This window comes from Corythoichthys intestinalis, unplaced genomic scaffold (genome assembly GCF_030265065.1).
Source record: "Corythoichthys intestinalis isolate RoL2023-P3 unplaced genomic scaffold, ASM3026506v1 HiC_scaffold_24, whole genome shotgun sequence".
NCBI classification, from domain to species: domain Eukaryota; kingdom Metazoa; phylum Chordata; class Actinopteri; order Syngnathiformes; family Syngnathidae; genus Corythoichthys; species Corythoichthys intestinalis.
In genome coordinates this window covers 5,899,610-6,043,788 of record NW_026651593.1, presented here as the reverse complement: position 1 = coordinate 6,043,788, position 144,179 = coordinate 5,899,610, and positions in this window count along the sequence as shown.

The window sequence follows — 144,179 nt, the reverse complement described above, 5'->3', positions numbered from 1 at the left end:
CACCCATTAGTGTATTGTATCACAATCTAGTAGTTACATGTGGAAATTTGGTTATAGGACATTTGATTTGAGCGCAATCCTCAAACTTAGGTCAAAAAAGCCATTTAAGCCTTTTCACAGTGAGATCTATGCGATATGGCCGAGAAATGTAATTTTGATGTTAACTCCCAAACCGCTGCGCAGAAGTCAACCAAACTTCACCCAATAGTGTATTGTATCACAATCTAGTAGTTACATTTGAAAATTTTGTTCTAGGAAATTTTGTTTGAGCGCAATCATCAAACTTAATTAAAAAAGTCATTTAAGCCTTTTCACAGTGAGATCTATGCGATATGGCCGAGAAATGTAATTTTGATGTTAACTCCCAAACCGCTGCGCAGAAGTCAACCAAACTTCACCCATTAGTGTATTTTATCACAATCTAGTAGTTACATGTGGAAATTTGGTTCTAGGACATTTGATTTGAGCGCAATCCTCAAACTTAGGTCAAAAAAGCCATTTAAGCCTTTTCACAGTGAGATCTATGCGATATGGCCGAGAAATGTAATTTTGATGTTCACTCCCAAACCGCTGCGCAGAAGTCAACCAAACTTCACCCATTAGTGTATTGTATCACAATCTAGTAGTTACATGTGGAAATTTGGTTATAGGACATTTGATTTGAGCGCAATCCTCAAACTTAGGTCAAAAAAGCCATTTAAGCCTTTTCACAGTGAGATCTATGCGATATGGCCGAGAAATGTAATTTTGATGTTAACTCCCAAACCGCTGCGCAGAAGTCAACCAAACTTCACCCAATAGTGTATTGTATCACATTCTAGTAGTTACATTTGAAAATTTTGTTCTAGGACATTTTGTATGAACGCAATCATCAAACTTAATTAAAAAAGTCATTTAAGCCTTTTCACAGTGAGATCTATGCGATATGGCCGAGAAATGTAATTTTGATGTTAACTCCCAAACCGCTGCGCAGAAGTCAACCAAACTTCACCCAATAGTGTATTGTATCACAATCTAGTAGTTACATTTGAAAATTTTGTTCTAGGAAATTTTGTTTGAGCGCAATCATCAAACTTAATTAAAAAAGTCATTTAAGCCTTTTCACAGTGAGATCTATGCGATATGGCCGAGAAATGTAATTTTGATGTTAACTCCCAAACCGCTGCGCAGAAGTCAACCAAACTTCACCCATTAGTGTATTTTATCACAATCTAGTAGTTACATGTGGAAATTTGGTTCTAGGACATTTGATTTGAGCGCAATCCTCAAACTTAGGTCAAAAAAGCCATTTAAGCCTTTTCACAGTGAGATCTATGCGATATGGCCGAGAAATGTAATTTTGATGTTAACTCCCAAACCGCTGCGCAGAAGTCAACCAAACTTCACCCAATAGTGTATTGTATCACAATCTAGTAGTTACATTTAAAAATTTTGTTCTAGGACATTTTGTTTGAACGCAATCATCAAACTTAATTAAAAAAGTCATTTAAGCCTTTTCACAGTGAGATCTATGCGATATGGCCGAGAAATGTAATTTTGATGTTAACTCCCAAACCGCTGCGCAGAAGTCAACCAAACTTCACCCATTAGTGTATTGTATCACAATCTAGTAGTTACGTGTGGAAATTTGGTTATAGGACATTTGATTTGAGCGCAATCCTCAAACTTAGGTCAAAAAAGCCATTTAAGCCTTTTCACAGTGAGATCTATGCGATATGGCCGAGAAATGTAATTTTGATGTTAACTCCCAAACCGCTGCGCAGAAGTCAACCAAACTTCACCCAATAGTGTATTGTATCACAATCTAGTAGTTACATTTGAAAATTTTGTTCTAGGAAATTTTGTTTGAGCGCAATCATCAAACTTAATTAAAAAAGTCATTTAAGCCTTTTCACAGTGAGATCTATGCGATATGGCCGAGAAATGTAATTTTGATGTTAACTCCCAAACCGCTGCGCAGAAGTCAACCAAACTTCACCCATTAGTGTATTTTATCAGAATCTAGTAGTTACATGTGGAAATTTGGTTCTAGGACATTTGATTTGAGCGCAATCCTCAAACTTAGGTCAAAAAAGCCATTTAAGCCTTTTCACAGTGAGATCTATGCGATATGGCCGAGAAATGTAATTTTGATGTTAACTCCCAAACCGCTGCGCAGAAGTCAACCAAACTTCACCCAATAGTGTATTGTATCACAATCTAGTAGTTACATTTAAAAATTTTGTTCTAGGACATTTTGTTTGAACGCAATCATCAAACTTAATTAAAAAAGTCATTTAAGCCTTTTCACAGTGAGATCTATGCGATATGGCCGAGAAATGTAATTTTGATGTTAACTCCCAAACCGCTGCGCAGAAGTCAACCAAACTTCACCCAATAGTGTATTGTATCACAATCTAGTAGTTACATTTGAAAATTTTGTTCTAGGAAATTTTGTTTGAGCGCAATCATCAAACTTAATTAAAAAAGTCATTTAAGCCTTTTCACAGTGAGATCTATGCGATATGGCCGAGAAATGTAATTTTGATGTTAACTCCCAAACCGCTGCGCAGAAGTCAACCAAACTTCACCCATTAGTGTATTTTATCACAATCTAGTAGTTACATGTGGAAATTTGGTTCTAGGACATTTGATTTGAGCGCAATCCTCAAACTTAGGTCAAAAAAGCCATTTAAGCCTTTTCACAGTGAGATCTATGCGATATGGCCGAGAAATGTAATTTTGATGTTAACTCCCAAACCGCTGCGCAGACGTCAACCAAACTTCACCCAATAGTGTATTGTATCACAATCTAGTAGTTACATTTAAAAATTTTGTTCTAGGACATTTTGTTTGAACGCAATCATCAAACTTAATTAAAAAAGTCATTTAAGCCTTTTCACAGTGAGATCTATGCGATATGGCCGAGAAATGTAATTTTGATGTTAACTCCCAAACCGCTGCGCAGAAGTCAACCAAACTTCACCCATTAGTGTATTGTATCACAATCTAGTAGTTACATGTGGAAATTTGGTTATAGGACATTTGATTTGAGCGCAATCCTCAAACTTAGGTCAAAAAAGCCATTTAAGCCTTTTCACAGTGAGATCTATGCGATATGGCCGAGAAATGTAATTTTGATGTTAACTCCCAAACCGCTGCGCAGAAGTCAACCAAACTTCACCCAATAGTGTATTGTATCACAATCTAGTAGTTACATTTGAAAATTTTGTTCTAGGAAATTTTGTTTGAGCGCAATCATCAAACTTAATTAAAAAAGTCATTTAAGCCTTTTCACAGTGAGATCTATGCGATATGGCCGAGAAATGTAATTTTGATGTTAACTCCCAAACCGCTGCGCAGAAGTCAACCAAACTTCACCCATTAGTGTATTTTATCACAATGTAGTAGTTACATGTGGAAATTTGGTTCTAGGACATTTGATTTGAGCGCAATCCTCAAACTTAGGTCAAAAAAGCCATTTAAGCCTTTTCACAGTGAGATCTATGCGATATGGCCGAGAAATGTAATTTTGATGTTAACTCCCAAACCGCTGCGCAGAAGTCAACCAAACTTCACCCAATAGTGTATTGTATCACATTCTAGTAGTTACATTTGAAAATTTTGTTCTAGGACATTTTGTTTGAACGCAATCATCAAACTTAATTAAAAAAGTCATTTAAGCCTTTTCACAGTGAGATCTATGCGATATGGCCGAGAAATGTAATTTTGATGTTAACTCCCAAACCGCTGCGCAGAAGTCAACCAAACTTCACCCAATAGTGTATTGTATCACAATCTAGTAGTTACATTTGAAAATTTTGTTCTAGGACATTTTGTTTGAACGCAATCATCAAACTTAATTAAAAAAGTCATTTAAGCCTTTTCACAGTGAGATCTATGCGATATGGCCGAGAAATGTAATTTTGATGTTAACTCCCAAACCGCTGCGCAGAAGTCAACCAAACTTCACCCATTAGTGTATTGTATCACAATCTAGTAGTTACGTGTGGAAATTTGGTTATAGGACATTTGATTTGAGCGCAATCCTCAAACTTAGGTCAAAAAAGCCATTTAAGCCTTTTCACAGTGAGATCTATGCGATATGGCCGAGAAATGTAATTTTGATGTTAACTCCCAAACCGCTGCGCAGAAGTCAACCAAACTTCACCCAATAGTGTATTGTATCACAATCTAGTAGTTACATTTGAAAATTTTGTTCTAGGAAATTTTGTTTGAGCGCAATCATCAAACTTAATTAAAAAAGTCATTTAAGCCTTTTCACAGTGAGATCTATGCGATATGGCCGAGAAATGTAATTTTTATGTTAACTCCCAAACCGCTGCGCAGAAGTCAACCAAACTTCACCCATTAGTGTATTTTATCACAATCTAGTAGTTACATGTGGAAATTTGGTTCTAGGACATTTGATTTGAGCGCAATCCTCAAACTTAGGTCAAAAAAGCCATTTAAGCCTTTTCACAGTGAGATCTATGCGATATGGCCGAGAAATGTAATTTTAATGTTAACTCCCAAACCGCTGCGCAGAAGTCAACCAAACTTCACCCAATAGTGTATTGTATCACAATCTAGTAGTTACATTTGAAAATTTTGTTCTAGGACATTTTGTTTGAACGCAATCATCAAACTTAATTAAAAAAGTCATTTAAGCCTTTTCACAGTGAGATCTATGCGATATGGCCGAGAAATGTAATTTTGATGTTAACTCCCAAACCGCTGCGCAGAAGTCAACCAAACTTCACCCAATAGTGTATTGTATCACAATCTAGTAGTTACATTTGAAAATTTTGTTCTAGGAAATTTTGTTTGAGCGCAATCATCAAACTTAATTAAAAAAGTCATTTAAGCCTTTTCACAGTGAGATCTATGCGATATGGCCGAGAAATGTAATTTTGATGTTAACTCCCAAACCGCTGCGCAGAAGTCAACCAAACTTCACCCATTAGTGTATTTTATCAGAATCTAGTAGTTACATGTGGAAATTGGGTTCTAGGACATTTGATTTGAGCGCAATCCTCAAACTTAGGTCAAAAAAGCCATTTAAGCCTTTTCACAGTGAGATCTATGCGATATGGCCGAGAAATGTAATTTTGATGTTAACTCCCAAACCGCTGCGCAGAAGTCAACCAAACTTCACCCAATAGTGTATTGTATCACAATCTAGTAGTTACATTTAAAAATTTTGTTCTAGGACATTTTGTTTGAACGCAATCATCAAACTTAATTAAAAAAGTCATTTAAGCCTTTTCACAGTGAGATCTATGCGATATGGCCGAGAAATGTAATTTTGATGTTAACTCCCAAACCGCTGCGCAGAAGTCAACCAAACTTCACCCAATAGTGTATTTTATCACAATCTAGTAGTTACATTTGAAAATTTTGTTCTAGGAAATTTTGTTTGAGCGCAATCATCAAACTTAATTAAAAAAGTCATTTAAGCCTTTTCACAGTGAGATCTATGCGATATGGCCGAGAAATGTAATTTTGATGTTAACTCCCAAACCGCTGCGCAGAAGTCAACCAAACTTCACCCATTAGTGTATTTTATCACAATCTAGTAGTTACATGTGGAAATTTGGTTCTAGGACATTTGATTTGAGCGCAATCCTCAAACTTAGGTCAAAAAAGCCATTTAAGCCTTTTCACAGTGAGATCTATGCGATATGGCCGAGAAATGTAATTTTGATGTTAACTCCCAAACCGCTGCGCAGACGTCAACCAAACTTCACCCAATAGTGTATTGTATCACAATCTAGTAGTTACATTTAAAAATTTTGTTCTAGGACATTTTGTTTGAACGCAATCATCAAACTTAATTAAAAAAGTCATTTAAGCCTTTTCACAGTGAGATCTATGCGATATGGCCGAGAAATGTAATTTTGATGTTAACTCCCAAACCGCTGCGCAGAAGTCAACCAAACTTCACCCATTAGTGTATTTTATCACAATCTAGTAGTTACATGTGGAAATTTGGTTCTAGGACATTTGATTTGAGCGCAATCCTCAAACTTAGGTCAAAAAAGCCATTTAAGCCTTTTCACAGTGAGATCTATGCGATATGGCCGAGAAATGTAATTTTGATGTTAACTCCCAAACCGCTGCGCAGAAGTCAACCAAACTTCACCCAATAGTGTATTGTATCACATTCTAGTAGTTACATTTGAAAATTTTGTTCTAGGACATTTTGTTTGAACGCAATCATCAAACTTAATTAAAAAAGTCATTTAAGCCTTTTCACAGTGAGATCTATGCGATATGGCCGAGAAATGTAATTTTGATGTTAACTCCCAAACCGCTGCGCAGAAGTCAACCAAACTTCACCCATTAGTGTATTGTATCACAATCTAGTAGTTACGTGTGGAAATTTGGTTATAGGACATTTGATTTGAGCGCAATCCTCAAACTTAGGTCAAAAAAGCCATTTAAGCCTTTTCACAGTGAGATCTATGCGATATGGCCGAGAAATGTAATTTTGATGTTAACTCCCAAACCGCTGCGCAGAAGTAAACCAAACTTCACCCATTAGTGTATTGTATCACAATCTAGTAGTTACATGTGGAAATTTGGTTCTAGGACATTTGATTTGAGCGCAATCCTCAAACTTAGGTCAAAAAAGCCATTTAAGCCTTTTCACAGTGAGATCTATGCGATATGGCCGAGAAATGTAATTTTGATGTTAACTCCCAAACCGCTGCGCAGAAGTCAACCAAACTTCACCCAATAGTGTATTGTATCACATTCTAGTAGTTACATTTTAAAATTTCGTTCTAGGACATTTGGTTTGAGCGCAATTATTAAACTTAGGTCAAAAAAGCCATTTAAGCCTTTTCACAGTGAGATCTATGCGATATGGCCGAGAAATGTAATTTTGATGTTAACTCCCAAACCGCTGCGCAGAAGTAAACCAAACTTCACCCATTAGTGTATTGTATCACAATCTAGTAGTTACATGTGGAAATTTGGTTCTAGGACATTTGATTTGAGCGCAATCCTCAAACTTAGGTCAAAAAAGCCATTTAAGCCTTTTCACAGTGAGATCTATGCGATATGGCCGAGAAATGTAATTTTGATGTTAACTCCCAAACCGCTGCGCAGAAGTCAACCAAACTTCACCCAATAGTGTATTGTATCACAATCTAGTAGTTACATTTGAAAATTTTGTTCTAGGAAATTTTGTTTGAATGCAATCATCAAACTTAATTAAAAAAGTCATTTAAGCCTTTTCACAGTGAGATCTATGCGATATGGCCGAGAAATGTAATTTTGATGTTAACTCCCAAACCGCTGCGCAGAAGTCAACCAAACTTCACCCATTAGTGTATTTTATCACAATGTAGTAGTTACATGTGGAAATTTGGTTCTAGGACATTTGATTTGAGCGCAATCCTCAAACTTAGGTCAAAAAAGCCATTTAAGCCTTTTCACAGTGAGATCTATGCGATATGGCCGAGAAATGTAATTTTGATGTTAACTCCCAAACCGCTGCGCAGAAGTCAACCAAACTTCACCCAATAGTGTATTGTATCACATTCTAGTAGTTACATTTGAAAATTTTGTTCTAGGACATTTTGTTTGAACGCAATCATCAAACTTAATTAAAAAAGTCATTTAAGCCTTTTCACAGTGAGATCTATGCGATATGGCCGAGAAATGTAATTTTGATGTTAACTCCCAAACCGCTGCGCAGAAGTCAACCAAACTTCACCCAATAGTGTATTGTATCACAATCTAGTAGTTACATTTGAAAATTTTGTTCTAGGAAATTTTGTTTGAGCGCAATCATCAAACTTAATTAAAAAAGTCATTTAAGCCTTTTCACAGTGAGATCTATGCGATATGGCCGAGAAATGTAATTTTGATGTTAACTCCCAAACCGCTGCGCAGAAGTCAACCAAACTTCACCCATTAGTGTATTTTATCACAATCTAGTAGTTACATGTGGAAATTTGGTTCTAGGACATTTGATTTGAGCGCAATCCTCAAACTTAGGTCAAAAAAGCCATTTAAGCCTTTTCACAGTGAGATCTATGCGATATGGCCGAGAAATGTAATTTTGATGTTAACTCCCAAACCGCTGCGCAGAAGTCAACCAAACTTCACCCAATAGTGTATTGTATCACATTCTAGTAGTTACATTTGAAAATTTTGTTCTAGGACATTTTGTTTGAACGCAATCATCAAACTTAATTAAAAAAGTCATTTAAGCCTTTTCACAGTGAGATCTATGCGATATGGCCGAGAAATGTAATTTTGATGTTAACTCCCAAACCGCTGCGCAGAAGTCAACCAAACTTCACCCATTAGTGTATTGTATCACAATCTAGTAGTTACGTGTGGAAATTTGGTTATAGGACATTTGATTTGAGCGCAATCCTCAAACTTAGGTCAAAAAAGCCATTTAAGCCTTTTCACAGTGAGATCTATGCGATATGGCCGAGAAATGTAATTTTGATGTTAACTCCCAAACCGCTGCGCAGAAGTAAACCAAACTTCACCCATTAGTGTATTGTATCACAATCTAGTAGTTACATGTGGAAATTTGGTTCTAGGACATTTGATTTGAGCGCAATCCTCAAACTTAGGTCAAAAAAGCCATTTAAGCCTTTTCACAGTGAGATCTATGCGATATGGCCGAGAAATGTAATTTTGATGTTAACTCCCAAACCGCTGCGCAGAAGTCAACCAAACTTCACCCAATAGTGTATTGTATCACATTCTAGTAGTTACATTTTAAAATTTCGTTCTAGGACATTTGGTTTGAGCGCAATTATTAAACTTAGGTCAAAAAAGCCATTTAAGCCTTTTCACAGTGAGATCTATGCGATATGGCCGAGAAATGTAATTTTGATGTTAACTCCCAAACCGCTGCGCAGAAGTAAACCAAACTTCACCCATTAGTGTATTGTATCACAATCTAGTAGTTACATGTGGAAATTTGGTTCTAGGACATTTGATTTGAGCGCAATCCTCAAACTTAGGTCAGAAAAGCCATTTAAGCCTTTTCACAGTGAGATCTATGCGATATGGCCGAGAAATGTAATTTTGATGTTAACTCCCAAACCGCTGCGCAGAAGTCAACCAAACTTCACCCAATAGTGTATTGTATCACAATCTAGTAGTTACATTTGAAAATTTTGTTCTAGGACATTTTGTTTGAATGCAATCATCAAACTTAATTAAAAAAGTCATTTAAGCCTTTTCACAGTGAGATCTATGCGATATGGCCGAGAAATGTAATTTTGATGTTAACTCCCAAACCGCTGCGCAGAAGTCAACCAAACTTCACCCATTAGTGTATTGTATCACAATCTAGTAGTTACATTTGAAAATTTTGTTCTAGGACATTTTGTTTGAACGCAATCATCAAACTTAATTAAAAAAGTCATTTAAGCCTTTTCACAGTGAGATCTATGCGATATGGCCGAGAAATGTAATTTTGATGTTAACACCCAAACCGCTGCGCAGAAGTCAACCAAACTTCACCCATTAGTGTATTGTATCACAATCTAGTAGTTACATGTGGAAATTTGGTTATAGGACATTTGATTTGAGCGCAATCCTCAAACTTAGGTCAAAAAAGCCATTTAAGCCTTTTCACAGTGAGATCTATGCGATATGGCCGAGAAATGTAATTTTGATGTTAACTCCCAAACCGCTGCGCAGAAGTCAACCAAACTTCACCCAATAGTGTATTGTATCACAATCTAGTAGTTACATTTGAAAATTTTGTTCTAGGAAATTTTGTTTGAGCGCAATCATCAAACTTAATTAAAAAAGTCATTTAAGCCTTTTCACAGTGAGATCTATGCGATATGGCCGAGAAATGTAATTTTGATGTTAACTCCCAAACCGCTGCGCAGAAGTCAACCAAACTTCACCCATTAGTGTATTTTATCACAATCTAGTAGTTACATGTGGAAATTTGGTTCTAGGACATTTGATTTGAGCGCAATCCTCAAACTTAGGTCAAAAAAGCCATTTAAGCCTTTTCACAGTGAGATCTATGCGATATGGCCGAGAAATGTAATTTTGATGTTCACTCCCAAACCGCTGCGCAGAAGTCAACCAAACTTCACCCATTAGTGTATTGTATCACAATCTAGTAGTTACATGTGGAAATTTGGTTATAGGACATTTGATTTGAGCGCAATCCTCAAACTTAGGTCAAAAAAGCCATTTAAGCCTTTTCACAGTGAGATCTATGCGATATGGCCGAGAAATGTAATTTTGATGTTAACTCCCAAACCGCTGCGCAGAAGTCAACCAAACTTCACCCATTAGTGTATTGTATCACAATCTAGTAGTTACATTTGAAAATTTCGTTCTAGGACATTTGGTTTGAGCGCAATCTTTAAACTTAGGTCAAAAAAGCCATTTAAGCCTTTTCACAGTGAGATCTATGCGATATGGCCGAGAAATGTAATTTTGATGTTAACTCCCAAACCGCTGCGCAGAAGTCAACCAAACTTCACCCAATAGTGTATTGTATCACAATCTAGTAGTTACATGTGGAAATTTGGTTCTAGGACATTTGATTTGAGCGCAATCCTCAAACTTAGGTCAAAAAAGCCATTTAAGCCTTTTCACAGTGAGATCTATGCGATATGGCCGAGAAATGTAATTTTGATGTTAACTCCCAAACCGCTGCGCAGAAGTCAACCAAACTTCACCCAATAGTGTATTGTATCACATTCTAGTAGTTACATTTTAAAATTTCGTTCTAGGACATTTGGTTTGAGCGCAATTATTAAACTTAGGTCAAAAAAGCCATTTAAGCCTTTTCACAGTGAGATCTATGCGATATGGCCGAGAAATGTAATTTTGATGTTAACTCCCAAACCGCTGCGCAGAAGTAAACCAAACTTCACCCATTAGTGTATTGTATCACAATCTAGTAGTTACATGTGGAAATTTGGTTCTAGGACATTTGATTTGAGCGCAATCCTCAAACTTAGGTCAAAAAAGCCATTTAAGCCTTTTCACAGTGAGATCTATGCGATATGGCCGAGAAATGTAATTTTGATGTTAACTCCCAAACCGCTGCGCAGAAGTCAACCAAACTTCACCCAATAGTGTATTGTATCACATTCTAGTAGTTACATTTGAAAATTTTGTTCTAGGACATTTTGTATGAACGCAATCATCAAACTTAATTAAAAAAGTCATTTAAGCCTTTTCACAGTGAGATCTATGCGATATGGCCGAGAAATGTAATTTTGATGTTAACTCCCAAACCGCTGCGCAGAAGTCAACCAAACTTCACCCAATAGTGTATTGTATCACAATCTAGTAGTTACATTTGAAAATTTTGTTCTAGGAAATTTTGTTTGAGCGCAATCATCAAACTTAATTAAAAAAGTCATTTAAGCCTTTTCACAGTGAGATCTATGCGATATGGCCGAGAAATGTAATTTTTATGTTAACTCCCAAACCGCTGCGCAGAAGTCAACCAAACTTCACCCATTAGTGTATTTTATCACAATCTAGTAGTTACATGTGGAAATTTGGTTCTAGGACATTTGATTTGAGCGCAATCCTCAAACTTAGGTCAAAAAAGCCATTTAAGCCTTTTCACAGTGAGATCTATGCGATATGGCCGAGAAATGTAATTTTGATGTTAACTCCCAAACCGCTGCGCAGAAGTCAACCAAACTTCACCCAATAGTGTATTGTATCACAATCTAGTAGTTACATTTAAAAATTTTGTTCTAGGACATTTTGTTTGAACGCAATCATCAAACTTAATTAAAAAAGTCATTTAAGCCTTTTCACAGTGAGATCTATGCGATATGGCCGAGAAATGTAATTTTGATGTTAACTCCCAAACCGCTGCGCAGAAGTCAACCAAACTTCACCCATTAGTGTATTGTATCACAATCTAGTAGTTACATGTGGAAATTTGGTTATAGGACATTTGATTTGAGCGCAATCCTCAAACTTAGGTCAAAAAAGCCATTTAAGCCTTTTCACAGTGAGATCTATGCGATATGGCCGAGAAATGTAATTTTGATGTTAACTCCCAAACCGCTGCGCAGAAGTCAACCAAACTTCACCCAATATTGTATTGTATCACAATCTAGTAGTTACATTTGAAAATTTTGTTCTAGGAAATTTTGTTTGAGCGCAATCATCAAACTTAATTAAAAAAGTCATTTAAGCCTTTTCACAGTGAGATCTATGCGATATGGCCGAGAAATGTAATTTTGATGTTAACTCCCAAACCGCTGCGCAGAAGTCAACCAAACTTCACCCATTAGTGTATTTTATCACAATCTAGTAGTTACATGTGGAAATTTGGTTCTAGGACATTTGATTTGAGCGCAATCCTCAAACTTAGGTCAAAAAAGCCATTTAAGCCTTTTCACAGTGAGATCTATGCGATATGGCCGAGAAATGTAATTTTGATGTTAACTCCCAAACCGCTGCGCAGAAGTCAACCAAACTTCACCCAATAGTGTATTGTATCACATTCTAGTAGTTACATTTGAAAATTTTGTTCTAGGACATTTTGTATGAACGCAATCATCAAACTTAATTAAAAAAGTCATTTAAGCCTTTTCACAGTGAGATCTATGCGATATGGCCGAGAAATGTAATTTTGATGTTAACTCCCAAACCGCTGCGCAGAAGTCAACCAAACTTCACCCAATAGTGTATTGTATCACAATCTAGTAGTTACATTTGAAAATTTTGTTCTAGGACATTTGGTTTGAGCGCAATTATTAAACTTAGGTCAAAAAAGCCATTTAAGCCTTTTCACAGTGAGATCTATGCGATATGGCCGAGAAATGTAATTTTGATGTTAACTCCCAAACCGCTGCGCAGAAGTAAACCAAACTTCACCCATTAGTGTATTCTATCACAATCTAGTAGTTACATGTGGAAATTTGGTTCTAGGACATTTGATTTGAGCGCAATCCTCAAACTTAGGTCAAAAAAGCCATTTAAGCCTTTTCACAGTGAGATCTATGCGATATGGCCGAGAAATGTAATTTTGATGTTAACTCCCAAACCGCTGCGCAGAAGTCAACCAAACTTCACCCAATAGTGTATTGTATCACAATCTAGTAGTTACATTTGAAAATTTTGTTCTAGGACATTTTGTTTGAATGCAATCATCAAACTTAATTAAAAAAGTCATTTAAGCCTTTTCACAGTGAGATCTATGCGATATGGCCGAGAAATGTAATTTTGATGTTAACTCCCAAACCGCTGCGCAGAAGTCAACCAAACTTCACCCATTAGTGTATTGTATCACAATCTAGTAGTTACATTTGAAAATTTTGTTCTAGGACATTTTGTTTGAACGCAATCATCAAACTTAATTAAAAAAGTCATTTAAGCCTTTTCACAGTGAGATCTATGCGATATGGCCGAGAAATGTAATTTTGATGTTAACACCCAAACCGCTGCGCAGAAGTCAACCAAACTTCACCCATTAGTGTATTGTATCACAATCTAGTAGTTACGTGTGGAAATTTGGTTATAGGACATTTGATTTGAGCGCAATCCTCAAACTTAGGTCAAAAAAGCCATTTAAGCCTTTTCACAGTGAGATCTATGCGATATGGCCGAGAAATGTAATTTTGATGTTAACTCCCAAACCGCTGCGCAGAAGTCAACCAAACTTCACCCAATAGTGTATTGTATCACAATCTAGTAGTTACATTTGAAAATTTTGTTCTAGGAAATTTTGTTTGAGCGCAATCATCAAACTTAATTAAAAAAGTCATTTAAGCCTTTTCACAGTGAGATCTATGCGATATGGCCGAGAAATGTAATTTTGATGTTAACTCCCAAACCGCTGCGCAGAAGTCAACCAAACTTCACCCATTAGTGTATTTTATCACAATCTAGTAGTTACATGTGGAAATTTGGTTCTAGGACATTTGATTTGAGCGCAATCCTCAAACTTAGGTCAAAAAAGCCATTTAAGCCTTTTCACAGTGAGATCTATGCGATATGGCCGAGAAATGTAATTTTGATGTTCACTCCCAAACCGCTGCGCAGAAGTCAACCAAACTTCACCCATTAGTGTATTGTATCACAATCTAGTAGTTACATGTGGAAATTTGGTTATAGGACATTTGATTTGAGCGCAATCCTCAAACTTAGGTCAAAAAAGCCATTTAAGCCTTTTCACAGTGAGATCTATGCGATATGGCCGAGAAATGTAATTTTGATGTTAACTCCCAAACCGCTGCGCAGAAGTCAACCAAACTTCACCCATTAGTGTATTGTATCACAATCTAGTAGTTACATTTGAAAATTTTGTTCTAGGAAATTTTGTTTGAGCGCAATCATCAAACTTAATTAAAAAAGTCATTTAAGCCTTTTCACAGTGAGATCTATGCGATATGGCCGAGAAATGTAATTTTGATGTTAACTCCCAAACCGCTGCGCAGAAGTCAACCAAACTTCACCCATTAGTGTATTTTATCACAATCTAGTAGTTACATGTGGAAATTTGGTTCTAGGACATTTGATTTGAGCGCAATCCTCAAACTTAGGTCAAAAAAGCCATTTAAGCCTTTTCACAGTGAGATCTATGCGATATGGCCGAGAAATGTAATTTTGATGTTAACTCCCAAACCGCTGCGCAGAAGTCAACCAAACTTCACCCAATAGTGTATTGTATCACAATCTAGTAGTTACATTTGAAAATTTTGTTCTAGGAAATTTTGTTTGAGCGTAATCATCAAACTTAATTAAAAAAGTCATTTAAGCCTTTTCACAGTGAGATCTATGCGATATGGCCGAGAAATGTAATTTTGATGTTAACTCCCAAACCGCTGCGCAGAAGTCAACCAAACTTCACCCATTAGTGTATTTTATCACAATCTAGTAGTTACATGTGGAAATTTGGTTCTAGGACATTTGATTTGAGCGCAATCCTCAAACTTAGGTCAAAAAAGCCATTTAAGCCTTTTCACAGTGAGATCTATGCGATATGGCCGAGAAATGTAATTTTGATGTTAACTCCCAAACCGCTGCGCAGAAGTCAACCAAACTTCACACAATAGTGTATTGTATCACATTCTAGTAGTTACATTTGAAAATTTTGTTCTAGGACATTTTGTATGAACGCAATCATCAAACTTAATTAAAAAAGTCATTTAAGCCTTTTCACAGTGAGATCTATGCGATATGGCCGAGAAATGTAATTTTGATGTTAACTCCCAAACCGCTGCGCAGAAGTCAACCAAACTTCACCCAATAGTGTATTGTATCACAATCTAGTAGTTACATTTGAAAATTTTGTTCTAGGAAATTTTGTTTGAGCGCAATCATCAAACTTAATTAAAAAAGTCATTTAAGCCTTTTCACAGTGAGATCTATGCGATATGGCCGAGAAATGTAATTTTGATGTTAACTCCCAAACCGCTGCGCAGAAGTCAACCAAACTTCACCCATTAGTGTATTGTATCACAATCTAGTAGTTACATGTGGAAATTTGGTTCTAGGACATTTGATTTGAGCGCAATCCTCAAACTTAGGTCAAAAAAGCCATTTAAGCCTTTTCACAGTGAGATCTATGCGATATGGCCGAGAAATGTAATTTTGATGTTAACTCCCAAACCGCTGCGCAGAAGTCACATAAACTTCACCCAATAGTGTATTTTATCACAATCTAGTAGTTACATTTGGAAATTTAGTTCTAGGACATTTGATTTGAGCGCAATCTTCAAACTTAATTAAAAAAAGTCATTTAAGCCTTTTCACAGTGAGATCTATGCGATATGGCCGAGAAATGTAATTTTGATGTTCACTCCCAAACCGCTGCGCAGAAGTCAACCAAACTTCACCCATTAGTGTATTGTATCACAATCTAGTAGTTACATGTGGAAATTTGGTTATAGGACATTTGATTTGAGCGCAATCTTTAAACTTAGGTCAAAAAAGCCATTTAAGCCTTTTCACAGTGAGATCTATGCGATATGGCCGAGAAATGTAATTTTGATGTTAACTCCCAAACCGCTGCGCAGAAGTCAACCAAACTTCACCCATTAGTGTATTGTATCACAATCTAGTAGTTACATTTGAAAATTTTGTTCTAGGACATTTGGTTTGAGCGCAATCTTTAAACTTAGGTCAAAAAAGCCATTTAAGCCTTTTCACAGTGAGATCTATGCGATATGGCCGAGAAATGTAATTTTGATGTTAACTCCCAAACCGCTGCGCAGAAGTCAACCAAACTTCACCCAATAGTGTATTGTATCACAATCTAGTAGTTACGTTTGAAAATTTTGTTCTAGGACATTTTGTTTGAACGCAATCATCAAACTTAATTAAAAAAGTCATTTAAGCCTTTTCACAGTGAGATCTATGCGATATGGCCGAGAAATGTAATTTTGATAACTCCCAAACCGCTGCGCAGAAGTCAACCAAACTTCACCCATTAGTGTATTGTATCACAATCTAGTAGTTACATGTGGAAATTTGGTTATAGGACATTTGATTTGAGCGCAATCCTCAAACTTAGGTCAAAAAAGCCATTTAAGCCTTTTCACAGTGAGATCTATGCGATATGGCCGAGAAATGTAATTTTGATGTTAACTCCCAAACCGCTGCGCAGAAGTCAACCAAACTTCACCCAATAGTGTATTGTATCACAATCTAGTAGTTACATTTGAAAATTTTGTTCTAGGAAATTTTGTTTGAGCGCAATCATCAAACTTAATTAAAAAAGTCATTTAAGCCTTTTCACAGTGAGATCTATGCGATATGGCCGAGAAATGTAATTTTTATGTTAACTCCCAAACCGCTGCGCAGAAGTCAACCAAACTTCACCCATTAGTGTATTTTATCACAATCTAGTAGTTACATGTGGAAATTTGGTTCTAGGACATTTGATTTGAGCGCAATCCTCAAACTTAGGTCAAAAAAGCCATTTAAGCCTTTTCACAGTGAGATCTATGCGATATGGCCGAGAAATGTAATTTTGATGTTAACTCCATAACCGCTGCGCAGAAGTCAACCAAACTTCACCCAATAGTGTATTGTATCACATTCTAGTAGTTACATTTGAAAATTTCGTTCTAGGACATTTGGTTTGAGCGCAATCCTCAAACTTAGGTCAAAAAAGCCATTTAAGCCTTTTCACAGTGAGATCTTGCGATATGGCCGAGAAATGTAATTTTGATGTTAACTCCCAAACCGCTGCGCAGAAGTCAACCAAACTTCACCCATTAGTGTATTGTATCACAATCTAGTAGTTACATTTGAAAATTTTGTTCTAGGAAATTTTGTTTGAGCGCAATCATCAAACTTAATTAAAAAAGTCATTTAAGCCTTTTCACAGTGAGATCTATGCGATATGGCCGAGAAATGTAATTTTGATGTTAACTCCCAAACCGCTGCGCAGAAGTCAACCAAACTTCACCCATTAGTGTATTTTATCACAATCTAGTAGTTACATGTGGAAATTTGGTTCTAGGACATTTGATTTGAGCGCAATCCTCAAACTTAGGTCAAAAAAGCCATTTAAGCCTTTTCACAGTGAGATCTATGCGATATGGCCGAGAAATGTAATTTTGATGTTCACTCCCAAACCGCTGCGCAGAAGTCAACCAAACTTCACCCATTAGTGTATTGTATCACAATCTAGTAGTTACATGTGGAAATTTGGTTATAGGACATTTGATTTGAGCGCAATCCTCAAACTTAGGTCAAAAAAGCCATTTAAGCCTTTTCACAGTGAGATCTATGCGATATGGCCGAGAAATGTAATTTTGATGTTAACTCCCAAACCGCTGCGCAGAAGTCAACCAAACTTCACCCATTAGTGTATTGTATCACAATCTAGTAGTTACATTTGAAAATTTTGTTCTAGGAAATTTTGTTTGAGCGCAATCATCAAACTTAATTAAAAAAGTCATTTAAGCCTTTTCACAGTGAGATCTATGCGATATGGCCGAGAAATGTAATTTTGATGTTAACTCCCAAACCGCTGCGCAGAAGTCAACCAAACTTCACCCATTAGTGTATTTTATCACAATCTAGTAGTTACATGTGGAAATTTGGTTCTAGGACATTTGATTTGAGCGCAATCCTCAAACTTAGGTCAAAAAAGCCATTTAAGCCTTTTCACAGTGAGATCTATGCGATATGGCCGAGAAATGTAATTTTGATGTTAACTCCCAAACCGCTGCGCAGAAGTCAACCAAACTTCACCCAATAGTGTATTGTATCACAATCTAGTAGTTACATTTGAAAATTTTGTTCTAGGAAATTTTGTTTGAGCGTAATCATCAAACTTAATTAAAAAAGTCATTTAAGCCTTTTCACAGTGAGATCTATGCGATATGGCCGAGAAATGTAATTTTGATGTTAACTCCCAAACCGCTGCGCAGAAGTCAACCAAACTTCACCCATTAGTGTATTTTATCACAATCTAGTAGTTACATGTGGAAATTTGGTTCTAGGACATTTGATTTGAGCGCAATCCTCAAACTTAGGTCAAAAAAGCCATTTAAGCCTTTTCACAGTGAGATCTATGCGATATGGCCGAGAAATGTAATTTTGATGTTAACTCCCAAACCGCTGCGCAGAAGTCAACCAAACTTCACACAATAGTGTATTGTATCACATTCTAGTAGTTACATTTGAAAATTTTGTTCTAGGACATTTTGTATGAACGCAATCATCAAACTTAATTAAAAAAGTCATTTAAGCCTTTTCACAGTGAGATCTATGCGATATGGCCGAGAAATGTAATTTTGATGTTAACTCCCAAACCGCTGCGCAGAAGTCAACCAAACTTCACCCAATAGTGTATTGTATCACAATCTAGTAGTTACATTTGAAAATTTTGTTCTAGGAAATTTTGTTTGAGCGCAATCATCAAACTTAATTAAAAAAGTCATTTAAGCCTTTTCACAGTGAGATCTATGCGATATGGCCGAGAAATGTAATTTTGATGTTAACTCCCAAACCGCTGCGCAGAAGTCAACCAAACTTCACCCATTAGTGTATTGTATCACAATCTAGTAGTTACATGTGGAAATTTGGTTCTAGGACATTTGATTTGAGCGCAATCCTCAAACTTAGGTCAAAAAAGCCATTTAAGCCTTTTCACAGTGAGATCTATGCGATATGGCCGAGAAATGTAATTTTGATGTTAACTCCCAAACCGCTGCGCAGAAGTCACATAAACTTCACCCAATAGTGTATTTTATCACAATCTAGTAGTTACATTTGGAAATTTAGTTCTAGGACATTTGATTTGAGCGCAATCTTCAAACTTAATTAAAAAAAGTCATTTAAGCCTTTTCACAGTGAGATCTATGCGATATGGCCGAGAAATGTAATTTTGATGTTCACTCCCAAACCGCTGCGCAGAAGTCAACCAAACTTCACCCATTAGTGTATTGTATCACAATCTAGTAGTTACATGTGGAAATTTGGTTATAGGACATTTGATTTGAGCGCAATCTTTAAACTTAGGTCAAAAAAGCCATTTAAGCCTTTTCACAGTGAGATCTATGCGATATGGCCGAGAAATGTAATTTTGATGTTAACTCCCAAACCGCTGCGCAGAAGTCAACCAAACTTCACCCATTAGTGTATTGTATCACAATCTAGTAGTTACATTTGAAAATTTTGTTCTAGGACATTTGGTTTGAGCGCAATCTTTAAACTTAGGTCAAAAAAGCCATTTAAGCCTTTTCACAGTGAGATCTATGCGATATGGCCGAGAAATGTAATTTTGATGTTAACTCCCAAACCGCTGCGCAGAAGTCAACCAAACTTCACCCAATAGTGTATTGTATCACAATCTAGTAGTTACGTTTGAAAATTTTGTTCTAGGACATTTTGTTTGAACGCAATCATCAAACTTAATTAAAAAAGTCATTTAAGCCTTTTCACAGTGAGATCTATGCGATATGGCCGAGAAATGTAATTTTGATAACTCCCAAACCGCTGCGCAGAAGTCAACCAAACTTCACCCATTAGTGTATTGTATCACAATCTAGTAGTTACATGTGGAAATTTGGTTATAGGACATTTGATTTGAGCGCAATCCTCAAACTTAGGTCAAAAAAGCCATTTAAGCCTTTTCACAGTGAGATCTATGCGATATGGCCGAGAAATGTAATTTTGATGTTAACTCCCAAACCGCTGCGCAGAAGTCAACCAAACTTCACCCAATAGTGTATTGTATCACAATCTAGTAGTTACATTTGAAAATTTTGTTCTAGGAAATTTTGTTTGAGCGCAATCATCAAACTTAATTAAAAAAGTCATTTAAGCCTTTTCACAGTGAGATCTATGCGATATGGCCGAGAAATGTAATTTTTATGTTAACTCCCAAACCGCTGCGCAGAAGTCAACCAAACTTCACCCATTAGTGTATTTTATCACAATCTAGTAGTTACATGTGGAAATTTGGTTCTAGGACATTTGATTTGAGCGCAATCCTCAAACTTAGGTCAAAAAAGCCATTTAAGCCTTTTCACAGTGAGATCTATGCGATATGGCCGAGAAATGTAATTTTGATGTTAACTCCATAACCGCTGCGCAGAAGTCAACCAAACTTCACCCAATAGTGTATTGTATCACATTCTAGTAGTTACATTTGAAAATTTCGTTCTAGGACATTTGGTTTGAGCGCAATCCTCAAACTTAGGTCAAAAAAGCCATTTAAGCCTTTTCACAGTGAGATCTTGCGATATGGCCGAGAAATGTAATTTTGATGTTAACTCCCAAACCGCTGCGCAGAAGTCAACCAAACTTCACCCATTAGTGTATTGTATCACAATCTAGTAGTTACATTTGAAAATTTTGTTCTAGGACATTTTGTTTGAACGCAATCATCAAACTTAATTAAAAAAGTCATTTAAGCCTTTTCACAGTGAGATCTATGCGATATGGCCGAGAAATGTAATTTTGATGTTAACTCCCAAACCGCTGCGCAGAAGTCAACCAAACTTCACCCAATAGTGTATTGTATCACAATCTAGTAGTTACATTTGAAAATTTTGTTCTAGGACATTTTGTTTGAGCGCAATCCTCAAACTTAGGTCAAAAAAGCCATTTAAGCCTTTTCACAGTGAGATCTATGCGATATGGCCGAGAAATGTAATTTTGATGTTAACTCCCAAACCGCTGCGCAGAAGTCAACCAAACTTCACCCAATAGTGTATTGTATCACAATCTAGTAGTTACATTTGAAAATTTTGTTCTAGGACATTTTGTTTGAACGCAATCATCAAACTTAATTAAAAAAGTCATTTAAGCCTTTTCACAGTGAGATCTATGCGATATGGCCGAGAAATGTAATTTTGATGTTAACTCCCAAACCGCTGCGCAGAAGTCAACCAAACTTCACCCAATAGTGTATTGTATCACAATCTAGTAGTTACATTTGAAAATTTTTTTCTAGGAAATTTTGTTTGAGCGCAATCATCAAACTTAATTAAAAAAGTCATTTAAGCCTTTTCACAGTGAGATCTATGCGATATGGCCGAGAAATGTAATTTTGATGTTAACTCCCAAACCGCTGCGCAGAAGTCAACCAAACTTCACCCATTAGTGTATTTTATCACAATCTAGTAGTTACATGTGGAAATTTGGTTCTAGGACATTTGATTTGAGCGCAATCCTCAAACTTAGGTCAAAAAAGCCATTTAAGCCTTTTCACAGTGAGATCTATGCGATATGGCCGAGAAATGTAATTTTGATGTTAACTCCCAAACCGCTGCGCAGAAGTCAACCAAACTTCACCCAATAGTGTATTGTATCACAATCTAGTAGTTACATTTAAAAATTTTGTTCTAGGACATTTTGTTTGAACGCAATCATCAAACTTAATTAAAAAAGTCATTTAAGCCTTTTCACAGTGAGATCTATGCGATATGGCCGAGAAATGTAATTTTGATGTTAACTCCCAAACCGCTGCGCAGAAGTCAACCAAACTTCACCCATTAGTGTATTGTATCACAATCTAGTAGTTACATGTGGAAATTTGGTTATAGGACATTTGATTTGAGCGCAATCCTCAAACTTAGGTCAAAAAAGCCATTTAAGCCTTTTCACAGTGAGATCTATGCGATATGGCCGAGAAATGTAATTTTGATGTTAACTCCCAAACCGCTGCGCAGAAGTCAACCAAACTTCACCCAATAGTGTATTGTATCACAATCTAGTAGTTACATTTGAAAATTTTGTTCTAGGAAATTTTGTTTGAGCGCAATCATCAAACTTAATTAAAAAAGTCATTTAAGCCTTTTCACAGTGAGATCTATGCGATATGGCCGAGAAATGTAATTTTGATGTTAACACCCAAACCGCTGCGCAGAAGTCAACCAAACTTCACCCATTAGTGTATTTTATCACAATCTAGTAGTTACATGTGGAAATTTGGTTCTAGGACATTTGATTTGAGCGCAATCCTCAAACTTAGGTCAAAAAAGCCATTTAAGCCTTTTCACAGTGAGATCTATGCGATATGGCCGAGAAATGTAATTTTGATGTTAACTCCCAAACCGCTGCGCAGAAGTCAACCAAACTTCACCCAATAGTGTATTGTATCACATTCTAGTAGTTACATTTGAAAATTTCGTTCTAGGACATTTGGTTTGAGCGCAATCCTCAAACTTAGGTCAAAAAAGCCATTTAAGCCTTTTCACAGTGAGATCTATGCGATATGGCCGAGAAATGTAATTTTGATGTTAACTCCCAAACCGCTGCGCAGAAGTCAACCAAACTTCACCCAATAGTGTATTGTATCACAATCTAGTAGTTACATTTGAAAATTTTGTTCTAGGACATTTTGTTTGAACGCAATCATCAAACTTAATTAAAAAAGTCATTTAAGCCTTTTCACAGTGAGATCTATGCGATATGGCCGAGAAATGTAATTTTGATGTTAACTCCCAAACCGCTGCGCAGAAGTCAACCAAACTTCACCCATTAGTGTATTGTATCACAATCTAGTAGTTACATGTGGAAATTTGGTTATAGGACATTTGATTTGAGCGCAATCCTCAAACTTAGGTCAAAAAAGCCATTTAAGCCTTTTCACAGTGAGATCTATGCGATATGGCCGAGAAATGTAATTTTGATGTTAACTCCCAAACCGCTGCGCAGAAGTCAACCAAACTTCACCCAATAGTGTATTGTATCACAATCTAGTAGTTACATTTGAAAATTTTGTTCTAGGAAATTTTGTTTGAGCGCAATCATCAAACTTAATTAAAAAAGTCATTTAAGCCTTTTCACAGTGAGATCTATGCGATATGGCCGAGAAATGTAATTTTGATGTTAACTCCCAAACCGCTGCGCAGAAGTCAACCAAACTTCACCCATTAGTGTATTTTATCACAATCTAGTAGTTACATGTGGAAATTTGGTTCTAGGACATTTGATTTGAGCGCAATCCTCAAACTTAGGTCAAAAAAGCCATTTAAGCCTTTTCACAGTGAGATCTATGCGATATGGCCGAGAAATGTAATTTTGATGTTAACTCCCAAACCGCTGCGCAGAAGTCAACCAAACTTCACCCAATAGTGTATTGTATCACATTCTAGTAGTTACATTTGAAAATTTTGTTCTAGGACATTTTGTTTGAACGCAATCATCAAACTTAATTAAAAAAGTCATTTAAGCCTTTTCACAGTGAGATCTATGCGATATGGCCGAGAAATGTAATTTTGATGTTAACTCCCAAACCGCTGCGCAGAAGTCAACCAAACTTCACCCAATAGTGTATTGTATCACAATCTAGTAGTTACATTTGAAAATTTTGTTCTAGGAAATTTTGTTTGAGCGCAATCATCAAACTTAATTAAAAAAGTCATTTAAGCCTTTTCACAGTGAGATCTATGCGATATGGCCGAGAAATGTAATTTTGATGTTAACTCCCAAACCGCTGCGCAGAAGTCAACCAAACTTCACCCATTAGTGTATTTTATCACAATCTAGTAGTTACATGTGGAAATTTGGTTCTAGGACATTTGATTTGAGCGCAATCCTCAAACTTAGGTCAAAAAAGCCATTTAAGCCTTTTCACAGTGAGATCTATGCGATATGGCCGAGAAATGTAATTTTGATGTTAACTCCCAAACCGCTGCGCAGAAGTCAACCAAACTTCACCCAATAGTGTATTGTATCACAATCTAGTAGTTACATTTAAAAATTTTGTTCTAGGACATTTTGTTTGAACGCAATCATCAAACTTAATTAAAAAAGTCATTTAAGCCTTTTCAGAGTGAGATCTATGCGATATGGCCGAGAAATGTAATTTTGATGTTAACTCCCAAACCGCTGCGCAGAAGTCAACCAAACTTCACCCATTAGTGTATTGTATCACAATCTAGTAGTTACATGTGGAAATTTGGTTATAGGACATTTGATTTGAGCGCAATCCTCAAACTTAGGTCAAAAAAGCCATTTAAGCCTTTTCACAGTGAGATCTATGCGATATGGCCGAGAAATGTAATTTTGATGTTAACTCCCAAACCGCTGCGCAGAAGTCAACCAAACTTCACCCAATAGTGTATTGTATCACAATCTAGTAGTTACATTTGAAAATTTTGTTCTAGGAAATTTTGTTTGAGCGCAATCATCAAACTTAATTAAAAAAGTCATTTAAGCCTTTTCACAGTGAGATCTATGCGATATGGCCGAGAAATGTAATTTTGATGTTAACTCCCAAACCGCTGCGCAGAAGTCAACCAAACTTCACCCATTAGTGTATTTTATCACAATCTAGTAGTTACATGTGGAAATTTGGTTCTAGGACATTTGATTTGAGCGCAATCCTCAAACTTAGGTCAAAAAAGCCATTTAAGCCTTTTCACAGTGAGATCTATGCGATATGGCCGAGAAATGTAATTTTGATGTTAACTCCCAAACCGCTGCGCAGAAGTCAACCAAACTTCACCCAATAGTGTATTGTATCACATTCTAGTAGTTACATTTGAAAATTTCGTTCTAGGACATTTGGTTTGAGCGCAATCCTCAAACTTAGGTCAAAAAAGCCATTTAAGCCTTTTCACAGTGAGATCTATGCGATATGGCCGAGAAATGTAATTTTGATGTTAACTCCCAAACCGCTGCGCAGAAGTCAACCAAACTTCACCCAATAGTGTATTGTATCACAATCTAGTAGTTACATTTGAAAATTTTGTTCTAGGACATTTTGTTTGAACGCAATCATCAAACTTAATTAAAAAAGTCATTTAAGCCTTTTCACAGTGAGATCTATGCGATATGGCCGAGAAATGTAATTTTGATGTTAACTCCCAAACCGCTGCGCAGAAGTCAACCAAACTTCACCCAATAGTGTATTGTATCACATTCTAGTAGTTACATTTTAAAATTTCGTTCAAGGACATTTGGTTTGAGCGCAATTATTAAACTTAGGTCAAAAAAGCCATTTAAGCCTTTTCACAGTGAGATCTATGCGATATGGCCGAGAAATGTAATTTTGATGTTAACTCCCAAACCGCTGCGCAGAAGTAAACCAAACTTCACCCATTAGTGTATTGTATCACAATCTAGTAGTTACATGTGGAAATTTGGTTCTAGGACATTTGATTTGAGCGCAATCCTCAAACTTAGGTCAAAAAAGCCATTTAAGCCTTTTCACAGTGAGATCTATGCGATATGGCCGAGAAATGTAATTTTGATGTTAACTCCCAAACCGCTGCGCAGAAGTCAACCAAATTTCACCCAATAGTGTATTGTATCACATTCTAGTAGTTACATTTGAAAATTTCGTTCTAGGACATTTGGTTTGAGCGCAATTATTAAACTTAGGTCAAAAAAGCCATTTAAGCCTTTTCACAGTGAGATCTATGCGATATGGCCGAGAAATGTAATTTTGATGTTAACTCCCAAACCGCTGCGCAGAAGTAAACCAAACTTCACCCATTAGTGTATTGTATCACAATCTAGTAGTTACATGTGGAAATTTGGTTCTAGGACATTTGATTTTAGCGCAATCCTCAAACTTAGGTCAAAAAAGCCATTTAAGCCTTTTCACAGTGAGATCTATGCGATATGGCCGAGAAATGTAATTTTGATGTTAACTCCCAAACCGCTGCGCAGAAGTCAACCAAACTTCACCCAATAGTGTATTGTATCACAATCTAGTAGTTACATTTGAAAATTTTGTTCTAGGAAATTTTGTTTGAGCGCAATCATCAAACTTAATTAAAAAAGTCATTTAAGCCTTTTCACAGTGAGATCTATGCGATATGGCCGAGAAATGTAATTTTGATGTTAACTCCCAAACCGCTGCGCAGAAGTCAACCAAACTTCACCCATTAGTGTATTTTATCACAATCTAGTAGTTACATGTGGAAATTTGGTTCTAGGACATTTGGTTTGAGCGCAATTATTAAACTTAGGTCAAAAAAGCCATTTAAGCCTTTTCACAGTGAGATCTATGCGATATGGCCGAGAAATGTAATTTTGATGTTAACTCCCAAACCGCTGCGCAGAAGTAAACCAAACTTCACCCATTAGTGTATTGTATCACAATCTAGTAGTTACATGTGGAAATTTGGTTCTAGGACATTTGATTTGAGCGCAATCCTCAAACTTAGGTCAAAAAAGCCATTTAAGCCTTTTCACAGTGAGATCTATGCGATATGGCCGAGAAATGTAATTTTGATGTTAACTCCCAAACCGCTGCGCAGAAGTCAACCAAATTTCACCCAATAGTGTATTGTATCACATTCTAGTAGTTACATTTGAAAATTTCGTTCTAGGACATTTGGTTTGAGCGCAATTATTAAACTTAGGTCAAAAAAGCCATTTAAGCCTTTTCACAGTGAGATCTATGCGATATGGCCGAGAAATGTAATTTTGATGTTAACTCCCAAACCGCTGCGCAGAAGTAAACCAAACTTCACCCATTAGTGTATTGTATCACAATCTAGTAGTTACATGTGGAAATTTGGTTCTAGGACATTTGATTTTAGCGCAATCCTCAAACTTAGGTCAAAAAAGCCATTTAAGCCTTTTCACAGTGAGATCTATGCGATATGGCCGAGAAATGTAATTTTGATGTTAACTCCCAAACCGCTGCGCAGAAGTCAACCAAACTTCACCCAATAGTGTATTGTATCACAATCTAGTAGTTACATTTGAAAATTTTGTTCTAGGAAATTTTGTTTGAGCGCAATCATCAAACTTAATTAAAAAAGTCATTTAAGCCTTTTCACAGTGAGATCTATGCGATATGGCCGAGAAATGTAATTTTGATGTTAACTCCCAAACCGCTGCGCAGAAGTCAACCAAACTTCACCCATTAGTGTATTGTATCACAATCTAGTGGTTACATGTGGAAATTTGGTTCTAGGACATTTGATTTGAGCGCAATCCTCAAACTTAGGTCAAAAAAGCCATTTAAGCCTTTTCACAGTGAGATCTATGCGATATGGCCGAGAAATGTAATTTTGATGTTAACTCCCAAACCGCTGCGCAGAAGTCAACCAAATTTCACCCAATAGTGTATTGTATCACATTCTAGTAGTTACATTTGAAAATTTCGTTCTAGGACATTTGGTTTGAGCGCAATTATTAAACTTAGGTCAAAAAAGCCATTTAAGCCTTTTCACAGTGAGATCTATGCGATATGGCCGAGAAATGTAATTTTGATGTTAACTCCCAAACCGCTGCGCAGAAGTAAACCAAACTTCACCCATTAGTGTATTGTATCACAATCTAGTAGTTACATGTGGAAATTTGGTTCTAGGACATTTGATTTTAGCGCAATCCTCAAACTTAGGTCAAAAAAGCCATTTAAGCCTTTTCACAGTGAGATCTATGCGATATGGCCGAGAAATGTAATTTTGATGTTAACTCCCAAACCGCTGCGCAGAAGTCAACCAAACTTCACCCAATAGTGTATTGTATCACAATCTAGTAGTTACATTTGAAAATTTTGTTCTAGGAAATTTTGTTTGAGCGCAATCATCAAACTTAATTAAAAAAGTCATTTAAGCCTTTTCACAGTGAGATCTATGCGATATGGCCGAGAAATGTAATTTTGATGTTAACTCCCAAACCGCTGCGCAGAAGTCAACCAAACTTCACCCATTAGTGTATTGTATCACAATCTAGTGGTTACATGTGGAAATTTGGTTCTAGGACATTTGATTTGAGCGCAATCCTCAAACTTAGGTCAAAAAAGCCATTTAAGCCTTTTCACAGTGAGATCTATGCGATATGGCCGAGAAATGTAATTTTGATGTTAACTCCCAAACCGCTGCGCAGAAGTCAACCAAACTTCACCCAATAGTGTATTGTATCACATTCATGTAGTTACATTTGAAAATTTCGTTCTAGGACATTTGGTTTGAGCGCAATTATTAAACTTAGGTCAAAAAAGCCATTTAAGCCTTTTCACAGTGAGATCTATGCGATATGGCCGAGAAATGTAATTTTGATGTTAACTCCCAAACCGCTGCGCAGAAGTCAACCAAACTTCACCCATTAGTGTATTGTATCACAATCTAGTAGTTACATGTGGAAATTTGGTTCTAGGACATTTGATTTGAGCGCAATCCTCAAACTTAGGTCAAAAAAGCCATTTAAGCCTTTTCACAGTGAGATCTATGCGATATGGCCGAGAAATGTAATTTTGATGTTAACTCCCAAACCGCTGCGCAGAAGTCAACCAAACTTCACCCAATAGTGTATTGTATCACAATCTAGTAGTTACATTTGAAAATTTTGTTCTAGGACATTTTGTTTGAGCGCAATCATCAAACTTAATTAAAAAAGTCATTTAAGCCTTTTCACAGTGAGATCTATGCGATATGGCCGAGAAATGTAATTTTGATGTTAACTCCCAAACCGCTGCGCAGAAGTCAACCAAACTTCACCCATTAGTGTATTGTATCACAATCTAGTAGTTACATGTGGAAATTTGGTTCTAGGACATTTGATTTGAGCGCAATCCTCAAACTTAGGTCAAAAAAGCCATTTAAGCCTTTTCACAGTGAGATCTATGCGATATGGCCGAGAAATGTAATTTTGATGTTAACTCCCAAACCGCTGCGCAGAAGTCAACCAAACTTCACCCAATAGTGTATTTTATCACAATCTAGTAGTTACATTTGGAAATTTAGTTCTAGGACATTTGATTTGAGCGCAATCTTCAAACTTAATTAAAAAAAGTCATTTAAGCCTTTTCACAGTGAGATCTATGCGATATGGCCGAGAAATGTAATTTTGATGTTCACTCCCAAACCGCTGCGCAGAAGTCAACCAAACTTCACCCATTAGTGTATTGTATCACAATCTAGTAGTTACATGTGGAAATTTGGTTATAGGACATTTGATTTGAGCGCAATCCTCAAACTTAGGTCAAAAAAGCCATTTAAGCCTTTTCACAGTGAGATCTATGCGATATGGCCGAGAAATGTAATTTTGATGTTAACTCCCAAACCGCTGCGCAGAAGTCAACCAAACTTCACCCAATAGTGTATTTTATCACAATCTAGTAGTTACATTTGGAAATTTAGTTCTAGGACATTTGATTTGAGCGCAATCTTCAAAATTAATTAAAAAAAGTCATTTAAGCCTTTTCACAGTGAGATCTATGCGATATGGCCGAGAAATGTAATTTTGATGTTAACTCCCAAACCGCTGCGCAAAAGTCAACCAAACTTCACCCAATAGTGTATTGTATCACATTCTAGTAGTTACATTTTAAAATTTCGTTCTAGGACATTTGGTTTGAGCGCAATTATTAAACTTAGGTCAAAAAAGCCATTTAAGCCTTTTCACAGTGAGATCTATGCGATATGGCCGAGAAATGTAATTTTGATGTTAACTCCCAAACCGCTGCGCAGAAGTAAACCAAACTTCACCCATTAGTGTATTGTATCACAATCTAGTAGTTACATGTGGAAATTTGGTTCTAGGACATTTGATTTGAGCGCAATCCTCAAACTTAGGTCAAAAAAGCCATTTAAGCCTTTTCACAGTGAGATCTATGCGATATGGCCGAGAAATGTAATTTTGATGTTAACTCCCAAACCGCTGCGCAGAAGTCAACCAAACTTCACCCAATAGTGTATTGTATCACAATCTAGTAGTTACATTTGAAAATTTTGTTCTAGGACATTTTGTTTGAATGCAATCATCAAACTTAATTAAAAAAGTCATTTAAGCCTTTTCACAGTGAGATCTATGCGATATGGCCGAGAAATGTAATTTTGATGTTAACTCCCAAACCGCTGCGCAGAAGTCAACCAAACTTCACCCATTAGTGTATTGTATCACAATCTAGTAGTTACATGTGGAAATTTGGTTCTAGGACATTTGATTTGAGCGCAATCCTCAAACTTAGGTCAAAAAAGCCATTTAAGCCTTTTCACAGTGAGATCTATGCGATATGGCCGAGAAATGTAATTTTGATGTTAACTCCCAAACCGCTGCGCAGAAGTCACATAAACTTCACCCAATAGTGTATTTTATCACAATCTAGTAGTTACATTTGGAAATTTAGTTCTAGGACATTTGATTTGAGCGCAATCTTCAAACTTAATTAAAAAAAGTCATTTAAGCCTTTTCACAGTGAGATCTATGCGATATGGCCGAGAAATGTAATTTTGATGTTCACTCCCAAACCGCTGCGCAGAAGTCAACCAAACTTCACCCATTAGTGTATTGTATCACAATCTAGTAGTTACATGTGGAAATTTGGTTATAGGACATTTGATTTGAGCGCAATCCTCCAACTTAGGTCAAAAAAGCCATTTAAGCCTTTTCACAGTGAGATCTATGCGATATGGCCGAGAAATGTAATTTTGATGTTAACTCCCAAACCGCTGCGCAGAAGTCAACCAAACTTCACCCATTAGTGTATTGTATCACAATCTAGTAGTTACATTTGAAAATTTTGTTCTAGGACATTTGGTTTGAGCGCAATCTTTAAACTTAGGTCAAAAAAGCCATTTAAGCCTTTTCACAGTGAGATCTATGCGATATGGCCGAGAAATGTAATTTTGATGTTAACTCCCAAACCGCTGCGCAGAAGTCAACCAAACTTCACCCAATAGTGTATTGTATCACAATCTAGTAGTTACGTTTGAAAATTTTGTTCTAGGACATTTTGTTTGAACGCAATCATCAAACTTAATTAAAAAAGTCATTTAAGCCTTTTCACAGTGAGATCTATGCGATATGGCCGAGAAATGTAATTTTGATGTTAACTCCCAAACCGCTGCGCAGAAGTCAACCAAACTTCACCCAATAGTGTATTGTATCACAATCTAGTAGTTACATTTGAAAATTTTGTTCTAGGAAATTTTGTTTGAGCGCAATCATCAAACTTAATTAAAAAAGTCATTTAAGCCTTTTCACAGTGAGATCTATGCGATATGGCCGAGAAATGTAATTTTGATAACTCCCAAACCGCTGCGCAGAAGTCAACCAAACTTCACCCATTAGTGTATTGTATCACAATCTAGTAGTTACATGTGGAAATTTGGTTATAGGACATTTGATTTGAGCGCAATCCTCAAACTTAGGTCAAAAAAGCCATTTAAGCCTTTTCACAGTGAGATCTATGCGATATGGCCGAGAAATGTAATTTTGATGTTAACTCCCAAACCGCTGCGCAGAAGTCAACCAAACTTCACCCAATAGTGTATTGTATCACAATCTAGTAGTTACATTTGAAAATTTTGTTCTAGGAAATTTTGTTTGAGCGCAATCATCAAACTTAATTAAAAAAGTCATTTAAGCCTTTTCACAGTGAGATCTATGCGATATGGCCGAGAAATGTAATTTTTATGTTAACTCCCAAACCGCTGCGCAGAAGTCAACCAAACTTCACCCATTAGTGTATTTTATCACAATCTAGTAGTTACATGTGGAAATTTGGTTCTAGGACATTTGATTTGAGCGCAATCCTCAAACTTAGGTCAAAAAAGCCATTTAAGCCTTTTCACAGTGAGATCTATGCGATATGGCCGAGAAATGTAATTTTGATGTTAACTCCCAAACCGCTGCGCAGAAGTCAACCAAACTTCACCCAATAGTGTATTGTATCACATTCTAGTAGTTACATTTGAAAATTTCGTTCTAGGACATTTGGTTTGAGCGCAATCCTCAAACTTAGGTCAAAAAAGCCATTTAAGCCTTTTCACAGTGAGATCTATGCGATATGGCCGAGAAATGTAATTTTGATGTTAACTCCCAAACCGCTGCGCAGAAGTCAACCAAACTTCACCCAATAGTGTATTGTATCACAATCTAGTAGTTACATTTGAAAATTTTGTTCTAGGACATTTTGTTTGAACGCAATCATCAAACTTAATTAAAAAAGTCATTTAAGCCTTTTCACAGTGAGATCTATGCGATATGGCCGAGAAATGTAATTTTGATGTTAACTCCCAAACCGCTGCGCAGAAGTCAACCAAACTTCACCCAATAGTGTATTGTATCACAATCTAGTAGTTACATTTGAAAATTTTGTTCTAGGACATTTTGTTTGAGCGCAATCCTCAAACTTAGGTCAAAAAAGCCATTTAAGCCTTTTCACAGTGAGATCTATGCGATATGGCCGAGAAATGTAATTTTGATGTTAACTCCCAAACCGCTGCGCAGAAGTCAACCAAACTTCACCCAATAGTGTATTGTATCACAATCTAGTAGTTACATTTGAAAATTTTGTTCTAGGACATTTTGTTTGAACGCAATCATCAAACTTAATTAAAAAAGTCATTTAAGCCTTTTCACAGTGAGATCTATGCGATATGGCCAAGAAATGTAATTTTGATGTTAACTCCCAAACCGCTGCGCAGAAGTCAACCAAACTTCACCCAATAGTGTATTGTATCACAATCTAGTAGTTACATTTGAAAATTTTGTTCTAGGAAATTTTGTTTGAGCGCAATCATCAAACTTAATTAAAAAAGTCATTTAAGCCTTTTCACAGTGAGATCTATGCGATATGGCCGAGAAATGTAATTTTGATGTTAACTCCCAAACCGCTGCGCAGAAGTCAACCAAACTTCACCCATTAGTGTATTTTATCACAATCTAGTAGTTACATGTGGAAATTTGGTTCTAGGACATTTGATTTGAGCGCAATCCTCAAACTTAGGTCAAAAAAGCCATTTAAGCCTTTTCACAGTGAGATCTATGCGATATGGCCGAGAAATGTAATTTTGATGTTAACTCCCAAACCGCTGCGCAGAAGTCAACCAAACTTCACCCAATAGTGTATTGTATCACAATCTAGTAGTTACATTTAAAAATTTTGTTCTAGGACATTTTGTTTGAACGCAATCATCAAACTTAATTAAAAAAGTCATTTAAGCCTTTTCACAGTGAGATCTATGCGATATGGCCGAGAAATGTAATTTTGATGTTAACTCCCAAACCGCTGCGCAGAAGTCAACCAAACTTCACCCATTAGTGTATTGTATCACAATCTAGTAGTTACATGTGGAAATTTGGTTATAGGACATTTGATTTGAGCGCAATCCTCAAACTTAGGTCAAAAAAGCCATTTAAGCCTTTTCACAGTGAGATCTATGCGATATGGCCGAGAAATGTAATTTTGATGTTAACTCCCAAACCGCTGCGCAGAAGTCAACCAAACTTCACCCAATAGTGTATTGTATCACAATCTAGTAGTTACATTTGAAAATTTTGTTCTAGGAAATTTTGTTTGAGCGCAATCATCAAACTTAATTAAAAAAGTCATTTAAGCCTTTTCACAGTGAGATCTATGCGATATGGCCGAGAAATGTAATTTTTATGTTAACTCCCAAACCGCTGCGCAGAAGTCAACCAAACTTCACCCATTAGTGTATTTTATCACAATCTAGTAGTTACATGTGGAAATTTGGTTCTAGGACATTTGATTTGAGCGCAATCCTCAAACTTAGGTCAAAAAAGCCATTTAAGCCTTTTCACAGTGAGATCTATGCGATATGGCCGAGAAATGTAATTTTGATGTTAACTCCCAAACCGCTGCGCAGAAGTCAACCAAACTTCACCCAATAGTGTATTGTATCACATTCTAGTAGTTACATTTGAAAATTTCGTTCTAGGACATTTGGTTTGAGCGCAATCCTCAAACTTAGGTCAAAAAAGCCATTTAAGCCTTTTCACAGTGAGATCTATGCGATATGGCCGAGAAATGTAATTTTGATGTTAACTCCCAAACCGCTGCGCAGAAGTCAACCAAACTTCACCCAATAGTGTATTGTATCACAATCTAGTAGTTACATTTAAAAATTTTGTTCTAGGACATTTTGTTTGAACGCAATCATCAAACTTAATTAAAAAAGTCATTTAAGCCTTTTCACAGTGAGATCTATGCGATATGGCCGAGAAATGTAATTTTGATGTTAACTCCCAAACCGCTGCGCAGAAGTCAACCAAACTTCACCCATTAGTGTATTGTATCACAATCTAGTAGTTACATGTGGAAATTTGGTTATAGGACATTTGATTTGAGCGCAATCCTCAAACTTAGGTCAAAAAAGCCATTTAAGCCTTTTCACAGTGAGATCTATGCGATATGGCCGAGAAATGTAATTTTGATGTTAACTCCCAAACCGCTGCGCAGAAGTCAACCAAACTTCACCCAATAGTGTATTGTATCACAATCTAGTAGTTACATTTGAAAATTTTGTTCTAGGAAATTTTGTTTGAGCGCAATCATCAAACTTAATTAAAAAAGTCATTTAAGCCTTTTCACAGTGAGATCTATGCGATATGGCCGAGAAATGTAATTTTTATGTTAACTCCCAAACCGCTGCGCAGAAGTCAACCAAACTTCACCCATTAGTGTATTTTATCACAATCTAGTAGTTACATGTGGAAATTTGGTTCTAGGACATTTGATTTGAGCGCAATCCTCAAACTTAGGTCAAAAAAGCATTTTAAGCCTTTTCACAGTGAGATCTATGCGATATGGCCGAGAAATGTAATTTTGATGTTAACTCCCAAACCGCTGCGCAGAAGTCAACCAAACTTCACCCAATAGTGTATTGTATCACATTCTAGTAGTTACATTTGAAAATTTCGTTCTAGGACATTTGGTTTGAGCGCAATCCTCAAACTTAGGTCAAAAAAGCCATTTAAGCCTTTTCACAGTGAGATCTATGCGATATGGCCGAGAAATGTAATTTTGATGTTAACTCCCAAACCGCTGCGCAGAAGTCAACCAAACTTCACCCAATAGTGTATTGTATCACAATCTAGTAGTTACATTTGAAAATTTTGTTCTAGGACATTTTGTTTGAACGCAATCATCAAACTTAATTAAAAAAGTCATTTAAGCCTTTTCACAGTGAGATCTATGCGATATGGCCGAGAAATGTAATTTTGATGTTAACTCCCAAACCGCTGCGCAGAAGTCAACCAAACTTCACCCATTAGTGTATTGTATCACAATCTAGTAGTTACATGTGGAAATTTGGTTATAGGACATTTGATTTGAGCGCAATCCTCAAACTTAGGTCAAAAAAGCCATTTAAGCCTTTTCACAGTGAGATCTATGCGATATGGCCGAGAAATGTAATTTTGATGTTAACTCCCAAACCGCTGCGCAGAAGTCAACCAAACTTCACCCAATAGTGTATTGTATCACAATCTAGTAGTTACATTTGAAAATTTTGTTCTAGGAAATTTTGTTTGAGCGCAATCATCAAACTTAATTAAAAAAGTCATTTAAGCCTTTTCACAGTGAGATCTATGCGATATGGCCGAGAAATGTAATTTTGATGTTAACTCCCAAACCGCTGCGCAGAAGTCAACCAAACTTCACCCATTAGTGTATTTTATCACAATCTAGTAGTTACATGTGGAAATTTGGTTCTAGGACATTTGATTTGAGCGCAATCCTCAAACTTAGGTCAAAAAAGCCATTTAAGCCTTTTCACAGTGAGATCTATGCGATATGGCCGAGAAATGTAATTTTGATGTTAACTCCCAAACCGCTGCGCAGAAGTCAACCAAACTTCACCCAATAGTGTATTGTATCACATTCTAGTAGTTACATTTGAAAATTTTGTTCTAGGACATTTTGTTTGAACGCAATCATCAAACTTAATTAAAAAAGTCATTTAAGCCTTTTCACAGTGAGATCTATGCGATATGGCCGAGAAATGTAATTTTGATGTTAACTCCCAAACCGCTGCGCAGAAGTCAACCAAACTTCACCCAATAGTGTATTGTATCACAATCTAGTAGTTACATTTGAAAATTTTGTTCTAGGAAATTTTGTTTGAGCGCAATCATCAAACTTAATTAAAAAAGTCATTTAAGCCTTTTCACAGTGAGATCTATGCGATATGGCCGAGAAATGTAATTTTGATGTTAACTCCCAAACCGCTGCGCAGAAGTCAACCAAACTTCACCCATTAGTGTATTTTATCACAATCTAGTAGTTACATGTGGAAATTTGGTTCTAGGACATTTGATTTGAGCGCAATCCTCAAACTTAGGTCAAAAAAGCCATTTAAGCCTTTTCACAGTGAGATCTATGCGATATGGCCGAGAAATGTAATTTTGATGTTAACTCCCAAACCGCTGCGCAGAAGTCAACCAAACTTCACCCAATAGTGTATTGTATCACAATCTAGTAGTTACATTTAAAAATTTTGTTCTAGGACATTTTGTTTGAACGCAATCATCAAACTTAATTAAAAAAGTCATTTAAGCCTTTTCAGAGTGAGATCTATGCGATATGGCCGAGAAATGTAATTTTGATGTTAACTCCCAAACCGCTGCGCAGAAGTCAACCAAACTTCACCCATTAGTGTATTGTATCACAATCTAGTAGTTACATGTGGAAATTTGGTTATAGGACATTTGATTTGAGCGCAATCCTCAAACTTAGGTCAAAAAAGCCATTTAAGCCTTTTCACAGTGAGATCTATGCGATATGGCCGAGAAATGTAATTTTGATGTTAACTCCCAAACCGCTGCGCAGAAGTCAACCAAACTTCACCCAATAGTGTATTGTATCACAATCTAGTAGTTACATTTGAAAATTTTGTTCTAGGAAATTTTGTTTGAGCGCAATCATCAAACTTAATTAAAAAAGTCATTTAAGCCTTTTCACAGTGAGATCTATGCGATATGGCCGAGAAATGTAATTTTGATGTTAACTCCCAAACCGCTGCGCAGAAGTCAACCAAACTTCACCCATTAGTGTATTTTATCACAATCTAGTAGTTACATGTGGAAATTTGGTTCTAGGACATTTGATTTGAGCGCAATCCTCAAACTTAGGTCAAAAAAGCCATTTAAGCCTTTTCACAGTGAGATCTATGCGATATGGCCGAGAAATGTAATTTTGATGTTAACTCCCAAACCGCTGCGCAGAAGTCAACCAAACTTCACCCAATAGTGTATTGTATCACATTCTAGTAGTTACATTTGAAAATTTCGTTCTAGGACATTTGGTTTGAGCGCAATCCTCAAACTTAGGTCAAAAAAGCCATTTAAGCCTTTTCACAGTGAGATCTATGCGATATGGCCGAGAAATGTAATTTTGATGTTAACTCCCAAACCGCTGCGCAGAAGTCAACCAAACTTCACCCAATAGTGTATTGTATCACAATCTAGTAGTTACATTTGAAAATTTTGTTCTAGGACATTTTGTTTGAACGCAATCATCAAACTTAATTAAAAAAGTCATTTAAGCCTTTTCACAGTGAGATCTATGCGATATGGCCGAGAAATGTAATTTTGATGTTAACTCCCAAACCGCTGCGCAGAAGTCAACCAAACTTCACCCAATAGTGTATTGTATCACAATCTAGTAGTTACATTTGAAAATTTTGTTCTAGGACATTTTGTTTGAGCGCAATCCTCAAACTTAGGTCAAAAAAGCCATTCAAGCCTTTTCACAGTGAGATCTATGCGATATGGCCGAGAAATGTAATTTTGATGTTAACTCCCAAACCGCTGCGCAGAAGTCAACCAAACTTCACCCAATAGTGTATTGTATCACATTCTAGTAGTTACATTTTAAAATTTCGTTCAAGGACATTTGGTTTGAGCGCAATTATTAAACTTAGGTCAAAAAAGCCATTTAAGCCTTTTCACAGTGAGATCTATGCGATATGGCCGAGAAATGTAATTTTTATGTTAACTCCCAAACCGCTGCGCAGAAGTAATCCAAACTTCACCCATTAGTGTATTGTATCACAATCTAGTAGTTACATGTGGAAATTTGGTTCTAGGACATTTGATTTGAGCGCAATCCTCAAACTTAGGTCAAAAAAGCCATTTAAGCCTTTTCACAGTGAGATCTATGCGATATGGCCGAGAAATGTAATTTTGATGTTAACTCCCAAACCGCTGCGCAGAAGTCAACCAAATTTCACCCAATAGTGTATTGTATCACATTCTAGTAGTTACATTTGAAAATTTCGTTCTAGGACATTTGGTTTGAGCGCAATTATTAAACTTAGGTCAAAAAAGCCATTTAAGCCTTTTCACAGTGAGATCTATGCGATATGGCCGAGAAATGTAATTTTGATGTTAACTCCCAAACCGCTGCGCAGAAGTAAACCAAACTTCACCCATTAGTGTATTGTATCACAATCTAGTAGTTACATGTGGAAATTTGGTTCTAGGACATTTGATTTGAGCGCAATCCTCAAACTTAGGTCAAAAAAGCCATTTAAGCCTTTTCACAGTGAGATCTATGCGATATGGCCGAGAAATGTAATTTTGATGTTAACTCCCAAACCGCTGCGCAGAAGTCAACCAAACTTCACCCAATAGTGTATTGTATCACAATCTAGTAGTTACATTTGAAAATTTTGTTCTAGGACATTTTGTTTGAATGCAATCATCAAACTTAATTAAAAAAGTCATTTAAGCCTTTTCACAGTGAGATCTATGCGATATGGCCGAGAAATGTAATTTTGATGTTAACTCCCAAACCGCTGCGCAGAAGTCAACCAAACTTCACCCATTAGTGTATTGTATCACAATCTAGTAGTTACATGTGGAAATTTGGTTATAGGACATTTGATTTGAGCGCAATCCTCAAACTTAGGTCAAAAAAGCCATTTAAGCCTTTTCACAGTGAGATCTATGCGATATGGCCGAGAAATGTAATTTTGATGTTAACTCCCAAACCGCTGCGCAGAAGTCACATAAACTTCACCCAATAGTGTATTTTATCACAATCTAGTAGTTACATTTGGAAATTTAGTTCTAGGACATTTGATTTGAGCGCAATCTTCAAACTTAATTAAAAAAAGTCATTTAAGCCTTTTCACAGTGAGATCTATGCGATATGGCCGAGAAATGTAATTTTGATGTTCACTCCCAAACCGCTGCGCAGAAGTCAACCAAACTTCACCCATTAGTGTATTGTATCACAATCTAGTAGTTACATGTGGAAATTTGGTTATAGGACATTTGATTTGAGCGCAATCCTCAAACTTAGGTCAAAAAAGCCATTTAAGCCTTTTCACAGTGAGATCTATGCGATATGGCCGAGAAATGTAATTTTGATGTTAACTCCCAAACCGCTGCGCAGAAGTCAACCAAACTTCACCCAATAGTGTATTGTATCACATTCTAGTAGTTACATTTTAAAATTTCGTTCAAGGACATTTGGTTTGAGCGCAATTATTAAACTTAGGTCAAAAAAGCCATTTAAGCCTTTTCACAGTGAGATCTATGCGACATGGCCGAGAAATGTAATTTTGATGTTAACTCCCAAACCGCTGCGCAGAAGTAAACCAAACTTCACCCATTAGTGTATTGTATCACAATCTAGTAGTTACATGTGGAAATTTGGTTCTAGGACATTTGATTTGAGCGCAATCCTCAAACTTAGGTCAAAAAAGCCATTTAAGCCTTTTCACAGTGAGATCTATGCGATATGGCCGAGAAATGTAATTTTGATGTTAACTCCCAAACCGCTGCGCAGAAGTCAACCAAACTTCACCCAATAGTGTATTGTATCACATTCTAGTAGTTACATTTGAAAATTTCGTTCTAGGACATTTGGTTTGAGCGCAATTATTAAACTTAGGTCAAAAAAGCCATTTATGCCTTTTCACAGTGAGATCTATGCGATATGGCCGAGAAATGTAATTTTGATGTTAACTCCCAAACCGCTGCGCAGAAGTAAACCAAACTTCACCCATTAGTGTATTGTATCACAATCTAGTAGTTACATGTGGAAATTTGGTTCTAGGATATTTGATTTTAGCGCAATCCTCAAACTTAGGTCAAAAAAGCCATTTAAGCCTTTTCACAGTGAGATCTATGCGATATGGCCGAGAAATGTAATTTTGATGTTAACTCCCAAACCGCTGCGCAGAAGTCAACCAAACTTCACCCAATAGTGTATTGTATCACAATCTAGTAGTTACATTTGAAAATTTTGTTCTAGGAAATTTTGTTTGAGCGCAATCATCAAACTTAATTAAAAAAGTCATTTAAGCCTTTTCACAGTGAGATCTATGCGATATGGCCGAGAAATGTAATTTTGATGTTAACTCCCAAACCGCTGCGCAGAAGTCAACCAAACTTCACCCATTAGTGTATTGTATCACAATCTAGTAGTTACATGTGGAAATTTGGTTCTAGGACATTTGATTTGAGCGCAATCCTCAAACTTAGGTCAAAAAAGCCATTTAAGCCTTTTCACAGTGAGATCTATGCGATATGGCCGAGAAATGTAATTTTGATGTTAACTCCCAAACCGCTGCGCAGAAGTCAACCAAACTTCACCAAATAGTGTATTGTATCACATTCTAGTAGTTACATTTTAAAATTTCGTTCTAGGACATTTGGTTTGAGCGCAATTATTAAACTTAGGTCAAAAAAGCCATTTAAGCCTTTTCACAGTGAGATCTATGCGATATGGCCGAGAAATGTAATTTTGATGTTAACTCCCAAACCGCTGCGCAGAAGTAAACCAAACTTCACCCATTAGTGTATTGTATCACAATCTAGTAGTTACATGTGGAAATTTGGTTCTAGGACATTTGATTTGAGCGCAATCCTCAAACTTAGGTCAAAAAAGCCATTTAAGCCTTTTCACAGTGAGATCTATGCGATATGGCCGAGAAATGTAATTTTGATGTTAACTCCCAAACCGCTGCGCAGAAGTCAACCAAACTTCACCCAATAGTGTATTGTATCACAATCTAGTAGTTACATTTGAAAATTTTGTTCTAGGACATTTTGTTTGAATGCAATCATCAAACTTAATTAAAAAAGTCATTTAAGCCTTTTCACAGTGAGATCTATGCGATATGGCCGAGAAATGTAATTTTGATGTTAACTCCCAAACCGCTGCGCAGAAGTCAACCAAACTTCACCCATTAGTGTATTGTATCACAATCTAGTAGTTACATGTGGAAATTTGGTTATAGGACATTTGATTTGAGCGCAATCCTCAAACTTAGGTCAAAAAAGCCATTTAAGCCTTTTCACGGTGAGATCTATGCGATATGGCCGAGAAATGTAATTTTGATGTTAACTCCCAAACCGCTGCGCAGAAGTCACATAAACTTCACCCAATAGTGTATTTTATCACAATCTAGTAGTTACATTTGGAAATTTAGTTCTAGGACATTTGATTTGAGCGCAATCTTCAAACTTAATTAAAAAAAGTCATTTAAGCCTTTTCACAGTGAGATCTATGCGATATGGCCGAGAAATGTAATTTTGATGTTCACTCCCAAACCGCTGCGCAGAAGTCAACCAAACTTCACCCATTAGTGTATTGTATCACAATCTAGTAGTTACATGTGGAAATTTGGTTATAGGACATTTGATTTGAGCGCAATCCTCCAACTTAGGTCAAAAAAGCCATTTAAGCCTTTTCACAGTGAGATCTATGCGATATGGCCGAGAAATGTAATTTTGATGTTAACTCCCAAACCGCTGCGCAGAAGTCAACCAAACTTCACCCATTAGTGTATTGTATCACAATCTAGTAGTTACATTTGAAAATTTCGTTCTAGGACATTTGGTTTGAGCGCAATCTTTAAACTTAGGTCAAAAAAGCCATTTAAGCCTTTTCACAGTGAGATCTATGCGATATGGCCGAGAAATGTAATTTTGATGTTAACTCCCAAACCGCTGCGCAGAAGTCAACCAAACTTCACCCAATAGTGTATTGTATCATAATCTAGTAGTTACGTTTGAAAATTTTGTTCTAGGACATTTTGTTTGAACGCAATCATCAAACTTAATTAAAAAAGTCATTTAAGCCTTTTCACAGTGAGATCTATGCGATATGGCCGAGAAATGTAATTTTGATGTTAACTCCCAAACCGCTGCGCAGAAGTCAACCAAACTTCACCCAATAGTGTATTGTATCACAATCTAGTAGTTACATTTGAAAATTTTTTTCTAGGAAATTTTGTTTGAGCGCAATCATCAAACTTAATTAAAAAAGTCATTTAAGCCTTTTCACAGTGAGATCTATGCGATATGGCCGAGAAATGTAATTTTGATGTTAACTCCCAAACCGCTGCGCAGAAGTCAACCAAACTTCACCCATTAGTGTATTTTATCACAATCTAGTAGTTACATGTGGAAATTTGGTTATAGGACATTTGATTTGAGCGCAAAACTCAAACTTAGGTCAAAAAAGCCATTTAAGCCTTTTCACAGTGAGATCTATGCGATATGGCCGAGAAATGTAATTTTGATGTTAACTCCCAAACCGCTGCGCAGAAGTCAACCAAACTTCACCCAATAGTGTATTGTATCACAATCTAGTAGTTACATTTGAAAATTTTGTTCTAGGAAATTTTGTTTGAGCGCAATCATCAAACTTAATTAAAAAAGTCATTTAAGCCTTTTCACAGTGAGATCTATGCGATATGGCCGAGAAATGTAATTTTTATGTTAACTCCCAAACCGCTGCGCAGAAGTCAACCAAACTTCACCCATTAGTGTATTTTATCACAATCTAGTAGTTACATGTGGAAATTTGGTTCTAGGACATTTGATTTGAGCGCAATCCTCAAACTTAGGTCAAAAAAGCCATTTAAGCCTTTTCACAGTGAGATCTATGCGATATGGCCGAGAAATGTAATTTTGATGTTAACTCCCAAACCGCTGCGCAGAAGTCAACCAAACTTCACCCAATAGTGTATTGTATCACATTCTAGTAGTTACATTTGAAAATTTCGTTCTAGGACATTTGGTTTGAGCGCAATCCTCAAACTTAGGTCAAAAAAGCCATTTAAGCCTTTTCACACTGAGATCTATGCGATATGGCCGAGAAATGTAATTTTGATGTTAACTCCCAAACCGCTGCGCAGAAGTCAACCAAACTTCACCCAATAGTGTATTGTATCACAATCTAGTAGTTACATTTGAAAATTTTGTTCTAGGACATTTTGTTTGAACGCAATCATCAAACTTAATTAAAAAAGTCATTTAAGCCTTTTCACAGTGAGATCTATGCGATATGGCCGAGAAATGTAATTTTGATGTTAACTCCCAAACCGCTGCGCAGAAGTCAACCAAACTTCACCCAATAGTGTATTGTATCACAATCTAGTAGTTACATTTGAAAATTTTGTTCTAGGACATTTTGTTTGAGCGCAATCCTCAAACTTAGGTCAAAAAAGCCATTTAAGCCTTTTCACAGTGAGATCTATGCGATATGGCCGAGAAATGTAATTTTGATGTTAACTCCCAAACCGCTGCGCAGAAGTCAACCAAACTTCACCCAATAGTGTATTGTATCACAATCTAGTAGTTACATTTGAAAATTTTGTTCTAGGACATTTTGTTTGAATGCAATCATCAAACTTAATTAAAAAAGTCATTTAAGCCTTTTCACAGTGAGATCTATGCGATATGGCCGAGAAATGTAATTTTGATGTTAACTCCCAAACCGCTGCGCAGAAGTCAACCAAACTTCACCCAATAGTGTATTGTATCACAATCTAGTAGTTACATTTGAAAATTTTGTTCTAGGACATTTTGTTTGAACGCAATCATCAAACTTAATTAAAAAAGTCATTTAAGCCTTTTCACAGTGAGATCTATGCGATATGGCCGAGAAATGTAATTTTGATGTTAACTCCCAAACCGCTGCGCAGAAGTCAACCAAACTTCACCCAATAGTGTATTGTATCACAATCTAGTAGTTACATTTGAAAATTTTGTTCTAGGACATTTTGTTTGAGCGCAATCCTGAAACTTAGGTCAAAAAAGCCATTTAAGCCTTTTCACAGTGAGATCTATGCGATATGGCCGAGAAATGTAATTTTGATGTTAACTCCCAAACCGCTGCGCAGAAGTCAACCAAACTTCACCCATTAGTGTATTGTATCACAATCTAGTAGTTACATGTGGAAATTTGGTTCTAGGACATTTGATTTGAGCGCAATCCTCAAACTTAGGTCAAAAAAGCCATTTAAGCCTTTTCACAGTGAGATCTATGCGATATGGCCGAGAAATGTAATTTTGATGTTAACTCCCAAACCGCTGCGCAGAAGTCAACCAAACTTCACCCAATAGTGTATTGTATCACATTCTAGTAGTTACATTTTAAAATTTCGTTCAAGGACATTTGGTTTGAGCGCAATTATTAAACTTAGGTCAAAAAAGCCATTTAAGCCTTTTCACAGTGAGATCTATGCGATATGGCCGAGAAATGTAATTTTGATGTTAACTCCCAAACCGCTGCGCAGAAGTAAACCAAACTTCACCCATTAGTGTATTGTATCACAATCTAGTAGTTACATGTGGAAATTTGGTTCTAGGACATTTGATTTGAGCGCAATCCTCAAACTTAGGTCAAAAAAGCCATTTAAGCCTTTTCACAGTGAGAGCTATGCGATATGGCCGAGAAATGTAATTTTGATGTTAACTCCCAAACCGCTGCGCAGAAGTCAACCAAATTTCACCCAATAGTGTATTGTATCACATTCTAGTAGTTACATTTGAAAATTTCGTTCTAGGACATTTGGTTTGAGCGCAATTATTAAACTTAGGTCAAAAAAGCCATTTAAGCCTTTTCACAGTGAGATCTATGCGATATGGCCGAGAAATGTAATTTTGATGTTAACTCCCAAACCGCTGCGCAGAAGTAAACCAAACTTCACCCATTAGTGTATTGTATCACAATCTAGTAGTTACATGTGGAAATTTGGTTCTAGGACATTTGATTTTAGCGCAATCCTCAAACTTAGGTCAAAAAAGCCATTTAAGCCTTTTCACAGTGAGATCTATGCGATATGGCCGAGAAATGTAATTTTGATGTTAACTCCCAAACCGCTGCGCAGAAGTCAACCAAACTTCACCCAATAGTGTATTGTATCACAATCTAGTAGTTACATTTGAAAATTTTGTTCTAGGAAATTTTGTTTGAGCGCAATCATCAAACTTAATTAAAAAAGTCATTTAAGCCTTTTCACAGTGAGATCTATGCGATATGGCCGAGAAATGTAATTTTGATGTTAACTCCCAAACCGCTGCGCAGAAGTCAACCAAACTTCACCCATTAGTGTATTGTATCACAATCTAGTAGTTACATGTGGAAATTTGGTTCTAGGACATTTGATTTGAGCGCAATCCTCAAACTTAGGTCAAAAAAGCCATTTAAGCCTTTTCACAGTGAGATCTATGCGATATGGCCGAGAAATGTAATTTTGATGTTAACTCCCAAACCGCTTCGCAGAAGTCAACCAAACTTCACCCAATAGTGTATTGTATCACATTCTAGTAGTTACATTTTAAAATTTCGTTCTAGGACATTTGGTTTGAGCGCAATTATTAAACTTAGGTCAAAAAAGCCATTTAAGCCTTTTCACAGTGAGATCTATGCGATATGGCCGAGAAATGTAATTTTGATGTTAACTCCCAAACCGCTGCGCAGAAGTCAACCAAACTTCACCCATTAGTGTATTGTATCACAATCTAGTAGTTACATGTGGAAATTTGGTTCTAGGACATTTGATTTGAGCGCAATCCTCAAACTTAGGTCAAAAAAGCCATTTAAGCCTTTTCACAGTGAGATCTATGCGATATGGCCGAGAAATGTAATTTTGATGTTAACTCCCAAACCGCTGCGCAGAAGTCAACCAAACTTCACCCAATAGTGTATTGTATCACAATCTAGTAGTTACATTTGAAAATTTTGTTCTAGGACATTTTGTTTGAATGCAATCATCAAACTTAATTAAAAAAGTCATTTAAGCCTTTTCACAGTGAGATCTATGCGATATGGCCGAGAAATGTAATTTTGATGTTAACTCCCAAACCGCTGCGCAGAAGTCAACCAAACTTCACCCATTAGTGTATTGTATCACAATCTAGTAGTTACATGTGGAAATTTGGTTATAGGACATTTGATTTGAGCGCAATCCTCAAACTTAGGTCAAAAAAGCCATTTAAGCCTTTTCACAGTGAGATCTATGCGATATGGCCGAGAAATGTAATTTTGATGTTAACTCCCAAACCGCTGCGCAGAAGTCACATAAACTTCACCCAATAGTGTATTTTATCACAATCTAGTAGTTACATTTGGAAATTTAGTTCTAGGACATTTGATTTGAGCGCAATCTTCAAACTTAATTAAAAAAAGTCATTTAAGCCTTTTCACAGTGAGATCTATGCGATATGGCCGAGAAATGTAATTTTGATGTTAACTCCCAAACCGCTGCGCAGAAGTCAACCAAACTTCACCCATTAGTGTATTGTATCACAATCTAGTAGTTACATGTGGAAATTTGGTTCTAGGACATTTGATTTGAGCGCAATCCTCAAACTTAGGTCAAAAAAGCCATTTAAGCCTTTTCACAGTGAGATCTATGCGATATGGCCGAGAAATGTAATTTTGATGTTAACTCCCAAACCGCTGCGCAGAAGTCAACCAAACTTCACCCAATAGTGTATTGTATCACATTCTAGTAGTTACATTTTAAAATTTCGTTCTAGGACATTTGGTTTGAGCGCAATTATTAAACTTAGGTCAAAAAAGCCATTTAAGCCTTTTCACAGTGAGATCTATGCGATATGGCCGAGAAATGTAATTTTGATGTTAACTCCCAAACCGCTGCGCAGAAGTCAACCAAACTTCACCCATTAGTGTATTGTATCACAATCTAGTAGTTACATGTGGAAATTTGGTTCTAGGACATTTGATTTGAGCGCAATCCTCAAACTTAGGTCAAAAAAGCCATTTAAGCCTTTTCACAGTGAGATCTATGCGATATGGCCGAGAAATGTAATTTTGATGTTAACTCCCAAACCGCTGCGCAGAAGTCAACCAAACTTCACCCATTAGTGTATTGTATCACAATCTAGTAGTTACATGTGGAAATTTGGTTATAGGACATTTGATTTGAGCGCAATCCTCAAACTTAGGTCAAAAAAGCCATTTAAGCCTTTTCACAGTGAGATCTATGCGATATGGCCGAGAAATGTAATTTTGATGTTAACTCCCAAACCGCTGCGCAGAAGTCACATAAACTTCACCCAATAGTGTATTTTATCACAATCTAGTAGTTACATTTGGAAATTTAGTTCTAGGACATTTGATTTGAGCGCAATCTTCAAACTTAATTAAAAAAAGTCATTTAAGCCTTTTCACAGTGAGATCTATGCGATATGGCCGAGAAATGTAATTTTGATGTTCACTCCCAAACCGCTGCGCAGAAGTCAACCAAACTTCACCCATTAGTGTATTGTATCACAATCTAGTAGTTACATGTGGAAATTTGGTTATAGGACATTTGATTTGAGCGCAATCCTCAAACTTAGGTCAAAAAAGCCATTTAAGCCTTTTCACAGTGAGATCTATGCGATATGGCCGAGAAATGTAATTTTGATGTTAACTCCCAAACCGCTGCGCAGAAGTCAACCAAACTTCACCCATTAGTGTATTTTATCACAATCTAGTAGTTACATGTGGAAATTTGGTTCTAGGACATTTGATTTGAGCGCAATCCTCAAACTTAGGTCAAAAAAGCCATTTAAGCCTTTTCACAGTGAGATCTATGCGATATGGCCGAGAAATGTAATTTTGATGTTAACTCCCAAACCGCTGCGCAGAAGTCAACCAAATTTCACCCAATAGTGTATTGTATCACATTCTAGTAGTTACATTTGAAAATTTCGTTCTAGGACATTTGGTTTGAGCGCAATCCTCAAACTTAGGTCAAAAAAGCCATTTAAGCCTTTTCACAGTGAGATCTATGCGATATGGCCGAGAAATGTAATTTTGATGTTAACTCCCAAACCGCTGCGCAGAAGTCAACCAAACTTCACCCAATAGTGTATTGTATCACAATCTAGTAGTTACATTTGAAAATTTTGTTCTAGGACATTTTGTTTGAACGCAATCATCAAACTTAATTAAAAAAGTCATTTAAGCCTTTTCACAGTGAGATCTATGCGATATGGCCGAGAAATGTAATTTTGATGTTAACTCCCAAACCGCTGCGCAGAAGTCAACCAAACTTCACCCAATAGTGTATTGTATCACAATCTAGTAGTTACATTTGAAAATTTTGTTCTAGGACATTTTGTTTGAGCGCAATCCTCAAACTTAGGTCAAAAAAGCCATTTAAGCCTTTTCACAGTGAGATCTATGCGATATGGCCGAGAAATGTAATTTTGATGTTAACTCCCAAACCGCTGCGCAGAAGTCAACCAAACTTCACCCATTAGTGTATTGTATCACAATCTAGTAGTTACATGTGGAAATTTGGTTATAGGACATTTGATTTGAGCGCAATCCTCAAACTTAGGTCAAAAAAGCCATTTAAGCCTTTTCACAGTGAGATCTATGCGATATGGCCGAGAAATGTAATTTTGATGTTAACTCCCAAACCGCTGCGCAGAAGTCAACCAAACTTCACCCAATAGTGTATTGTATCACATTCTAGTAGTTACATTTTAAAATTTCGTTCAAGGACATTTGGTTTGAGCGCAATTATTAAACTTAGGTCAAAAAAGCCATTTAAGCCTTTTCACAGTGAGATCTATGCGATATGGCCGAGAAATGTAATTTTGATGTTAACTCCCAAACCGCTGCGCAGAAGTAAACCAAACTTCACCCATTAGTGTATTGTATCACAATCTAGTAGTTACATGTGGAAATTTGGTTCTAGGACATTTGATTTGAGCGCAATCCTCAAACTTAGGTCAAAAAAGCCATTTAAGCCTTTTCACAGTGAGATCTATGCGATATGGCCGAGAAATGTAATTTTGATGTTAACTCCCAAACCGCTGCGCAGAAGTCAACCAAATTTCACCCAATAGTGTATTGTATCACATTCTAGTAGTTACATTTGAAAATTTCGTTCTAGGACATTTGGTTTGAGCGCAATTATTAAACTTAGGTCAAAAAAGCCATTTAAGCCTTTTCACAGTGAGATCTATGCGATATGGCCGAGAAATGTAATTTTGATGTTAACTCCCAAACCGCTGCGCAGAAGTAAACCAAACTTCACCCATTAGTGTATTGTATCACAATCTAGTAGTTACATGTGGAAATTTGGTTCTAGGACATTTGATTTTAGCGCAATCCTCAAACTTAGGTCAAAAAAGCCATTTCAGCCTTTTCACAGTGAGATCTATGCGATATGGCCGAGAAATGTAATTTTGATGTTAACTCCCAAACCGCTGCGCAGAAGTCAACCAAACTTCACCCAATAGTGTATTGTATCACAATCTAGTAGTTACATTTGAAAATTTTGTTCTAGGAAATTTTGTTTGAGCGCAATCATCACACTTAATTAAAAAAGTCATTTAAGCCTTTTCACAGTGAGATCTATGCGATATGGCCGAGAAATGTAATTTTGATGTTAACTCCCAAACCGCTGCGCAGAAGTCAACCAAACTTCACCCATTAGTGTATTGTATCACAATCTAGTAGTTACATGTGGAAATTTGGTTCTAGGACATTTGATTTGAGCGCAATCCTCAAACTTAGGTCAAAAAAGCCATTTAAGCCTTTTCACAGTGAGATCTATGCGATATGGCTGAGAAATGTAATTTTGATGTTAACTCCCAAACCGCTGCGCAGAAGTCACATAAACTTCACCCAATAGTGTATTTTATCACAATCTAGTAGTTACATTTGGAAATTTAGTTCTAGGACATTTGATTTGAGCGCAATCTTCAAACTTAATTAAAAAAAGTCATTTAAGCCTTTTCACAGTGAGATCTATGCGATATGGCCGAGAAATGTAATTTTGATGTTAACTCCCAAACCGCTGCGCAGAAGTCAACCAAACTTCACCCATTAGTGTATTGTATCACAATCTAGTAGTTACATGTGGAAATTTGGTTCTAGGACATTTGATTTGAGCGCAATCCTCAAACTTAGGTCAAAAAAGCCATTTAAGCCTTTTCACAGTGAGATCTATGCGATATGGCCGAGAAATGTAATTTTGATGTTAACTCCCAAACCGCTGCGCAGAAGTCAACCAAACTTCACCCAATAGTGTATTGTATCACATTCTAGTAGTTACATTTTAAAATTTCGTTCTAGGACATTTGGTTTGAGCGCAATTATTAAACTTAGGTCAAAAAAGCCATGTAAGCCTTTTCACAGTGAGATCTATGCGATATGGCCGAGAAATGTAATTTTGATGTTAACTCCCAAACCTCTGCGCAGAAGTCAACCAAACTTCACCCATTAGTGTATTGTATCACAATCTAGTAGTTACATGTGGAAATTTGGTTCTAGGACATTTGATTTGAGCGCAATCCTCAAACTTAGGTCAAAAAAGCCATTTAAGCCTTTTCACAGTGAGATCTATGCGATATGGCCGAGAAATGTAATTTTGATGTTAACTCCCAAACCGCTGCGCAGAAGTCAACCAAACTTCACCCAATAGTGTATTGTATCACAATCTAGTAGTTACATTTGAAAATTTTGTTCTAGGACATTTTGTTTGAATGCAATCATCAAACTTAATTAAAAAAGTCATTTAAGCCTTTTCACAGTGAGATCTATGCGATATGGCCGAGAAATGTAATTTTGATGTTAACTCCCAAACCGCTGCGCAGAAGTCAACCAAACTTCACCCATTAGTGTATTGTATCACAATCTAGTAGTTACATGTGGAAATTTGGTTATAGGACATTTGATTTGAGCGCAATCCTCAAACTTAGGTCAAAAAAGCCATTTAAGCCTTTTCACAGTGAGATCTATGCGATATGGCCGAGAAATGTAATTTTGATGTTAACTCCCAAACCGCTGCGCAGAAGTCACATAAACTTCACCCAATAGTGTATTTTATCACAATCTAGTAGTTACATTTGGAAATTTAGTTCTAGGACATTTGATTTGAGCGCAATCTTCAAACTTAATTAAAAAAAGTCATTTAAGCATTTTCACAGTGAGATCTATTCGATATGGCCGAGAAATGTAATTTTGATGTTCACTCCCAAACCGCTGCGCAGAAGTCAACCAAACTTCACCCATTAGTGTATTGTATCACAATCTAGTAGTTACATGTGGAAATTTGGTTATAGGACATTTGATTTGAGCGCAATCCTCAAACTTAGGTCAAAAAAGCCATTTAAGCCTTTTCACAGTGAGATCTATGCCATATGGCCGAGAAATGTAATTTTGATGTTAACTCCCAAACCGCTGCGCAGAAGTCAACCAAACTTCACCCAATAGTGTATTGTATCACATTCTAGTAGTTACATTTTAAAATTTCGTTCAAGGACATTTTGTTTGAGCGCAATCATCAAACTTAATTAAAAAAGTCATTTAAGCCTTTTCACAGTGAGATCTATGCGATATGGCCGAGAAATGTAATTTTGATGTTAACTCCCAAACCGCTGCGCAGAAGTCAACCAAACTTCACCCATTAGTGTATTTTATCACAATCTAGTAGTTACATGTGTAAATTTGGTTCTAGGACATTTGATTTGAGCGCAATCCTCAAACTTAGGTCAAAAAAGCCATTTAAGCCTTTTCACAGTGAGATCTATGCGATATGGCCGAGAAATGTAATTTTGATGTTAACTCCCAAACCGCTGCGCAGAAGTCAACCAAACTTCACCCAATAGTGTATTGTATCACATTCTAGTAGTTACATTTGAAAATTTTGTTCTAGGACATTTGGTTTGAGCGCAATCCTCAAACTTAGGTCAAAAAAGCCATTTAAGCCTTTTCACAGTGAGATCTATGCGATATGGCCGAGAAATGTAATTTTGATGTTAACTCCCAAACCGCTGCGCAGAAGTCAACCAAACTTCACCCAATAGTGTATTGTATCACAATCTAGTAGTTACATTTGAAAATTTTGTTCTAGGACATTTTGTTTGAACGCAATCATCAAACTTAATTAAAAAAGTCATTTAAGCCTTTTCACAGTGAGATCTATGCGATATGGCCGAGAAATGTAATTTTGATGTTAACTCCCAAACCGCTGCGCAGAAGTCAACCAAACTTCACCCAATAGTGTATTGTATCACAATCTAGTAGTTACATTTGAAAATTTTGTTCTAGGACATTTTGTTTGAGCGCAATCCTCAAACTTAGGTCAAAAAAGCCATTTAAGCCTTTTCACAGTGAGATCTATGCGATATGGCCGAGAAATGTAATTTTGATGTTAACTCCCAAACCGCTGCGCAGAAGTCAACCAAACTTCACCCATTAGTGTATTGTATCACAATCTAGTAGTTACATGTGGAAATTTGGTTATAGGACATTTGATTTGAGCGCAATCCTCAAACTTAGGTCAAAAAAGCCATTTAAGCCTTTTCACAGTGAGATCTATGCGATATGGCCGCGAAATGTAATTTTGATGTTAACTCCCAAACCGCTGCGCAGAAGTCAACCAAACTTCACCCAATAGTGTATTGTATCACATTCTAGTAGTTACATTTTAAAATTTCGTTCAAGGACATTTGGTTTGAGCGCAATTATTAAACTTAGGTCAAAAAAGCCATTTAAGCCTTTTCACAGTGAGATCTATGCGATATGGCCGAGAAATGTAATTTTGATGTTAACTCCCAAACCGCTGCGCAGAAGTAAACCAAACTTCACCCATTAGTGTATTGTTACACAATCTAGTAGTTACATGTGGAAATTTGGTTCTAGGACATTTGATTTGAGCGCAATCCTCAAACTTAGGTCAAAAAAGCCATTTAAGCCTTTTCACAGTGAGATCTATGCGATATGGCCGAGAAATGTAATTTTGATGTTAACTCCCAAACCGCTGCGCAGAAGTCAACCAAATTTCACCCAATAGTGTATTGTATCACATTCTAGTAGTTACATTTGAAAATTTCGTTCTAGGACATTTGGTTTGAGCGCAATTATTAAACTTAGGTCAAAAAAGCCATTTAAGCCTTTTCACAGTGAGATCTATGCGATATGGCCGAGAAATGTAATTTTGATGTTAACTCCCAAACCGCTGCGCAGAAGTAAACCAAACTTCACCCATTAGTGTATTGTATCACAATCTAGTAGTTACATGTGGAAATTTGGTTCTAGGACATTTGATTTTAGCGCAATCCTCAAACTTAGGTCAAAAAAGCCATTTAAGCCTTTTCACAGTGAGATCTATGCGATATGGCCGAGAAATGTAATTTTGATGTTAACTCCCAAACCGCTGCGCAGAAGTCAACCAAACTTCACCCAATAGTGTATTGTATCACAATCTAGTAGTTACATTTGAAAATTTTGTTCTAGGAAATTTTGTTTGAGCGCAATCATCAAACTTAATTAAAAAAGTCATTTAAGCCTTTTCACAGTGAGATCTATGCGATATGGCCGAGAAATGTAATTTTGATGTTAACTCCCAAACCGCTGCGCAGAAGTCAACCAAACTTCACCCATTAGTGTATTGTATCACAATCTAGTAGTTACATGTGGAAATTTGGTTCTAGGACATTTGATTTGAGCGCAATCCTCAAACTTAGGTCAAAAAAGCCATTTAAGCCTTTTCACAGTGAGATCTATGCGATATGGCCGAGAAATGTAATTTTGATGTTAACTCCCAAACCGCTGCGCAGAAGTCAACCAAACTTCACCCAATAGTGTATTGTATCACATTCTAGTAGTTACATTTTAAAATTTCGTTCTAGGACATTTGGTTTGAGCGCAATTATTAAACTTAGGTCAAAAAAGCCATTTAAGCCTTTTCACAGTGAGATCTATGCGATATGGCCGAGAAATGTAATTTTGATGTTAACTCCCAAACCGCTGCGCAGAAGTCAACCAAACTTCACCCATTAGTGTATTGTATCACAATCTAGTAGTTACATGTGGAAATTTGGTTCTAGGACATTTGATTTGAGCGCAATCCTCAAACTTAGGTCAAAAAAGCCATTTAAGCCTTTTCACAGTGAGATCTATGCGATATGGCCGAGAAATGTAATTTTGATGTTAACTCCCAAACCGCTGCGCAGAAGTCAACCAAACTTCACCCAATAGTGTATTGTATCACAATCTAGTAGTTACATTTGAAAATTTTGTTCTAGGACATTTTGTTTGAATGCAATCATCAAACTTAATTAAAAAAGTCATTTAAGCCTTTTCACAGTGAGATCTATGCGATATGGCCGAGAAATGTAATTTTGATGTTAACTCCCAAACAGCTGCGCAGAAGTCAACCAAACTTCACCCATTAGTGTATTGTATCACAATCTAGTAGTTACATGTGGAAATTTGGTTATAGGACATTTGATTTGAGCGCAATCCTCAAACTTAGGTCAAAAAAGCCATTTAAGCCTTTTCACAGTGAGATCTATGCGATATGGCCGAGAAATGTAATTTTGATGTTAACTCCCAAACCGCTGCGCAGAAGTCACATAAACTTCACCCAATAGTGTATTTTATCACAATCTAGTAGTTACATTTGGAAATTTAGTTCTAGGACATTTGATTTGAGCGCAATCTTCAAACTTAATTAAAAAAGTCATTTAAGCCTTTTCACAGTGAGATCTATGCGATATGGCCGAGAAATGTAATTTTGATGTTAACTCCCAAACCGCTGCGCAGAAGTCAACCAAACTTCACCCAATAGTGTATTGTATCACATTCTAGTAGTTACATTTTAAAATTTCGTTCAAGGACATTTGGTTTGAGCGCAATTATTAAACTTAGGTCAAAAAAGCCATTTAAGCCTTTTCACAGTGAGATCTATGCGATATGGCCGAGAAATGTAATTTTGATGTTAACTCCCAAACCGCTGCGCAGAAGTCAACCAAACTTCACCCATTAGTGTATTGTATCACAATCTAGTAGTTACATGTGGAAATTTGGTTCTAGGACATTTGATTTGAGCGCAATCCTCAAACTTAGGTCAAAAAAGCCATTTAAGCCTTTTCACAGTGAGATCTATGCGATATGGCCGAGAAATGTAATTTTGATGTTAACTCCCAAACCGCTGCGCAGAAGTCAACCAAACTTCACCCAATAGTGTATTGTATCACATTCTAGTAGTTACATTTGAAAATTTCGTTCTAGGACATTTGGTTTGAGCGCAATTATTAAACTTAGGTCAAAAAAGCCATTTATGCCTTTTCACAGTGAGATCTATGCGATATGGCCGAGAAATGTAATTTTGATGTTAACTCCCAAACCGCTGCGCAGAAGTCAACCAAACTTCACCCATTAGTGTATTGTATCACAATCTAGTAGTTACATGTGGAAATTTGGTTATAGGACATTTGATTTGAGCGCAATCCTCAAACTTAGGTCAAAAAAGCCATTTAAGCCTTTTCACAGTGAGATCTATGCGATATGGCCGAGAAATGTAATTTTGATGTTAACTCCCAAACCGCTGCGCAGAAGTCACATAAACTTCACCCAATAGTGTATTTTATCACAATCTAGTAGTTACATTTGGAAATTTAGTTCTAGGACATTTTATTTGAGCGCAATCTTCAAACTTAATTAAAAAAAGTCATTTAAGCCTTTTCACAGTGAGATCTATGCGATATGGCCGAGAAATGTAATTTTGATGTTCACTCCCAAACCGCTGCGCAGAAGTCAACCAAACTTCACCCATTAGTGTATTGTATCACAATCTAGTAGTTACATGTGGAAATTTGGTTATAGGACATTTGATTTGAGCGCAATCCTCCAACTTAGGTCAAAAAAGCCATTTAAGCCTTTTCACAGTGAGATCTATGCGATATGGCCGAGAAATGTAATTTTGATGTTAACTCCCAAACCGCTGCGCAGAAGTCAACCAAACTTCACCCATTAGTGTATTGTATCACAATCTAGTAGTTACATTTGAAAATTTCGTTCTAGGACATTTGGTTTGAGCGCAATCTTTAAACTTAGGTCAAAAAAGCCATTTAAGCCTTTTCACAGTGAGATCTATGCGATATGGCCGAGAAATGTAATTTTGATGTTAACTCCCAAACCGCTGCGCAGAAGTCAACCAAACTTCACCCAATAGTGTATTGTATCACAATCTAGTAGTTACGTTTGAAAATTTTGTTCTAGGACATTTTGTTTGAACGCAATCATCAAACTTAATTAAAAAAGTCATTTAAGCCTTTTCACAGTGAGATCTATGCGATATGGCCGAGAAATGTAATTTTGATGTTAACTCCCAAACCGCTGCGCAGAAGTCAACCAAACTTCACCCAATAGTGTATTGTATCACAATCTAGTAGTTACATTTGAAAATTTTGTTCTAGGAAATTTTGTTTGAGCGCAATCATCAAACTTAATTAAAAAAGTCATTTAAGCCTTTTCACAGTGAGATCTATGCGATATGGCCGAGAAATGTAATTTTGATGTTAACTCCCAAACCGCTGCGCAGAAGTCAACTAAACTTCACCCATTAGTGTATTTTATCACAATCTAGTAGTTACATGGAGTAATTTGGTTCTAGGACATTTGATTTGAGCGCAATCCTCAAACTTAGGTCAAAAAAGCCATTTAAGCCTTTTCACAGTGAGATCTATGCGATATGGCCGAGAAATGTAATTTTGATGTTAACTCCCAAACCGCTGCGCAGAAGTCAACCAAACTTCACCCAATAGTGTATTGTATCACAATCTAGTAGTTACATTTGAAAATTTTGTTCTAGGACATTTTGTTTGAACGCAATCATCAAACTTAATTAAAAAAGTCATTTAAGCCTTTTCACAGTGAGATCTATGCGATATGGCCGAGAAATGTAATTTTGATGTTAACTCCCAAACCGCTGCGCAGAAGTCAACCAAACTTCACCCATTAGTGTATTGTATCACAATCTAGTAGTTACTTGTCGAAATTTGGTTATAGGACATTTGATTTGAGCGCAATCCTCAAACTTAGGTCAAAAAAGCCATTTAAGCCTTTTCTCAGTGAGATCTATGCGATATGGCCGAGAAATGTAATTTTGATGTTAACTCCCAAACCGCTGCGCAGAAGTCAACCAAACTTCACCCAATAGTGTATTGTATCACAATCTAGTAGTTACATTTGAAAATTTTGTTCTAGGAAATTTTGTTTGAGCGCAATCATCAAACTTAATTAAAAAAGTCATTTAAGCCTTTTCACAGTGAGATCTATGCGATATGGCCGAGAAATGTAATTTTGATGTTAACTCCCAAACCGCTGCGCAGAAGTCAACCAAACTTCACCCATTAGTGTATTGTATCACAATCTAGTAGTTACATGTGGAAATTTGGTTCTAGGACATTTGATTTGAGCGCAATCCTCAAACTTAGGTCAAAAAAGCCATTTAAGCCTTTTCACAGTGAGATCTATGCGATATGGCCGAGAAATGTAATTTTGATGTTAACTCCCAAACCGCTGCGCAGAAGTCAACCAAACTTCACCCAATAGTGTATTGTATCACATTCTAGTAGTTACATTTTAAAATTTCGTTCTAGGACATTTGGTTTGAGCGCAATTATTAAACTTAGGTCAAAAAAGCCATTTAAGCCTTTTCACAGTGAGATCTATGCGATATGGCCGAGAAATGTAATTTTGATGTTAACTCCCAAACCGCTGCGCAGAAGTCAACCAAACTTCACCCATTAGTGTATTGTATCACAATCTAGTAGTTACATGTGGAAATTTGGTTCTAGGACATTTGATTTGAGCGCAATCCTCAAACTTAGGTCAAAAAAGCCATTTAAGCCTTTTCACAGTGAGATCTATGCGATATGGCCGAGAAATGTAATTTTGATGTTAACTCCCAAACCGCTGCGCAGAAGTCAACCAAACTTCACCCATTAGTGTATTGTATCACAATCTAGTAGTTACATGTGGAAATTTGGTTATAGGACATTTGATTTGAGCGCAATCCTCAAACTTAGGTCAAAAAAGCCATTTAAGCCTTTTCACAGTGAGATCTATGCGATATGGCCGAGAAATGTAATTTTGATGTTAACTCCCAAACCGCTGCGCAGAAGTCACATAAACTTCACCCAATAGTGTATTTTATCACAATCTAGTAGTTACATTTGGAAATTTAGTTCTAGGACATTTGATTTGAGCGCAATCTTCAAACTTAATTAAAAAAAGTCATTTAAGCCTTTTCACAGTGAGATCTATGCGATATGGCCGAGAAATGTAATTTTGATGTTCACTCCCAAACCGCTGCGCAGAAGTCAACCAAACTTCACCCATTAGTGTATTGTATCACAATCTAGTAGTTACATGTGGAAATTTGGTTATAGGACATTTGATTTGAGCGCAATCCTCAAACTTAGGTCAAAAAAGCCATTTAAGCCTTTTCACAGTGAGATCTATGCGATATGGCCGAGAAATGTAATTTTGATGTTAACTCCCAAACCGCTGCGCAGAAGTCAACCAAACTTCACCCATTAGTGTATTTTATCACAATCTAGTAGTTACATGTGGAAATTTGGTTCTAGGACATTTGATTTGAGCGCAATCCTCAAACTTAGGTCAAAAAAGCCATTTAAGCCTTTTCACAGTGAGATCTATGCGATATGGCCGAGAAATGTAATTTTGATGTTAACTCCCAAACCGCTGCGCAGAAGTCAACCAAACTTCACCCAATAGTGTATTGTATCACATTCTAGTAGTTACATTTGAAAATTTCGTTCTAGGACATTTGGTTTGAGCGCAATCCTCAAACTTAGGTCAAAAAAGCCATTTAAGCCTTTTCACAGTGAGATCTATGCGATATGGCCGAGAAATGTAATTTTGATGTTAACTCCCAAACCGCTGCGCAGAAGTCAACCAAACTTCACCCAATAGTGTATTGTATCACAATCTAGTAGTTACATTTGAAAATTTTGTTCTAGGACATTTTGTTTGAACGCAATCATCAAACTTAATTAAAAAAGTCATTTAAGCCTTTTCACAGTGAGATCTATGCGATATGGCCGAGAAATGTAATTTTGATGTTAACTCCCAAACCGCTGCGCAGAAGTCAACCAAACTTCACCCAATAGTGTATTGTATCACAATCTAGTAGTTACATTTGAAAATTTAGTTCTAGGACATTTTGTTTGAGCGCAATCCTCAAACTTAGGTCAAAAAAGCCATTTAAGCCTTTTCACAGTGAGATCTATGCGATATGGCCGAGAAATGTAATTTTGATGTTAACTCCCAAACCGCTGCGCAGAAGTCAACCAAACTTCACCCATTAGTGTATTGTATCACAATCTAGTAGTTACATGTGGAAATTTGGTTATAGGACATTTGATTTGAGCGCAATCCTCAAACTTAGGTCAAAAAAGCCATTTAAGCCTTTTCACAGTGAGATCTATGCGATATGGCCGAGAAATGTAATTTTGATGTTAACTCCCAAACCGCTGCGCAGAAGTCAACCAAACTTCACCCAATAGTGTATTGTATCACATTCTAGTAGTTACATTTTAAAATTTCGTTCAAGGACATTTGGTTTGAGCGCAATTATTAAACTTAGGTCAAAAAAGCCATTTAAGCCTTTTCACAGTGAGATCTATGCGATATGGCCGAGAAATGTAATTTTGATGTTAACTCCCAAACCGCTGCGCAGAAGTAAACCAAACTTCACCCATTAGTGTATTGTATCACAATCTAGTAGTTACATGTGGAAATTTGGTTCTAGGACATTTGATTTGAGCGCAATCCTCAAACTTAGGTCAAAAAAGCCATTTAAGCCTTTTCACAGTGAGATCTATGCGATATGGCCGAGAAATGTAATTTTGATGTTAACTCCCAAACCGCTGCGCAGAAGTCAACCAAATTTCACCCAATAGTGTATTGTATCACATTCTAGTAGTTACATTTGAAAATTTCGTTCTAGGACATTTGGTTTGAGCGCAATTATTAAACTTAGGTCAAAAAAGCCATTTAAGCCTTTTCACAGTGAGATCTATGCGATATGGCCGAGAAATGTAATTTTGATGTTAACTCCCAAACCGCTGCGCAGAAGTAAACCAAACTTCACCCATTAGTGTATTGTATCACAATCTAGTAGTTACATGTGGAAATTTGGTTCTAGGACATTTGATTTTAGCGCAATCCTCAAACTTAGGTCAAAAAAGCCATTTAAGCCTTTTCACAGTGAGATCTATGCGATATGGCCGAGAAATGTAATTTTGATGTTAACTCCCAAACCGCTGCGCAGAAGTCAACCAAACTTCACCCAATAGTGTATTGTATCACAATCTAGTAGTTACATTTGAAAATTTTGTTCTAGGAAATTTTGTTTGAGCGCAATCATCACACTTAATTAAAAAAGTCATTTAAGCCTTTTCACAGTGAGATCTATGCGATATGGCCGAGAAATGTAATTTTGATGTTAACTCCCAAACCGCTGCGCAGAAGTCAACCAAACTTCACCCATTAGTGTATTGTATCACAATCTAGTAGTTACATGTGGAAATTTGGTTCTAGGACATTTGATTTGAGCGCAATCCTCAAACTTAGGTCAAAAAAGCCATTTAAGCCTTTTCACAGTGAGATCTATGCGATATGGCCGAGAAATGTAATTTTGATGTTAACTCCCAAACCGCTGCGCAGAAGTCAACCAAACTTCACCCAATAGTGTATTGTATCACAATCTAGTAGTTACATTTGAAAATTTTGTTCTAGGACATTTTGTTTGAATGCAATCATCAAACTTAATTAAAAAAGTCATTTAAGCCTTTTCACAGTGAGATCTATGCGATATGGCCGAGAAATGTAATTTTGATGTTAACTCCCAAACCGCTGCGCAGAAGTCAACCAAACTTCACCCATTAGTGTATTGTATCACAATCTAGTAGTTACATGTGGAAATTTGGTTATAGGACATTTGATTTGAGCGCAATCCTCAAACTTAGGTCAAAAAAGCCATTTAAGCCTTTTCACAGTGAGATCTATGCGATATGGCCGAGAAATGTAATTTTGATGTTAACTCCCAAACCGCTGCGCAGAAGTCACATAAACTTCACCCAATAGTGTATTTTATCACAATCTAGTAGTTACATTTGGAAATTTAGTTCTAGGACATTTGATTTGAGCGCAATCTTCAAACTTAATTAAAAAAAGTCATTTAAGCATTTTCACAGTGAGATCTATGCGATATGGCCGAGAAATGTAATTTTGATGTTCACTCCCAAACCGCTGCGCAGAAGTCAACCAAACTTCACCCATTAGTGTATTGTATCACAATCTAGTAGTTACATGTGGAAATTTGGTTATAGGACATTTGATTTGAGCGCAATCCTCAAACTTAGGTCAAAAAAGCCATTTAAGCCTTTTCACAGTGAGATCTATGCCATATGGCCGAGAAATGTAATTTTGATGTTAACTCCCAAACCGCTGCGCAGAAGTCAACCAAACTTCACCCAATAGTGTATTGTATCACATTCTAGTAGTTACATTTTAAAATTTCGTTCAAGGACATTTTGTTTGAGCGCAATCATCAAACTTAATTAAAAAAGTCATTTAAGCCTTTTCACAGTGAGATCTATGCGATATGGCCGAGAAATGTAATTTTGATGTTAACTCCCAAACCGCTGCGCAGAAGTCAACCAAACTTCACCCATTAGTGTATTTTATCACAATCTAGTAGTTACATGTGGAAATTTGGTTCTAGGACATTTGATTTGAGCGCAATCCTCAAACTTAGGTCAAAAAAGCCATTTAAGCCTTTTCACAGTGAGATCTATGCGATATGGCCGAGAAATGTAATTTTGATGTTAACTCCCAAACCGCTGCGCAGAAGTCAACCAAACTTCACCCAATAGTGTATTGTATCACATTCTAGTAGTTACATTTGAAAATTTTGTTCTAGGACATTTGGTTTGAGCGCAATCCTCAAACTTAGGTCAAAAAAGCCATTTAAGCCTTTTCACAGTGAGATCTATGCGATATGGCCGAGAAATGTAATTTTGATGTTAACTCCCAAACCGCTGCGCAGAAGTCAACCAAACTTCACCCAATAGTGTATTGTATCACAATCTAGTAGTTACATTTGAAAATTTTGTTCTAGGACATTTTGTTTGAACGCAATCATCAAACTTAATTAAAAAAGTCATTTAAGCCTTTTCACAGTGAGATCTATGCGATATGGCCGAGAAATGTAATTTTGATGTTAACTCCCAAACCGCTGCGCAGAAGTCAACCAAACTTCACCCAATAGTGTATTGTATCACAATCTAGTAGTTACATTTGAAAATTTTGTTCTAGGACATTTTGTTTGAGCGCAATCCTCAAACTTAGGTCAAAAAAGCCATTTAAGCCTTTTCACAGTGAGATCTATGCGATATGGCCGAGAAATGTAATTTTGATGTTAACTCCCAAACCGCTGCGCAGAAGTCAACCAAACTTCACCCATTAGTGTATTGTATCACAATCTAGTAGTTACATGTGGAAATTTGGTTATAGGACATTTGATTTGAGCGCAATCCTCAAACTTAGGTCAAAAAAGCCATTTAAGCCTTTTCACAGTGAGATCTATGCGATATGGCCGAGAAATGTAATTTTGATGTTAACTCCCAAACCGCTGCGCAGAAGTCAACCAAACTTCACCCAATAGTGTATTGTATCACAATCTAGTAGTTACATTTGAAAATTTTGTTCTAGGACATTTTGTTTGAATGCAATCATCAAACTTAATTAAAAAAGTCATTTAAGCCTTTTCACAGTGAGATCTATGCGATATGGCCGAGAAATGTAATTTTGATGTTAACTCCCAAACCGCTGCGCAGAAGTCAACCAAACTTCACCCATTAGTGTATTGTATCACAATCTAGTAGTTACATGTGGAAATTTGGTTATAGGACATTTGATTTGAGCGCAATCCTCAAACTTAGGTCAAAAAAGCCATTTAAGCCTTTTCACAGTGAGATCTATGCGATATGGCCGAGAAATGTAATTTTGATGTTAACTCCCAAACCGCTGCGCAGAAGTCACATAAACTTCACCCAATAGTGTATTTTATCACAATCTAGTAGTTACATTTGGAAATTTAGTTCTAGGACATTTGATTTGAGCGCAATCTTCAAACTTAATTAAAAAAAGTCATTTAAGCATTTTCACAGTGAGATCTATGCGATATGGCCGAGAAATGTAATTTTGATGTTCACTCCCAAACCGCTGCGCAGAAGTCAACCAAACTTCACCCATTAGTGTATTGTATCACAATCTAGTAGTTACATGTGGAAATTTGGTTATAGGACATTTGATTTGAGCGCAATCCTCAAACTTAGGTCAAAAAAGCCATTTAAGCCTTTTCACAGTGAGATCTATGCCATATGGCCGAGAAATGTAATTTTGATGTTAACTCCCAAACCGCTGCGCAGAAGTCAACCAAACTTCACCCAATAGTGTATTGTATCACATTCTAGTAGTTACATTTTAAAATTTCGTTCAAGGACATTTTGTTTGAGCGCAATCATCAAACTTAATTAAAAAAGTCATTTAAGCCTTTTCACAGTGAGATCTATGCGATATGGCCGAGAAATGTAATTTTGATGTTAACTCCCAAACCGCTGCGCAGAAGTCAACCAAACTTCACCCATTAGTGTATTTTATCACAATCTAGTAGTTACATGTGGAAATTTGGTTCTAGGACATTTGATTTGAGCGCAATCCTCAAACTTAGGTCAAAAAAGCCATTTAAGCCTTTTCACAGTGAGATCTATGCGATATGGCCGAGAAATGTAATTTTGATGTTAACTCCCAAACCGCTGCGCAGAAGTCAACCAAACTTCACCCAATAGTGTATTGTATCACATTCTAGTAGTTACATTTGAAAATTTTGTTCTAGGACATTTGGTTTGAGCGCAATCCTCAAACTTAGGTCAAAAAAGCCATTTAAGCCTTTTCACAGTGAGATCTATGCGATATGGCCGAGAAATGTAATTTTGATGTTAACTCCCAAACCGCTGCGCAGAAGTCAACCAAACTTCACCCAATAGTGTATTGTATCACAATCTAGTAGTTACATTTGAAAATTTTGTTCTAGGACATTTTGTTTGAACGCAATCATCAAACTTAATTAAAAAAGTCATTTAAGCCTTTTCACAGTGAGATCTATGCGATATGGCCGAGAAATGTAATTTTGATGTTAACTCCCAAACCGCTGCGCAGAAGTCAACCAAACTTCACCCAATAGTGTATTGTATCACAATCTAGTAGTTACATTTGAAAATTTTGTTCTAGGACATTTTGTTTGAGCGCAATCCTCAAACTTAGGTCAAAAAAGCCATTTAAGCCTTTTCACAGTGAGATCTATGCGATATGGCCGAGAAATGTAATTTTGATGTTAACTCCCAAACCGCTGCGCAGAAGTCAACCAAACTTCACCCATTAGTGTATTGTATCACAATCTAGTAGTTACATGTGGAAATTTGGTTATAGGACATTTGATTTGAGCGCAATCCTCAAACTTAGGTCAAAAAAGCCATTTAAGCCTTTTCACAGTGAGATCTATGCGATATGGCCGAGAAATGTAATTTTGATGTTAACTCCCAAACCGCTGCGCAGAAGTCAACCAAACTTCACCCAATAGTGTATTGTATCACAATCTAGTAGTTACATTTGAAAATTTTGTTCTAGGACATTTTGTTTGAATGCAATCATCAAACTTAATTAAAAAAGTCATTTAAGCCTTTTCACAGTGAGATCTATGCGATATGGCCGAGAAATGTAATTTTGATGTTAACTCCCAAACCGCTGCGCAGAAGTCAACCAAACTTCACCCATTAGTGTATTGTATCACAATCTAGTAGTTACATGTGGAAATTTGGTTATAGGACATTTGATTTGAGCGCAATCCTCAAACTTAGGTCAAAAAAGCCATTTAAGCCTTTTCACAGTGAGATCTATGCGATATGGCCGAGAAATGTAATTTTGATGTTAACTCCCAAACCGCTGCGCAGAAGTCACATAAACTTCACCCAATAGTGTATTTTATCACAATCTAGTAGTTACATTTGGAAATTTAGTTCTAGGACATTTGATTTGAGCGCAATCTTCAAACTTAATTAAAAAAAGTCATTTAAGCATTTTCACAGTGAGATCTATGCGATATGGCCGAGAAATGTAATTTTGATGTTCACTCCCAAACCGCTGCGCAGAAGTCAACCAAACTTCACCCATTAGTGTATTGTATCACAATCTAGTAGTTACATGTGGAAATTTGGTTATAGGACATTTGATTTGAGCGCAATCCTCAAACTTAGGTCAAAAAAGCCATTTAAGCCTTTTCACAGTGAGATCTATGCCATATGGCCGAGAAATGTAATTTTGATGTTAACTCCCAAACCGCTGCGCAGAAGTCAACCAAACTTCACCCAATAGTGTATTGTATCACATTCTAGTAGTTACATTTTAAAATTTCGTTCAAGGACATTTTGTTTGAGCGCAATCATCAAACTTAATTAAAAAAGTCATTTAAGCCTTTTCACAGTGAGATCTATGCGATATGGCCGAGAAATGTAATTTTGATGTTAACTCCCAAACCGCTGCGCAGAAGTCAACCAAACTTCACCCATTAGTGTATTTTATCACAATCTAGTAGTTACATGTGGAAATTTGGTTCTCGGACATTTGATTTGAGCGCAATCCTCAAACTTAGGTCAAAAAAGCCATTTAAGCCTTTTCACAGTGAGATCTATGCGATATGGCCGAGAAATGTAATTTTGATGTTAACTCCCAAACCGCTGCGCAGAAGTCAACCAAACTTCACCCAATAGTGTATTGTATCACATTCTAGTAGTTACATTTGAAAATTTTGTTCTAGGACATTTGGTTTGAGCGCAATCCTCAAACTTAGGTCAAAAAAGCCATTTAAGCCTTTTCACAGTGAGATCTATGCGATATGGCCGAGAAATGTAATTTTGATGTTAACTCCCAAACCGCTGCGCAGAAGTCAACCAAACTTCACCCAATAGTGTATTGTATCACAATCTAGTAGTTACATTTGAAAATTTTGTTCTAGGACATTTTGTTTGAACGCAATCATCAAACTTAATTAAAAAAGTCATTTAAGCCTTTTCACAGTGAGATCTATGCGATATGGCCGAGAAATGTAATTTTGATGTTAACTCCCAAACCGCTGCGCAGAAGTCAACCAAACTTCACCCAATAGTGTATTGTATCACAATCTAGTAGTTACATTTGAAAATTTTGTTCTAGGACATTTTGTTTGAGCGCAATCCTCAAACTTAGGTCAAAAAAGCCATTTAAGCCTTTTCACAGTGAGATCTATGCGATATGGCCGAGAAATGTAATTTTGATGTTAACTCCCAAACCGCTGCGCAGAAGTCAACCAAACTTCACCCATTAGTGTATTGTATCACAATCTAGTAGTTACATGTGGAAATTTGGTTATAGGACATTTGATTTGAGCGCAATCCTCAAACTTAGGTCAAAAAAGCCATTTAAGCCTTTTCACAGTGAGATCTATGCGATATGGCCGAGAAATGTAATTTTGATGTTAACTCCCAAACCGCTGCGCAGAAGTCAACCAAACTTCACCCAATAGTGTATTGTATCACATTCTAGTAGTTACATTTTAAAATTTCGTTCAAGGACATTTGGTTTGAGCGCAATTATTAAACTTAGGTCAAAAAAGCCATTTAAGCCTTTTCACAGTGAGATCTATGCGATATGGCCGAGAAATGTAATTTTGATGTTAACTCCCAAACCGCTGCGCAGAAGTAAACCAAACTTCACCCATTAGTGTATTGTTACACAATCTAGTAGTTACATGTGGAAATTTGGTTCTAGGACATTTGATTTGAGCGCAATCCTCAAACTTAGGTCAAAAAAGCCATTTAAGCCTTTTCACAGTGAGATCTATGCGATATGGCCGAGAAATGTAATTTTGATGTTAACTCCCAAACCGCTGCGCAGAAGTCAACCAAATTTCACCCAATAGTGTATTGTATCACATTCTAGTAGTTACATTTGAAAATTTCGTTCTAGGACATTTGGTTTGAGCGCAATTATTAAACTTAGGTCAAAAAAGCCATTTAAGCCTTTTCACAGTGAGATCTATGCGATATGGCCGAGAAATGTAATTTTGATGTTAACTCCCAAACCGCTGCGCAGAAGTAAACCAAACTTCACCCATTAGTGTATTGTATCACAATCTAGTAGTTACATGTGGAAATTTGGTTCTAGGACATTTGATTTTAGCGCAATCCTCAAACTTAGGTCAAAAAAGCCATTTAAGCCTTTTCACAGTGAGATCTATGCGATATGGCCGAGAAATGTAATTTTGATGTTAACTCCCAAACCGCTGCGCAGAAGTCAACCAAACTTCACCCAATAGTGTATTGTATCACAATCTAGTAGTTACATTTGAAAATTTTGTTCTAGGAAATTTTGTTTGAGCGCAATCATCAAACTTAATTAAAAAAGTCATTTAAGCCTTTTCACAGTGAGATCTATGCGATATGGCCGAGAAATGTAATTTTGATGTTAACTCCCAAACCGCTGCGCAGAAGTCAACCAAACTTCACCCATTAGTGTATTGTATCACAATCTAGTAGTTACATGTGGAAATTTGGTTCTAGGACATTTGATTTGAGCGCAATCCTCAAACTTAGGTCAAAAAAGCCATTTAAGCCTTTTCACAGTGAGATCTATGCGATATGGCCGAGAAATGTAATTTTGATGTTAACTCCCAAACCGCTGCGCAGAAGTCAACCAAACTTCACCCAATAGTGTATTGTATCACATTCTAGTAGTTACATTTTAAAATTTCGTTCTAGGACATTTGGTTTGAGCGCAATTATTAAACTTAGGTCAAAAAAGCCATTTAAGCCTTTTCACAGTGAGATCTATGCGATATGGCCGAGAAATGTAATTTTGATGTTAACTCCCAAACCGCTGCGCAGAAGTCAACCAAACTTCACCCATTAGTGTATTGTATCACAATCTAGTAGTTACATGTGGAAATTTGGTTCTAGGACATTTGATTTGAGCGCAATCCTCAAACTTAGGTCAAAAAAGCCATTTAAGCCTTTTCACAGTGAGATCTATGCGATATGGCCGAGAAATGTAATTTTGATGTTAACTCCCAAACCGCTGCGCAGAAGTCAACCAAACTTCACCCAATAGTGTATTGTATCACAATCTAGTAGTTACATTTGAAAATTTTGTTCTAGGACATTTTGTTTGAATGCAATCATCAAACTTAATTAAAAAAGTCATTTAAGCCTTTTCACAGTGAGATCTATGCGATATGGCCGAGAAATGTAATTTTGATGTTAACTCCCAAACCGCTGCGCAGAAGTCAACCAAACTTCACCCATTAGTGTATTGTATCACAATCTAGTAGTTACATGTGGAAATTTGGTTATAGGACATTTGATTTGAGCGCAATCCTCAAACTTAGGTCAAAAAAGCCATTTAAGCCTTTTCACAGTGAGATCTATGCGATATGGCCGAGAAATGTAATTTTGATGTTAACTCCCAAACCGCTGCGCAGAAGTCACATAAACTTCACCCAATAGTGTATTTTATCACAATCTAGTAGTTACATTTGGAAATTTAGTTCTAGGACATTTGATTTGAGCGCAATCTTCAAACTTAATTAAAAAAAGTCATTTAAGCATTTTCACAGTGAGATCTATGCGATATGGCCGAGAAATGTAATTTTGATGTTCACTCCCAAACCGCTGCGCAGAAGTCAACCAAACTTCACCCATTAGTGTATTGTATCACAATCTAGTAGTTACATGTGGAAATTTGGTTATAGGACATTTGATTTGAGCGCAATCCTCAAACTTAGGTCAAAAAAGCCATTTAAGCCTTTTCACAGTGAGATCTATGCCATATGGCCGAGAAATGTAATTTTGATGTTAACTCCCAAACCGCTGCGCAGAAGTCAACCAAACTTCACCCAATAGTGTATTGTATCACATTCTAGTAGTTACATTTTAAAATTTCGTTCAAGGACATTTTGTTTGAGCGCAATCATCAAACTTAATTAAAAAAGTCATTTAAGCCTTTTCACAGTGAGATCTATGCGATATGGCCGAGAAATGTAATTTTGATGTTAACTCCCAAACCGCTGCGCAGAAGTCAACCAAACTTCACCCATTAGTGTATTTTATCACAATCTAGTAGTTACATGTGGAAATTTGGTTCTCGGACATTTGATTTGAGCGCAATCCTCAAACTTAGGTCAAAAAAGCCATTTAAGCCTTTTCACAGTGAGATCTATGCGATATGGCCGAGAAATGTAATTTTGATGTTAACTCCCAAACCGCTGCGCAGAAGTCAACCAAACTTCACCCAATAGTGTATTGTATCACATTCTAGTAGTTACATTTGAAAATTTTGTTCTAGGACATTTGGTTTGAGCGCAATCCTCAAACTTAGGTCAAAAAAGCCATTTAAGCCTTTTCACAGTGAGATCTATGCGATATGGCCGAGAAATGTAATTTTGATGTTAACTCCCAAACCGCTGCGCAGAAGTCAACCAAACTTCACCCAATAGTGTATTGTATCACAATCTAGTAGTTACATTTGAAAATTTTGTTCTAGGACATTTTGTTTGAACGCAATCATCAAACTTAATTAAAAAAGTCATTTAAGCCTTTTCACAGTGAGATCTATGCGATATGGCCGAGAAATGTAATTTTGATGTTAACTCCCAAACCGCTGCGCAGAAGTCAACCAAACTTCACCCAATAGTGTATTGTATCACAATCTAGTAGTTACATTTGAAAATTTTGTTCTAGGACATTTTGTTTGAGCGCAATCCTCAAACTTAGGTCAAAAAAGCCATTTAAGCCTTTTCACAGTGAGATCTATGCGATATGGCCGAGAAATGTAATTTTGATGTTAACTCCCAAACCGCTGCGCAGAAGTCAACCAAACTTCACCCATTAGTGTATTGTATCACAATCTAGTAGTTACATGTGGAAATTTGGTTATAGGACATTTGATTTGAGCGCAATCCTCAAACTTAGGTCAAAAAAGCCATTTAAGCCTTTTCACAGTGAGATCTATGCGATATGGCCGAGAAATGTAATTTTGATGTTAACTCCCAAACCGCTGCGCAGAAGTCAACCAAACTTCACCCAATAGTGTATTGTATCACATTCTAGTAGTTACATTTTAAAATTTCGTTCAAGGACATTTGGTTTGAGCGCAATTATTAAACTTAGGTCAAAAAAGCCATTTAAGCCTTTTCACAGTGAGATCTATGCGATATGGCCGAGAAATGTAATTTTGATGTTAACTCCCAAACCGCTGCGCAGAAGTAAACCAAACTTCACCCATTAGTGTATTGTTACACAATCTAGTAGTTACATGTGGAAATTTGGTTCTAGGACATTTGATTTGAGCGCAATCCTCAAACTTAGGTCAAAAAAGCCATTTAAGCCTTTTCACAGTGAGATCTATGCGATATGGCCGAGAAATGTAATTTTGATGTTAACTCCCAAACCGCTGCGCAGAAGTCAACCAAATTTCACCCAATAGTGTATTGTATCACATTCTAGTAGTTACATTTGAAAATTTCGTTCTAGGACATTTGGTTTGAGCGCAATTATTAAACTTAGGTCAAAAAAGCCATTTAAGCCTTTTCACAGTGAGATCTATGCGATATGGCCGAGAAATGTAATTTTGATGTTAACTCCCAAACCGCTGCGCAGAAGTAAACCAAACTTCACCCATTAGTGTATTGTATCACAATCTAGTAGTTACATGTGGAAATTTGGTTCTAGGACATTTGATTTTAGCGCAATCCTCAAACTTAGGTCAAAAAAGCCATTTAAGCCTTTTCACAGTGAGATCTATGCGATATGGCCGAGAAATGTAATTTTGATGTTAACTCCCAAACCGCTGCGCAGAAGTCAACCAAACTTCACCCAATAGTGTATTGTATCACAATCTAGTAGTTACATTTGAAAATTTTGTTCTAGGAAATTTTGTTTGAGCGCAATCATCAAACTTAATTAAAAAAGTCATTTAAGCCTTTTCACAGTGAGATCTATGCGATATGGCCGAGAAATGTAATTTTGATGTTAACTCCCAAACCGCTGCGCAGAAGTCAACCAAACTTCACCCATTAGTGTATTGTATCACAATCTAGTAGTTACATGTGGAAATTTGGTTCTAGGACATTTGATTTGAGCGCAATCCTCAAACTTAGGTCAAAAAAGCCATTTAAGCCTTTTCACAGTGAGATCTATGCGATATGGCCGAGAAATGTAATTTTGATGTTAACTCCCAAACCGCTGCGCAGAAGTCAACCAAACTTCACCCAATAGTGTATTGTATCACATTCTAGTAGTTACATTTTAAAATTTCGTTCTAGGACATTTGGTTTGAGCGCAATTATTAAACTTAGGTCAAAAAAGCCATTTAAGCCTTTTCACAGTGAGATCTATGCGATATGGCCGAGAAATGTAATTTTGATGTTAACTCCCAAACCGCTGCGCAGAAGTCAACCAAACTTCACCCATTAGTGTATTGTATCACAATCTAGTAGTTACATGTGGAAATTTGGTTCTAGGACATTTGATTTGAGCGCAATCCTCAAACTTAGGTCAAAAAAGCCATTTAAGCCTTTTCACAGTGAGATCTATGCGATATGGCCGAGAAATGTAATTTTGATGTTAACTCCCAAACCGCTGCGCAGAAGTCAACCAAACTTCACCCAATAGTGTATTGTATCACAATCTAGTAGTTACATTTGAAAATTTTGTTCTAGGACATTTTGTTTGAATGCAATCATCAAACTTAATTAAAAAAGTCATTTAAGCCTTTTCACAGTGAGATCTATGCGATATGGCCGAGAAATGTAATTTTGATGTTAACTCCCAAACAGCTGCGCAGAAGTCAACCAAACTTCACCCATTAGTGTATTGTATCACAATCTAGTAGTTACATGTGGAAATTTGGTTATAGGACATTTGATTTGAGCGCAATCCTCAAACTTAGGTCAAAAAAGCCATTTAAGCCTTTTCACAGTGAGATCTATGCGATATGGCCGAGAAATGTAATTTTGATGTTAACTCCCAAACCGCTGCGCAGAAGTCACATAAACTTCACCCAATAGTGTATTTTATCACAATCTAGTAGTTACATTTGGAAATTTAGTTCTAGGACATTTGATTTGAGCGCAATCTTCAAACTTAATTAAAAAAGTCATTTAAGCCTTTTCACAGTGAGATCTATGCGATATGGCCGAGAAATGTAATTTTGATGTTAACTCCCAAACCGCTGCGCAGAAGTCAACCAAACTTCACCCAATAGTGTATTGTATCACATTCTAGTAGTTACATTTTAAAATTTCGTTCAAGGACATTTGGTTTGAGCGCAATTATTAAACTTAGGTCAAAAAAGCCATTTAAGCCTTTTCACAGTGAGATCTATGCGATATGGCCGAGAAATGTAATTTTGATGTTAACTCCCAAACCGCTGCGCAGAAGTCAACCAAACTTCACCCATTAGTGTATTGTATCACAATCTAGTAGTTACATGTGGAAATTTGGTTCTAGGACATTTGATTTGAGCGCAATCCTCAAACTTAGGTCAAAAAAGCCATTTAAGCCTTTTCACAGTGAGATCTATGCGATATGGCCGAGAAATGTAATTTTGATGTTAACTCCCAAACCGCTGCGCAGAAGTCAACCAAACTTCACCCAATAGTGTATTGTATCACATTCTAGTAGTTACATTTGAAAATTTCGTTCTAGGACATTTGGTTTGAGCGCAATCCTCCAACTTAGGTCAAAAAAGCCATTTATGCCTTTTCACAGTGAGATCTATGCGATATGGCCGAGAAATGTAATTTTGATGTTAACTCCCAAACCGCTGCGCAGAAGTAAACCAAACTTCACCCATTAGTGTATTGTATCACAATCTAGTAGTTACATGTGGAAATTTGGTTCTAGGACATTTGATTTTAGCGCAATCCTCAAACTTAGGTCAAAAAAGCCATTTAAGCCTTTTCACAGTGAGATCTATGCGATATGGCCGAGAAATGTAATTTTGATGTTAACTCCCAAAACGCTGCGCAGAAGTCAACCAAACTTCACCCAATAGTGTATTGTATCACAATCTAGTAGTTACATTTGAAAATTTTGTTCTAGGAAATTTTGTTTGAGCGCAATCACCAAACTTAATTAAAAAAGTCATTTAAGCCTTTTCACAGTGAGATCTATGCGATATGGCCGAGAAATGTAATTTTGATGTTAACTCCCAAACCGCTGCGCAGAAGTCAACCAAACTTCACCCATTAGTGTATTGTATCACAATCTAGTAGTTACATGTGGAAATTTGGTTCTAGGACATTTGATTTGAGCGCAATCCTCAAACTTAGGTCAAAAAAGCCATTTAAGCCTTTTCACAGTGAGATCTATGCGATATGGCCGAGAAATGTAATTTTGATGTTAACTCCCAAACCGCTGCGCAGAAGTCAACCAAACTTCACCCAATAGTGTATTGTATCACATTCTAGTAGTTACATTTTAAAATTTCGTTCTAGGACATTTGGTTTGAGCGCAATTATTAAACTTAGGTCAAAAAAGCCATTTAAGCCTTTTCACAGTGAGATCTATGCGATATGGCCGAGAAATGTAATTTTGATGTTAACTCCCAAACCGCTGCGCAGAAGTAAACCAAACTTCACCCATTAGTGTATTGTATCACAATCTAGTAGTTACATGTGGAAATTTGGTTCTAGGACATTTGATTTGAGCGCAATCCTCAAACTTAGGTCAAAAAAGCCATTTAAGCCTTTTCACAGTGAGATCTATGCGATATGGCCGAGAAATGTAATTTTGATGTTAACTCCCAAACCGCTGCGCAGAAGTCAACCAAACTTCACCCAATAGTGTATTGTATCACAATCTAGTAGTTACATTTGAAAATTTTGTTCTAGGACATTTTGTTTGAATGCAATCATCAAACTTAATTAAAAAAGTCATTTAAGCCTTTTCACAGTGAGATCTATGCGATATGGCCGAGAAATGTAATTTTGATGTTAACTCCCAAACCGCTGCGCAGAAGTCAACCAAACTTCACCCATTAGTGTATTGTATCACAATCTAGTAGTTACATGTGGAAATTTGGTTATAGGACATTTGATTTGAGCGCAATCCTCAAACTTAGGTCAAAAAAGCCATTTAAGCCTTTTCACAGTGAGATCTATGCGATATGGCCGAGAAATGTAATTTTGATGTTAACTCCCAAACCGCTGCGCAGAAGTCACATAAACTTCACCCAATAGTGTATTTTATCACAATCTAGTAGTTACATTTGGAAATTTAGTTCTAGGACATTTGATTTGAGCGCAATCTTCAAACTTAATTAAAAAAAGTCATTTAAGCCTTTTCACAGTGAGATCTATGCGATATGGCCGAGAAATGTAATTTTGATGTTCACTCCCAAACCGCTGCGCAGAAGTCAACCAAACTTCACCCATTAGTGTATTGTATCACAATCTAGTAGTTACATGTGGAAATTTGGTTATAGGACATTTGATTTGAGCGCAATCCTCCAACTTAGGTCAAAAAAGCCATTTAAGCCTTTTCACAGTGAGATCTATGCGATATGGCCGAGAAATGTAATTTTGATGTTAACTCCCAAACCGCTGCGCAGAAGTCAACCAAACTTCACCCATTAGTGTATTGTATCACAATCTAGTAGTTACATTTGAAAATTTCGTTCTAGGACATTTGGTTTGAGCGCAATCTTTAAACTTAGGTCAAAAAAGCCATTTAAGCCTTTTCACAGTGAGATCTATGCGATATGGCCGAGAAATGTAATTTTGATGTTAACTCCCAAACCGCTGCGCAGAAGTCAACCAAACTTCACCCAATAGTGTATTGTATCACAATCTAGTAGTTACGTTTGAAAATTTTGTTCTAGGACATTTTGTTTGAACGCAATCATCAAACTTAATTAAAAAAGTCATTTAAGCCTTTTCACAGTGAGATCTATGCGATATGGCCGAGAAATGTAATTTTGATGTTAACTCCCAAACCGCTGCGCAGAAGTCAACCAAACTTCACCCAATAGTGTATTGTATCACAATCTAGTAGTTACATTTGAAAATTTTGTTCTAGGAAATTTTGTTTGAGCGCAATCATCAAACTTAATTAAAAAAGTCATTTAAGCCTTTTCACAGTGAGATCTATGCGATATGGCCGAGAAATGTAATTTTGATGTTAACTCCCAAACCGCTGCGCAGAAGTCAACTAAACTTCACCCATTAGTGTATTTTATCACAATCTAGTAGTTACATGGAGTAATTTGGTTCTAGGACATTTGATTTGAGCGCAATCCTCAAACTTAGGTCAAAAAAGCCATTTAAGCCTTTTCACAGTGAGATCTATGCGATATGGCCGAGAAATGTAATTTTGATGTTAACTCCCAAACCGCTGCGCAGAAGTCAACCAAACTTCACCCAATAGTGTATTGTATCACAATCTAGTAGTTACATTTGAAAATTTTGTTCTAGGACATTTTGTTTGAACGCAATCATCAAACTTAATTAAAAAAGTCATTTAAGCCTTTTCACAGTGAGATCTATGCGATATGGCCGAGAAATGTAATTTTGATGTTAACTCCCAAACCGCTGCGCAGAAGTCAACCAAACTTCACCCATTAGTGTATTGTATCACAATCTAGTAGTTACTTGTCGAAATTTGGTTATAGGACATTTGATTTGAGCGCAATCCTCAAACTTAGGTCAAAAAAGCCATTTAAGCCTTTTCTCAGTGAGATCTATGCGATATGGCCGAGAAATGTAATTTTGATGTTAACTCCCAAACCGCTGCGCAGAAGTCAACCAAACTTCACCCAATAGTGTATTGTATCACAATCTAGTAGTTACATTTGAAAATTTTGTTCTAGGAAATTTTGTTTGAGCGCAATCATCAAACTTAATTAAAAAAGTCATTTAAGCCTTTTCACAGTGAGATCTATGCGATATGGCCGAGAAATGTAATTTTGATGTTAACTCCCAAACCGCTGCGCAGAAGTCAACCAAACTTCACCCATTAGTGTATTGTATCACAATCTAGTAGTTACATGTGGAAATTTGGTTCTAGGACATTTGATTTGAGCGCAATCCTCAAACTTAGGTCAAAAAAGCCATTTAAGCCTTTTCACAGTGAGATCTATGCGATATGGCCGAGAAATGTAATTTTGATGTTAACTCCCAAACCGCTGCGCAGAAGTCAACCAAACTTCACCCAATAGTGTATTGTATCACATTCTAGTAGTTACATTTTAAAATTTCGTTCTAGGACATTTGGTTTGAGCGCAATTATTAAACTTAGGTCAAAAAAGCCATTTAAGCCTTTTCACAGTGAGATCTATGCGATATGGCCGAGAAATGTAATTTTGATGTTAACTCCCAAACCGCTGCGCAGAAGTCAACCAAACTTCACCCATTAGTGTATTGTATCACAATCTAGTAGTTACATGTGGAAATTTGGTTCTAGGACATTTGATTTGAGCGCAATCCTCAAACTTAGGTCAAAAAAGCCATTTAAGCCTTTTCACAGTGAGATCTATGCGATATGGCCGAGAAATGTAATTTTGATGTTAACTCCCAAACCGCTGCGCAGAAGTCAACCAAACTTCACCCATTAGTGTATTGTATCACAATCTAGTAGTTACATGTGGAAATTTGGTTATAGGACATTTGATTTGAGCGCAATCCTCAAACTTAGGTCAAAAAAGCCATTTAAGCCTTTTCACAGTGAGATCTATGCGATATGGCCGAGAAATGTAATTTTGATGTTAACTCCCAAACCGCTGCGCAGAAGTCACATAAACTTCACCCAATAGTGTATTTTATCACAATCTAGTAGTTACATTTGGAAATTTAGTTCTAGGACATTTGATTTGAGCGCAATCTTCAAACTTAATTAAAAAAAGTCATTTAAGCCTTTTCACAGTGAGATCTATGCGATATGGCCGAGAAATGTAATTTTGATGTTCACTCCCAAACCGCTGCGCAGAAGTCAACCAAACTTCACCCATTAGTGTATTGTATCACAATCTAGTAGTTACATGTGGAAATTTGGTTATAGGACATTTGATTTGAGCGCAATCCTCAAACTTAGGTCAAAAAAGCCATTTAAGCCTTTTCACAGTGAGATCTATGCGATATGGCCGAGAAATGTAATTTTGATGTTAACTCCCAAACCGCTGCGCAGAAGTCAACCAAACTTCACCCATTAGTGTATTTTATCACAATCTAGTAGTTACATGTGGAAATTTGGTTCTAGGACATTTGATTTGAGCGCAATCCTCAAACTTAGGTCAAAAAAGCCATTTAAGCCTTTTCACAGTGAGATCTATGCGATATGGCCGAGAAATGTAATTTTGATGTTAACTCCCAAACCGCTGCGCAGAAGTCAACCAAACTTCACCCAATAGTGTATTGTATCACATTCTAGTAGTTACATTTGAAAATTTCGTTCTAGGACATTTGGTTTGAGCGCAATCCTCAAACTTAGGTCAAAAAAGCCATTTAAGCCTTTTCACAGTGAGATCTATGCGATATGGCCGAGAAATGTAATTTTGATGTTAACTCCCAAACCGCTGCGCAGAAGTCAACCAAACTTCACCCAATAGTGTATTGTATCACAATCTAGTAGTTACATTTGAAAATTTTGTTCTAGGACATTTTGTTTGAACGCAATCATCAAACTTAATTAAAAAAGTCATTTAAGCCTTTTCACAGTGAGATCTATGCGATATGGCCGAGAAATGTAATTTTGATGTTAACTCCCAAACCGCTGCGCAGAAGTCAACCAAACTTCACCCAATAGTGTATTGTATCACAATCTAGTAGTTACATTTGAAAATTTAGTTCTAGGACATTTTGTTTGAGCGCAATCCTCAAACTTAGGTCAAAAAAGCCATTTAAGCCTTTTCACAGTGAGATCTATGCGATATGGCCGAGAAATGTAATTTTGATGTTAACTCCCAAACCGCTGCGCAGAAGTCAACCAAACTTCACCCATTAGTGTATTGTATCACAATCTAGTAGTTACATGTGGAAATTTGGTTATAGGACATTTGATTTGAGCGCAATCCTCAAACTTAGGTCAAAAAAGCCATTTAAGCCTTTTCACAGTGAGATCTATGCGATATGGCCGAGAAATGTAATTTTGATGTTAACTCCCAAACCGCTGCGCAGAAGTCAACCAAACTTCACCCAATAGTGTATTGTATCACATTCTAGTAGTTACATTTTAAAATTTCGTTCAAGGACATTTGGTTTGAGCGCAATTATTAAACTTAGGTCAAAAAAGCCATTTAAGCCTTTTCACAGTGAGATCTATGCGATATGGCCGAGAAATGTAATTTTGATGTTAACTCCCAAACCGCTGCGCAGAAGTAAACCAAACTTCACCCATTAGTGTATTGTATCACAATCTAGTAGTTACATGTGGAAATTTGGTTCTAGGACATTTGATTTGAGCGCAATCCTCAAACTTAGGTCAAAAAAGCCATTTAAGCCTTTTCACAGTGAGATCTATGCGATATGGCCGAGAAATGTAATTTTGATGTTAACTCCCAAACCGCTGCGCAGAAGTCAACCAAATTTCACCCAATAGTGTATTGTATCACATTCTAGTAGTTACATTTGAAAATTTCGTTCTAGGACATTTGGTTTGAGCGCAATTATTAAACTTAGGTCAAAAAAGCCATTTAAGCCTTTTCACAGTGAGATCTATGCGATATGGCCGAGAAATGTAATTTTGATGTTAACTCCCAAACCGCTGCGCAGAAGTAAACCAAACTTCACCCATTAGTGTATTGTATCACAATCTAGTAGTTACATGTGGAAATTTGGTTCTAGGACATTTGATTTTAGCGCAATCCTCAAACTTAGGTCAAAAAAGCCATTTAAGCCTTTTCACAGTGAGATCTATGCGATATGGCCGAGAAATGTAATTTTGATGTTAACTCCCAAACCGCTGCGCAGAAGTCAACCAAACTTCACCCAATAGTGTATTGTATCACAATCTAGTAGTTACATTTGAAAATTTTGTTCTAGGAAATTTTGTTTGAGCGCAATCATCACACTTAATTAAAAAAGTCATTTAAGCCTTTTCACAGTGAGATCTATGCGATATGGCCGAGAAATGTAATTTTGATGTTAACTCCCAAACCGCTGCGCAGAAGTCAACCAAACTTCACCCATTAGTGTATTGTATCACAATCTAGTAGTTACATGTGGAAATTTGGTTCTAGGACATTTGATTTGAGCGCAATCCTCAAACTTAGGTCAAAAAAGCCATTTAAGCCTTTTCACAGTGAGATCTATGCGATATGGCCGAGAAATGTAATTTTGATGTTAACTCCCAAACCGCTGCGCAGAAGTCACATAAACTTCACCCAATAGTGTATTTTATCACAATCTAGTAGTTACATTTGGAAATTTAGTTCTAGGACATTTGATTTGAGCGCAATCTTCAAACTTAATTAAAAAAAGTCATTTAAGCCTTTTCACAGTGAGATCTATGCGATATGGCCGAGAAATGTAATTTTGATGTTAACTCCCAAACCGCTGCGCAGAAGTCAACCAAACTTCACCCATTAGTGTATTGTATCACAATCTAGTAGTTACATGTGGAAATTTGGTTCTAGGACATTTGATTTGAGCGCAATCCTCAAACTTAGGTCAAAAAAGCCATTTAAGCCTTTTCACAGTGAGATCTATGCGATATGGCCGAGAAATGTAATTTTGATGTTAACTCCCAAACCGCTGCGCAGAAGTCACATAAACTTCACCCAATAGTGTATTTTATCACAATCTACTAGTTACATTTGGAAATTTAGTTCTAGGACATTTGATTTGAGCGCAATCTTCAAACTTAATTAAAAAAAGTCATTTAAGCATGTTCACAGTGAGATCTATGCGATATGGCCGAGAAATGTAATTTTGATGTTCACTCCCAAACCGCTGCGCAGAAGTCAACCAAACTTCACCCATTAGTGTATTGTATCACAATCTAGTAGTTACATGTGGAAATTTGGTTATAGGACATTTGATTTGAGCGCAATCCTCAAACTTAGGTCAAAAAAGCCATTTAAGCCTTTTCACAGTGAGATCTATGCGATATGGCCGAGAAATGTAATTTTGATGTTAACTCCCAAACCGCTGCGCAGAAGTCAACCAAACTTCACCCAATAGTGTATTGTATCACATTCTAGTAGTTACATTTTAAAATTTCGTTCAAGGACATTTTGTTTGAGCGCAATCATCAAACTTAATTAAAAAAGTCATTTAAGCCTTTTCACAGTGAGATCTATGCGATATGGCCGAGAAATGTAATTTTGATGTTAACTCCCAAACCGCTGCGCAGAAGTCAACCAAACTTCACCCATTAGTGTATTGTATCACAATCTAGTAGTTACATGTGGAAATTTGGTTATAGGACATTTGATTTGAGCGCAATCCTCAAACTTAGGTCAAAAAAGCCATTTAAGCCTTTTCACAGTGAGATCTATGCGATATGGCCGAGAAATGTAATTTTGATGTTAACTCCCAAACCGCTGCGCAGAAGTCAACCAAACTTCACCCAATAGTGTATTGTATCACATTCTAGTAGTTACATTTTAAAATTTCGTTCAAGGACATTTGGTTTGAGCGCAATTATTAAACTTAGGTCAAAAAAGCCATTTAAGCCTTTTCACAGTGAGATCTATGCGATATGGCCGAGAAATGTAATTTTGATGTTAACTCCCAAACCGCTGCGCAGAAGTAAACCAAACTTCACCCATTAGTGTATTGTATCACAATCTAGTAGTTACATGTGGAAATTTGGTTCTAGGACATTTGATTTGAGCGCAATCCTCAAACTTAGGTCAAAAAAGCCATTTAAGCCTTTTCACAGTGAGATCTATGCGATATGGCCGAGAAATGTAATTTTGATGTTAACTCCCAAACCGCTGCGCAGAAGTCAACCAAATTTCACCCAATAGTGTATTGTATCACATTCTAGTAGTTACATTTGAAAATTTCGTTCTAGGACATTTGGTTTGAGCGCAATTATTAAACTTAGGTCAAAAAAGCCATTTAAGCCTTTTCACAGTGAGATCTATGCGATATGGCCGAGAAATGTAATTTTGATGTTAACTCCCAAACCGCTGCGCAGAAGTAAACCAAACTTCACCCATTAGTGTATTGTATCACAATCTAGTAGTTACATGTGGAAATTTGGTTCTAGGACATTTGATTTTAGCGCAATCCTCAAACTTAGGTCAAAAAAGCCATTTAAGCCTTTTCACAGTGAGATCTATGCGATATGGCCGAGAAATGTAATTTTGATGTTAACTCCCAAACCGCTGCGCAGAAGTCAACCAAACTTCACCCAATAGTGTATTGTATCACAATCTAGTAGTTACATTTGAAAATTTTGTTCTAGGAAATTTTGTTTGAGCGCAATCATCACACTTAATTAAAAAAGTCATTTAAGCCTTTTCACAGTGAGATCTATGCGATATGGCCGAGAAATGTAATTTTGATGTTAACTCCCAAACCGCTGCGCAGAAGTCAACCAAACTTCACCCATTAGTGTATTGTATCACAATCTAGTAGTTACATGTGGAAATTTGGTTCTAGGACATTTGATTTGAGCGCAATCCTCAAACTTAGGTCAAAAAAGCCATTTAAGCCTTTTCACAGTGAGATCTATGCGATATGGCCGAGAAATGTAATTTTGATGTTAACTCCCAAACCGCTGCGCAGAAGTCACATAAACTTCACCCAATAGTGTATTTTATCACAATCTAGTAGTTACATTTGGAAATTTAGTTCTAGGACATTTGATTTGAGCGCAATCTTCAAACTTAATTAAAAAAAGTCATTTAAGCCTTTTCACAGTGAGATCTATGCGATATGGCCGAGAAATGTAATTTTGATGTTAACTCCCAAACCGCTGCGCAGAAGTCAACCAAACTTCACCCATTAGTGTATTGTATCACAATCTAGTAGTTACATGTGGAAATTTGGTTCTAGGACATTTGATTTGAGCGCAATCCTCAAACTTAGGTCAAAAAAGCCATTTAAGCCTTTTCACAGTGAGATCTATGCGATATGGCCGAGAAATGTAATTTTGATGTTAACTCCCAAACCGCTGCGCAGAAGTCACATAAACTTCACCCAATAGTGTATTTTATCACAATCTAGTAGTTACATTTGGAAATTTAGTTCTAGGACATTTGATTTGAGCGCAATCTTCAAACTTAATTAAAAAAAGTCATTTAAGCATTTTCACAGTGAGATCTATGCGATATGGCCGAGAAATGTAATTTTGATGTTCACTCCCAAACCGCTGCGCAGAAGTCAACCAAACTTCACCCATTAGTGTATTGTATCACAATCTAGTAGTTACATGTGGAAATTTGGTTATAGGACATTTGATTTGAGCGCAATCCTCAAACTTAGGTCAAAAAAGCCATTTAAGCCTTTTCACAGTGAGATCTATGCGATATGGCCGAGAAATGTAATTTTGATGTTAACTCCCAAACCGCTGCGCAGAAGTCAACCAAACTTCACCCAATAGTGTATTGTATCACATTCTAGTAGTTACATTTTAAAATTTCGTTCAAGGACATTTTGTTTGAGCGCAATCATCAAACTTAATTAAAAAAGTCATTTAAGCCTTTTCACAGTGAGATCTATGCGATATGGCCGAGAAATGTAATTTTGATGTTAACTCCCAAACCGCTGCGCAGAAGTCAACCAAACTTCACCCATTAGTGTATTTTATCACAATCTAGTAGTTACATGTGGAAATTTGGTTCTAGGACATTTGATTTGAGCGCAATCCTCAAACTTAGGTCAAAAAAGCCATTTAAGCCTTTTCACAGTGAGATCTATGCGATATGGCCGAGAAATGTAATTTTGATGTTAACTCCCAAACCGCTGCGCAGAAGTCAACCAAACTTCACCCAATAGTGTATTGTATCACATTCTAGTAGTTACATTTGAAAATTTTGTTCTAGGACATTTGGTTTGAGCGCAATCCTCAAACTTAGGTCAAAAAAGCCATTTAAGCCTTTTCACAGTGAGATCTATGCGATATGGCCGAGAAATGTAATTTTGATGTTAACTCCCAAACCGCTGCGCAGAAGTCAACCAAACTTCACCCAATAGTGTATTGTATCACAATCTAGTAGTTACATTTGAAAATTTTGTTCTAGGACATTTTGTTTGAACGCAATCATCAAACTTAATTAAAAAAGTCATTTAAGCCTTTTCACAGTGAGATCTATGCGATATGGCCGAGAAATGTAATTTTGATGTTAACTCCCAAACCGCTGCGCAGAAGTCAACCAAACTTCACCCAATAGTGTATTGTATCACATTCTAGTAGTTACATTTTAAAATTTCGTTCTAGGACATTTGGTTTGAGCGCAATTATTAAACTTAGGTCAAAAAAGCCATTTAAGCCTTTTCACAGTGAGATCTATGCGATATGGCCGAGAAATGTAATTTTGATGTTAACTCCCAAACCGCTGCGCAGAAGTCAACCAAACTTCACCCAATAGTGTATTGTATCACAATCTAGTAGTTACATTTGAAAATTTTGTTCTAGGACATTTTGTTTGAATGCAATCATCAAACTTAATTAAAAAAGTCATTTAAGCCTTTTCACAGTGAGATCTATGCGATATGGCCGAGAAATGTAATTTTGATGTTAACTCCCAAACCGCTGCGCAGAAGTCAACCAAACTTCACCCATTAGTGTATTGTATCACAATCTAGTAGTTACATGTGGAAATTTGGTTATAGGACATTTGATTTGAGCGCAATCCTCAAACTTAGGTCAAAAAAGCCATTTAAGCCTTTTCACAGTGAGATCTATGCGATATGGCCGAGAAATGTAATTTTGATGTTAACTCCCAAACCGCTGCGCAGAAGTCACATAAACTTCACCCAATAGTGTATTTTATCACAATCTAGTAGTTACATTTGGAAATTTAGTTCTAGGACATTTGATTTGAGCGCAATCTTCAAACTTAATTAAAAAAAGTCATTTAAGCCTTTTCACAGTGAGATCTATGCGATATGGCCGAGAAATGTAATTTTGATGTTCACTCCCAAACCGCTGCGCAGAAGTCAACCAAACTTCACCCATTAGTGTATTGTATCACAATCTAGTAGTTACATCTGGAAATTTGGTTATAGGACATTTGATTTGAGCGCAATCCTCCAACTTAGGTCAAAAAAGCCATTTAAGCCTTTTCACAGTGAGATCTATGCGATATGGCCGAGAAATGTAATTTTGATGTTAACTCCCAAACCGCTGCGCAGAAGTCAACCAAACTTCACCCATTAGTGTATTGTATCACAATCTAGTAGTTACATTTGAAAATTTCGTTCTAGGACATTTGGTTTGAGCGCAATCTTTAAACTTAGGTCAAAAAAGCCATTTAAGCCTTTTCACAGTGAGATCTATGCGATATGGCCGAGAAATGTAATTTTGATGTTAACTCCCAAACCGCTGCGCAGAAGTCAACCAAACTTCACCCAATAGTGTATTGTATCACAATCTAGTAGTTACGTTTGAAAATTTTGTTCTAGGACATTTTGTTTGAACGCAATCATCAAACTTAATTAAAAAAGTCATTTAAGCCTTTTCACAGTGAGATCTATGCGATATGGCCGAGAAATGTAATTTTGATGTTAACTCCCAAACCGCTGCGCAGAAGTCAACCAAACTTCACCCAATAGTGTATTGTATCACAATCTAGTAGTTACATTTGAAAATTTTGTTCTAGGAAATTTTGTTTGAGCGCAATCATCAAACTTAATTAAAAAAGTCATTTAAGCCTTTTCACAGTGAGATCTATGCGATATGGCCGAGAAATGTAATTTTGATGTTAACTCCCAAACCGCTGCGCAGAAGTCAACTAAACTTCACCCATTAGTGTATTTTATCACAATCTAGTAGTTACATGTGGTAATTTGGTTCTAGGACATTTGATTTGAGCGCAATCCTCAAACTTAGGTCAAAAAAGCCATTTAAGCCTTTTCACAGTGAGATCTATGCGATATGGCCGAGAAATGTAATTTTGATGTTAACTCCCAAACCGCTGCGCAGAAGTCAACCAAACTTCACCCAATAGTGTATTGTATCACAATCTAGTAGTTACATTTGAAAATTTTGTTCTAGGACATTTTGTTTGAACGCAATCATCAAACTTAATTAAAAAAGTCATTTAAGCCTTTTCACAGTGAGATCTATGCGATATGGCCGAGAAATGTAATTTTGATGTTAACTCCCAAACCGCTGCGCAGAAGTCAACCAAACTTCACCCATTAGTGTATTGTATCACAATCTAGTAGTTACTTGTCGAAATTTGGTTATAGGACATTTGATTTGAGCGCAATCCTCAAACTTAGGTCAAAAAAGCCATTTAAGCCTTTTCTCAGTGAGATCTATGCGATATGGCCGAGAAATGTAATTTTGATGTTAACTCCCAAACCGCTGCGCAGAAGTCAACCAAACTTCACCCAATAGTGTATTGTATCACAATCTAGTAGTTACATTTGAAAATTTTGTTCTAGGAAATTTTGTTTGAGCGCAATCATCAAACTTAATTAAAAAAGTCATTTAAGCCTTTTCACAGTGAGATCTATGCGATATGGCCGAGAAATGTAATTTTGATGTTAACTCCCAAACCGCTGCGCAGAAGTCAACCAAACTTCACCCATTAGTGTATTTTATCACAATCTAGTAGTTACATGTGGAAATTTGTTTCTAGGACATTTGATTTGAGCGCAATCCTCAAACTTAGGTCAAAAAAGCCATTTAAGCCTTTTCACAGTGAGATCTATGCGATATGGCCGAGAAATGTAATTTTGATGTTCACTCCCAAACCGCTGCGCAGAAGTCAACCAAACTTCACCCATTAGTGTATTGTATCACAATCTAGTAGTTACATGTGGAAATTTGGTTATAGGACATTTGATTTGAGCGCAATCCTCAAACTTAGGTCAAAAAAGCCATTTAAGCCTTTTCACAGTGAGATCTATGCGATATGGCCGAGAAATGTAATTTTGATGTTAACTCCCAAACCGCTGCGCAGAAGTCAACCAAACTTCACCCATTAGTGTATTGTATCACAATCTAGTAGTTACATTTGAAAATTTCGTTCTAGGACATTTGGTTTGAGCGCAATCTTTAAACTTAGGTCAAAAAAGCCATTTAAGCCTTTTCACAGTGAGATCTATGCGATATGGCCGAGAAATGTAATTTTGATGTTAACTCCCAAACCGCTGCGCAGAAGTCAACCAAACTTCACCCAATAGTGTATTGTATCACAATCTAGTAGTTACATGTGGAAATTTGGTTCTAGGACATTTGATTTGAGCGCAATCCTCAAACTTAGGTCAAAAAAGCCATTTAAGCCTTTTCACAGTGAGATCTATGCGATATGGCCGAGAAATGTAATTTTGATGTTAACTCCCAAACCGCTGCGCAGAAGTCAACCAAACTTCACCCAATAGTGTATTGTATCACATTCTAGTAGTTACATTTTAAAATTTCGTTCTAGGACATTTGGTTTGAGCGCAATTATTAAACTTAGGTCAAAAAAGCCATTTAAGCCTTTTCACAGTGAGATCTATGCGATATGGCCGAGAAATGTAATTTTGATGTTAACTCCCAAACCGCTGCGCAGAAGTCAACCAAACTTCACCCAATAGTGTATTGTATCACAATCTAGTAGTTACATTTGAAAATTTTGTTCTAGGAAATTTTGTTTGAGCGCAATCATCAAACTTAATTAAAAAAGTCATTTAAACCTTTTCACAGTGAGATCTATGCGATATGGCCGAGAAATGTAATTTTGATGTTAACTCCCAAACCGCTGCGCAGAAGTCAACCAAACTTCACCCATTAGTGTATTTTATCACAATCTAGTAGTTACATGTGGAAATTTGGTTCTAGGACATTTGATTTGAGCGCAATCCTCAAACTTAGGTCAAAAAAGCCATTTAAGCCTTTTCACAGTGAGATCTATGCGATATGGCCGAGAAATGTAATTTTGATGTTCACTCCCAAACCGCTGCGCAGAAGTCAACCAAACTTCACCCATTAGTGTATTGTATCACAATCTAGTAGTTACATGTGGAAATTTGGTTATAGGACATTTGATTTGAGCGCAATCCTCAAACTTAGGTCAAAAAAGCCATTTAAGCCTTTTCAAAGTGAGATCTATGCGATATGGCCGAGAAATGTAATTTTGATGTTAACTCCCAAACCGCTGCGCAGAAGTCAACCAAACTTCACCCATTAGTGTATTGTATCACAATCTAGTAGTTACATGTGGAAATTTCGTTCTAGGACATTTGGTTTGAGCGCAATCTTTAAACTTAGGTCAAAAAATGCCATTTAAGCCTTTTCACAGTGAGATCTATGCGATATGGCCGAGAAATGTAATTTTGATGTTAACTCCCAAACCGCTGCGCAGAAGTCAACCAAACTTCACCCAATAGTGTATTGTATCACAATCTAGTAGTTACATTTGAAAATTTTGTTCTAGGACATTTTGTTTGAACGCAATAATCAAACTTAATTAAAAAAGTCATTTAAGCCTTTTCACAGTGAGATCTATGCGATATGGCCGAGAAATGTAATTTTGATGTTAACTCCCAAACCGCTGCGCAGAAGTCAACCAAACTTCACCCATTAGTGTATTTTATCACAATCTAGTAGTTACATGTGGAAATTTGGTTCTAGGACATTTGATTTGAGCGCAATCCTCAAACTTAGGTCAAAAAAGCCATTTAAGCCTTTTCACAGTGAGATCTATGCGATATGGCCGAGAAATGTAATTTTGATGTTAACTCCCAAACCGCTGCGCAGAAGTCAACCAAACTTCACCCAATAGTGTATTGTATCACAATCTAGTAGTTACATTTAAAAATTTTGTTCTAGGACATTTTGTTTGAACGCAATCATCAAACTTAATTAAAAAAGTCATTTAAGCCTTTTCACAGTGAGATCTATGCGATATGGCCGAGAAATGTAATTTTGATGTTAACTCCCAAACCGCTGCGCAGAAGTCAACCAAACTTCACCCATTAGTGTATTGTATCACAATCTAGTAGTTACATGTGGAAATTTGGTTATAGGACATTTGATTTGAGCGCAATCCTCAAACTTAGGTCAAAAAAGCCATTTAAGCCTTTTCACAGTGAGATCTATGCGATATGGCCGAGAAATGTAATTTTGATGTTAACTCCCAAACCGCTGCGCAGAAGTCAACCAAACTTCACCCAATAGTGTATTGTATCACAATCTAGTAGTTACATTTGAAAATTTTGTTCTAGGAAATTTTGTTTGAGCGCAATCATCAAACTTAATTAAAAAAGTCATTTAAGCCTTTTCACAGTGAGATCTATGCGATATGGCCGAGAAATGTAATTTTGATGTTAACTCCCAAACCGCTGCGCAGAAGTCAACCAAACTTCACCCATTAGTGTATTGTATCACAATCTAGTAGTTACATGTGGAAATTTGGTTATAGGACATTTGATTTGAGCGCAATCCTCAAACTTAGGTCAAAAAAGCCATTTAAGCCTTTTCACAATGAGATCTATGCGATATGGCCGAGAAATGTAATTTTGATGTTAACTCCCAAACCGCTGCGCAGAAGTCAACCAAACTTCACCCAATAGTGTATTGTATCACATTCTAGTAGTTACATTTGAAAATTTCGTTCTAGGACATTTGGTTTGAGCGCAATCATTAAACTTAGGTCAAAAAAGCCATTTAAGCCTTTTCACAGTGAGATCTATGCGATATGGCCGAGAAATGTAATTTTGATGTTAACTCCCAAACCGCTGCGCAGAAGTAAACCAAACTTCACCCATTAGTGTATTGTATCACAATCTAGTAGTTACATGTGGAAATTTGGTTCTAGGACATTTGATTTGAGCGCAATCCTCAAACTTAGGTCAAAAAAGCCATTTAAGCCTTTTCACAGTGAGATCTATGCGATATGGCCGAGAAATGTAATTTTGATGTTAACTCCCAAACCGCTGCGCAGAAGTCAACCAAACTTCACCCAATAGTGTATTGTATCACAATCTAGTAGTTACATTTGGAAATTTAGTTCTAGGACATTTTGTTTGAACGCAATCATCAAACTTAATTAAAAAAGTCATTTAAGCCTTTTCACAGTGAGATCTATGCGATATGGCCGAGAAATGTAATTTTGATGTTAACTCCCAAACCGCTGCGCAGAAGTCAACCAAACTTCACCCATTAGTGTATTGTATCACAATCTAGTAGTTACATGTGGAAATTTGGTTATAGGACATTTGATTTGAGCGCAATCCTCAAACTTAGGTCAAAAAAGCCATTTAAGCCTTTTCACAGTGAGATCTATGCGATATGGCCGAGAAATGTAATTTTGATGTTAACTCCCAAACCGCTGCGCAGAAGTCAACCAAACTTCACCCAATAGTGTATTGTATCACAATCTAGTAGTTACATTTGAAAATTTTGTTCTAGGAAATTTTGTTTGAGCGCAATCATCAAACTTAATTAAAAAAGTCATTTAAGCCTTTTCACAGTGAGATCTATGCGATATGGCCGAGAAATGTAATTTTGATGTTAACTCCCAAACCGCTGCGCAGAAGTCAACCAAACTTCACCCATTAGTGTATTTTATCACAATCTAGTAGTTACATGTGGAAATTTGGTTCTAGGACATTTGATTTGAGCGCAATCCTCAAACTTAGGTCAAAAAAGCCATTTAAGCCTTTTCACAGTGAGATCTATGCGATATGGCCGAGAAATGTAATTTTGATGTTCACTCCCAAACCGCTGCGCAGAAGTCAACCAAACTTCACCCATTAGTGTATTGTATCACAATCTAGTAGTTACATGTGGAAATTTGGTTATAGGACATTTGATTTGAGCGCAATCCTCAAACTTAGGTCAAAAAAGCCATTTAAGCCTTTTCACAGTGAGATCTATGCGATATGGCCGAGAAATGTAATTTTGATGTTAACTCCCAAACCGCTGCGCAGAAGTCAACCAAACTTCACCCAATAGTGTATTGTATCACATTCTAGTAGTTACATTTGAAAATTTTGTTCTAGGAAATTTTGTTTGAGCGCAATCATCAAACTTAATTAAAAAAGTCATTTAAGCCTTTTCACAGTGAGATCTATGCGATATGGCCGAGAAATGTAATTTTGATGTTAACTCCCAAACCGCTGCGCAGAAGTCAACCAAACTTCACCCATTAGTGTATTTTATCACAATCTAGTAGTTACATGTGGAAATTTGGTTCTAGGACATTTGATTTGAGCGCAATCCTCAAACTTAGGTCAAAAAAGCCATTTAAGCCTTTTCACAGTGAGATCTATGCGATATGGCCGAGAAATGTAATTTTGATGTTCACTCCCAAACCGCTGCGCAGAAGTCAACCAAACTTCACCCATTAGTGTATTGTATCACAATCTAGTAGTTACATGTGGAAATTTGGTTATAGGACATTTGATTTGAGCGCAATCCTCAAACTTAGGTCAAAAAAGCCATTTAAGCCTTTTCACAGTGAGATCTATGCGATATGGCCGAGAAATGTAATTTTGATGTTAACTCCCAAACCGCTGCGCAGAAGTCAACCAAACTTCACCCATTAGTGTATTGTATCACAATCTAGTAGTTACATTTGAAAATTTCGTTCTAGGACATTTGGTTTGAGCGCAATCTTTAAACTTAGGTCAAAAAATGCCATTTAAGCCTTTTCACAGTGAGATCTATGCGATATGGCCGAGAAATGTAATTTTGATGTTAACTCCCAAACCGCTGCGCAGAAGTCAACCAAACTTCACCCAATAGTGTATTGTATCACAATCTAGTAGTTACATTTGAAAATTTTGTTCTAGGACATTTTGTTTGAACGCAATAATCAAACTTAATTAAAAAAGTCATTTAAGCCTTTTCACAGTGAGATCTATGCGATATGGCCGAGAAATGTAATTTTGATGTTAACTCCCAAACCGCTGCGCAGAAGTCAACCAAACTTCACCCAATAGTGTATTGTATCACAATCTAGTAGTTACATTTGAAAATTTTGTTCTAGGAAATTTTGTTTGAGCGCAATCATCAAACTTAATTAAAAAAGTCATTTAAGCCTTTTCACAGTGAGATCTATGCGATATGGCCGAGAAATGTAATTTTGATGTTAACTCCCAAACCGCTGCGCAGAAGTCAACCAAACTTCACCCATTAGTGTATTTTATCACAATCTAGTAGTTACATGTGGAAATTTGGTTCTAGGACATTTGATTTGAGCGCAATCCTCAAACTTAGGTCAAAAAAGCCATTTAAGCCTTTTCACAGTGAGATCTATGCGATATGGCCGAGAAATGTAATTTTGATGTTAACTCCCAAACCGCTGCGCAGAAGTCAACCAAACTTCACCCAATAGTGTATTGTATCACAATCTAGTAGTTACATTTAAAAATTTTGTTCTAGGACATTTTGTTTGAACGCAATCATCAAACTTAATTAAAAAAGTCATTTAAGCCTTTTCACAGTGAGATCTATGCGATATGGCCGAGAAATGTAATTTTGATGTTAACTCCCAAACCGCTGCGCAGAAGTCAACCAAACTTCACCCATTAGTGTATTGTATCACAATCTAGTAGTTACATGTGGAAATTTGGTTCTAGGACATTTGATTTGAGCGCAATCCTCAAACTTAGGTCAAAAAAGCCATTTAAGCCTTTTCACAGTGAGATCTATGCGATATGGCCGAGAAATGTAATTTTGATGTTAACTCCCAAACCGCTGCGCAGAAGTCAACCAAACTTCACCCAATAGTGTATTGTATCACAATCTAGTAGTTACATTTGGAAATTTAGTTCTAGGACATTTTGTTTGAACGCAATCATCAAACTTAATTAAAAAAGTCATTTAAGCCTTTTCACAGTGAGATCTATGCGATATGGCCGAGAAATGTAATTTTGATGTTAACTCCCAAACCGCTGCGCAGAAGTCAACCAAACTTCACCCATTAGTGTATTGTATCACAATCTAGTAGTTACATGTGGAAATTTGGTTATAGGACATTTGATTTGAGCGCAATCCTCAAACTTAGGTCAAAAAAGCCATTTAAGCCTTTTCACAGTGAGATCTATGCGATATGGCCGAGAAATGTAATTTTGATGTTAACTCCCAAACCGCTGCGCAGAAGTCAACCAAACTTCACCCAATAGTGTATTGTATCACAATCTAGTAGTTACATTTGAAAATTTTGTTCTAGGAAATTTTGTTTGAGCGCAATCATCAAACTTAATTAAAAAAGTCATTTAAGCCTTTTCACAGTGAGATCTATGCGATATGGCCGAGAAATGTAATTTTGATGTTAACTCCCAAACCGCTGCGCAGAAGTCAACCAAACTTCACCCATTAGTGTATTTTATCACAATCTAGTAGTTACATGTGGAAATTTGGTTCTAGGACATTTGATTTGAGCGCAATCCTCAAACTTAGGTCAAAAAAGCCATTTAAGCCTTTTCACAGTGAGATCTATGCGATATGGCCGAGAAATGTAATTTTGATGTTCACTCCCAAACCGCTGCGCAGAAGTCAACCAAACTTCACCCATTAGTGTATTGTATCACAATCTAGTAGTTACATGTGGAAATTTGGTTATAGGACATTTGATTTGAGCGCAATCCTCAAACTTAGGTCAAAAAAGCCATTTAAGCCTTTTCACAGTGAGATCTATGCGATATGGCCGAGAAATGTAATTTTGATGTTAACTCCCAAACCGCTGCGCAGAAGTCAACCAAACTTCACCCAATAGTGTATTGTATCACATTCTAGTAGTTACATTTGAAAATTTTGTTCTAGGAAATTTTGTTTGAGCGCAATCATCAAACTTAATTAAAAAAGTCATTTAAGCCTTTTCACAGTGAGATCTATGCGATATGGCCGAGAAATGTAATTTTGATGTTAACTCCCAAACCGCTGCGCAGAAGTCAACCAAACTTCACCCATTAGTGTATTTTATCACAATCTAGTAGTTACATGTGGAAATTTGGTTCTAGGACATTTGATTTGAGCGCAATCCTCAAACTTAGGTCAAAAAAGCCATTTAAGCCTTTTCACAGTGAGATCTATGCGATATGGCCGAGAAATGTAATTTTGATGTTCACTCCCAAACCGCTGCGCAGAAGTCAACCAAACTTCACCCATTAGTGTATTGTATCACAATCTAGTAGTTACATGTGGAAATTTGGTTATAGGACATTTGATTTGAGCGCAATCCTCAAACTTAGGTCAAAAAAGCCATTTAAGCCTTTTCACAGTGAGATCTATGCGATATGGCCGAGAAATGTAATTTTGATGTTAACTCCCAAACCGCTGCGCAGAAGTCAACCAAACTTCACCCATTAGTGTATTGTATCACAATCTAGTAGTTACATTTGAAAATTTCGTTCTAGGACATTTGGTTTGAGCGCAATCTTTAAACTTAGGTCAAAAAATGCCATTTAAGCCTTTTCACAGTGAGATCTATGCGATATGGCCGAGAAATGTAATTTTGATGTTAACTCCCAAACCGCTGCGCAGAAGTCAACCAAACTTCACCCAATAGTGTATTGTATCACAATCTAGTAGTTACATTTGAAAATTTTGTTCTAGGACATTTTGTTTGAACGCAATAATCAAACTTAATTAAAAAAGTCATTTAAGCCTTTTCACAGTGAGATCTATGCGATATGGCCGAGAAATGTAATTTTGATGTTAACTCCCAAACCGCTGCGCAGAAGTCAACCAAACTTCACCCAATAGTGTATTGTATCACAATCTAGTAGTTACATTTGAAAATTTTGTTCTAGGAAATTTTGTTTGAGCGCAATCATCAAACTTAATTAAAAAAGTCATTTAAGCCTTTTCACAGTGAGATCTATGCGATATGGCCGAGAAATGTAATTTTGATGTTAACTCCCAAACCGCTGCGCAGAAGTCAACCAAACTTCACCCATTAGTTATTGTATCACAATCTAGTAGTTACATGTGGAAATTTGGTTATAGGACATTTGATTTGAGCGCAATCCTCAAACTTAGGTCAAAAAAGCCATTTAAGCCTTTTCACAGTGAGATCTATGCGATATGGCCGAGAAATGTAATTTTGATGTTAACTCCCAAACCGCTGCGCAGAAGTCAACCAAACTTCACCCAATAGTGTATTGTATCACAATCTAGTAGTTACATTTGAAAATTTTGTTCTAGGAAATTTTGTTTGAGCGCAATCATCAAACTTAATTAAAAAAGTCATTTAAGCCTTTTCACAGTGAGATCTATGCGATATGGCCGAGAAATGTAATTTTGATGTTAACTCCCAAACCGCTGCGCAGAAGTCAACCAAACTTCACCCATTAGTGTATTGTATCACAATCTAGTAGTTACATGTGGAAATTTGGTTCTAGGACATTTGATTTGAGCGCAATCCTCAAACTTAGGTCAAAAAAGCCATTTAAGCCTTTTCACAGTGAGATCTATGCGATATGGCCGAGAAATGTAATTTTGATGTTAACTCCCAAACCGCTGCGCAGAAGTCAACCAAACTTCACCCAATAGTGTATTGTATCACATTCTAGTAGTTACATTTTAAAATTTCGTTCAAGGACATTTGGTTTGAGCGCAATTATTAAACTTGGGTCAAAAAAGCCATTTAAGCCTTTTCACAGTGAGATCTATGCGATATGGCCGAGAAATGTAATTTTGATGTTAACTCCTAAACCGCTGCGCAGAAGTAAACCAAACTTCACCCATTAGTGTATTGTATCACAATCTAGTAGTTACATGTGGAAATTTGGTTCTAGGACATTTGATTTGAGCGCAATCCTCAAACTCAGGTCAAAAAAGCCATTTACGCCTTTTCACAGTGAGATCTATGCGATATGGCCGAGAAATGTAATTTTGATGTTAACTCCCAAACCGCTGCGCAGAAGTCAACCAAACTTCACCCAATAGTGTATTGTATCACAATCTAGTAGTTACATTTGAAAATTTTGTTCTAGGACATTTTGTTTGAACGCAATCATCAAACTTAATTAAAAAAGTCATTTAAGCCTTTTCACAGTGAGATCTATGCGATATGGCCGAGAAATGTAATTTTGATGTTAACTCCCAAACCGCTGCGCAGAAGTCAACCAAACTTCACCCAATAGTGTATTGTATCACAATCTAGTAGTTACATTTGAAAATTTTGTTCTAGGACATTTTGTTTGAGCGCAATCCTCAAACTTAGGTCAAAAAAGCCATTTAAGCCTTTTCACAATGAGATCTATGCGATATGGCCGAGAAATGTAATTTTGATGTTAACTCCCAAACCGCTGCGCAGAAGTCAACCAAACTTCACCCAATAGTGTATTGTATCACATTCTAGTAGTTACATTTGAAAATTTCGTTCTAGGACATTTGGTTTGAGCGCAATCATTAAACTTAGGTCAAAAAAGCCATTTAAGCCTTTTCACAGTGAGATCTATGCGATATGGCCGAGAAATGTAATTTTGATGTTAACTCCCAAACCGCTGCGCAGAAGTAAACCAAACTTCACCCATTAGTGTATTGTATCACAATCTAGTAGTTACATGTGGAAATTTGGTTCTAGGACATTTGATTTGAGCGCAATCCTCAAACTTAGGTCAAAAAAGCCATTTAAGCCTTTTCACAGTGAGATCTATGCGATATGGCCGAGAAATGTAATTTTGATGTTAACTCCCAAACCGCTGCGCAGAAGTCAACCAAACTTCACCCATTAGTGTATTGTATCACAATCTAGTAGTTACATGTGGAAATTTGGTTCTAGGACATTTGATTTGAGCGCAATCCTCAAACTTAGGTCAAAAAAGCCATTTAAGCCTTTTCACAGTGAGATCTATGCGATATGGCCGAGAAATGTAATTTTGATGTTAACTCCCAAACCGCTGCGCAGAAGTCAACCAAACTTCACCCATTAGTGTATTGTATCACAATCTAGTAGTTACATTTGAAAATTTCGTTCTAGGACATTTGGTTTGAGCGCAATCTTTAAACTTAGGTCAAAAAATGCCATTTAAGCCTTTTCACAGTGAGATCTATGCGATATGGCCGAGAAATGTAATTTTGATGTTAACTCCCAAACCGCTGCGCAGAAGTCAACCAAACTTCACCCAATAGTGTATTGTATCACAATCTAGTAGTTACATTTGAAAATTTTGTTCTAGGACATTTTGTTTGAACGCAATCATCAAACTTAATTAAAAAAGTCATTTAAGCCTTTTCACAGTGAGATCTATGCGATATGGCCGAGAAATGTAATTTTGATGTTAACTCCCAAACCGCTGCGCAGAAGTCAACCAAACTTCACCCAATAGTGTATTGTATCACAATCTAGTAGTTACATTTGAAAATTTTGTTCTAGGAAATTTTGTTTGAGCGCAATCATCAAACTTAATTAAAAAAGTCATTTAAGCCTTTTCACAGTGAGATCTATGCGATATGGCCGAGAAATGTAATTTTGATGTTAACTCCCAAACCGCTGCGCAGAAGTCAACCAAACTTCACCCATTAGTGTATTTTATCACAATCTAGTAGTTACATGTGGAAATTTGGTTCTAGGACATTTGATTTGAGCGCAATCCTCAAACTTAGGTCAAAAAAGCCATTTAAGCCTTTTCACAGTGAGATCTATGCGATATGGCCGAGAAATGTAATTTTGATGTTAACTCCCAAACCGCTGCGCAGAAGTCAACCAAACTTCACCCAATAGTGTATTGTATCACAATCTAGTAGTTACATTTAAAAATTTTGTTCTAGGACATTTTGTTTGAACGCAATCATCAAACTTAATTAAAAAAGTCATTTAAGCCTTTTCACAGTGAGATCTATGCGATATGGCCGAGAAATGTAATTTTGATGTTAACTCCCAAACCGCTGCGCAGAAGTCAACCAAACTTCACCCATTAGTGTATTGTATCACAATCTAGTAGTTACATGTGGAAATTTGGTTATAGGACATTTGATTTGAGCGCAATCCTCAAACTTAGGTCAAAAAAGCCATTTAAGCCTTTTCACAGTGAGATCTATGCGATATGGCCGAGAAATGTAATTTTGATGTTAACTCCCAAACCGCTGCGCAGAAGTCAACCAAACTTCACCCAATAGTGTATTGTATCACAATCTAGTAGTTACATTTGAAAATTTTGTTCTAGGACATTTTGTTTGAACGCAATCATCAAACTTAATTAAAAAAGTCATTTAAGCCTTTTCACAGTGAGATCTATGCGATATGGCCGAGAAATGTAATTTTGATGTTAACTCCCAAACCGCTGCGCAGAAGTCAACCAAACTTCACCCAATAGTGTATTGTATCACAATCTAGTAGTTACATTTGAAAATTTTGTTCTAGGACATTTTGTTTGAGCGCAATCCTCAAACTTAGGTCAAAAAAGCCATTTAAGCCTTTTCACAATGAGATCTATGCGATATGGCCGAGAAATGTAATTTTGATGTTAACTCCCAAACCGCTGCGCAGAAGTCAACCAAACTTCACCCAATAGTGTATTGTATCACATTCTAGTAGTTACATTTGAAAATTTCGTTCTAGGACATTTGGTTTGAGCGCAATCATTTAACTTAGGTCAAAAAAGCCATTTAAGCCTTTTCACAGTGAGATCTATGCGATATGGCCGAGAAATGTAATTTTGATGTTAACTCCCAAACCGCTGCGCAGAAGTAAACCAAACTTCACCCATTAGTGTATTGTATCACAATCTAGTAGTTACATGTGGAAATTTGGTTCTAGGACATTTGATTTGAGCGCAATCCTCAAACTTAGGTCAAAAAAGCCATTTAAGCCTTTTCACAGTGAGATCTATGCGATATGGCCGAGAAATGTAATTTTGATGTTAACTCCCAAACCGCTGCGCAGAAGTCAACCAAACTTCACCCAATAGTGTATTGTATCACAATCTAGTAGTTACATTTGAAAATTTTGTTCTAGGACATTTTGTTTGAACGCAATCATCAAACTTAATTAAAAAAGTCATTTAAGCCTTTTCACAGTGAGATCTATGCGATATGGCCGAGAAATGTAATTTTGATGTTAACTCCCAAACCGCTGCGCAGAAGTCAACCAAACTTCACCCATTAGTGTATTGTATCACAATCTAGTAGTTACATGTGGAAATTTGGTTATAGGACATTTGATTTGAGCGCAATCCTCAAAATTAGGTCAAAAAAGCCATTTAAGCCTTTTCACAGTGAGATCTATGCGATATGGCCGAGAAATGTAATTTTGATGTTAACTCCCAAACCGCTGCGCAGAAGTCAACCAAACTTCACCCAATAGTGTATTTTATCACAATCTAGTAGTTACATTTGGAAATTTAGTTCTAGGACATTTGATTTGAGCGCAATCTTCAAACTTAATTAAAAAAAGTCATTTAAGCCTTTTCACAGTGAGATCTATGCGATATGGCCGAGAAATGTAATTTTGATGTTCACTCCCAAACCGCTGCGCAGAAGTCAACCAAACTTCAACCATTAGTGTATTGTATCACAATCTAGTAGTTACATGTGGAAATTTGGTTCTAGGACATTTGATTTGAGCGCAATCCTCAAACTTAGGTCAAAAAAGCCATTTAAGCCTTTTCACAGTGAGATCTATGCGATATGGCCGAGAAATGTAATTTTGATGTTAACTCCCAAACCGCTGCGCAGAAGTCAACTAAACTTCACCCAATAGTGTATTGTATCACAATCTAGTAGTTACATTTGAAAATTTTGTTCTAGGACATTTTGTTTGAGCGCAATCATTAAACTTAATTAAAAAAGTCATTTAAGCCTTTTCACAGTGAGATCTATGCGATATGGCCGAGAAATGTAATTTTGATGTTAACTCCCAAACCGCTGCGCAGAAGTCAACCAAACTTCACCCAATAGTGTATTGTATCACAATCTAGTAGTTACATTTGAAAATTTGGTTCTAGGAAATTTTGTTTGAGCGCAATCATCAAACTTAATTAAAAAAGTCATTTAAGCCTTTTCACAGTGAGATCTATGCGATATGGCCGAGAAATGTAATTTTGATGTTCACTCCCAAAACGCTGCGCAGAAGTCAACCAAACTTCACCCAATAGTGTATTGTATCACATTCTAGTAGTTACATTTTAAAATTTCGTTCTAGGACATTTGGTTTGAGCGCAATTATTAAACTTAGGTCAAAAAAGCCATTTAAGCCTTTTCACAGTGAGATCTATGCGATATGGCCGAGAAATGTAATTTTGATGTTAACTCCCAAACCGCTGCGCAGAAGTAAACCAAACTTCACCCATTAGTGTATTGTATCACAATCTAGTAGTTACATGTGGAAATTTGGTTCTAGGACATTTGATTTGAGCGCAATCCTCAAACTTAGGTCAAAAAAGCCATTTAAGCCTTTTCACAGTGAGATCTATGCGATATGGCCGAGAAATGTAATTTTGATGTTAACTCCCAAACCGCTGCGCAGAAGTCAACTAAACTTCACCCAATAGTGTATTGTATCACATTCTAGTAGTTACATTTGAAAATTTCGTTCTAGGACATTTGGTTTGAGCGCAATCATTAAACTTAATTAAAAAAGTCATTTAAGCCTTTTCACAGTGAGATCTATGCGATATGGCCGAGAAATGTAATTTTGATGTTAACTCCCAAACTGCTGCGCAGAAGTCAACCAAACTTCACCCAATAGTGTATTGTATCACAATCTAGTAGTTACATTTGAAAATTTTGTTGTAGGACATTTTGTTTGAACGCAATCATCAAACTTAATTTAAAAAGTCATTTAAGCCTTTTCACAGTGAGATCTATGCGATATGGCCGAGAAATGTAATTTTGATGTTAACTCCCAAACCGCTGCGCAGAAGTCAACCAAACTTCACCCAATAGTGTATTGTATCACAATCTAGTAGTTACATTTGAAAATTTTGTTTTAGGAAATTTTGTTTGAGCGCAATCATCAAACTTAATTAAAAAAGTCATTTAATCCTTTTCACAGTGAGATCTATGCGATATGGCCGAGAAATGTAATTTTGATGTTCACTCCCAAACCGCTGCGCAGAAGTCAACCAAACTTCACCCATTAGTGTATTGTATCACAATCTAGTAGTTACATGTGGAAATTTGGTTATAGGACATTTGATTTGAGCGCAATCCTCAAACTTAGGTCAAAAAAGCCATTTAAGCCTTTTCACAGTGAGATCTATGCGATATGGCCGAGAAATGTAATTTTGATGTTAACTCCCAAACCGCTGCGCAGAAGTCAACCAAACTTCACCCATTAGTGTATTGTATCACAATCTAGTAGTTACATTTGAAAATTTTGTTCTAGGACATTTTGTTTGAACGCAATCATCAAACTTAATTAAAAAAGTCATTTAAGCCTTTTCACAGTGAGATCTATGCGATATGGCCGAGAAATGTAATTTTGATGTTAACTCCCAAACCGCTGCGCAGAAGTCAACCAAACTTCACCCATTAGTGTATTGTATCACAATCTAGTAGTTACATGTGGAAATTTGGTTTTAGGACATTTGATTTGAGCGCAATCCTCAAACTTAGGTCAAAAAAGCCATTTAAGCCTTTTCACAGTGAGATCTATGCGATATGGCCGAGAAATGTAATTTTGATGTTAACTCCCAAACCGCTGCGCAGAAGTCAACCAAACTTCACCCAATAGTGTATTTTATCACAATCTAGTAGTTACATTTGGAAATTTAGTTCTAGGACATTTGATTTGAGCGCAATCTTCAAACTTAATTAAAAAAAGTCATTTAAGCCTTTTCACAGTGATATCTATGCGATATGGCCGAGAAATGTAATTTTAATGTTCACTCCCAAACCGCTGCGCAGAAGTCAACCAAACTTCAACCATTAGTGTATTGTATCACAATCTAGTAGTTACATGTGGAAATTTGGTTCTAGGACATTTGATTTGAGCGCAATCCTCAAACTTAGGTCAAAAAAGCCATTTAAGCCTTTTCACAGTGAGATCTATGCGATATGGCCGAGAAATGTAATTTTGATGTTAACTCCCAAACCGCTGCGCAGAAGTAAACCAAACTTCACCCATTAGTGTATTGTATCACAATCTAGTAGTTACATTTGAAAATTTTGTTCTAGGACATTTTATTTGAGCGCAATCATTAAACTTAATTAAAAAAGTCATTTAAGTCTTTTCACAGTGAGATCTATGCGATATGGCCGAGAAATGTAATTTTGATGTTAACTCCCAAACCGCTGCGCAGAAGTCAACCAAACTTCACCCATTAGGGTATTGTATCACAATCTAGTAGTTACATGTGGAAATTTGGTTATTGGACATTTGATTTGAGCGCAATCCTCAAACTTAGGTCAAAAAAGCCATTTAAGCCTTTTCACAGTGAGATCTATGCGATATGGCCGAGAAATGTAATTTTGATGTTAACTCCCAAACCGCTGCGCAGAAGTCAACCAAACTTCACCTATTAGTGTATTGTATCACAATCTAGTAGTTACATGTGGAAATTTGGTTCTAGGACATTTGATTTGAGCGCAATCCTCAAACTTAGGTCAAAAAAGCCATTTAAGCCTTTTCACAGTGAGATCTATGCGATATGGCCGAGAAATGTAATTTTGATGTTAACTCCCAAACCGCTGCGCAGAAGTCAACCAAACTTCACCCAATAGTGTATTGTATCACAATCTAGTAGTTACATTTGAAAATTTTGTTCTAGGACATTTTGTTTGAACGCAATCATCAAACTTAATTAAAAAAGTCATTTAAGCCTTTTCACAGTGAGATCTATGCGATATGGCCGAGAAATGTAATTTTGATGTTAACTCCCAAACCGCTGCGCAGAAGTCAACCAAACTTCACCCATTAGTGTATTGTATCACAATCTAGTAGTTACATGTGGAAATTTGGTTCTAGGACATTTGATTTGAGCGCAATCCTCAAACTTAGGTCAAAAAAGCCATTTAAGCCTTTTCACAGTGAGATCTATGCAATATGGCCGAGAAATGTAATTTTGATGTTAACTCCCAAACCGCTGCGCAGAAGTCAACCAAACTTCACCCAATAGTGTATTGTATCACATTCTAGTAGTTACATTTGAAAATTTCGTTCTAGGACATTTGGTTTGAGCGCAATTATTAAACTTAGGTCAAAAAAGCCATTTAAGCCTTTTCACAGTGAGATCTATGCGATATGGCCGAGAAATGTAATTTTGATGTTAACTCCCAAACCGCTGCGCAGAAGTAAACCAAACTTCACCCATTAGTGTATTGTATCACAATCTAGTAGTTACATGTGGAAATTTGGTTCTAGGACATTTGATTTGAGCGCAATCCTCAAACTTAGGTCAAAAAAGCCATTTAAGCCTTTTCACAGTGAGATCTATGCGATATGGCCGAGAAATGTAATTTTGATGTTAACTCCCAAACCGCTGCGCAGAAGTCAACTAAACTTCACCCAATAGTGTATTGTATCACATTCTAGTAGTTACATTTTAAAATTTCGTTCTAGGACATTTGGTTTGAGCGCAATCATTAAACTTAATTAAAAAAGTCATTTAAGCCTTTTCACAGTGAGATCTATGCGATATGGCCGAGAAATGTAATTTTGATGTTAACTCCCAAACCGCTGCGCAGAAGTCAACCAAACTTCACCCAATAGTGTATTGTATCACAATCTAGTAGTTACATTTGAAAATTTTGTTGTAGGACATTTTGTTTGAACGCAATCATCAAACTTAATTAAAAAAGTCATTTAAGCCTTTTCACAGTGAGATCTATGCGATATGGCCGAGAAATGTAATTTTGATGTTAACTCCCAAACCGCTGCGCAGAAGTCAACCAAACTTCACCCAATAGTGTATTGTATCACAATCTAGTAGTTACATTTGAAAATTTTGTTTTAGGAAATTTTGTTTGAGCGCAATCATCAAACTTAATTAAAAAAGTCATTTAAGCCTTTTCACAGTGAGATCTATGCGATATGGCCGAGAAATGTAATTTTGATGTTCACTCCCAAACCGCTGCGCAGAAGTCAACCAAACTTCACCCATTAGTGTATTGTATCACAATCTAGTAGTTACATGTGGAAATTTGGTTATAGGACATTTGATTTGAGCGCAATCCTCAAACTTAGGTCAAAAAAGCCATTTAAGCCTTTTCACAGTGAGATCTATGCGATATGGCCGAGAAATGTAATTTTGATGTTAACTCCCAAACCGCTGCGCAGAAGTCAACCAAACTTCACCCATTAGTGTATTGTATCACAATCTAGTAGTTACATTTGAAAATTTCGTTCTAGGACATTTGGTTTGAGCGCAATCTTTAAACTTAGGTCAAAAAAGCCATTTAAGCCTTTTCACAGTGAGATCTATGCGATATGGCCGAGAAATGTAATTTTGATGTTAACTCCCAAACCGCTGCGCAGAAGTCAACCAAACTTCACCCAATAGTGTATTGTATCACAATCTAGTAGTTACATTTGAAAATTTTGTTCTAGGACATTTTGTTTGAACGCAATCATCAAACTTAATTAAAAAAGTCATTTAAGCCTTTTCACAGTGAGATCTATGCGATATGGCCGAGAAATGTAATTTTGATGTTAACTCCCAAACCGCTGCGCAGAAGTAAACCAAACTTCACCCATTAGTGTATTGTATCACAATCTAGTAGTTACATGTGGAAATTTGGTTCTAGGACATTTGATTTGAGCGCAATCCTCAAACTTAGGTCAAAAAAGCCATTTAAGCCTTTTCACAGTGAGATCTATGCGATATGGCCGAGAAATGTAATTTTGATGTTAACTCCCAAACCGCTGCGCAGAAGTCAACCAAACTTCACCCAATAGTGTATTGTATCACAATCTAGTAGTTACATTTGAAAATTTTGTTCTAGGACATTTTGTTTGAACGCAATCATCAAACTTAATTAAAAAAGTCTTTTAAGCCTTTTCACAGTGAGATCTATGCGATATGGCCGAGAAATGTAATTTTGATGTTAACTCCCAAACCGCTGCGCAGAAGTCAACCAAACTTCACCCAATAGTGTATTGTATCACAATCTAGTAGTTACATTTGAAAATTTTGTTTTAGGAAATTTTGTTTGAGCGCAATCATCAAACTTAATTAAAAAAGTCATTTAAGCCTTTTCACAGTGAGATCTATGCGATATGGCCGTGAAATGTAATTTTGATGTTCACTCCCAAACCGCTGCGCAGAAGTCAACCAAACTTCACCCATTAGTGTATTGTATCACAATCTAGTAGTTACATGTGGAAATTTGGTTATAGGACATTTGATTTGAGCGCAATCCTCAAACTTAGGTCAAAAAAGCCATTTAAGCCTTTTCACAGTGAGATCTATGCGATATGGCCGAGAAATGTAATTTTGATGTTAACTCCCAAACCGCTGCGCAGAAGTCAACCAAACTTCACCCATTAGTGTATTGTATCACAATCTAGTAGTTACATTTGAAAATTTCGTTCTAGGACATTTGGTTTGAGCGCAATCTTTAAACTTAGGTCAAAAAAGCCATTTAAGCCTTTTCACAGTGAGATCTATGCGATATGGCCGAGAAATGTAATTTTGATGTTAACTCCCAAACCGCTGCGCAGAAGTCAACCAAACTTCACCCAATAGTGTATTGTATCACAATCTAGTAGTTACATTTGAAAATTTTGTTCTAGGACATTTTGTTTGAACGCAATCATCAAACTTAATTAAAAAAGTCATTTAAGCCTTTTCACAGTGAGATCTATGCGATATGGCCGAGAAATGTAGTTTTGATGTTAACTCCCAAACCGCTGCGCAGAAGTAAACCAAACTTCACCCATTAGTGTATTGTATCACAATCTAGTAGTTACATGTGGAAATTTGGTTCTAGGACATTTGATTTGAGCGCAATCCTCAAACTTAGGTCAAAAAAGCCATTTAAGCCTTTTCACAGTGAGATCTATGCGATATGGCCGAGAAATGTAATTTTGATGTTAACTCCCAAACCGCTGCGCAGAAGTCAACCAAACTTCACCCAATAGTGTATTGTATCACAATCTAGTAGTTACATTTGAAAATTTTGTTCTAGGACATTTTGTTTGAACGCAATCATCAAACTTAATTAAAAAAGTCATTTAAGCCTTTTCACAGTGAGATCTGTGCGATATGGCCGAGAAATGTAATTTTGATGTTAACTCCCAAACCGCTGCGCAGAAGTCAACCAAACTTCACCCATTAGTGTATTGTATCACAATCTAGTAGTTACATGTGGAAATTTGGTTATAGGACATTTGATTTGAGCGCAATCCACAAACTTAGGTCAAAAAAGCCATTTAAGCCTTTTCACAGTGAGATCTATGCGATATGGCCGAGAAATGTAATTTTGATGTTAACTCCCAAACCGCTGCGCAGAAGTCAACCAAACTCTACCCATTAGTGTATTGTATCACAATCTAGTAGTTACATGTGGAAATTTGGTTCTAGAACATTTGATTTGAGCGCAATCCTCAAACTTAGGTCAAAAAAGCCATTTAAGCCTTTTCACAGTGAGATCTATGCGATATGGCCGAGAAATGTAATTTTGATGTTAACTCCCAAACCGCTGCGCAGAAGTCAACCAAACTTCACCCAATAGTGTATTGTATCACATTCTAGTAGTTACATTTTAAAATTTCGTTCAAGGACATTTGGTTTGAGCGCAATTATTAAACTTAGGTCAAAAAAGCCATTTAAGCCTTTTCACAGTGAGATCTATGCGATATGGCCGAGAAATGTAATTTTGATGTTAACTCCCAAACCGCTGCGCAGAAGTAAACCAAACTTCACCCATTAGTGTATTGTATCACAATCTAGTAGTTACATGTGGAAATTTGGTTCTAGGACATTTGATTTGAGCGCAATCCTCAAACTTAGGTCAAAAAAGCCATTTAAGCCTTTTCACAGTGAGATCTATGCGATATGGCCGAGAAATGTAATTTTGATGTTAACTCCCAAACCGCTGCGCAGAAGTCAACCAAACTTCACCCAATAGTGTATTGTATCACAATCTAGTAGTTACATTTGAAAATTTTGTTCTAGGATTTTTGTTTGAACGCAATCATCAAACTTAATTAAAAAAGTCATTTAAACCTTTTCACAGTGAGATCTATGCGATATGGCCGAGAAATGTAATTTTGATGTTAACTCCCAAACCGCTGCGCAGAAGTCAACCAAACTTCACCCAATAGTGTATTGTATCACAATCTAGTAGTTACATTTGAAAATTTTGTTCTAGGACATTTTGTTTGAGCGCAATCCTCAAACTTAGGTCAAAAAAGCCATTTAAGCCTTTTCACAGTGAGATCTATGCGATATGGCCGAGAAATGTAATTTTGATGTTAACTCCCAAACCGCTGCGCAGAAGTCAACCAAACTTCACCCAATAGTGTATTGTATCACATTCTAGTAGTTACATTTGAAAATTTCGTTCTAGGACATTTGGTTTGAGCGCAATCATTAAACTTAGGTCAAAAAAGCCATTTAAGCCTTTTCACAGTGAGATCTATGCGATATGGCCGAGAAATGTAATTTTGATGTTAACTCCCAAACCGCTGCGCAGAAGTAAACCAAACTTCACCCATTAGTGTATTGTATCACAATCTAGTAGTTACATGTGGAAATTTGGTTCTAGGACATTTGATTTGAGCGCAATCCTCAAACTTAGGTCAAAAAAGCCATTTAAGCCTTTTCACAGTGAGATCTATGCGATATGGCCGAGAAATGTAATTTTGATGTTAACTCCCAAACCGCTGCGCAGAAGTCAACCAAACTTCACCCAATAGTGTATTGTATCACAATCTAGTAGTTACATTTGAAAATTTTGTTCTAGGACATTTTGTTTGAACGCAATCATCAAACTTAATTAAAAAAGTCATTTAAGCCTTTTCACAGTGAGATCTATGCGATATGGCCGAGAAATGTAATTTTGATGTTAACTCCCAAACCGCTGCGCAGAAGTCAACCAAACTTCACCCATTAGTGTATTGTATCACAATCTAGTAGTTACATGTGGAAATTTGGTTATAGGACATTTGATTTGAGCGCAATCCTCAAAATTAGGTCAAAAAAGCCATTTAAGCCTTTTCACAGTGAGATCTATGCGATATGGCCGAGAAATGTAATTTTGATGTTAACTCCCAAACCGCTGCGCAGAAGTCAACCAAACTTCACCCAATAGTGTATTTTATCACAATCTAGTAGTTACATTTGGAAATTTAGTTCTAGGACATTTGATTTGAGCGCAATCTTCAAACTTAATTAAAAAAAGTCATTTAAGCCTTTTCACAGTGAGATCTATGCGATATGGCCGAGAAATGTAATTTTGATGTTCACTCCCAAACCGCTGCGCAGAAGTCAACCAAACTTCAACCATTAGTGTATTGTATCACAATCTAGTAGTTACATGTGGAAATTTGGTTCTAGGACATTTGATTTGAGCGCAATCCTCAAACTTAGGTCAAAAAAGCCATTTAAGCCTTTTCACAGTGAGATCTATGCGATATGGCCGAGAAATGTAATTTTGATGTTAACTCCCAAACCGCTGCGCAGAAGTCAACTAAACTTCACCCAATAGTGTATTGTATCACAATCTAGTAGTTACATTTGAAAATTTTGTTCTAGGACATTTTGTTTGAGCGCAATCATTAAACTTAATTAAAAAAGTCATTTAAGCCTTTTCACAGTGAGATCTATGCGATATGGCCGAGAAATGTAATTTTGATGTTAACTCCCAAACCGCTGCGCAGAAGTCAACCAAACTTCACCCAATAGTGTATTGTATCACAATCTAGTAGTTACATTTGAAAATTTGGTTCTAGGAAATTTTGTTTGAGCGCAATCATCAAACTTAATTAAAAAAGTCATTTAAGCCTTTTCACAGTGAGATCTATGCGATATGGCCGAGAAATGTAATTTTGATGTTCACTCCCAAAACGCTGCGCAGAAGTCAACCAAACTTCACCCAATAGTGTATTGTATCACATTCTAGTAGTTACATTTTAAAATTTCGTTCTAGGACATTTGGTTTGAGCGCAATTATTAAACTTAGGTCAAAAAAGCCATTTAAGCCTTTTCACAGTGAGATCTATGCGATATGGCCGAGAAATGTAATTTTGATGTTAACTCCCAAACCGCTGCGCAGAAGTAAACCAAACTTCACCCATTAGTGTATTGTATCACAATCTAGTAGTTACATGTGGAAATTTGGTTCTAGGACATTTGATTTGAGCGCAATCCTCAAACTTAGGTCAAAAAAGCCATTTAAGCCTTTTCACAGTGAGATCTATGCGATATGGCCGAGAAATGTAATTTTGATGTTAACTCCCAAACCGCTGCGCAGAAGTCAACTAAACTTCACCCAATAGTGTATTGTATCACATTCTAGTAGTTACATTTGAAAATTTCGTTCTAGGACATTTGGTTTGAGCGCAATCATTAAACTTAATTAAAAAAGTCATTTAAGCCTTTTCACAGTGAGATCTATGCGATATGGCCGAGAAATGTAATTTTGATGTTAACTCCCAAACTGCTGCGCAGAAGTCAACCAAACTTCACCCAATAGTGTATTGTATCACAATCTAGTAGTTACATTTGAAAATTTTGTTGTAGGACATTTTGTTTGAACGCAATCATCAAACTTAATTTAAAAAGTCATTTAAGCCTTTTCACAGTGAGATCTATGCGATATGGCCGAGAAATGTAATTTTGATGTTAACTCCCAAACCGCTGCGCAGAAGTCAACCAAACTTCACCCAATAGTGTATTGTATCACAATCTAGTAGTTACATTTGAAAATTTTGTTTTAGGAAATTTTGTTTGAGCGCAATCATCAAACTTAATTAAAAAAGTCATTTAATCCTTTTCACAGTGAGATCTATGCGATATGGCCGAGAAATGTAATTTTGATGTTCACTCCCAAACCGCTGCGCAGAAGTCAACCAAACTTCACCCATTAGTGTATTGTATCACAATCTAGTAGTTACATGTGGAAATTTGGTTATAGGACATTTGATTTGAGCGCAATCCTCAAACTTAGGTCAAAAAAGCCATTTAAGCCTTTTCACAGTGAGATCTATGCGATATGGCCGAGAAATGTAATTTTGATGTTAACTCCCAAACCGCTGCGCAGAAGTCAACCAAACTTCACCCATTAGTGTATTGTATCACAATCTAGTAGTTACATTTGAAAATTTTGTTCTAGGACATTTTGTTTGAACGCAATCATCAAACTTAATTAAAAAAGTCATTTAAGCCTTTTCACAGTGAGATCTATGCGATATGGCCGAGAAATGTAATTTTGATGTTAACTCCCAAACCGCTGCGCAGAAGTCAACCAAACTTCACCCATTAGTGTATTGTATCACAATCTAGTAGTTACATGTGGAAATTTGGTTTTAGGACATTTGATTTGAGCGCAATCCTCAAACTTAGGTCAAAAAAGCCATTTAAGCCTTTTCACAGTGAGATCTATGCGATATGGCCGAGAAATGTAATTTTGATGTTAACTCCCAAACCGCTGCGCAGAAGTCAACCAAACTTCACCCAATAGTGTATTTTATCACAATCTAGTAGTTACATTTGGAAATTTAGTTCTAGGACATTTGATTTGAGCGCAATCTTCAAACTTAATTAAAAAAAGTCATTTAAGCCTTTTCACAGTGATATCTATGCGATATGGCCGAGAAATGTAATTTTAATGTTCACTCCCAAACCGCTGCGCAGAAGTCAACCAAACTTCAACCATTAGTGTATTGTATCACAATCTAGTAGTTACATGTGGAAATTTGGTTCTAGGACATTTGATTTGAGCGCAATCCTCAAACTTAGGTCAAAAAAGCCATTTAAGCCTTTTCACAGTGAGATCTATGCGATATGGCCGAGAAATGTAATTTTGATGTTAACTCCCAAACCGCTGCGCAGAAGTAAACCAAACTTCACCCATTAGTGTATTGTATCACAATCTAGTAGTTACATTTGAAAATTTTGTTCTAGGACATTTTATTTGAGCGCAATCATTAAACTTAATTAAAAAAGTCATTTAAGTCTTTTCACAGTGAGATCTATGCGATATGGCCGAGAAATGTAATTTTGATGTTAACTCCCAAACCGCTGCGCAGAAGTCAACCAAACTTCACCCATTAGGGTATTGTATCACAATCTAGTAGTTACATGTGGAAATTTGGTTATTGGACATTTGATTTGAGCGCAATCCTCAAACTTAGGTCAAAAAAGCCATTTAAGCCTTTTCACAGTGAGATCTATGCGATATGGCCGAGAAATGTAATTTTGATGTTAACTCCCAAACCGCTGCGCAGAAGTCAACCAAACTTCACCTATTAGTGTATTGTATCACAATCTAGTAGTTACATGTGGAAATTTGGTTCTAGGACATTTGATTTGAGCGCAATCCTCAAACTTAGGTCAAAAAAGCCATTTAAGCCTTTTCACAGTGAGATCTATGCGATATGGCCGAGAAATGTAATTTTGATGTTAACTCCCAAACCGCTGCGCAGAAGTCAACCAAACTTCACCCAATAGTGTATTGTATCACAATCTAGTAGTTACATTTGAAAATTTTGTTCTAGGACATTTTGTTTGAACGCAATCATCAAACTTAATTAAAAAAGTCATTTAAGCCTTTTCACAGTGAGATCTATGCGATATGGCCGAGAAATGTAATTTTGATGTTAACTCCCAAACCGCTGCGCAGAAGTCAACCAAACTTCACCCATTAGTGTATTGTATCACAATCTAGTAGTTACATGTGGAAATTTGGTTCTAGGACATTTGATTTGAGCGCAATCCTCAAACTTAGGTCAAAAAAGCCATTTAAGCCTTTTCACAGTGAGATCTATGCAATATGGCCGAGAAATGTAATTTTGATGTTAACTCCCAAACCGCTGCGCAGAAGTCAACCAAACTTCACCCAATAGTGTATTGTATCACATTCTAGTAGTTACATTTGAAAATTTCGTTCTAGGACATTTGGTTTGAGCGCAATTATTAAACTTAGGTCAAAAAAGCCATTTAAGCCTTTTCACAGTGAGATCTATGCGATATGGCCGAGAAATGTAATTTTGATGTTAACTCCCAAACCGCTGCGCAGAAGTAAACCAAACTTCACCCATTAGTGTATTGTATCACAATCTAGTAGTTACATGTGGAAATTTGGTTCTAGGACATTTGATTTGAGCGCAATCCTCAAACTTAGGTCAAAAAAGCCATTTAAGCCTTTTCACAGTGAGATCTATGCGATATGGCCGAGAAATGTAATTTTGATGTTAACTCCCAAACCGCTGCGCAGAAGTCAACTAAACTTCACCCAATAGTGTATTGTATCACATTCTAGTAGTTACATTTTAAAATTTCGTTCTAGGACATTTGGTTTGAGCGCAATCATTAAACTTAATTAAAAAAGTCATTTAAGCCTTTTCACAGTGAGATCTATGCGATATGGCCGAGAAATGTAATTTTGATGTTAACTCCCAAACCGCTGCGCAGAAGTCAACCAAACTTCACCCAATAGTGTATTGTATCACAATCTAGTAGTTACATTTGAAAATTTTGTTGTAGGACATTTTGTTTGAACGCAATCATCAAACTTAATTAAAAAAGTCATTTAAGCCTTTTCACAGTGAGATCTATGCGATATGGCCGAGAAATGTAATTTTGATGTTAACTCCCAAACCGCTGCGCAGAAGTCAACCAAACTTCACCCAATAGTGTATTGTATCACAATCTAGTAGTTACATTTGAAAATTTTGTTTTAGGAAATTTTGTTTGAGCGCAATCATCAAACTTAATTAAAAAAGTCATTTAAGCCTTTTCACAGTGAGATCTATGCGATATGGCCGAGAAATGTAATTTTGATGTTCACTCCCAAACCGCTGCGCAGAAGTCAACCAAACTTCACCCATTAGTGTATTGTATCACAATCTAGTAGTTACATGTGGAAATTTGGTTATAGGACATTTGATTTGAGCGCAATCCTCAAACTTAGGTCAAAAAAGCCATTTAAGCCTTTTCACAGTGAGATCTATGCGATATGGCCGAGAAATGTAATTTTGATGTTAACTCCCAAACCGCTGCGCAGAAGTCAACCAAACTTCACCCATTAGTGTATTGTATCACAATCTAGTAGTTACATTTGAAAATTTCGTTCTAGGACATTTGGTTTGAGCGCAATCTTTAAACTTAGGTCAAAAAAGCCATTTAAGCCTTTTCACAGTGAGATCTATGCGATATGGCCGAGAAATGTAATTTTGATGTTAACTCCCAAACCGCTGCGCAGAAGTCAACCAAACTTCACCCAATAGTGTATTGTATCACAATCTAGTAGTTACATTTGAAAATTTTGTTCTAGGACATTTTGTTTGAACGCAATCATCAAACTTAATTAAAAAAGTCATTTAAGCCTTTTCACAGTGAGATCTATGCGATATGGCCGAGAAATGTAATTTTGATGTTAACTCCCAAACCGCTGCGCAGAAGTAAACCAAACTTCACCCATTAGTGTATTGTATCACAATCTAGTAGTTACATGTGGAAATTTGGTTCTAGGACATTTGATTTGAGCGCAATCCTCAAACTTAGGTCAAAAAAGCCATTTAAGCCTTTTCACAGTGAGATCTATGCGATATGGCCGAGAAATGTAATTTTGATGTTAACTCCCAAACCGCTGCGCAGAAGTCAACCAAACTTCACCCAATAGTGTATTGTATCACAATCTAGTAGTTACATTTGAAAATTTTGTTCTAGGACATTTTGTTTGAACGCAATCATCAAACTTAATTAAAAAAGTCTTTTAAGCCTTTTCACAGTGAGATCTATGCGATATGGCCGAGAAATGTAATTTTGATGTTAACTCCCAAACCGCTGCGCAGAAGTCAACCAAACTTCACCCAATAGTGTATTGTATCACAATCTAGTAGTTACATTTGAAAATTTTGTTTTAGGAAATTTTGTTTGAGCGCAATCATCAAACTTAATTAAAAAAGTCATTTAAGCCTTTTCACAGTGAGATCTATGCGATATGGCCGTGAAATGTAATTTTGATGTTCACTCCCAAACCGCTGCGCAGAAGTCAACCAAACTTCACCCATTAGTGTATTGTATCACAATCTAGTAGTTACATGTGGAAATTTGGTTATAGGACATTTGATTTGAGCGCAATCCTCAAACTTAGGTCAAAAAAGCCATTTAAGCCTTTTCACAGTGAGATCTATGCGATATGGCCGAGAAATGTAATTTTGATGTTAACTCCCAAACCGCTGCGCAGAAGTCAACCAAACTTCACCCATTAGTGTATTGTATCACAATCTAGTAGTTACATTTGAAAATTTCGTTCTAGGACATTTGGTTTGAGCGCAATCTTTAAACTTAGGTCAAAAAAGCCATTTAAGCCTTTTCACAGTGAGATCTATGCGATATGGCCGAGAAATGTAATTTTGATGTTAACTCCCAAACCGCTGCGCAGAAGTCAACCAAACTTCACCCAATAGTGTATTGTATCACAATCTAGTAGTTACATTTGAAAATTTTGTTCTAGGACATTTTGTTTGAACGCAATCATCAAACTTAATTAAAAAAGTCATTTAAGCCTTTTCACAGTGAGATCTATGCGATATGGCCGAGAAATGTAGTTTTGATGTTAACTCCCAAACCGCTGCGCAGAAGTAAACCAAACTTCACCCATTAGTGTATTGTATCACAATCTAGTAGTTACATGTGGAAATTTGGTTCTAGGACATTTGATTTGAGCGCAATCCTCAAACTTAGGTCAAAAAAGCCATTTAAGCCTTTTCACAGTGAGATCTATGCGATATGGCCGAGAAATGTAATTTTGATGTTAACTCCCAAACCGCTGCGCAGAAGTCAACCAAACTTCACCCAATAGTGTATTGTATCACAATCTAGTAGTTACATTTGAAAATTTTGTTCTAGGACATTTTGTTTGAACGCAATCATCAAACTTAATTAAAAAAGTCATTTAAGCCTTTTCACAGTGAGATCTGTGCGATATGGCCGAGAAATGTAATTTTGATGTTAACTCCCAAACCGCTGCGCAGAAGTCAACCAAACTTCACCCATTAGTGTATTGTATCACAATCTAGTAGTTACATGTGGAAATTTGGTTATAGGACATTTGATTTGAGCGCAATCCACAAACTTAGGTCAAAAAAGCCATTTAAGCCTTTTCACAGTGAGATCTATGCGATATGGCCGAGAAATGTAATTTTGATGTTAACTCCCAAACCGCTGCGCAGAAGTCAACCAAACTCTACCCATTAGTGTATTGTATCACAATCTAGTAGTTACATGTGGAAATTTGGTTCTAGAACATTTGATTTGAGCGCAATCCTCAAACTTAGGTCAAAAAAGCCATTTAAGCCTTTTCACAGTGAGATCTATGCGATATGGCCGAGAAATGTAATTTTGATGTTAACTCCCAAACCGCTGCGCAGAAGTCAACCAAACTTCACCCAATAGTGTATTGTATCACATTCTAGTAGTTACATTTTAAAATTTCGTTCAAGGACATTTGGTTTGAGCGCAATTATTAAACTTAGGTCAAAAAAGCCATTTAAGCCTTTTCACAGTGAGATCTATGCGATATGGCCGAGAAATGTAATTTTGATGTTAACTCCCAAACCGCTGCGCAGAAGTAAACCAAACTTCACCCATTAGTGTATTGTATCACAATCTAGTAGTTACATGTGGAAATTTGGTTCTAGGACATTTGATTTGAGCGCAATTCTCAAACTTAGGTCAAAAAAGCCATTTAAGCCTTTTCACAGTGAGATCTATGCGATATGGCCGAGAAATGTAATTTTGATGTTAACTCCCAAACCGCTGCGCAGAAGTCAACCAAACTTCACCCAATAGTGTATTGTATCACAATCTAGTAGTTACATTTGAAAATTTTGTTCTAGGATTTTTGTTTGAACGCAATCATCAAACTTAATTAAAAAAGTCATTTAAACCTTTTCACAGTGAGATCTATGCGATATGGCCGAGAAATGTAATTTTGATGTTAACTCCCAAACCGCTGCGCAGAAGTCAACCAAACTTCACCCAATAGTGTATTGTATCACAATCTAGTAGTTACATTTGAAAATTTTGTTCTAGGACATTTTGTTTGAGCGCAATCCTCAAACTTAGGTCAAAAAAGCCATTTAAGCCTTTTCACAGTGAGATCTATGCGATATGGCCGAGAAATGTAATTTTGATGTTAACTCCCAAACCGCTGCGCAGAAGTCAACCAAACTTCACCCAATAGTGTATTGTATCACATTCTAGTAGTTACATTTGAAAATTTCGTTCTAGGACATTTGGTTTGAGCGCAATCATTAAACTTAGGTCAAAAAAGCCATTTAAGCCTTTTCACAGTGAGATCTATGCGATATGGCCGAGAAATGTAATTTTGATGTTAACTCCCAAACCGCTGCGCAGAAGTAAACCAAACTTCACCCATTAGTGTATTGTATCACAATCTAGTAGTTACATGTGGAAATTTGGTTCTAGGACATTTGATTTGAGCGCAATCCTCAAACTTAGGTCAAAAAAGCCATTTAAGCCTTTTTACAGTGAGATCTATGCGATATGGCCGAGAAATGTAATTTTGATGTTAACTCCCAAACCGCTGCGCAGAAGTCAACCAAACTTCACCCAATAGTGTATTGTATCACAATCTAGTAGTTACATTTGGAAATTTAGTTCTAGGACATTTGATTTGAGCGCAATCTTCAAACTTAATTAAAAAAAGTCATTTAAGCCTTTTCACAGTGAGATCTATGCGATATGGCCGAGAAATGTAATTTTGATGTTCACTCCCAAACCGCTGCGCAGAAGTCAACCAAACTTCAACCATTAGTGTATTGTATCACAATCTAGTAGTTACATGTGGAAATTTGGTTCTAGGACATTTGATTTGAGCGCAATCCTCAAACTTAGGTCAAAAAAGCCATTTAAGCCTTTTCACAGTGAGATCTATGCGATATGGCCGAGAAATGTAATTTTGATGTTAACTCCCAAACCGCTGCGCAGAAGTCAACTAAACTTCACCCAATAGTGTATTGTATCACAATCTAGTAGTTACATTTGAAAATTTTGTTCTAGGACATTTTGTTTGAGCGCAATCATTAAACTTAATTAAAAAAGTCATTTAAGCCTTTTCACAGTGAGATCTATGCGATATGGCCGAGAAATGTAATTTTGATGTTAACTCCCAAACCGCTGCGCAGAAGTCAACCAAACTTCACCCATTAGTGTATTGCATCATAATCTAGTAATTACATGTGGAAATTTGGTTCTAGGACATTTGATTTGAGCGCAATCCTCAAACTTAGGTCAAAAAAGCCATTTAAGCCTTTTCACAGTGAGATCTATGCGATATGGCCGAGAAATGTAATTTTGATGTTAACTCCCAAACCGCTGCGCAGAAGTCAACTAAACTTCACCCAATAGTGTATTGTATCACATTCTAGTAGTTACATTTGAAAATTTCGTTTTAGGACATTTGGTTTGAGCGCAATTATTAAACTTAATTAAAAAAGTCATTTAAGCCTTTTCACAGTGAGATCTATGCGATATGGCCGAGAAATGTAATTTTGATGTTAACTCCCAAACCACTGCGCAGAAGTCAACCAAACTTCACCCAATAGTGTATTGTATCACAATCTAGTAGTTACATTTGAAAATTTTGTTCTAGGACATTTTGTTTGAACGCAATCATCAAACTTAATTAAAAAAGTCATTTAAGCCTTTTCACAGTGAGATCTATGCGATATGGCCGAGAAATGTAATTTTGATGTTAACTCCCAAACCGCTGCGCAGAAGTCAACCAAACTTCACCCAATAGTGTATTGTATCACAATCTAGTAGTTACATGTGGAAATTTGGTTATAGGACATTTGATTTGAGCGCAATCCTCAAACTTAGGTCAAAAAAGCCATTTAAGCCTTTTCACAGTGAGATCTATGCGATATGGCCGAGAAATGTAATTTTGATGTTAACTCCCAAACCGCTGCGCAGAAGTCAACCAAACTTCACCCATTAGTGTATTGTATCACAATCTAGTAGTTACATTTGAAAATTTGGTTCTAGGACATTTGATTTGAGCGCAATCCTCAAACTTAGGTCAAAAAAGCCATTTAAGCCTTTTCACAGTGAGATCTATGCGATATGGCCGAGAAATGTAATTTTGATGTTAACTCCCAAACCGCTGCGCAGAAGTCAACCAAACTTCACCCAATAGTGTATTGTATCACAATCTAGTAGTTACATTTGAAAATTTTGTTCTAGGACATTTTGTTTGAACGCAATCATCAAACTTAATTAAAAAAGTCTTTTAAGCCTTTTCACAGTGAGATCTATGCGATATGGCCGAGAAATGTAATTTTGATGTTAACTCCCAAACCGCTGCGCAGAAGTCAACCAAACTTCACCCAATAGTGTATTGTATCACAATCTAGTAGTTACATTTGAAAATTTTGTTTTAGGAAATTTTGTTTGAGCGCAATCATCAAACTTAATTAAAAAAGTCATTTAAGCCTTTTCACAGTGAGATCTATGCGATATGGCCGAGAAATGTAATTTTGATGTTCACTCCCAAACCGCTGCGCAGAAGTCAACCAAACTTCACCCATTAGTGTATTGTATCACAATCTAGTAGTTACATGTGGAAATTTGGTTATAGGACATTTGATTTGAGCGCAATCCTCAAACTTAGGTCAAAAAAGCCATTTAAGCCTTTTCACAGTGAGATCTACGCGATATGGCCGAGAAATGTAATTTTGATGTTAACTCCCAAACCGCTGCGCAGAAGTCAACCAAACTTCACCCAATAGTGTATTGTATCACAATCTAGTAGTTACATTTGAAAATTTCGTTCTAGGACATTTGGTTTGAACGCAATCATCAAACTTAATTAAAAAAGTCATTTAAGCCTTTTCACAGTGAGATCTATGCGATATGGCCGAGAAATGTAGTTTTGATGTTAACTCCCAAACCGCTGCGCAGAAGTAAACCAAACTTCACCCATTAGTGTATTGTATCACAATCTAGTAGTTACATGTGGAAATTTGGTTCTAGGACATTTGATTTGAGCGCAATCCTCAAACTTAGGTCAAAAAAGCCATTTAAGCCTTTTCACAGTGAGATCTATGCGATATGGCCGAGAAATGTAATTTTGATGTTAACTCCCAAACCGCTGCGCAGAAGTCAACCAAACTTCACCCAATAGTGTATTGTATCACAATCTAGTAGTTACATTTGAAAATTTTGTTCTAGGACATTTTGTTTGAACGCAATCATCAAACTTAATTAAAAAAGTCATTTAAGCCTTTTCACAGTGAGATCTGTGCGATATGGCCGAGAAATGTAATTTTGATGTTAACTCCCAAACCGCTGCGCAGAAGTCAACCAAACTTCACCCATTAGTGTATTGTATCACAATCTAGTAGTTACATGTGGAAATTTGGTTATAGGACATTTGATTTGAGCGCAATCCACAAACTTAGGTCAAAAAAGCCATTTAAGCCTTTTCACAGTGAGATCTATGCGATATGGCCGAGAAATGTAATTTTGATGTTAACTCCCAAACCGCTGCGCAGAAGTCAACCAAACTCTACCCATTAGTGTATTGTATCACAATCTAGTAGTTACATGTGGAAATTTGGTTCTAGAACATTTGATTTGAGCGCAATCCTCAAACTTAGGTCAAAAAAGCCATTTAAGCCTTTTCACAGTGAGATCTATGCGATATGGCCGAGAAATGTAATTTTGATGTTAACTCCCAAACCGCTGCGCAGAAGTCAACCAAACTTCACCCAATAGTGTATTGTATCACATTCTAGTAGTTACATTTTAAAATTTCGTTCAAGGACATTTGGTTTGAGCGCAATTATTAAACTTAGGTCAAAAAAGCCATTTAAGCCTTTTCACAGTGAGATCTATGCGATATGGCCGAGAAATGTAATTTTGATGTTAACTCCCAAACCGCTGCGCAGAAGTAAACCAAACTTCACCCATTAGTGTATTGTATCACAATCTAGTAGTTACATGTGGAAATTTGGTTCTAGGACATTTGATTTGAGCGCAATCCTCAAACTTAGGTCAAAAAAGCCATTTAAGCCTTTTCACAGTGAGATCTATGCGATATGGCCGAGAAATGTAATTTTGATGTTAACTCCCAAACCGCTGCGCAGAAGTCAACCAAACTTCACCCAATAGTGTATTGTATCACAATCTAGTAGTTACATTTGAAAATTTTGTTCTAGGACATTTTGTTTGAACGCAATCATCAAACTTAATTAAAAAAGTCATTTAAGCCTTTTCACAGTGAGATCTATGCGATATGGCCGAGAAATGTAATTTTGATGTTAACTCCCAAACCGCTGCGCAGAAGTCAACCAAACTTCACCCAATAGTGTATTGTATCACAATCTAGTAGTTACATTTGAAAATTTTGTTCTAGGACATTTTGTTTGAGCGCAATCCTCAAACTTAGGTCAAAAAAGCCATTTAAGCCTTTTCACAGTGAGATCTATGCGATATGGCCGAGAAATGTAATTTTGATGTTAACTCCCAAACCGCTGCGCAGAAGTCAACCAAACTTCACCCAATAGTGTATTGTATCACATTCTAGTAGTTACATTTGAAAATTTCGTTCTAGGACATTTGGTTTGAGCGCAATCATTAAACTTAGGTCAAAAAAGCCATTTAAGCCTTTTCACAGTGAGATCTATGCGATATGGCCGAGAAATGTAATTTTGATGTTAACTCCCAAACCGCTGCGCAGAAGTAAACCAAACTTCACCCATTAGTGTATTGTATCACAATCTAGTAGTTACATGTGGAAATTTGGTTCTAGGACATTTGATTTGAGCGCAATCCTCAAACTTAGGTCAAAAAAGCCATTTAAGCGTTTTTACAGTGAGATCTATGCGATATGGCCGAGAAATGTAATTTTGATGTTAACTCCCAAACCGCTGCGCAGAAGTCAACCAAACTTCACCCAATAGTGTATTGTATCACAATCTAGTAGTTACATTTGGAAATTTAGTTCTAGGACATTTGATTTGAGCGCAATCTTCAAACTTAATTAAAAAAAGTCATTTAAGCCTTTTCACAGTGAGATCTATGCGATATGGCCGAGAAATGTAATTTTGATGTTCACTCCCAAACCGCTGCGCAGAAGTCAACCAAACTTCAACCATTAGTGTATTGTATCACAATCTAGTAGTTACATGTGGAAATTTGGTTCTAGGACATTTGATTTGAGCGCAATCCTCAAACTTAGGTCAAAAATGCCATTTAAGCCTTTTCACAGTGAGATCTATGCGATATGGCCGAGAAATGTAATTTTGATGTTAACTCCCAAACCGCTGCGCAGAAGTCAACTAAACTTCACCCAATAGTGTATTGTATCACAATCTAGTAGTTACATTTGAAAATTTTGTTCTAGGACATTTTGTTTGAGCGCAATCATTAAACTTAATTAAAAAAGTCATTTAAGCCTTTTCACAGTGAGATCTATGCGATATGGCCGAGAAATGTAATTTTGATGTTAACTCCCAAACCGCTGCGCAGAAGTCAACCAAACTTCACCCATTAGTGTATTGTATCATATTCTAGTAATTACATGTGGAAATTTGGTTCTAGGACATTTGATTTGAGCGCAATCCTCAAACTTAGGTCAAAAAAGCCATTTAAGCCTTTTCACAGTGAGATCTATGCGATATGGCCGAGAAATGTAATTTTGATGTTAACTCCCAAACCGCTGCGCAGAAGTCAACCAAACTTCACCCATTAGTGTATTGTATCACAATCTAGTAGTTACATTTGAAAATTTCGTTCTAGGACATTTGGTTTGAGCGCAATCTTTAAACTTAATTAAAAAAGTCATTTAAGCCTTTTCACAGTGAGATCTATGCGATATGGCCGAGAAATGTAATTTTGATGTTAACTCCCAAACCGCTGCGCAGAAGTCAACCAAACTTCACCCAATAGTGTATTGTATCACAATCTAGTAGTTACATTTGAAAATTTTGTTCTAGGAAATTTTGTTTGAGCGCAATCATCAAACTTAATTAAAAAAGTCATTTAAGCCTTTTCACAGTGAGATCTATGCGATATGGCCGAGAAATGTAATTTTGATGTTAACTCCCAAACCGCTGCGCAGAAGTCAACCAAACTTCACCCAATAGTGTATTGTATCACATTCTAGTAGTTACATTTTAAAATTTCGTTCTAGGACATTTGGTTTGAGCGCAATTATTAAACTTAGGTCAAAAAAGCCATTTAAGCCTTTTCACAGTGAGATCTATGCGATATGGCCGAGAAATGTAATTTTGATGTTAACTCCCAAACCGCTGCGCAGAAGTAAACCAAACTTCACCCATTAGTGTATTGTATCACAATCTAGTAGTTACATGTGGAAATTTGGTTCTAGGACATTTGATTTGAGCGCAATCCTCAAACTTAGGTCAAAAAAGCCATTTAAGCCTTTTCACAGTGAGATCTATGCGATATGGCCGAGAAATGTAATTTTGATGTTAACTCCCAAAACGCTGCGCAGAAGTCAACTAAACTTCACCCAATAGTGTATTGTATCACATTCTAGTAGTTACATTTGAAAATTTCGTTCTAGGACATTTGGTTTGAGCGCAATCATTAAACTTAATTAGAAAAGTCATTTAAGCCTTTTCACAGTGAGATCTATGCGATATGGCCGAGAAATGTAATTTTGATGTTAACTCCCAAACTGCTGCGCAGAAGTCAACCAAACTTCACCCAATAGTGTATTGTATCACAATCTAGTAGTTACATTTGAAAATTTTGTTCTAGGACATTTTGTTTGAACGCAATCATCAAACTTAATTAAAAAAGTCATTTAAGCCTTTTCACAGTGAGATCTATGCGATATGGCCGAGAAATGTAATTTTGATGTTAACTCCCAAACCGCTGCGCAGAAGTCAACCAAACTTCACCCAATAGTGTATTGTATCACAATCTAGTAGTTACATTTGAAAATTTTGTTTTAGGAAATTTTGTTTGAGCGCAATCATCAAACTTAATTAAAAAAGTCATTTAAGCCTTTTCACAGTGAGATCTATGCGATATGGCCGAGAAATGTAATTTTGATGTTCACTCCCAAACCGCTGCGCAGAAGTCAACCAAACTTCACCCATTAGTGTATTGTATCACAATCTAGTAGTTACATGTGGAAATTTGGTTATAGGACATTTGATTTGAGCGCAATCCTCAAACTTAGGTCAAAAAAGCCATTTAAGCCTTTTCACAGTGAGATCTATGCGATATGGCCGAGAAATGTAATTTTGATGTTAACTCCCAAACCGCTGCGCAGAAGTCAACCAAACTTCACCCATTAGTGTATTGTATCACAATCTAGTAGTTACATTTGAAAATTTTGTTCTAGGACATTTTGTTTGAACGCAATCATCAAACTTAATTAAAAAAGTCATTTAAGCCTTTTCACAGTGAGATCTATGCGATATGGCCGAGAAATGTAATTTTGATGTTAACTCCCAAACCGCTGCGCAGAAGTCAACCAAACTTCACCCATTAGTGTATTGTATCACAATCTAGTAGTTACATGTGGAAATTTGGTTTTAGGACATTTGATTTGAGCGCAATCCTCAAACTTAGGTCAAAAAAGCCATTTAAGCCTTTTCACAGTGAGATCTATGCGATATGGCCGAGAAATGTAATTTTGATGTTAACTCCCAAACCGCTGCGCAGAAGTCAACCAAACTTCACCCAATAGTGTATTTTATCACAATCTAGTAGTTACATTTGGAAATTTAGTTCTAGGACATTTGATTTGAGCGCAATCTTCAAACTTAATTAAAAAAAGTCATTTAAGCCTTTTCACAGTGAGATCTATGCGATATGGCCGAGAAATGTAATTTTAATGTTCACTCCCAAACCGCTGCGCAGAAGTCAACCAAACTTCAACCATTAGTGTATTGTATCACAATCTAGTAGTTACATGTGGAAATTTGGTTCTAGGACATTTGATTTGAGCGCAATCCTCAAACTTAGGTCAAAAAAGCCATTTAAGCCTTTTCACAGTGAGATCTATGCGATATGGCCGAGAAATGTAATTTTGATGTTAACTCCCAAACCGCTGCGCAGAAGTCAACTAAACTTCACCCAATAGTGTATTGTATCACAATCTAGTAGTTACATTTGAAAATTTTGTTCTAGGACATTTTGTTTGAGCGCAATCATTAAACTTAATTAAAAAAGTCATTTAAGCCTTTTCACAGTGAGATCTATGCGATATGGCCGAGAAATGTAATTTTGATGTTAACTCCCAAACCGCTGCGCAGAAGTCAACCAAACTTCACCCATTAGTGTATTGTATCATAATCTAGTAATTACATGTGGAAATTTGGTTCTAGGACATTTGATTTGAGCGCAATCCTCAAACTTAGGTCAAAAAAGCCATTTAAGCCTTTTCACAGTGAGATCTATGCGATATGGCCGAGAAATGTAATTTTGATGTTAACTCCCAAACCGCTGCGCAGAAGTCAACCAAACTTCACCCAATAGTGTATTGTATCACAATCTAGTAGTTACATTTGAAAATTTATTTCTAGGACATTTTGTTTGAACGCAATCATCAAACTTAATTAAAAAAGTCATTTAAGCCTTTTCACAGTGAGATCTATGCGATATGGCCGAGAAATGTAATTTTGATGTTAACTCCCAAACCGCTGCGCAGAAGTCAACCAAACTTCACCCATTAGTGTATTGTATCACAATCTAGTAGTTACATGTGGAAATTTGGTTCTAGGACATTTGATTTGAGCGCAATCCTCAAACTTAGGTCAAAAAAGCCATTTAAGCCTTTTCACAGTGAGATCTATGCAATATGGCCGAGAAATGTAATTTTGATGTTAACTCCCAAACCGCTGCGCAGAAGTCAACCAAACTTCACCCAATAGTGTATTGTATCACATTCTAGTAGTTACATTTTAAAATTTCGTTCTAGGACATTTGGTTTGAGCGCAATTATTAAACTTATGTCAAAAAAGCCATTTAAGCCTTTTCACAGTGAGATCTATGCGATATGGCCGAGAAATGTAATTTTGATGTTAACTCCCAAACCGCTGCGCAGAAGTAAACCAAACTTCACCCATTAGTGTATTGTATCACAATCTAGTAGTTACATGTGGAAATTTGGTTCTAGGACATTTGATTTGAGCGCAATCCTCAAACTTAGGTCAAAAAAGCCATTTAAGCCTTTTCACAGTGAGATCTATGCGATATGGCCGAGAAATGTAATTTTGATGTTAACTCCCAAACCGCTGCGCAGAAGTCAACTAAACTTCACCCAATAGTGTATTGTATCACATTCTAGTAGTTACATTTTAAAATTTCGTTCTAGGACATTTGGTTTGAGCGCAATTATTAAACTTAGGTCAAAAAAGCCATTTAAGCCTTTTCACAGTGAGATCTATGCGATATGGCCGAGAAATGTAATTTTGATGTTAACTCCCAAACCGCTGCGCAGAAGTCAACCAAACTTCACCCAATAGTGTATTGTATCACAATCTAGTAGTTACATTTGAAAATTTTGTTCTAGGACATTTTGTTTGAACGCAATCATCAAACTTAATTAAAAAAGTCATTTAAGCCTTTTCACAGTGAGATCTATGCGATATGGCCGAGAAATGTAATTTTGATGTTAACTCCCAAACCGCTGCGCAGAAGTCAACCAAACTTCACCCAATAGTGTATTGTATCACAATCTAGTAGTTACATTTGAAAATTTTGTTTTAGGAAATTTTGTTTGAGCGCAATCATCAAACTTAATTAAAAAAGTCATTTAAGCCTTTTCACAGTGAGATCTATGCGATATGGCCGAGAAATGTAATTTTGATGTTCACTCCCAAACCGCTGCGCAGAAGTCAACCAAACTTCACCCATTAGTGTATTGTATCACAATCTAGTAGTTACATGTGGAAATTTGGTTATAGGACATTTGATTTGAGCGCAATCCTCAAACTTAGGTCAAAAAAGCCATTTAAGCCTTTTCACAGTGAGATCTATGCGATATGGCCGAGAAATGTAATTTTGATGTTAACTCCCAAACCGCTGCGCAGAAGTCAACCAAACTTCACCCATTAGTGTATTGTATCACAATCTAGTAGTTACATTTGAAAATTTCGTTCTAGGACATTTGGTTTGAGCGCAATCCTCAAACTTAGGTCAAAAAAGCCATTTAAGCCTTTTCACAGTGAGATCTATGCGATATGGCCGAGAAATGTAATTTTGATGTTAACTCCCAAACCGCTGCGCAGAAGTCAACCAAACTTCACCCAATAGTGTATTGTATCACATTCTAGTAGTTACATTTTAAAATTTCGTTCTAGGACATTTGGTTTGAGCGCAATTATTAAACTTAGGTCAAAAAAGCCATTTAAGCCTTTTCACAGTGAGATCTATGCGATATGGCCGAGAAATGTAATTTTGATGTTAACTCCCAAACCGCTGCGCAGAAGTAAACCAAACTTCACCCATTAGTGTATTGTATCACAATCTAGTAGTTACATGTGGAAATTTGGTTCTAGGACATTTGATTTGAGCGCAATCCTCAAACTTAGGTCAAAAAAGCCATTTAAGCCTTTTCACAGTGAGATCTATGCGATATGGCCGAGAAATGTAATTTTGATGTTAACTCCCAAAACGCTGCGCAGAACTCAACTAAACTTCACCCAATAGTGTATTGTATCACATTCTAGTAGTTACATTTGAAAATTTCGTTCTAGGACATTTGGTTTGAGCGCAATCATTAAACTTAATTAAAAAAGTCATTTAAGCCTTTTCACAGTGAGATCTATGCGATATGGCCGAGAAATGTAATTTTGATGTTAACTCCCAAACTGCTGCGCAGAAGTCAACCAAACTTCACCCATTAGTGTATTGTAGCACAATCTAGTAGTTACATGTGGAAATTTGGTTCTAGGACATTTGATTTGAGCGCAATCCTCAAACTTAGGTCAAAAAAGCCATTTAAGCCTTTTCACAGTGAGATCTATGCGATATGGCCGAGAAATGTAATTTTGATGTTAACTCCCAAACCGCTGCGCAGAAGTCAACTAAACTTCACCCAATAGTGTATTGTATCACATTCTAGTAGTTACATTTGAAAATTTCGTTTTAGGACATTTGGTTTGAGCGCAATTATTAAACTTAATTAAAAAAAGTCATTTAAGCCTTTTCACAGTGAGATCTATGCGATATGGCCGAGAAATGTAATTTTGATGTTAACTCCCAAACCGCTGCGCAGAAGTCAACCAAACTTCACCCAATAGTGTATTGTATCACAATCTAGTAGTTACATTTGAAAATTTTGTTCTAGGACATTTTGTTTGAACGCAATCATCAAACTTAATTAAAAAAGTCATTTAAGCCTTTTCACAGTGAGATCTATGCGATATGGCCGAGAAATGTAATTTTGATGTTAACTCCCAAACCGCTGCGCAGAAGTAAACCAAACTTCACCCAATAGTGTATTGTATCACAATCTAGTAGTTACATTTGAAAATTTTGTTTTAGGAAATTTTGTTTGAGCGCAATCATCAAACTTAATTAAAAAAGTCATTTAAGCCTTTTCACAGTGAGATCTATGCGATATGGCCGAGAAATGTAATTTTGATGTTCACTCCCAAACCGCTGCGCAGAAGTCAACCAAACTTCACCCATTAGTGTATTGTATCACAATCTAGTAGTTACATGTGGAAATTTGGTTATAGGACATTTGATTTGAGCGCAATCCTCAAACTTAGGTCAAAAAAGCCATTTAAGCCTTTTCACAGTGAGATCTATGCGATATGGCCGAGAAATGTAATTTTGATGTTAACTCCCAAACCGCTGCGCAGAAGTCAACCAAACTTCACCCATTAGTGTATTGTATCACAATCTAGTAGTTACATTTGAAAATTTCGTTCTAGGACATTTGGTTTGAGCGCAATCTTTAAACTTAGGTCAAAAAAGCCATTTAAGCCTTTTCACAGTGAGATCTATGCGATATGGCCGAGAAATGTAATTTTGATGTTAACTCCCAAACCGCTGCGCAGAAGTCAACCAAACTTCACCCATTAGTGTATTGTATCACAATCTAGTAGTTACATGTGGAAATTTGGTTCTAGGACATTTGATTTGAGCGCAATCCTCAAACTTAGGTCAAAAAAGCCATTTAAGCCTTTTCACAGTGAGATCTATGCGATATGGCCGAGAAATGTAATTTTGATGTTAACTCCCAAACCGCTGCGCAGAAGTCAACCAAACTTCACCCAATAGTGTATTGTATCACATTCTAGTAGTTACATTTTAAAATTTCGTTCTAGGACATTTGGTTTGAGCGCAATTATTAAACTTAGGTCAAAAAAGCCATTTAAGCCTTTTCACAGTGAGATCTATGCGATATGGCCGAGAAATGTAATTTTGATGTTAACTCCCAAACCGCTGCGCAGAAGTAAACCAAACTTCACCCATTAGTGTATTGTATCACAATCTAGTAGTTACATGTGGAAATTTGGTTCTAGGACATTTGATTTGAGCGCAATCCTCAAACTTAGGTCAAAAAAGCCATTTAAGCCTTTTCACAGTGAGATCTATGCGATATGGCCGAGAAATGTAATTTTGATGTTAACTCCCAAAACGCTGCGCAGAAGTCAACTAAACTTCACCCAATAGTGTATTGTATCACATTCTAGTAGTTACATTTGAAAATTTCGTTCTAGGACATTTGGTTTGAGCGCAATCATTAAACTTAATTAAAAAAAGTCATTTAAGCCTTTTCACAGTGAGATCTATGCGATATGGCCGAGAAATGTAATTTTGATGTTAACTCCCAAACTGCTGCGCAGAAGTCAACCAAACTTCACCCAATAGTGTATTGTATCACAATCTAGTAGTTACATTTGAAAATTTTGTTCTAGGACATTTTGTTTGAACGCAATCATCAAACTTAATTAAAAAAGTCATTTAAGCCTTTTCACAGTGAGATCTATGCGATATGGCCGAGAAATGTAATTTTGATGTTAACTCCCAAACCGCTGCGCAGAAGTCAACCAAACTTCACCCAATAGTGTATTGTATCACAATCTAGTAGTTACATTTGAAAATTTTGTTTTAGGAAATTTTGTTTGAGCGCAATCATCAAACTTAATTAAAAAAGTCATTTAAGCCTTTTCACAGTGAGATCTATGCGATATGGCCGAGAAATGTAATTTTGATGTTCACTCCCAAACCGCTGCGCAGAAGTCAACCAAACTTCACCCATTAGTGTATTGTATCACAATCTAGTAGTTACATGTGGAAATTTGGTTATAGGACATTTGATTTGAGCGCAATCCTCAAACTTAGGTCAAAAAAGCCATTTAAGCCTTTTCACAGTGAGATCTATGCGATATGGCCGAGAAATGTAATTTTGATGTTAACTCCCAAACCGCTGCGCAGAAGTCAACCAAACTTCACCCATTAGTGTATTGTATCACAATCTAGTAGTTACATTTGAAAATTTTGTTCTAGGACATTTTGTTTGAACGCAATCATCAAACTTAATTAAAAAAGTCATTTAAGCCTTTTCACAGTGAGATCTATGCGATATGGCCGAGAAATGTAATTTTGATGTTAACTCCCAAACCGCTGCGCAGAAGTCAACCAAACTTCACCCATTAGTGTATTGTATCACAATCTAGTAGTTACATGTGGAAATTTGGTTTTAGGACATTTGATTTGAGCGCAATCCTCAAACTTAGGTCAAAAAAGCCATTTAAGCCTTTTCACAGTGAGATCTATGCGATATGGCCGAGAAATGTAATTTTGATGTTAACTCCCAAACCGCTGCGCAGAAGTCAACCAAACTTCACCCAATAGTGTATTTTATCACAATCTAGTAGTTACATTTGGAAATTTAGTTCTAGGGCATTTGATTTGAGCGCAATCTTCAAACTTAATTAAAAAAAGTCATTTAAGCCTTTTCACAGTGAGATCTATGCGATATGGCCGAGAAATGTAATTTTAATGTTCACTCCCAAACCGCTGCGCAGAAGTCAACCAAACTTCAACCATTAGTGTATTGTATCACAATCTAGTAGTTACATGTGGAAATTTGGTTCTAGGACATTTGATTTGAGCGCAATCCTCAAACTTAGGTCAAAAAAGCCATTTAAGCCTTTTCACAGTGAGATCTATGCGATATGGCCGAGAAATGTAATTTTGATGTTAACTCCCAAACCGCTGCGCAGAAGTCAACTAAACTTCACCCAATAGTGTATTGTATCACAATCTAGTAGTTACATTTGAAAATTTTGTTCTAGGACATTTTGTTTCAGCGCAATCATTAAACTTAATTAAAAAAGTCATTTAAGCCTTTTCACAGTGAGATCTATGCGATATGGCCGAGAAATGTAATTTTGATGTTAACTCCCAAACCGCTGCGCAGAAGTCAACCAAACTTCACCCATTAGTGTATTGTATCATAATCTAGTAATTACATGTGGAAATTTGGTTCTAGGACATTTGATTTGAGCGCAATCCTCAAACTTAGGTCAAAAAAGCCATTTAAGCCTTTTCACAGTGAGATCTATGCGATATGGCCGAGAAATGTAATTTTGATGTTAACTCCCAAACCGCTGCGCAGAAGTCAACCAAACTTCACCCAATAGTGTATTGTATCACAATCTAGTAGTTACATTTGAAAATTTTGTTCTAGGACATTTTGTTTGAACGCAATCATCAAACTTAATTAAAAAAGTCATTTAAGCCTTTTCACAGTGAGATCTATGCGATATGGCCGAGAAATGTAATTTTGATGTTAACTCCCAAACCGCTGCGCAGAAGTCAACCAAACTTCACCCATTAGGGTATTGTATCACAATCTAGTAGTTACATGTGGAAATTTGGTTATTGGACATTTGATTTGAGCGCAATCCTCAAACTTAGGTCAAAAAAGCCATTTAAGCCTTTTCACAGTGAGATCTATGCGATATGGCCGAGAAATGTAATTTTGATGTTAACTCCCAAACCGCTGCGCAGAAGTCAACCAAACTTCACCTATTAGTGTATTGTATCACAATCTAGTAGTTACATGTGGAAATTTGGTTCTAGGACATTTGATTTGAGCGCAATCCTCAAACTTAGGTCAAAAAAGCCATTTAAGCCTTTTCACAGTGAGATCTATGCGATATGGCCGAGAAATGTAATTTTGATGTTAACTCCCAAACCGCTGCGCAGAAGTCAACCAAACTTCACCCAATAGTGTATTGTATCACAATCTAGTAGTTACATTTGAAAATTTTGTTCTAGGACATTTTGTTTGAACGCAATCATCAAACTTAATTAAAAAAGTCATTTAAGCCTTTTCACAGTGAGATCTATGCGATATGGCCGAGAAATGTAATTTTGATGTTAACTCCCAAACCGCTGCGCAGAAGTCAACCAAACTTCACCCATTAGTGTATTGTATCACAATCTAGTAGTTACATGTGGAAATTTGGTTCTAGGACATTTGATTTGAGCGCAATCCTCAAACTTAGGTCAAAAAAGCCATTTAAGCCTTTTCACAGTGAGATCTATGCAATATGGCCGAGAAATGTAATTTTGATTTTAACTCCCAAACCGCTGCGCAGAAGTCAACCAAACTTCACCCAATAGTGTATTGTATCACATTCTAGTAGTTACATTTGAAAATTTCGTTCTAGGACATTTGGTTTGAGCGCAATTATTAAACTTAGGTCAAAAAAGCCATTTAAGCCTTTTCACAGTGAGATCTATGCGATATGGCCGAGAAATGTAATTTTGATGTTAACTCCCAAACCGCTGCGCAGAAGTAAACCAAACTTCACCCATTAGTGTATTGTATCACAATCTAGTAGTTACATGTGGAAATTTGGTTCTAGGACATTTTATTTGAGCGCAATCCTCAAACTTAGGTCAAAAAAGCCATTTAAGCCTTTTCACAGTGAGATCTATGCGATATGGCCGAGAAATGTAATTTTGATGTTAACTCCCAAACCGCTGCGCAGAAGTCAACTAAACTTCACCCAATAGTGTATTGTATCACATTCTAGTAGTTACATTTGAAAATTTCGTTTTAGGACATTTGGTTTGAGCGCAATTATTAAACTTAATTAAAAAAGTCATTTAAGCCTTTTCACAGTGAGATCTATGCGATATGGCCGAGAAATGTAATTTTGATGTTAACTCCCAAACCGCTGCGCAGAAGTCAACCAAACTTCACCCAATAGTGTATTGTATCACAATCTAGTAGTTACATTTGAAAATTTTGTTCTAGGACATTTTGTTTGAACGCAATCATCAAACTTAATTAAAAAAGTCATTTAAGCCTTTTCACAGTGAGATCTATGCGATATGGCCGAGAAATGTAATTTTGATGTTAACTCCCAAACCGCTGCGCAGAAGTCAACCAAACTTCACCCAATAGTGTATTGTATCACAATCTAGTAGTTACATTTGAAAATTTTGTTTTAGGAAATTTTGTTTGAGCGCAATCATCAAACTTAATTAAAAAAGTCATTTAAGCCTTTACACAGTGAGATCTATGCGATATGGCCGAGAAATGTAATTTTGATGTTCACTCCCAAACCGCTGCGCAGAAGTCAACCAAACTTCACCCATTAGTGTATTGTATCACAATCTAGTAGTTACATGTGGAAATTTGGTTATAGGACATTTGATTTGAGCGCAATCCTCAAACTTAGGTCAAAAAAGCCATTTAAGCCTTTTCACAGTGAGATCTATGCGATATGGCCGAGAAATGTAATTTTGATGTTAACTCCCAAACCGCTGCGCAGAAGTCAACCAAACTTCACCCATTAGTGTATTGTATCACAATCTAGTAGTTACATTTGAAAATTTCGTTCTAGGACATTTGGTTTGAGCGCAATCTTTAAACTTAGGTCAAAAAAGCCATTTAAGCCTTTTCACAGTGAGATCTATGCGATATGGCCGAGAAATGTAATTTTGATGTTAACTCCCAAACCGCTGCGCAGAAGTCAACCAAACTTCACCCAATAGTGTATTGTATCACAATCTAGTAGTTACATTTGAAAATTTTGTTCTAGGACATTTTGTTTGAACGCAATCATCAAACTTAATTAAAAAAGTCATTTAAGCCTTTTCACAGTGAGATCTATGCGATATGGCCGAGAAATGTAATTTTGATGTTAACTCCCAAACCGCTGCGCAGAAGTCAACCAAACTTCACCCAATAGTGTATTGTATCACAATCTAGTAGTTACATTTGAAAATTTTGTTCTAGGACATTTTGTTTGAACGCAATCATCAAACTTAATTAAAAAAGTCATTTAAGCCTTTTCACAGTGAGATCTATGCGATATGGCCGAGAAATGTAATTTTGATGTTAACTCCCAAACCGCTGCGCAGAAGTCAACCAAACTTCACCCAATAGTGTATTGTATCACAATCTAGTAGTTACATTTGAAAATTTTGTTCTAGGACATTTTGTTTGAACGCAATCATCAAACTTAATTAAAAAAGTCATTTAAGCCTTTTCACAGTGAGATCTGTGCGATATGGCCGAGAAATGTAATTTTGATGTTAACTCCCAAACCGCTGCGCAGAAGTCAACCAAACTTCACCCATTAGTGTATTGTATCACAATCTAGTAGTTACATGTGGAAATTTGGTTATAGGACATTTGATTTGAGCGCAATCCTCAAACTTAGGTCAAAAAAGCCATTTAAGCCTTTTCACAGTGAGATCTATGCGATATGGCCGAGAAATGTAATTTTGATGTTAACTCCCAAACCGCTGCGCAGAAGTCAACCAAACTTCACCTATTAGTGTATTGTATCACAATCTAGTAGTTACATGTGGAAATTTGGTTCTAGGACATTTGATTTGAGCGCAATCCTCAAACTTAGGTCAAAAAAGCCATTTAAGCCTTTTCACAGTGAGATCTATGCGATATGGCCGAGAAATGTAATTTTGATGTTAACTCCCAAACCGCTGCGCAGAAGTCAACCAAACTTCACCCAATAGTGTATTGTATCACAATCTAGTAGTTACATTTGAAAATTTTGTTCTAGGACATTTTGTTTGAACGCAATCATCAAACTTAATTAAAAAAGTCATTTAAGCCTTTTCACAGTGAGATCTATGCGATATGGCCGAGAAATGTAATTTTGATGTTAACTCCCAAACCGCTGCGCAGAAGTCAACCAAACTTCACCCATTAGTGTATTGTATCAAAATCTAGTAGTTACATGTGGAAATTTGGTTCTAGGACATTTGATTTGAGCGCAATCCTCAAACTTAGGTCAAAAAAGCCATTTAAGCCTTTTCACAGTGAGATCTATGCAATATGGCCGAGAAATGTAATTTTGATGTTAACTCCCAAACCGCTGCGCAGAAGTCAACCAAACTTCACCCAATAGTGTATTGTATCACATTCTAGTAGTTACATTTGAAAATTTCGTTCTAGGACATTTGGTTTGAGCGCAATTATTAAACTTAGGTCAAAAAAGCCATTTAAGCCTTTTCACAGTGAGATCTATGCGATATGGCCGAGAAATGTAATTTTGATGTTAACTCCCAAACCGCTGCGCAGAAGTAAACCAAACTTCACCCATTAGTGTATTGTATCACAATCTAGTAGTTACATGTGGAAATTTGGTTCTAGGACATTTGATTTGAACGCAATCCTCAAACTTAGGTCAAAAAAGCCATTTAAGCCTTTTCACAGTGAGATCTATGCGATATGGCCGAGAAATGTAATTTTGATGTTAACTCCCAAACCGCTGCGCAGAAGTCAACTAAACTTCACCCAATAGTGTATTGTATCACATTCTAGTAGTTACATTTGAAAATTTCGTTTTAGGACATTTGGTTTGAGCGCAATTATTAAACTTAATTAAAAAAGTCATTTAAGCCTTTTCACAGTGAGATCTATGCGATATGGCCGAGAAATGTAATTTTGATGTTAACTCCCAAACCGCTGCGCAGAAGTCAACCAAACTTCACCCAATAGTGTATTGTATCACAATCTAGTAGTTACATTTGAAAATTTTGTTCTAGGACATTTTGTTTGAGCGCAATCATTAAACTTAATTAAAAAAGTCATTTAAGCCTTTTCACAGTGAGATCTATGCGATATGGCCGAGAAATGTAATTTTGATGTTAACTCCCAAACCGCTGCGCAGAAGTCAACCAAACTTCACCCATTAGTGTATTGTATCATAATCTAGTAATTACATGTGGAAATTTGGTTCTAGGACATTTGATTTGAGCGCAATCCTCAAACTTAGGTCAAAAAAGCCATTTAAGCCTTTTCACAGTGAGATCTATGCGATATGGCCGAGAAATGTAATTTTGATGTTAACTCCCAAACCGCTGCGCAGAAGTCAACCAAACTTCACCCAATAGTGTATTGTATCACAATCTAGTAGTTACATTTGAAAATTTTGTTCTAGGACATTTTGTTTGAACGCAATCATCAAACTTAATTAAAAAAGTCATTTAAGCCTTTTCACAGTGAGATCTATGCGATATGGCCGAGAAATGTAATTTTGATGTTAACTCCCAAACTGCTGCGCAGAAGTCAACCAAACTTCACCCATTAGGGTATTGTATCACAATCTAGTAGTTACATGTGGAAATTTGGTTATTGGACATTTGATTTGAGCGCAATCCTCAAACTTAGGTCAAAAAAGCCATTTAAGCCTTTTCACAGTGAGATCTATGCGATATGGCCGAGAAATGTAATTTTGATGTTAACTCCCAAACCGCTGCGCAGAAGTCAACCAAACTTCACCTATTAGTGTATTGTATCACAATCTAGTAGTTACATGTGGAAATTTGGTTCTAGGACATTTGATTTGAGCGCAATCCTCAAACTTAGGTCAAAAAAGCCATTTAAGCCTTTTCACAGTGAGATCTATGCGATATGGCCGAGAAATGTAATTTTGATGTTAACTCCCAAACCGCTGCGCAGAAGTCAACCAAACTTCACCCAATAGTGTATTGTATCACATTCTAGTAGTTAAATTTGAAAATTTCGTTCTAGGACATTTGGTTTGAGCGCAATTATTAAACTTAGGTCAAAAAAGCCATTTAAGCCTTTTCACAGTGAGATCTATGCGATATGGCCGAGAAATGTAATTTTGATTTTAACTCCCAAACCGCTGCGCAGAAGTCAACCAAACTTCACCCAATAGTGTATTGTATCACATTCTAGTAGTTACATTTGAAAATTTCGTTCTAGGACATTTGGTTTGAGCGCAATCATTAAACTTAGGTCAAAAAAGCCATTTAAGCCTTTTCACAGTGAGATCTATGCGATATGGCCGAGAAATGTAATTTTGATGTTAACTCCCAAACCGCTGCGCAGAAGTCAACCAAACTTCACCCATTAGTGTATTGTATCACAATCTAGTAGTTACATTTGAAAATTTTGTTCTAGGACATTTTGTTTGAGCGCAATCATTAAACTTAATTAAAAAAGTCATTTAAGCCTTTTCACAGTGAGATCTATGCGATATGGCCGAGAAATGTAATTTTGATGTTAACTCCCAAACCGCTGCGCAGAAGTCAACCAAACTTCACCCATTAGTGTATTGTATCATAATCTAGTAATTACATGTGGAAATTTGGTTCTAGGACATTTGATTTGAGCGCAATCCTCAAACTTAGGTCAAAAAAGCCATTTAAGCCTTTTCACAGTGAGATCTATGCGATATGGCCGAGAAATGTAATTTTGATGTTAACTCCCAAACCGCTGCGCAGAAGTCAACCAAACTTCACCCAATAGTGTATTGTATCACAATCTAGTAGTTACATTTGAAAATTTTGTTCTAGGACATTTTGTTTGAACGCAATCATCAAACTTAATTAAAAAAGTCATTTAAGCCTTTTCACAGTGAGATCTATGCGATATGGCCGAGAAATGTAATTTTGATGTTAACTCCCAAACTGCTGCACAGAAGTCAACCAAACTTCACCCATTAGGGTATTGTATCACAATCTAGTAGTTACATGTGGAAATTTGGTTATTGGACATTTGATTTGAGCGCAATCCTCAAACTTAGGTCAAAAAAGCCATTTAAGCCTTTTCACAGTGAGATCTATGCGATATGGCCGAGAAATGTAATTTTGATGTTAACTCCCAAACCGCTGCGCAGAAGTCAACCAAACTTCACCTATTAGTGTATTGTATCACAATCTAGTAGTTACATGTGGAAATTTGGTTCTAGGACATTTGATTTGAGCGCAATCCTCAAACTTAGGTCAAAAAAGCCATTTAAGCCTTTTCACAGTGAGATCTATGCGATATGGCCGAGAAATGTAATTTTGATGTTAACTCCCAAACCGCTGCGCAGAAGTCAACCAAACTTCACCCAATAGTGTATTGTATCACATTCTAGTAGTTACATTTGAAAATTTCGTTCTAGGACATTTGGTTTGAGCGCAATTATTAAACTTAGGTCAAAAAAGCCATTTAAGCCTTTTCACAGTGAGATCTATGCGATATGGCCGAGAAATGTAATTTTGATTTTAACTCCCAAACCGCTGCGCAGAAGTCAACCAAACTTCACCCAATAGTGTATTGTATCACATTCTAGTAGTTACATTTGAAAATTTCGTTCTAGGACATTTGGTTTGAGCGCAATCATTAAACTTAGGTCAAAAAAGCCATTTAAGCCTTTTCACAGTGAGATCTATGCGATATGGCCGAGAAATGTAATTTTGATGTTAACTCCCAAACCGCTGCGCAGAAGTCAACCAAACTTCACCCATTAGTGTATTGTATCACAATCTAGTAGTTACATTTGAAAATTTTGTTTTAGGAAATTTTGTTTGAGCGCAATCATCAAACTTAATTAAAAAAGTCATTTAAGCCTTTTCACAGTGAGATCTATGCGATATGGCCGAGAAATGTAATTTTGATGTTCACTCCCAAACCGCTGCGCAGAAGTCAACCAAACTTCACCCATTAGTGTATTGTATCACAATCTAGTAGTTACATGTGGAAATTTGGTTATAGGACATTTGATTTGAGCGCAATCCTCAAACTTAAGTCAAAAAAGCCATTTAAGCCTTTTCACAGTGAGATCTATGCGATATGGCCGAGAAATGTAATTTTGATGTTAACTCCCAAACCGCTGCGCAGAAGTCAACCAAACTTCACCCATTAGTGTATTGTATCACAATCTAGTAGTTACATTTGAAAATTTCGTTCTAGGACATTTGGTTTGAGCGCAATCTTTAAACTTAGGTCAAAAAAGCCATTTAAGCCTTTTCACAGTGAGATCTATGCGATATGGCCGAGAAATGTAATTTTGATGTTAACTCCCAAACCGCTGCGCAGAAGTCAACCAAACTTCACCCAATAGTGTATTGTATCACAATCTAGTAGTTACATTTGAAAATTTTGTTCTAGGACATTTTGTTTGAACGCAATCATCAAACTTAATTAAAAAAGTCATTTAAGCCTTTTCACAGTGAGATCTATGCGATATGGCCGAGAAATGTAATTTTGATGTTAACTCCCAAACCGCTGCGCAGAAGTCAACCAAACTTCACCCAATAGTGTATTGTATCACAATCTAGTAGTTACATTTGAAAATTTTGTTCTAGGAAATTTTGTTTGAGCGCAATCATCAAACTTAATTAAAAAAGTCATTTAAGCCTTTTCACAGTGAGATCTATGCGATATGGCCGAGAAATGTAATTTTGATGTTAACTCCCAAACCGCTGCGCAGAAGTCAACCAAACTTCACCCATTAGTGTATTGTATCACATTCTAGTAGTTACATTTTAAAATTTCGTTCTAGGACATTTGGTTTGAGCGCAATCCTCAAACTTAGGTCAAAAAAGCCATTTAAGCCTTTTCACAGTGAGATCTATGCGATATGGCCGAGAAATGTAATTTTGATGTTAACTCCCAAACCGCTGCGCAGAAGTCAACCAAACTTCACCCAATAGTGTATTGTATCACAATCTAGTAGTTACATTTGAAAATTTTGTTCTAGGACATTTTGTTTGAACGCAATCATCAAACTTAATTTAAAAAGTCATTTAAGCCTTTTCACAGTGAGATCTATGCGATATGGCCGAGAAATGTAATTTTGATGTTAACTCCCAAACCGCTGCGCAGAAGTAAACCAAACTTCACCCATTAGTGTATTGTATCACAATCTAGTAGTTACATGTGGAAATTTGGTTCTAGGACATTTGATTTGAGCGCAATCCTCAAACTTAGGTCAAAAAAGCCATTTAAGCCTTTTCACAGTGAGATCTATGCGATATGGCCGAGAAATGTAATTTTGATGTTAACTCCCAAACCGCTGCGCAGAAGTCAACCAAACTTCACCCAATAGTGTATTGTATCACATTCTAGTAGTTACATTTTAAAATTTCGTTCTAGGACATTTCGTTTGAGCGCAATTATTAAACTTAGGTCAAAAAAGCCATTTAAGCCTTTTCACAGTGAGATCTATGCGATATGGCCGAGAAATGTAATTTTGATGTTAACTCCCAAACCGCTGCGCAGAAGTAAACCAAACTTCACCCAATAGTGTATTGTATCACAATCTAGTAGTTACATTTGAAAATTTTGTTCTAGGACATTTTGTTTGAACGCAATCATCAAACTTAATTAAAAAAGTCATTTAAGCCTTTTCACAGTGAGATCTATGCGATATGGCCGAGAAATGTAATTTTGATGTTAACTCCCAAACCGCTGCGCAGAAGTCAACCAAACTTCACCCAATAGTGTATTGTATCACAATCTAGTAGTTACATTAGAAAATTTTGTTCTAGGAAATTTTGTTTGAGCGCAATCATCAAACTTAATTAAAAAAGTCATTTAAGCCTTTTCACAGTGAGATCTATGCGATATGGCCGAGAAATGTAATTTTGATGTTAACTCCCAAACCGCTGCGCAGAAGTCAACCAAACTTCACCCATTAGTGTATTGTATCACATTCTAGTAGTTACATTTTAAAATTTCGTTCTAGGACATTTGGTTTGAGCGCAATCCTCAAACTTAGGTCAAAAAAGCCATTTAAGCCTTTTCACAGTGAGATCTATGCGATATGGCCGAGAAATGTAATTTTGATGTTAACTCCCAAACCGCTGCGCAGAAGTCAACCAAACTTCACCCAATAGTGTATTGTATCACAATCTAGTAGTTACATTTGAAAATTTTGTTCTAGGACATTTTGTTTGAACGCAATCATCAAACTTAATTTAAAAAGTAATTTAAGCCTTTTCACAGTGAGATCTATGCGATATGGCCGAGAAATGTAATTTTGATGTTAACTCCCAAACCGCTGCGCAGAAGTAAACCAAACTTCACCCATTAGTGTATTGTATCACAATCTAGTAGTTACATGTGGAAATTTGGTTCTAGGACATTTGATTTGAGCGCAATCCTCAAACTTAGGTCAAAAAAGCCATTTAAGCCTTTTCACAGTGAGATCTATGCGATATGGCCGAGAAATGTAATTTTGATGTTAACTCCCAAACCGCTGCGCAGAAGTCAACCAAACTTCACCCAATAGTGTATTGTATCACATTCTAGTAGTTACATTTTAAAATTTCGTTCTAGGACATTTGGTTTGAGCGCAATTATTAAACTTAGGTCAAAAAAGCCATTTAAGCCTTTTCACAGTGAGATCTATGCGATATGGCCGAGAAATGTAATTTTGATGTTAACTCCCAAACCGCTGCGCAGAAGTAAACCAAACTTCACCCATTAGTGTATTGTATCACAATCTAGTAGTTACATGTGGAAATTTGGTTCTAGGACATTTGATTTGAGCGCAATCCTCAAACTTAGGTCAAAAAATCCATTTAAGCCTTTTCACAGTGAGATCTATGCGATATGGCCGAGAAATGTAATTTTGATGTTAACTCCCAAACCGCTGCGCAGAAGTCAACTAAACTTCACCCAATAGTGTATTGTATCACATTCTAGTAGTTACATTTGAAAATTTCGTTCTAGGACATTTGGTTTGAGCGCAATCATTAAACTTAATTAAAAAAGTCATTTAAGCCTTTTCACAGTGAGATCTATGCGATATGGCCGAGAAATGTAATTTTGATGTTAACTCCCAAACCGCTGCGCAGAAGTCAACCAAACTTCACCCATTAGGGTATTGTATCACAATCTAGTAGTTACATGTGGAAATTTGGTTATTGGACATTTGATTTGAGCGCAATCCTCAAACTTAGGTCAAAAAAGCCATTTAAGCCTTTTCACAGTGAGATCTATGCGATATGGCCGAGAAATGTAATTTTGATGTTAACTCCCAAACCGCTGCGCAGAAGTCAACCAAACTTCACCCATTAGTGTATTGTATCACAATCTAGTAGTTACATTTGAAAATTTTGTTTTAGGAAATTTTGTTTGAGCGCAATCATCAAACTTAATTAAAAAAGTCATTTAAGCCTTTTCACAGTGAGATCTATGCGATATGGCCGAGAAATGTAATTTTGATGTTCACTCCCAAACCGCTGCGCAGAAGTCAACCAAACTTCACCCATTAGTGTATTGTATCACAATCTAGTAGTTACATGTGGAAATTTGGTTATAGGACATTTGATTTGAGCGCAATCCTCAAACTTAAGTCAAAAAAGCCATTTAAGCCTTTTCACAGTGAGATCTATGCGATATGGCCGAGAAATGTAATTTTGATGTTAACTCCCAAACCGCTGCGCAGAAGTCAACCAAACTTCACCCATTAGTGTATTGTATCACAATCTAGTAGTTACATTTGAAAATTTCGTTCTAGGACATTTGGTTTGAGCGCAATCTTTAAACTTAGGTCAAAAAAGCCATTTAAGCCTTTTCACAGTGAGATCTATGCGATATGGCCGAGAAATGTAATTTTGATGTTAACTCCCAAACCGCTGCGCAGAAGTCAACCAAACTTCACCCAATAGTGTATTGTATCACAATCTAGTAGTTACATTTGAAAATTTTGTTCTAGGACATTTTGTTTGAACGCAATCATCAAACTTAATTAAAAAAGTCATTTAAGCCTTTTCACAGTGAGATCTATGCGATATGGCCGAGAAATGTAATTTTGATGTTAACTCCCAAACCGCTGCGCAGAAGTCAACCAAACTTCACCCAATAGTGTATTGTATCACAATCTAGTAGTTACATTTGAAAATTTTGTTCTAGGAAATTTTGTTTGAGCGCAATCATCAAACTTAATTAAAAAAGTCATTTAAGCCTTTTCACAGTGAGATCTATGCGATATGGCCGAGAAATGTAATTTTGATGTTAACTCCCAAACCGCTGCGCAGAAGTCAACCAAACTTCACCCATTAGTGTATTGTATCACATTCTAGTAGTTACATTTTAAAATTTCGTTCTAGGACATTTGGTTTGAGCGCAATCCTCAAACTTAGGTCAAAAAAGCCATTTAAGCCTTTTCACAGTGAGATCTATGCGATATGGCCGAGAAATGTAATTTTGATGTTAACTCCCAAACCGCTGCGCAGAAGTCAACCAAACTTCACCCAATAGTGTATTGTATCACAATCTAGTAGTTACATTTGAAAATTTTGTTCTAGGACATTTTGTTTGAACGCAATCATCAAACTTAATTTAAAAAGTCATTTAAGCCTTTTCACAGTGAGATCTATGCGATATGGCCGAGAAATGTAATTTTGATGTTAACTCCCAAACCGCTGCGCAGAAGTAAACCAAACTTCACCCATTAGTGTATTGTATCACAATCTAGTAGTTACATGTGGAAATTTGGTTCTAGGACATTTGATTTGAGCGCAATCCTCAAACTTAGGTCAAAAAAGCCATTTAAGCCTTTTCACAGTGAGATCTATGCGATATGGCCGAGAAATGTAATTTTGATGTTAACTCCCAAACCGCTGCGCAGAAGTCAACCAAACTTCACCCAATAGTGTATTGTATCACATTCTAGTAGTTACATTTTAAAATTTCGTTCTAGGACATTTCGTTTGAGCGCAATTATTAAACTTAGGTCAAAAAAGCCATTTAAGCCTTTTCACAGTGAGATCTATGCGATATGGCCGAGAAATGTAATTTTGATGTTAACTCCCAAACCGCTGCGCAGAAGTAAACCAAACTTCACCCAATAGTGTATTGTATCACAATCTAGTAGTTACATTTGAAAATTTTGTTCTAGGACATTTTGTTTGAACGCAATCATCAAACTTAATTAAAAAAGTCATTTAAGCCTTTTCACAGTGAGATCTATGCGATATGGCCGAGAAATGTAATTTTGATGTTAACTCCCAAACCGCTGCGCAGAAGTCAACCAAACTTCACCCAATAGTGTATTGTATCACAATCTAGTAGTTACATTTGAAAATTTTGTTCTAGGAAATTTTGTTTGAGCGCAATCATCAAACTTAATTAAAAAAGTCATTTAAGCCTTTTCACAGTGAGATCTATGCGATATGGCCGAGAAATGTAATTTTGATGTTAACTCCCAAACCGCTGCGCAGAAGTCAACCAAACTTCACCCATTAGTGTATTGTATCACATTCTAGTAGTTACATTTTAAAATTTCGTTCTAGGACATTTGGTTTGAGCGCAATCCTCAAACTTAGGTCAAAAAAGCCATTTAAGCCTTTTCACAGTGAGATCTATGCGATATGGCCGAGAAATGTAATTTTGATGTTAACTCCCAAACCGCTGCGCAGAAGTCAACCAAACTTCACCCAATAGTGTATTGTATCACAATCTAGTAGTTACATTTGAAAATTTTGTTCTAGGACATTTTGTTTGAACGCAATCATCAAACTTAATTTAAAAAGTCATTTAAGCCTTTTCACAGTGAGATCTATGCGATATGGCCGAGAAATGTAATTTTGATGTTAACTCCCAAACCGCTGCGCAGAAGTAAACCAAACTTCACCCATTAGTGTATTGTATCACAATCTAGTAGTTACATGTGGAAATTTGGTTCTAGGACATTTGATTTGAGCGCAATCCTCAAACTTAGGTCAAAAAAGCAATTTAAGCCTTTTCACAGTGAGATCTATGCGATATGGCCGAGAAATGTAATTTTGATGTTAACTCCCAAACCGCTGCGCAGAAGTCAACCAAACTTCACCCAATAGTGTATTGTATCACATTCTAGTAGTTACATTTTAAAATTTCGTTCTAGGACATTTGGTTTGAGCGCAATTATTAAACTTAGGTCAAAAAAGCCATTTAAGCCTTTTCACAGTGAGATCTATGCGATATGGCCGAGAAATGTAATTTTGATGTTAACTCCCAAACCGCTGCGCAGAAGTAAACCAAACTTCACCCATTAGTGTATTGTATCACAATCTAGTAGTTACATGTGGAAATTTGGTTCTAGGACATTTGATTTGAGCGCAATCCTCAAACTTAGGTCAAAAAATCCATTTAAGCCTTTTCACAGTGAGATCTATGCGATATGGCCGAGAAATGTAATTTTGATGTTAACTCCCAAACCGCTGCGCAGAAGTCAACTAAACTTCACCCAATAGTGTATTGTATCACATTCTAGTAGTTACATTTGAAAATTTCGTTCTAGGACATTTGGTTTGAGCGCAATCATTAAACTTAATTAAAAAAAGTCATTTAAGCCTTTTCACAGTGAGATCTATGCGATATGGCCGAGAAATGTAATTTTGATGTTAACTCCCAAACCGCTGCGCAGAAGTCAACCAAACTTCACCCATTAGTGTATTGTATCACAATCTAGTAGTTACATTTGAAAATTTTGTTTTAGGAAATTTTGTTTGAGCGCAATCATCAAACTTAATTAAAAA